The 122,557-nt window shown below is 33.8% G+C and overlaps 5 protein-coding genes across 5 annotated transcripts; 4 read left to right on the top strand and 1 right to left on the bottom strand.

The window, feature by feature from the left end:
- Nucleotides 1-4,112: 4,112 nt before the first annotated feature.
- On the top strand, nt 4,113-28,172 carry LOC142341398 (MFS-type transporter SLC18B1-like). Its single transcript, XM_075392326.1, has 3 exons — nt 4,113-4,535; nt 26,148-26,285; nt 27,757-28,172. Exons 1-3 carry the CDS (start codon nt 4,259-4,261, stop codon nt 28,170-28,172), a joined length of 831 nt encoding a protein of 276 aa, XP_075248441.1. The 5' UTR covers nt 4,113-4,258.
- An 806-nt stretch (nt 28,173-28,978) lies between these two features.
- On the top strand, nt 28,979-29,406 carry LOC142341397 (uncharacterized). The gene has a single exon (XM_075392325.1). It carries the CDS (start codon nt 29,023-29,025, stop codon nt 29,404-29,406), a length of 384 nt encoding a protein of 127 aa, XP_075248440.1. The 5' UTR covers nt 28,979-29,022.
- A 12,641-nt stretch (nt 29,407-42,047) lies between these two features.
- Nucleotides 42,048-47,100, bottom strand: LOC142340588 (DNA excision repair protein ERCC-6-like). Its single transcript, XM_075391262.1, has 3 exons — nt 44,018-47,100; nt 42,996-43,206; nt 42,048-42,657 (listed from the first exon to the last, which is right to left on the bottom strand). The coding sequence occupies exons 1-3, from the start codon at nt 47,079-47,081 to the stop codon at nt 42,093-42,095; spliced, it is 3,840 nt and encodes a 1,279-aa protein (XP_075247377.1). The 5' UTR covers nt 47,082-47,100; the 3' UTR covers nt 42,048-42,092.
- Nucleotides 47,101-62,025: 14,925 nt separating this feature from the next.
- LOC142341185 (uncharacterized) lies at nt 62,026-84,088 on the top strand. Its single transcript, XM_075392099.1, has 3 exons — nt 62,026-62,336; nt 67,030-67,265; nt 83,668-84,088. Exons 1-3 carry the CDS (start codon nt 62,105-62,107, stop codon nt 83,854-83,856), a joined length of 657 nt encoding a protein of 218 aa, XP_075248214.1. The 5' UTR covers nt 62,026-62,104; the 3' UTR covers nt 83,857-84,088.
- A 6,787-nt stretch (nt 84,089-90,875) lies between these two features.
- On the top strand, nt 90,876-113,196 carry LOC142341184 (uncharacterized). The gene is made up of 4 exons (XM_075392097.1): nt 90,876-90,963; nt 108,361-108,555; nt 109,177-109,358; nt 113,078-113,196. The coding sequence occupies exons 1-4, from the start codon at nt 90,946-90,948 to the stop codon at nt 113,178-113,180; spliced, it is 498 nt and encodes a 165-aa protein (XP_075248212.1). The 5' UTR covers nt 90,876-90,945; the 3' UTR covers nt 113,181-113,196.
- The last annotated feature ends 9,361 nt before the right edge of the window (nt 113,197-122,557 follow it).

The raw sequence follows: 122,557 nt of genomic DNA, 5'->3' as shown, positions 1-122,557 counted from the left end.
AAAAAAGTACTTGCCAAAGAAGAAGAGAAACCTAGGAAGCCAAATTTCAGCATGCAAAGCTCCTAAATAACACAAATCTCCACCAATAAAATTAGATAGAATTTTGCTCAGATTTGCAAGAACAGCGATTCAAAAACCAGTTTGACGTAATTTTTGGTCAAACCAAAGACTATTGGGGAAAACAGAATGGAAATACTAGCAATAATATAGCTGACACCCACTTTTACCTGCATTTGGGAATTTTGAGGAACCTGTAACGGCTGCTCTCCCACAATTGACAAGGAAAGCTTTACAACGCCCCGTTCGTTTCAGCGGTTCAAAATCTGTCCGGATATTCTGCTTTTGCAGTTTGCTTTAGTAACTGTATATCCGCTATGTCCTTACCGTTGCATTACAAATTCAGTTCGTAACTATTGGCTAATCTTAGTTTTTTTCAACTATCAATTTGAACTGGATTGCTACAGATCACACAATACGGGATCTCTTTATGTATACCAGTTCATTCCGATAGAAAAAACAAATCGAAGACGAAGATATATGTCTAAGACTTGTTTGTGCAAAAATATTTAAATTTGAACTTAAGTTGGCTGTTGTTGTTTGTACTCACAAGTTGAGAATACCAGAAGTTGAGGTTGTAACAGTTGAATTTCAGCTCCAGTAATTCGTTGATACAAGACACAGTAACAGAATTTACTGCTCAAGAATAATTTTTTTGAATACAAGACACAGTAACAATTTACTGCTCAGGAATATTTCTAGTTCAAGACACAGTAACACGTTATTTACTGCTCAAGACAATTTGTTTTGCAATATTTTGCTGAGTTATACTTTCAGCTGTTTTCTGCGGCTGCTACGTTGAGTTCTGTGTGTTGGTTTTTGTTATTTCTCCCTTTTTCTCTTTTTTATCACGTGACAAACTGTAACTAGAACTAGAACTATAACTATAACTATTAAAAGACTAGGACAACAGAAAACGTTTTGTTTCTTTTTTCCCGCCTACGCAAGCTTAGCGAGCTCAGCTCCAACAGAACGCAAAGAAACACAAAATTGGAAGTATCCATCAAAAACTTTACATTTTCAGAGCAAAATAAACTGGTACGGCTTCAACCGTATAGGGGGAAAACTAACCGTTTTCATAACTTTTGTCCGCCAAGGGCTGAATACGACACAAAGTAACTGGGCAACGTTAACTTTTTTTGGCCGATAGATATTGTTCTCTTCCTTCTCTAGACAACACGAAAAGATGATTTTAGTTTAATCTGTCTCAGCATAAGCTTTTTGTTTGAAATGAGTTGCTTGCAATATTCAAAACATAAAAATGAGAGCTGTGCCTCAATTCCTCGCTCTTATTCACTGACAACAAGCATTCTAAGTTTGAAGTTTATTAGCCTTTTTTTCGATGATTTGTGATAAGAATAGGAGATAAACTACAAAGTTTTTGAAGATATATATATATATATATATATATATATATATATATATATATATATATATATATATATATATATAAGAAAATGACCACTAAAAACTCCATTGCATAGCCTTTTTTTTGTTTTGCGAACCAAGATTTCCTTATATATTAAAAGAAACTGAATGACGATAGCTGAGCTATTATTGTCTTTCTTAATTTAAAATAAATTGATTGGAAATTCTGAGATCAGGAAGCAATTTTTACTAAGCCATGAAATTGAAGATATTATTGCCGCTTCAATTCTTAGGTAGGTATGAATAATTTATAATTTTAGTTTTTAATGAAGCCATTTGTATTGTATTATTGTATAGTTAAATTTGGAAAACGACGGAGAGCAAACAAAAATCCTTGACCGTAATTCTTTTCCATTTTAATACAATGTTTTGTTATTTTACTTCACTGATATCTACGGCAATTTACGCCACACTGATATCTTTTAAGCACTCAAAATTCGTTTTTGCGACAATGTATTTTTATTTATTCTAAGCATGATGATGGTGACCGAATAATTTGTCGATTAAAAATGAACATTTTGGTTTCAGCATTAAAGTTTGTTTGCTACACTCACGTTCAAGTCTGAAAAAGTTTATCTGACTGGCAAATTTTTAAAATGCGTGCTTCAAGGAAAGTAACGAGACTCGCCTGAAATCAGTTAGAAGTTCTTAATTACATACAAAACGACCACGCAGTTCTTAACGAACGAAAGAGGTCCTGTTACTTCATTAAAGACGCATGACCTATATGTAAAATTGATCTGTTCATATGTATCCCAAACATATTGGGTAAACAATCAATCATTCAGCCTAAAACTTGCTTTTGCGTAGTTTGTTTTCAAATTCCTAAGATATATTTTTGGTGCCAAATTTTCTTACGAGTAGAAATGAGTAAGTGCTCATCAGTAATTAATTTTTTACACCTGCACTTAATGTTTCAAGGGCGTGTCGTGTAACTTTTTACCATAATCTTTTTTCATTTGTACATAATTAACATATGTTTTTCGCGGAAACCATCAACAAATGCGATTATCTATGAACATATTAAAAAAAAGTTCGGCAAGGGCACCTCCCCTTGGCGCGAGCTTTAGGTAATTAGTCTGCAGACTTTTAGAGGAATTAATTTCAAGTCAGTAGATCAGAACTTTGGTGAATCGCTTTTTAATTGCTCTCAGTTAGGGTCTGACCCTTTTGACTTTCGGTGTTCGAAAATGGGATAAACAGGTAAAATACAGAGGAAATTAAATGGGGATCTTTTCTGCTAGCGCCCCCCCCCCCCCCGCTTAGTTAGGCACCCCCGTTTAAAAATGTGTAAACATATTGTTAAAGCTAAGTAATCTTATACGTGAACATATATGAGCAATATGCATTTACTAAAAGCTAGCACAGCTATGATTTGAAAGTATTACGTATTCAACCAAAATTTGTTGCATATAACGTAAGCATCAATAAAAATTTCTTCAATAGATCATTTTTGGTGTTATCGGCTACAATAGGGCTTGATTTTTTAAAACTTTTTAAGGAAATAATCTAAAAGTGCCTTCAATCTACCTAGACACCCTTGTTTCAATGAAATGCAAATATCGCTCTTACAATTCGCGAAAACTTAGATTTTGGGGGGTGCAAATTTTAACGGCTATATAAGGCTGGGGGGGGGGGCGCTAGCAGAAAAGATCCTTAAATGGCTTAGCAGCTCTCTTAGAGCCTTACATCTTACTAGTTTGTATGTGTACGACTGACCGAAACTGTCTTCGAAGACAATTTCATGGCGTGAATGGTGGTTTTTAATCTTAGAAGTTTGACCCCCTTAGTCACCTCTTCATCAGATATCTACTTTGTCTATTTGTTAAGTAAAGTTTTTGCATTCCAAGCGCACGTGCCATTTTTTATATCATGATTTATTGGATCTTTTCCGTTTGTGCCCCCTGTACGTTATGCGCCCCCAGTTGCAGAGCACGTGTCATTACCCAGTAGATCGTTATGTAAAGATATGGCAGGTGCGTCTGGTTGGTTCAAATAATATGCACCCATTAAGCTGGGGGGCACAAACGGAAAAGATCCGATTTATTTTGTAAAGGCAATTTCTCGGTATTTGGTGCTGAATAACGTACAGCGGGGGAACAAACGGAAATTATACTCCAAGTAACTCATCGAGAAGCTAAAAATCAATTCATACTGAGCACTGAGCTTTACTCTAATCAAAATAAAATTAAGCCTGAGTTTCAACGATTAAAACGGTTCTGGAGAAATATTTTTCAGAGGCTCTCGTGTACGTTAGGGTGTATAAAACCAATAAAAAGTTCTCTCATTTGATGTATTCATAATTCGCACGCTGATTCTGTTCGACTTCAAAAGCCCATTTCTTTGTCATTCCAGAAACGCCCGATTGAAAGGCAGGACGTCAAGATATAGTAATTTGACTATATATGTTAAGTAAGTTCAAGAACCAATTTCGGCCAATGACGGTATCGAAAACAAATACCGGATAACAACCAGTCTTTTTGTGCCTCGTTTGCCCTCATGTCGAATGTAAACACTGATAGTTGAAGATCAAAAGATGAGTTATGAATTCGGCTGTTAATTGAGGGATGGGTAAACATCCTTTTCTTATCAGAGTCATTCGAATCGGGTGACATCATTATCAAAACTATATGCCAAATATTTGGCATCGCTTAAATAGTTACAGAATCCGTCTGTTTGAAAAAAAACATCAAAACTTGTCAATTGATTCTACAAAAATTCATTTAGAATATAAATTCTTGTAAAATTGAACCGCGATATTTTATAAATTAATATGAAAACCACCAACGAACCTATAAAATTTTCTTACAGGAACTTTATCGCCCTGGTTTTAGGATTGACGTTTTACCTTGGCGAAGGAATAAATTACTCCCAATTAGGTCCATTTTTCCCAACTGAGGCAAAATTGAATCATGGCACGTCGACTACATTTGTGGGCGTGATCACTTCTTCATTCGACATAGCAAACTTCTTTGCAGTGTTTGTTCTCAACCAAGTTATCAATCCCAAAAATCAAAAGTTTTTCTTTTGTGTAGGCGCATTTTTGTCGGGTGCTGATCTCTTACAAATTAGCGATTGAATTGCCAAATATGGCAGGATGATTTAAGTTCATGTTAAACCATTTTTTGGAAAATATAGATATTTCTCGAAATTGTGCCGAAAGTTTATATTATTACAATAAAATTCGCGCTGAATTTGATCTGAATTTGAAAACGCGCTGAATTTTGATTAGAGATGCGCCGAAAATACTTTGTTCTTTCATACAAAAAATGCGCTGGATATGTTCCGACAACTCAATCCGTGAAAAGCGAGTTCGTAAAGATAACCCAGTTTGAGGTACTTGGGACCAAATTGCGCTCTGGTGCCTCAATCTCCGTTTGAATATACAACATTAGGGTAAATAGTGTGAATTGGGTCTGAACAGGCACACGAAAGTCTAATCAGAAGCTACTTCGAGCGCGCAGAGGTCTGGACCAGGAACAAGAATGTCTGAACATAAACGTTTTCTAATGAATGATAGCGACTTCAAAAGCACGAAAATATGGTCAAAATGGTATAATTCCAGCTCACAAAAGCTTGAATATAGACGATATTGGTTTGGTTTATTTTTTATTACTAAATTTTGACTCACCAACAGTCAACGACAAAGTTTCTTAACGATGATTAAAATTGTTAGCTCTGGTCAGAAACTACACCAATAATATCATGCCCTCTTTCCAGTATAAAAACTCTGGATCGAGGCGCTTCTTATGAAAGGCTGCCTATTTAATGAGCGGGTCTTTCCCATTATAGCTACCCTGCTTTCTGGTCAGATAACCTATAGCCCCCCAATCATGGTAATTATACCATAATGGGGGGACTATAATGGGAAAGACCCTAATGAGCTACGTGGCCAGTGACTTGAAAACTCGCAACAACGGCACTCAAAGTATAGAAAATTTTCAATGATGGCTTTTCGTTTTAATGTTAAAGTTTTTAATTTTGTACTTGAGTCAATGTTTCGCTGTCAATGTTTGAGTCAATGTTGAGGCATCAGCCTTCGTAAAATGAAAACATTATCATAATCGGGGCTGTATCCAGAATATATCCGAATTGTCCACAACCTCGAAAATGATAAAGTAAACCAATCGCTGTGTTATCGCTCTTGGTTTACCGATTAGTGCGTATAAGTCTCAGTTAAATTACTAATGTGGTTAAATAAGTTATTAATTCACCAAGTTATGTATACAGTTAGAAAACCCGTTCCAATCTAATAATATTTAAAATATAAAGCTATAATATTGAACATCTATAAAAGGCTCTTCGTTCTCAAATCAGCGGGGATAGCTGGAACTTATGAGCTATACTAAGTTTGGCTTACCAGTTTAGTTTCAGGACGGTCGGATTAGATTTTAGAAAAAAAACTAAAGTTTAGTCTGAGAGTTTGTTTGTGAGGAGAATGTGCGGAAGTAAGTAGAGTTTTACCAGTCAAAAATTTGGCTATTTTTTAACAGTTTTTCTGCCAACTGATTTTCAGGATTCTCGGTGTGTTCTGTTTTTTCAATTCAGAGATTTCTCTCTCTCCACTTCGTTTCGAGAGAGAACCATCTGCGCCACGTCAGATGGTTGACGACATCTGACGTTGCGGGATGAAAATAACACACCATTTGGTGATTCAGTATTTATTCACCAAGTTTGCTGTTTGTTTTAAGTGGCAGTTGGTTCTCCAGTAGCTGCTTCTTTTATGTTTGTGGTAGAAAGTACCATATGGTGCAAGAACCACGGAGCCAAAGTTTTCAATTGTGACTCAACTCTAACTCAACTTTTTGTGACCTTGGAAGGTTTTAAAAGTGAACTAGAAAGGTGTTTCTACGGTTACAGCTCACCCCGATTTTAAGAACGAAGAAAGATTTACTACATCAGTTGTACATGATCGGTATTAAAAAGTATTGGTGAACATTTAAAATATAAACCATCACCTTGAGTATACCAAATATTTAGTTTTCGCTCTGAGCCATTTTTCTTTTAAGTTTTTTGGACTTGTTCTTTGCTTCTTCTAGTTTTTGTTCTAGCTGACGATTTTTCTTCTCTAATACTGCTATCTGCTGCTCAGCTTTTCTTGCTTTTGCAGATAGTTCGAGATTTGTTGTGGCGTACGACCTTGCAAGCTTGACCGTGTTATCTTCGCCCTGGCATCTGAGGCGATTCGATATCAAATATTGACGGCGCCAATAATCGTTGCTTGCCGCGCCGGTCGTTTTCCTTTCCAATTTCAGCTGTTCTAATTGGAGTTGCAAATCTTCTACCTCTAGTTCTCGTTGGAAAAGTTGTTGCCGGAATGTAGAGTTTTCTGTTATGAGGGCTGCATTTGTTAACTCATATTGCCCGTTCTCTTCATCAGGGAAGGCTGTTATTGCTTCATAAGGAGCTTTTATGTACGTGCATAGATTTTTGTTGTACAGAATGTAGCTCCTATTTTTCACATCGCGATCTTTTATCCTCCACACGTTCTTTGAGCTTGGGAGGGGGAATACGTTAATTACTGGAACCTCTGAAACAGGAACTTCATGCACGGTTTTTAGACATTTGTTGGTTATTGTTGTCTTCCCTTCTACTCTAAAACTGTTAAATTCCGGTTTGAGGCTGTACTTTAAATTATTCACGAATCTGGGGTTTTCGGTATTCAGCTGATCCTCTCTAACTTTTTGTGTTTCCAAACATAATTTTATGTTTCTGTGATCTTGTTCGGTTAGGAGGTCGTCAATATTGGAGAGTCGGATTGCTCTTCCACTGTGGTCTGGCATTGTTGCCGTTGCAGACTCGTGGTGAATATTCCAATTTGTTATTGGGTCGTATCCTTCGGGTTGACAGTTGGACATCTTCTTTGCTGGGTGTTGGACTAACTCGTTTGGTGCTGAAGTTGAGGGACTAGAGAAGAGTTTAACGCTGAAAGTTAATTTTTAGCTAAATGCTTTTTGTTATTATAAACTAGCTGGTGGTCTTATTATTTGCTAAATGCAATCCCACCACGGTAAAAGAAAGAATCAGAAGGAACCAAAGACTATTACCCAAAGAATGAGCTCTAATTCTTCCGCAAAGAAAAATAGGAAGGCATGAATCAGAGCGTGCAAAATGAGGAGTATTAGGGGTAGAATCATGATGAAAGAAAGAAATGAAACCAGAGCGGTATAAGCGGACATTTTTATTTTTTTAAGCCGTAGTGGTGTTGCGGGCATAAGGAATAATCGTTAACACCAATTTTCCGTTGTTTTGTATTGTTCCGAGAGGAAAAAAAATTTATCGCTAAACCTGCTATTCTTAGGAATTTTGCTCAAGCTAAATAGTTTTGTTGCATACAGGACATGACGGACTATTTGAAATGCAAATATTACAGAAACTATAGTTAGGGTGCGATAAAAGATGAGTTGAATGATTTAAAGATAACTGGGTTTTGATCCTATAGCATAAGTCACATTGATAATAAAAAACAAGGGGAAAGGGGTACATTTTTGTTTTACACAGTGGGCAATGTGTATTTCTTTTATTTGCTATCAATTCTCGATAACAGCTAAAACATACAAAATGGTCTTGATCACCGTTTGTGGGGTGAAGTTTTTCAAAACGCTTACAAATCTTAAAACAAATTGGACATACGATTCCAGTGGGTGTATTGATCAAAAGTTGGAAAGGGGTTGTGTTTTTATTTCCCATCTTAAATGGCTTGAATGTTTTACTTACCAGGTTGGGTTTAACTCCAAGGATTGTCGGGGGTAATCGGGTAGTTACACACAGGACAGGATTTGAGGGTCTTGATACATTCTGTGCAAAAAATGTGGTCTTTGTGGGTCTTGAAATGGCTAAGGTAAGTTTCGGCTACCTCCTTCTTGGTTTGTCCACAAAGATCGCATCGGAAATAGTAACTAAAATAATGTGTATATTGGCTGGTTGCAAACGGGGCAATTGGGCTGGTCCCAATATTCAAATAACTGTTGTCGACAAGGGATGCAAGCATAATGAGGGGGCTGATTTTTGGAATTTGCGTGCATTTTCTTAAATTTCTTGCAGGATGTGTAACAAATGGGGCATTCAACAACATTTTCGTCAGTAAGAGAGGATTTGGGAAAGAACCAATTATTTACATAACTTAGAATAGCAGACATAATTTTAAAGTGTTATTTAAAAAAGGCTGTGGATAGTAATTGGAAAAGTGTCCTTCAAATCGACAAGGCACAGGAAGAATTTCCACTGCGTGTCGTTGGGGCGTACTTTAAGGTTTCCCTTTTGGCTTGTTTCCTGATCTTCGTAATAAACAATGATACATGGTTCTACATCTTGAAGGCCAGGGCAAATAAGATCGAAGGATTTCTGGAGATACGTGATTCTAACTAAACGTTCTTTATTAAAAAAATACATTTTTGCGTTCAAAAGGAGAAAAAAGGAATCGAAGTAAACAGAGGGTCAGATTTTATCAAGATTAAATGGAAGTGTGGTGGAGACAGATGTTGACAAGGTAAGAAAAAAGTACCAAAAGGGGGAAGTTGGCAGGACTGTAACGTATCCGTCTTCCCAGGAGTCTAAATATTCAAAATGGATTATCAACGTAGGTACTAGTGTGTTATTGTCTACTTTTGTGAAAGATCTCTGAAAAAATTGTATCTGTACTAACTTATTCTGATACGGTAGTATCATTTCTTATCAACAATCTTTAATTTAGGATTAAGGATTCTGAGTCTAGCGATTTTGGAACACATGGGGCGTTCTCCATAATGAAGAAGAAGTAATTCCAATATGGTGATGTTGGATAAACTGACATTTGCCAAGAATCATTGGAGTCAATTTCTTGAACGTCGATTATTATGAAGGGAGTTAGGAGGGGGTATGATTCAAAAGTGCGCTGGAAGCGTACAATCTCCACTAATTTTCCGTTCAGAAGGAACATTTTTGGGAATTAGTTACCTATTATAAGTCATCAAGGTTGTCCGGCCAAAAAGTGGGATTTAGATTAGCGAGAAATACAAAGAAATGCCAGTGATTAGAGTTTGGTGTCGGGGTTATAAATCCTGTCTCGCAAGTGTCCCAGTAGTCGAACTCGACTATTAGTTGAGGGGTCAATATATTATTTTCTGAAGAAAATGTTCTGGAAAAGCCGACTATTGACACCAATTGACCCTTATAAAGGAAGTGCATTAGTTGAGCTTAATTTTTTTACAAAAAATATTTGGTATAAAGCAATCTTGTATAAAACTGGAGAGACTATCACTATTAAGACGCAATCAAGTATACTATGATATGGTTCCGGAAAAAAATTGGTTTTAAATGTCAGTGTTATGATTAATAAAATTATAAAAACAAAATCTAAAAAGGAAGTATAAACGCACACAAATTCGATATCGTAGAATACGAAATTAATAACTATAACAGTTGTTACAATGGCTATAGTCATATACATGTAAAATTGAAATAGGCTTAAATTGTCGTATAAAATCATTCTAAGAATAAATTTTTATAAATATCCGTAAATCGGATTGATCTTGTCCGCGTAGTAGTCAAAGTCTACTCCGATGTCAATGAATGTTATGCTAAAGTCAATAAACGCTCTTAAAAGCTTAAAATAATTAGGGTTACTGGGATAAACAATTATATCTAAAAGATCTTTGAAATGAAATGAAGCTACTATAATATGAATAATACTGTGAAGCAAAGGCAGGTGAGAAAATATTATCTGTCCTGTATATCCTTCAAAATGAATGAACAATTGATTTGGATGTCGAATAAACAATGGTTTCATAATTGAAGGGAAGTCATCACCTAAACAAAGATATAAGTGTTTTTTTTTAATTAATTTATTTATTTATTTATTTATTTTTTTTTTTATTAAGTTATGGAGGGGCAATAACGTTTCCCGTTATTTGCGGAACAGGGGGGTAAAGTTTTTTGTTTTCATCTATTTTGGTTTCAATTAGAGCGTAATTTTGTTGGGTTGAACTATACTCATGATAGTTTTCTTCATCGATATTATAGTTTGAGCTTACTCTTCTTTGTCGTGATGGTGCGGATGGTGTAGGTTTTCCTTCGGAAAAGATTGAAGTGAAAACAGAAAGTACAAATAAGTTGTATGTTGCTCCTAAGAGAATTTTCCAAAACCCTATGGTTCTGTTTGACATTTTGTGAATTTCGAAGGCTCTTAGCATTGTGGTAATCACGTCAAGTATGAACTTTATGCATAGGAAAACTGCAAAATAAATACCAAGTTTTTCCAGATAATACGTTATTATACCAAATGTTCCCGTAAATTGTGTCACGAAGCAGTTCGGGGACAGTAGGGAATCGAGATAAATTTGACGATTTATTCCCATTGCTGAGGAATAGATATCTTTCTCACTGTAGTCAATTTCCCTCGAACGTAGAACTTCATGTGAAATTTTTTGAAGTACTGATTTGGAAGCGGAACTGTGCAGAATGTTGTCCCAAAAATCTTTTAATTGGTTAGGAGTATAGATACCTGCGCGTTGGGATTCATAGCCAACTGAATTTATGATATGGCCAATTGAAAGCGGTGAGAACAAGAAAGGAGTTTTGAATGGAACAGGGGCAGGCATCAAATGGTACCAAGATTTTTCATTATCTAGGTCAAGTTGGTAGGCATTTTTATAACCTCCAACGCATTTTACTTCATTGGCAAAAGGAAATGTTTGCCTAGTAATAGGATCGACGAACATTGTTCGATCATTATAATGAATAGGAATACGATCGTAGCAGCGTTCGAGAACTTTTAATGGCGAGTTTTTCTTTGGGCAGTGGTATAGCCAACCGATGCTACCGTCCGTGTCCAGAAACATAGACCGGTTGCCTGTTAGCATATAACCAGCTAGCCTATTGTTTTGAAGGGCTAACATTAAAATCGTTTGTTTTTGAGTTCTATCAAGTTCGCACTGATTCATAATAACATTATGCCAGGATTGCTTGATCCTCAAATAGTTGTGATAAATAATGTAATCCAGCTTAGCGGCTAAGTGAACCTCATAATCTAGCTCGTCTTCACCTACATGGGCCCAGGGTGTACGTGAAGGAGAGTGATGAGGGTCATCTTTTACCTTTCTAGTGTACCCGTTCCAACTCAGTTCTGTACCGGATGCTACCGTAACTTTGTGATAACTATGTTCACTTTTTAAATCATTAGGTTTGCCAGTCCTCATATTAAAGCCACCTGAATAAGAAACAAAAAGAGACTCCAAATTAGTTTTGTACAAAGGTTCTGGTTTACCGCACAATGTTTCAGATTGGTCTAAGACTCGCAACTTAATATCCATTTGGGCAGGTTTATGGGTTCCTGGACCTGTATACGGAACTTCTGATTTTTCGTCGCTAACAATAAAGTACTTAGGATTTCCGGCTTCAATGTCATGTTTTATCATTTTGGCATCTTGGGTAAATTTTTTGAAAACAAGACAATTCTCGGGAATGTCCCAAGAGTATGCAAATGGATCTAAAGATGTGGAATCACATCCTCCTTCAAAACGAATGAACAATTGATTTGGTTGTCGAATAAACAATGGTTTCATAATTGAAGGGAAGTCATCACCTAAACAAAGATATAAGTGTTTTTTTTTAATTAATTTATTTATTTATTTATTTATTTATTTTTTTTTATTAAGTTATGGAGGGGCAATAACGTTTCCCGTTATTTGCGGAACAGGGGGGTAAAGTTTTTTGTTTTCATCTATTTTGGTTTCAATTAGAGCGTAATTTTGTTGGGTTGAACTATACTCATGATAGTTTTCTTCATCGATATTATAGTTTGAGCTTACTCTTCTTTGTCGTGATGGTGCGGATGGTGTAGGTTTTCCTTCGGAAAAGATTGAAGTGAAAACAGAAAGTACAAATAAGTTGTATGTTGCTCCTAAGAGAATTTTCCAAAACCCTATGGTTCTGTTTGACATTTTGTGAATTTCGAAAGCTCTTAGCATTGTGGTAATCATGTCAAGTATGAACTTTATGCATAGGAAAACTGCAAAATAAATACCAAGTTTTTCCAGATAATACGTTATTATACCAAATGTTCCCGTAAATTGTGTCACGAAACAGTTCGGGGACAGTAGGGAATCGAGATAAATTTGACGATTTATTCCCATTGCTGAGGAATAGATATCTTTCTCACTGTAGTCAATTTCCCTCGAACTTAGAACTTCATGTGAAATTTTTTGAAGTACTGATTTGGAAGCGGAACTGTGCAGAATGTTGTCCCAAAAATCTTTTAATTGGTTAGGAGTATAGATACCTGCGCGTTGGGATTCATAGCCAACTGAATTTATGATATGGCCAATTGAAAGCGGTGAGAACAAGAAAGGAGTTTTGAATGGAACAGGGGCAGGCATCAAATGGTACCAAGATTTTTCATTATCTAGGTCAAGTTGGTAGGCATTTTTATAACCTCCAACGCATTTTACTTCATTGGCAAAAGGAAATGTTTGCCTAGTAATAGGATCGACGAACATTGTTCGATCATTATAATGAATAGGAATACGATCGTAGCAGCGTTCGAGAACTTTTAATGGCGAGTTTTTCTTTGGGCAGTGGTATAGCCAACCGATGCTACCGTCCGTGTCCAGAAACATAGACCGGTTGCCTGTTAGCATATAACCAGCTAGCCTATTGTTTTGAAGGGCTAACATTAAAATCGTTTGTTTTTGAGTTCTATCAAGTTCGCACTGATTCATAATAACATTATGCCAGGATTGCTTGATCCTCAAATAGTTGTGATAAATAATGTAATCCAGCTTAGCGGCTAAGTGAACCTCATAATCTAGCTCGTCTTCACCTACATGGGCCCAGGGTGTACGTGAAGGAGAGTGATGAGGGTCATCTTTTACCTTTCTAGTGTACCCGTTCCAACTCAGTTCTGTACCGGATGCTACCGTAACTTTGTGATAACTATGTTCACTTTTTAAATCATTAGGTTTGCCAGTCCTCATATTAAAGCCACCTGAATAAGAAACAAAAAGAGACTCCAAATTAGTTTTGTACAAAGGTTCTGGCTTACCGCACAATGTTTCAGATTGGTCTAAGACTCGCAACTTAATATCCATTTGGGCAGGTTTATGGGTTCCTGGACCTGTATACGGAACTTCTGATTTTTCGTCGCTAACAATAAAGTACTTAGGATTTCCGGCTTCAATGTCATGTTTTATCATTTTGGCATCTTGGGTAAATTTTTTGAAAACAAGACAATTCTCGGGAATATCCCAAGAGTATGCAAATGGATCTAAAGATGTGGAATCACATCCTCCTTCAAAACGAATGAACAATTGATTTGGTTGTCGAATAAACAATGGTTTCATAATTGAAGGGAAGTCATCACCTAAACAAAGATATAAGTGTTTTTTTTTAATTAATTTATTTATTTATTTATTTATTTTTTTTTATTAAGTTATGGAGGGGCAATAACGTTTCCCGTTATTTGCGGAACAGGGGGGTAAAGTTTTTTGTATTCATCTATTTTGGTTTCAATTAGAGCGTAATTTTGTTGGGTTGAACTATACTCATGATAGTTTTCTTCATCGATATTATAGTTTGAGCTTACTCTTCTTTGTCGTGATGGTGCGGATGGTGTAGGTTTTCCTTCGGAAAAGATTGAAGTGAAAACAGAAAGTACAAATAAGTTGTATGTTGCTCCTAAGAGAATTTTCCAAAACCCTATGGTTCTGTTTGACATTTTGTGAATTTCGAAAGCTCTTAGCATTGTGGTAATCACGTCAAGTATGAACTTTATGCATAGGAAAACTGCAAAATAAATACCAAGTTTTTCCAGATAATACGTTATTATACCAAATGTTCCCGTAAATTGTGTCACGAAGCAGTTCGGGGACAGTAGGGAATCGAGATAAATTTGACGATTTATTCCCATTGCTGAGGAATAGATATCTTTCTCACTGTAGTCAATTTCCCTCGAACTTAGAACTTCATGTGAAATTTTTTGAAGTACTGATTTGGAAGCGGAACTGTGCAGAATGTTGTCCCAAAAATCTTTTAATTGGTTAGGAGTATAGATACCTGCGCGTTGGGATTCATAGCCAACTGAATTTATGATATGGCCAATTGAAAGCGGTGAGAACAAGAAAGGAGTTTTGAATGGAACAGGGGCAGGCATCAAATGGTACCAAGATTTTTCATTATCTAGGTCAAGTTGGTAGGCATTTTTATAACCTCCAACGCATTTTACTTCATTGGCAAAAGGAAATGTTTGCCTAGTAATAGGATCGACGAACATTGTTCGATCATTATAATGAATAGGAATACGATCGTAGCAGCGTTCGAGAACTTTTAATGGCGAGTTTTTCTTTGGGCAGTGGTATAGCCAACCGATGCTACCGTCCGTGTCCAGAAACATAGACCGGTTGCCTGTTAGCATATAACCAGCTAGCCTATTGTTTTGAAGGGCTAACATTAAAATCGTTTGTTTTTGAGTTCTATCAAGTTCGCACTGATTCATAATAACATTATGCCAGGATTGCTTGATCCTCAAATAGTTGTGATAAATAATGTAATCCAGCTTAGCGGCTAAGTGAACCTCATAATCTAGCTCGTCTTCACCTACATGGGCCCAGGGTGTACGTGAAGGAGAGTGATGAGGGTCATCTTTTACCTTTCTAGTGTACCCGTTCCAACTCAGTTCTGTACCGGATGCTACCGTAGCTTTGTGATAACTATGTTCACTTTTTAAATCATTAGGTTTGCCAGTCCTCATATTAAAGCCACCTGAATAAGAAACAAAAAGAGACTCCAAATTAGTTTTGTACAAAGGTTCTGGCTTACCGCACAATGTTTCAGATTGGTCTAAGACTCGCAACTTAATATCCATTTGGGCAGGTTTATGGGTTCCTGGACCTGTATACGGAACTTCTGATTTTTCGTCGCTAACAATAAAGTACTTAGGATTTCCGGCTTCAATGTCATGTTTTATCGTTTTGGCATCTTGGGTAAATTTTTTGAAAACAAGACAATTCTCGGGAATGTCCCAAGAGTATGCAAATGGATCTAAAGATGTGGAATCACATCCTCCTTCGTGCAATGCACACGGCAGTTTCTGCCCTTGGGTGTTGTAGACTGACTTGTCTTGAACATTAACTTCTAACGAAATTTCCTGCATTAGAGTTTCAAAAGAGTAATGGCTTATATCGCCACTATCGTCGCATGAGGTCGATGAATCGTCCTCGAGGCCGGATCCATAGTTTTTGTATGAAATTTTCCTATTGTTTAGTTCAATTTCAATGTCAAATTTATCTTGAAAGTCGTTAACCGTAAGTTTTCCCGTTCTGTTCGCTTGTTTGCATTGTTCTGGTGAGACAATTAGATGATAGGTAATTAAGGGTGCGTCATGGACAATTGATGAATGAGAAAACATACCGCAGTGATATTTTAAAACATTCACACTAACGGAACACATAACAGCTTTTACGAATGTGCGATAAGACCGTTGATAAATAGTTACTCTAACGTTGCGCATGTCAATGTTTTCAGGGCTGATACTACATGGCGCTACCTGGTTTAAAGAGTACATTTTGTTTTCTTTCATTTGAGAGCAATCATAATGTATAACTCGCAACTTGTGCGACACACCATTGAGCTCGTCTATTTTTTGGTCAAACTGTGAGGGAAGGCAGGAAATAAAAGAAATAAATTTTAAGATAAGTATAAAATTTTTAGGAATTTTAAGCATTTTAAGTTTGCTTACTTTATTTTAGAATTTATTTATTTATTTAAATTTTTTTTTTTTTTTTTGCGTAGAGATGTTTGATTATCTCTAACTTTGGCTAATGTGAATTATAAAAGAAGTAAAAAAAATAGGTAAAAATAAAGGTTTGTGACTTGGTCCAGTAATGTTGGACTTGTCTGTCCGTTACCTGAAACATATAAAACTAAGTGAAGCCAGCCTGATATCGGCTAGTCTGTTGTTTTCTTCTGTTTGACACTCTTCGATTTTCCGCATTGTTACTTGGATTAGGCATAGTATTATTATGAGGGTTACTGGAACGCAATGGACTAAATTCTGGGTTAGTTTGGCGTATGATTTGCCCATGTGAATGTGGTGTTGAACTCCTTGTTCTTTCCCTAATCACTTCAATATTCCTATTAGTGAGATGTTCATTTACTGCGCCAGAGGAGCTTCCTTCTATGAAGCCTGAGTCAAAATTTGTTGGTGTTTTATCTAAATCAACAGGGGTTCGATCAAAGTCGGTGATAGGCCAGAATTCTGTTTGCATAGGAATTTGAAAGGAATATCTGTTGACAGGTGTGTTTAGTTTTTTTAGTTGGGAACTCCTCAAGTTTTCGTAGAAGGTTTCTAAGGAATCGTTATTGATACCATATTCAACTGTTAGATCTGGAAGTGTCTCTTCTGCCGGGTAGTATTCAACAAGATGATTTCTATGTGCAACCTTTCTAACCCTTTTGTCGTTATCAAGCTCTATTTCGTAATTCACGTTTGTAATTTTCTTTACTACCGTATATGGGCCTGACCTGAGCTCTTGGAGTTTTTTTGATTTGCCTAATTCTATGCTGTGGTTTTCCATCAGAACCTTTTGTCCAATTTCTAGTTGTTTACCCAATTTGTGTTTATTTCGATGTTCATGTGCCTTTGCGTTGTGAGCTAGGCTGTGTTTATAAGTGCTATTGTAAATTTGTTTAAATTGGTTTTCACGGCTTAGTAGTGAAGATTCTATTTTTGGCTTCAACAATTTGTCAATTTCTTTGTTGTCAGATTTTTGCAGTGTGTGTCTATGTAATGGTAGATCTTTACAGAAGTCAGAATTGCATGTGAGGTTTGAATTTCTTAATAATCCTAATTTTAGTGAGAGTGGAATTTGAGGTTTTTGACCAAAGATAATTTCATACGGTGAAATTCCTGTACTTGAGTTAGGTACTGTGTTGTGAGCAAAAGCAAACTTCGGGGCAAGTTCATCCCATTTTCCTCCGGCTTGTTCTAAAAACATCCTAAAATGTGCTCCTAAGTGTTTGTTTTGTATTTCAACTTTTCCATTCGTCCATGGTGAGAAGGCGGTTCTTGGGGCTGGAGTGATTCCTAGTTCGTGTATCCAACTAGTGAAGTTTTGATTCATAAACGCTGAACCTTTATCATAGACTAATTTTTGAGGTATCCCAAAAGACAGGATGAATTTTTCAAACGCTTTAATGGTGTCAAATGCGTCCGTAGACCTGACGGGGTAAACTTGAATAAATCTCGAAAATGAATCTACAATCACCAGACAATGGTGTTTTCCATTTGACGGTGGGTTCAAAGGTCCTTTATGATCAATGTGTACCGTGTGAAAAGGAAATGGTATTGTGTCGGTCCATTTTTCTTAAGGTGCTTCGTATATATCTTTCCGTTTTTGTTTATTTTTTTGACAGTCAAGACAGCTGGCTATGAGGTGCTTAACCCATTTGTACATTCCGGGCCAGTGAAAAAAACGTCTTATGTTTGCAAGAGTTTTATCTAAACCAATGTGTCCTGCTAACACATCGTCGTGGGCCAAATTAAATGTTTTGATGAATAGGGAGATTGGTACACAAACTTTGATTAGTTCAGTGTTAGGATCGTCTGTCTGTTCTTTGATGCAGAGTAGGTTTCCAATTATGCATAAATTTTCAAAGTTATTGAGATAGTTTGTTATAGCTTTCGATTGGCGATTTTCAATGGTTTTCAGATCTTTGTTTTGACTTAGAAAAAACTTGCGTATTTGTTGTAATACTGGGTCTTTCAATTGTTCTTCACATAGGACTTCAGTGTTTAGATCAACATTTTTTGCAAAAGAAGTTAGTTTCAAGATCAATTCTTTAGCATCCATTTTTTCGTCAAGTTTTTCAGGGAATGGTGATTGTTTTGTTAAGGAAGTTTTATTTTGTTCCTCTTCTGCATTTTGTGCTGCAAAGTTTTCAGCGAAAGTAAGAATTTCATGGTCTGGATCATCAATTACTTGGCAAAAATTTTCATTATTTGCTTCAATAATTGTATTTGAAGGAGAGTTTTTTTCGCTATTAGCCTCTCCTGAGTTTAAAAAGGAATTGTTAGAAGTTTTTTCCAATTCATTGGTCTCAATTTGAGTCGCTGTTTGTTTTTGATCGTTTAATTTTTCAAAATGATTAATTGCAGAACCTTGTGAGAAGTAGTCGACAAGATTTGTTACTCCACAAATTGTTGCTTTGCTTGGTTTATAACGTTCTTGTGTCAATTGGTCGTTTTTGAATGTATACTTTGCTAGACCTGTTTTGGTTTCTTTAAGTATTGGGTAAAAATCGTCGGCATTGCCTTTTTCGTTGTCATGGAGAACGAAGTATTTTTCCTTGTTTCCATTCTGGTCGTAGAACGAAATGTCTTTTGGTATTTTTTTGTGTTTTAGTTGATGTTTGTCAAGATCTTTCAGTTTTACGTTTCTACTTAGAATGTCGGGAAAAGCTAGATTCTTTCCTTCAGTCCAAATGATTTTTAGGTTTTGGAACTGTGAAATCACTAATTGGTATCTAAAAAAACGATGGGAGAGTTTCCCTCGTCTTCCCCATAAGTACATTAGTGGTTTGTGGTCCTTGTAAACATAAACAGGAAATGGCGAGCCAATTATGTAGTGCTCGTATGTTTGAAGTGCTGAAATTACACCACATAGTTCACGTGCGGTGGTACTCATTTTCTGTTCTTCTTTAGTGTAAATTCTGGAATTAAATGACACTATTCTCTTCCCTTCAGGAAATTCCTGTACTAGGATAGAGCCAACGCCAATTGAGGAGGCGTCTACGTGAACGTGAAAAGGATGTTTTGTGTCTGGTATAGCTAGTATGGTGTCCTCACTAATGCGGTCTTTTATACTTTGGAAAAGTTTTTCATGTTCCGCTGTCCATTCGAACTTAGTTTCGGTTTTGGTTAAGTCGTAGAATGGTTTACAGTCTACATGCAAGTTTTTTATGTACATGCTGTAGAACCCTAAGCATCCTAGAACTCTCATTACATCACGTTTGTTTTCTGGAGATTTCAAGACTTTGAGATCTGCTACCCTTTTCTTGATTGGTTGAATTCCTTCTTTGCCTACAATGTGGCCAAGGAACTGAACTTTTCTAAGAAAAAACTTAGTTTTTTCGGGTTGCGCTTTTAAACCTGCTTTTCTTAATAATAAATGGTAGTTTTCAATAATTTCAAACATTTCGTTTTCAGTTTGAGCTTGCATGATAGTGTCGTCAATGTAAGTTATGGCTTGTTTTCGTTTTATTAGTGGTGCAAAATGAATAGTCATTATTCGGCTAAAGAAGTTAGGAAGACCACAAAGGCCGTAAAAACCTCTTTCAAATGTGTACTGTTTTGAACCAATTACAAAACTTACTAACTGTTTTGTCTCCTCGGTGAGGGGGACTTGATTGTAAGCTGAACACAAATCACTAGTAGTGAAGTAGTTCCCTTTGAGCTTAGTCAATAGGCTTCCTATTGGTTCTAGGGGCCATGAATATCTGCTGAGGTCAGTAATTGAATTTAGATAGCGTGCGTCAATTACGAGTTTTATGGTATTTCCTTTAGGGAGGATTATTATCGGGTTAATGAACTCGGAACCCATTTCGTTTTCGTTTCCCATTTCACGGATAATACCTGTTTTGCACAACTGATCCAAAAGAATTTCTAGTTTTTCTTGATAATGAAGGGGTACTTTGGATGGTATTTGTTTTGACAACGTGACGTTGGTCAATAGTTTTACGTTGAATTTTTGTTTAATTTTTCCAACATCATATTTATGTTGTGAGTATACGTCTTTGTTATGAACTAGTGTTTCCAATAACTGTAACAGTTTTTGGTCAGAGATGTCTGATTGGCTAAAATCAAATTTTTTAAGGAAAGTTTGGTCTGTATCTGAAAATCGGCCAATTATTTCTGGTTTAACCTCAATGGGTCGCAAACTATCCTCTCTTTCACTGTGGGGTTTTAAATTTTTTAGATCGTCACTGAAATCAGTTTCTAATTCGTAATTGTCAGTAAAGTCTTGTTCACGCTTACGTTTTTCAGTTTTTTTCTGTTTATTAGTTTTGTGATTTGAAATAGTTTTTTCGGAGTTAGGTTTTATTATTGGAGAAACACAATTTTCACTTACATGAAAAACTTGATTCCAATCGGTCTCACTAGTCAAAAGATGGTCTATAAGAGCAAGATTGTCTACAACTGTAAAGTTTTTCTTTGGCTCAATCTGAATGTCCTCTAAGGTGTGACCTATTGGGCCTTTAGCAATGACAACCTTATTATTTTGCGGATTGTTTAACATTATAGGTAACTCCTTTTCCTTTTGGAAACATCTTACATTATAGGTATAAATACCTTTTTTCTGTAACTCTGATCCAATAATAAAGGATGTTCCTTTTCGGAAAAATTCGTTAGTGGGCTTTATGGTGATGACACGAGTGGTTTGGGGAGCTAGATGAAGTTGGATGTCCATAAAATCCGTTTTGTAGAGACTAACATAGGGGTAACTTTTAGTTTGATATCTGCTAAGTGAAATGAAAATGCCGGGATAAATTTTTAGTTCAATTTTTGGTGTTGAAATATCAATTGATTTTGTAGAGCTATCAAGAAAGTCCATTCCCAAAATGTTTGGCTTACATCCGTCTTTGGCTGAAACCCATGTTTTTATTTTCACGTTGTATTTTCCTTCTATGTCGAATGATGAATTGAAAGTAATATATCCCAAGAGCTTTAGTTTTTCTCCGTTAACGGCTACAGTGTTAGTTTTTATTTTGACAAGATCTAATTTTTGTGTTTTGCATATTTCACTGTATGTATAGTAGTTAATAATAGAACTGGTTGCACCTGTATCAAGAAGGAACTGGGTTTCTAGACCGTTATTTTTATTCTTGTCTCCGACGGGTTGGTATAAGTTAATATAAATATGTTTGTTGATGATTTTATTAGTGTTATTAGTTTCAGAGGGTGACGGAGACTGGTCTAGTTTAAATTAGCATGATTGTTTTCATCATCGCTGAAATAGGAACTAGAGCTATTGTTCATGAAGTGCACTTTAGGACTTCGCTCTCGGCTATTATCTCGTGAGTTATAGCCACTGTTAGGTCTGTTACCTTGTCTATTTGAATCATTGCTTCGTTCGTTTGAATAATTTCTGTATCTCTGCTCACTGTTTGGTCTATCTCTGCTACTATTTCTATCAGACCTGTATGAATCTCTCTGATTTTGTCTATCTCGAGAGTCGTAACTACCTGACCGATGTCGGTTTGATGAAGTGTAATTGGATGGATGAGGAGAGTTACTCCTATAATTAGGAGTGTGTTGTCTGTTGTTTCCACTTGGATAATTATCTCTTCTTCGATCGTTATTGTTCGGGTAATGACTTTGCTGTCCTGGTGATCTACCTCGGTTTTGACGATAATTATCTGTAAACTTATCTCTGGTTTGCGGAGGCTGTTTGTTTTGTTCTTTATTTTCTTTGCGTTTGTAGCAGTATGCAATTGTGTGACCAGACTTTCGACAATATTTGCAAAATCTGGTTTGATTTTGGTTCATTCGGGGGTTGTTGTTATTATATGTTGCGTTGATTTTGTGGTCTGTCATTAAACTTGTTAGTTCCCTGATCTGATTTTTTAGACCTTCAATTTCTAATTTGTTATCCATGCTGTTGGATGATGTACCAGTAAATTCACTGCTCACTGCAAAACTCAAATCTTTAGTCGATACATGATCTCTAAGTTGTTGCCAAGTGGCACCTACATTTTCGATAAGAAATTGATGTGCTTTCTGTTTTAGAGCGGGTGGTGTTAGTCCTCTAACAAAATATTCCATACTTTTTCCCTCTCTGAAGGCTTCATTGAAATCGGGATCCGGCCAACCTTTTTCTATTGTTTTGGTTAATCTGTGTATGTAACTTTTGATTAGCTCTTCTGGTTGTCTCCTTAAGTTTTCTACTTCAATCCGTTTTCTGTACTTATCCTTTTCATCTGTAAACCTGGCTATGAATTGCGTTCGGATGTCATTCCACGCTAATGCTGGATTCAATGATTCAAACCACTGCGCGGCGGGTCCTCGCAAAACCGAACCGAAAAGTGCTCTCTGCCTAGCATCATAAACTGCGGCTTGGTCAGGGTCAGCTGCTGGTCTAGTTTCGAGAGAGAATTGTATTTTTCTTATTATAAGGTTGATAAAGTCTTGTGCGTCCTCTGATGGGTCTGAACCGGTAAATTTTTCAAGTGCTATGTCGGGATATGCTACTACGTTTGCCATTTTTGATTAAAGTTAAGACCGTAAATTTTGTTTTAAAATTTTGTTTGTGTAATAATTTTTTTTTGTGGTTTATGTGTATTGGGTTATATTGTTATAGCTGAATTAGAACGCGCTATTTTCTATGAGAAATCAGGCTTTGTTACCTATATATGTTCGACTATCCCCGTCTTCGGCCTATGCGTTGGTTCAAAAGAGAACCCGCAGCCTCACCCACTCAGGCCCCAGCTAAACTTACTAACAAAAGTGGGACCTCTAGCCTATAGGACTAGAGAACTGCATTGAGTGGATCGCATCATAATGTTCGGTGTGCAATGAACAATGCGTGAGGACAATTATCGAACTTGTGACTTACTTAGAAAGCCTGAAGACCTATAAATTTGAAGTGCTAACAGTACAAGGTGAAAAAAATTGTAGCACGTTTTAATTCAGCTAACTAGTAAAAGTTTTCTATATATATAAATATATATATATATATATATATATATATATATATATATATATTTATTAATTAATCATAAATTAATTTATTAATTATAATTCAGAAGTGTTTTGGTTAATATTTGTAATATCTATTGTGTTGTATGAGGGTATTTCAATATTACTATTTGGAATCTTTAGTAAGTTTAGTATATTGAAGAATTCAGGGTTATTCCAAATGTACGTGATAAAAAAATTCGCAAAGGAAGTTGGCTCAAATTTGTAGAAAATTGCTAGGAAAGTGCTATTGTTTGTTATGAATCGTGTCACTTTGCCCGTTTTATTATTTGTTGTAACTGTGATATTCAGATGTTCAACGATTATGGTTTGCACATTGTCCATTAATTCATTTGTTAAAACCTAAGTTATCAAAAGATGAGAGGTGCTAAAATAGTAAACTTAAAATGAAAAAGCGAAAAGGTTTATAAATGTAGAAGAGAGTTAACAATATCTAAGTTTGGTTAGAATCGATTAAAACAACTAACTTCTCTATTAGAAATATCCCACCTGGGTAAAAATAGTGTTAACAGAGTAAAGAAACTTTTGCCTGATTGGGTTGGACTGATAATTTATTATTTTCGTTTCTGCTAGCAGTTGATTTCAATAAAAGCGGTGCAATTACGGTATACGCGCGTGCTATTTGTTAAAACCGAATTATCAGATAATTAAAAACAAAATATCAGGCGTGATTCTTTCCTCTGGTCGCACCAGTTATCATAATCGGGGCTGTATCCAGAATATATCCGAATTGTCCACAACCTCGAAAATGATAAAGTAAACCAATCGCTGTGTTATCGCTCTTGGTTTACCGATTAGTGCGTATAAGTCTCAGTTAAATTACTAATGTGGTTAAATAAGTTATTAATTCACCAAGTTATGTATACAGTTAGAAAACCCGTTCCAATCTAATAATATTTAAAATATAAAGCTATAATATTGAACATCTATAAAAGGCTCTTCGTTCTCAAATCAGCGGGGATAGCTGGAACTTATGAGCTATACTAAGTTTGGCTTACCAGTTTAGTTTCAGGACGGTCGGATTAGATTTTAGAAAAAAAACTAAAGTTTAGTCTGAGAGTTTGTTTGTGAGGAGAATGTGCGGAAGTAAGTAGAGTTTTACCAGTCAAAAATTTGGCTATTTTTTAACAGTTTTTCTGCCAACTGATTTTCAGGATTCTCGGTGTGTTCTGTTTTTTCAATTCAGAGATTTCTCTCTCTCCACTTCGTTTCGAGAGAGAACCATCTGCGCCACGTCAGATGGTTGACGACATCTGACGTTGCGGGATGAAAATAACACACCATTTGGTGATTCAGTATTTATTCACCAAGTTTGCTGTTTGTTTTAAGTGGCAGTTGGTTCTCCAGTAGCTGCTTCTTTTATGTTTGTGGTAGAAAGTACCATATGGTGCAAGAACCACGGAGCCAAAGTTTTCAATTGTGACTCAACTCTAACTCAACTTTTTGTGACCTTGGAAGGTTTTAAAAGTGAACTAGAAAGGTGTTTCTACGGTTACAGCTCACCCCGATTTTAAGAACGAAGAAAGATTTACTACATCAGTTGTACATGATCGGTATTAAAAAGTATTAGTGAACATTTAAAATATAAACCATCACCTTGAGTATACCAAATATTTAGTTTTCGCTCTGAGCCATTTTTCTTTTAAGTTTTTTGGACTTGTTCTTTGCTTCTTCTAGTTTTTGTTCTAGCTGACGATTTTTCTTCTCTAATACTGCTATCTGCTGCTCAGCTTTTCTTGCTTTTGCAGATAGTTCGAGATTTGTTGTGGCGTACGACCTTGCAAGCTTGACCGTGTTATCTTCGCCCTGGCATCTGAGGCGATTCGATATCAAATATTGACGGCGCCAATAATCGTTGCTTGCCGCGCCGGTCGTTTTCCTTTCCAATTTCAGCTGTTCTAATTGGAGTTGCAAATCTTCTACCTCTAGTTCTCGTTGGAAAAGTTGTTGCCGGAATGTAGAGTTTTCTGTTATGAGGGCTGCATTTGTTAACTCATATTGCCCGTTCTCTTCATCAGGGAAGGCTGTTATTGCTTCATAAGGAGCTTTTATGTACGTGCATAGATTTTTGTTGTACAGAATGTAGCTCCTATTTTTCACATCGCGATCTTTTATCCTCCACACGTTCTTTGAGCTTGGGAGGGGGAATACGTTAATTACTGGAACCTCTGAAACAGGAACCTCTGATCAGATCGTGACCAAAATGAACCCATTTTGGGTCTTTCCCATTATAGCCCCCCCCCCCAGCTTAGTGGTCAGATAACCTATAGCCCCCCCCCCATCATGGTATTTATACCATAATGAGGGGGCTATAATTTCATGGGGGGGTATAATGGGAAAGACCCGATTTTTTTAGCTCAGGAAGTATGCGCAGACATGATTCGAACGCATAAAAATCTATAAAGGGGTCGGGGGGAGGGGGTCGGGTAATCTGATCAGACGCAGTTGGAGCGCACAACAGTCTGATTGGAAGCGATTTCGAGTGCACTTATTTCTCGACAATTATTTGTTTTGAGTCTGGCTTTTAGTTGAACAAAAGTTTGCAAATGGTGTGATCAGAGTTCGCTTTAGTCTGGTACCTCAGCCAGGCAAACATTAAATTTTTTCACTTCTAACAAATTTTGGATCTTTTCCGTTTGTGCCCCCCCCCCCCAGCTTAGTGGGTGCATATTATTTGCAACCCCCAGACGCACGTGCATTATTTTTACATAATGATTTACTATGTAATGACACGTGCTCTGTCACTGGGGGGAGCATAACGTACTGGGGGGCACAAACGGAAAAGATCCCAAATTTTTTTTAGGAAACAAGAATTTCCGGATCTATTCTGTTTCGCATAAAATATAGGAGCAAAAAAGACAATTTCTTAAACTAGTTCCCGAAATCTCGTTGGTTTTCACCCAGAAATCAGCGCACCCAAATATGGAAATTACAGCTGCAGCTAATACCCTGTTTGGAGCAATGGGGTGGACGAAGGGTGGAGGGTGGCCGTTTATCATAGTTTGCGTCCTCATCAGAGCTACAATGGGCTTTGGAGGGTGTATGATGTGGTCTACTGGCTTAGCATTATTAGGTATGCATTTTTCAGATCTATTCTGTTTGAACCCCCCCCCCCGCGCTTAGTGAGCTTGTATCTTTTGTTACATAGTAACGTGCTATATAGCATTTAATTTGCAAATGTGGGGCGTATAAACACTGGGGGGGGGGGGAGCAAAACAGAATAGATCCCATTTTTCTTCAACATTTTGAATCCCGAAAGACTCAAGCCGTCATCAATTTGAAATGGAAAATGTCGTTTTTAGGCCAGTGAAACTAGATTTTGTGTCGTGTAACGCGTGGACTTACACAATAAAAACTCAAGTAAATCGGATCTTACAAAAAATCTTACGATAAAAAATCGTCATCATAGAATCTTACACGATAAAATTTCCGCCGTACCGAAAAACGTTACAGAGTAGGATCTGACAAGACTTAAATTAGAAAGTTTGTTTGTTCAAAAATTGATATAGTAGCTTACATACATCAGCTTTTTTTATCGTCTAGAGGTGTTTCAAAAATATGTCGAAAATTTATTTTCGATAACAAAAACTATCTTTTCAGGCATAATTTCTGAGATCTTAACGTAAGCGTCCAAAATTTAGCAAAAGATGATTTGCACTGGCGTTAAGTGTATGATAGAACCAAAATCTTAGAGCCACTCAACACGAAGACGTTTGCGTCAGAATTACGTGGAAAAAATTCCGAAGGGAGCTGAGATTTATCATTTACAACCTCTTTTCAAAAATATTAAATTTTTTGGTTTCCTTTGATGTCACCACCAGCATTGCTGTGTGAGATAAACCAACTAATGAAATTTTAAATGTTTGAGTCAATCTATCTCGTATTCGCGGAAAAACTTTTCTTCGGTATCTTATGTTCTTAAATTAAAAATTCATCCTCCAAATTAGATAACTTGATCATCAAACATGACCATGTCTTTTTATAGGATATTTGAAGTATAAAAGGATTTGAAGAATCGTTTAGTTCTTACAAAGTTTTATTCTAGCGTTTGTCAAGAATTTAATACGTGCTGCATATTTCACTTCGCCAGAAGTTTTTTTTTAAAAAAAAGTAACAACTTTGTGCACGAGATGACTGATAACTTTTGACTGTACTTTTTTTCAATTGTTCTCGAAAGCTGGCAACGGCGAAAACTAAGAAACCAGAACCTTATTGAGATCCCAGAAAAAAAATAGGCCAACATATAATTTCTACCAGCCCAAATAGGCAAAAAATATATTCAAAAGTTGGATCTTTTCCGTTTGTGCCCCCCCCCCCCCCCCAGCTTAGTGGGCGCATATTATTTGCACCCCCCAGACGCACGTGCAATATTTTTACATAGTAATTTACTATGTAATGGCACGTGCTCTGTAACTGGGGGAGCATAACGTACTGGGGGGGCACAAACGGAAAAGATCCCAAAAGTTTCCAAAAAATATCTATAGTAGTCCTATTTATATTTTGGACAAGAAATCTGAAGCGACACGTCAACATAATTATTTCAGTTCCACTCTTTCCCGAGTGGTCTGGCAGAATTCTCAGTGTCATCCAGTGCTTCCTGGGACTGGGCCAAATGATTGGACCCTCTTTCGGAAGTGCCCTATACGCAATCGGTGGTTATCCATCGCCATTCTTTGTCTCCGGTGGAATCCAGATATTTTTTTGTTTCTTATGCTGCATATTTCTACCTAACACAGTTATGGATAACAACGAACCCTCGGCGAATAAAGGGATGCAGATTTTAAAGACCATCCGAGAGACAGATAGTGGGTCGCATTCTGGTTCTCGAGAGACACTCGTTTCGCAGAAAGACGAGGAAAACGAGACGGAAGAAGAGCAGGGGTTTTTCTACTTCGTCACTCGACCTCTCGTCATTTGCGCCAGGAACCGTTTTCTCCATCAAAAGTACATCAACCATTAAGCGTTCGGGTTCCCAAATTAAGATTTCTTGGGTCTTTCCCATTATAGCCACCCCCCCCCCCCCCCCCCCCAGCTTAGTGTAGTGGTCAGATAACCTATAACCCCCCCCCCCAAATCAAGTAAATATGTCATAATGGGGGGCTATAATTTAATGGGGGGTATAATGGGAAAGACCCGCTTTCTTCCGATATATATGTAAGGTTTAAGTGATTTTAGACTTTCAATATATGGAAAAAATAAAACTAGAAACAGTGCCAATTTTAACCGGATTGCTCAATTGAGTTTGGGAAAAACAATAAGAACAGGTAAAAATCAGTATGATCAATTTAAGGACTTCTTTCCATTGTAGCCCCAAAACATCTCAGTCATGTAATTAAGGTCAGAAACTCCCTCCCCATACGCCCACAGTTTTTTTTTCATTAAATAATAATAATAATAATTTTAGTTCCTGCGTAATCGCAGCGGAACAGCATTAGGCCTACAATAGCCTGTACTCAGCTGCCCTTTTTCTTATTATTCCCACATTTCAGACTATTCTTGCTATGAGCAGCATTGCTCTTTTTTGGTGACGATGGCCACTTTTTGCGTCTGAAACTTTCACGTGGTACCATCATTGCAGCCAACATTGGTCAGGCTATGGTCAACTTGAAGCTATGGTTAAGTAAGAGCTCATCCTTACACAGACAGCTTCACGGAGGCAGGGGATTGAACTCTCAATCATTGGCGTGTGAATCACACACCTTACCTCTCGGCTATCACGCCTCTATGTCTAAGTCTCAATTAAGGTTTGCGAGAAAACGCGTTCTTGTCTTGTCAACTGCAGCTTGCCACTAATTATTCAATCAAGCGGTATGGGATTCATCGAAGTGGCTGTTGGTCCTTATTTAGACCAGTACTTTCAAATAGACGGGAAAACATCCGGATACTACTTCCTGGTATTCTCAGCTCTCTATGCCCTGGGAGCGCCAGTCATTGGATCCCTGGTTGACAGAGGTCACGGTGGTAAAATGTTTGCTTCTTCGTCATTTTTAGCGGGTTTGGGCTTTGTAATGATGTTCGTTCCGATGTTGTTCACGCAAGTTGAGTCACCCTACTGGTTGATGATTTGGTTGGGTGTTGAAGGCCTGGCGGGTGCTGGGTGTTTTGTGACAGCCCAACTAGTATTTGAGAGCATTGCCTATGCAGTCGGGTTTGATGAGGCTAACAAGATCAAAGGGATCATTCAGATTTTCTAGAGCTGACATTTCTCATTTTTCTCTACTATCTCGACTAGATCTCTCTGATTTTAATTTTCATGGAAAATTGGTAACCATAAAATGGTCGATAATTTTTTTGGCATTTTATGTTAAGATACCATAAAAGCCAATTTTTTGTTTTTCTTTTATTACGTTTATTGGTTCCAAAACTGGGCTATTGAACTAAATTAGAAAGTAACCAAAAAACTCAATTATGTCAATTATGAGTTATTTTGACTCGAAACACTGTTTATACTGCCTGAAAACACCGTAAAGTTGACAAAATTGTATTCTGCGGCATAAGTTGGCATTTGAAAGTGTTGAAGGAAAGATTGTTATACATCCAATACAGAATTTGTAATAGCGCATAGTTACCTTAACAACGATCAAGCTTAAAGATGATAGGTTTTCTAATCGAAGTCTAGCGTTTTTGTTCTTGTTGAGGTTCTTGCTCCAACATCGCATATAGAACAAAAGCAATTTAATTTAAAGCGCCACCAATTTTGTTCTAATTTATATTAGAACGTTTAGTATGTGCTTTTATTGAAAAAAAAATCGTATTTTTTCATTAAAAAATTTGGAGAAACAGGAAGCTACAAAGCTATTGCGTCGATGAGGGAGTGTTTTAGAGGACTACAATAGGCTTGGTCAGAAAAATGAGGAAAGTGAATAAAGAATGAATGATCATCAACCATTATCTTTTCTTCCTGGATTTTCTTGTGGTACTCAAACTCAATTTTTCAAAGTTTTCTCATTTTCAAAAAAAGTTTTAAAGTTCTCGAAGAAGTACCTGACAACGCTAACACTGAAAAAATACAGGCTCTTTGAAGCCTTTTAAGCTTTCATCAATTCAAGACTATTTTTTTTTTACTTTTCGTCACCATTACTTAAAAGAACACGTCTTCGCCTTGATTTTAAAATATGAGCTGCCGCAGGTGCGCCTAATGCTATGTATGAATGAATGTTTAACTTTTGACTGACTCTAGCATAGAAAATGTTTCAGCAAATGACTTATAAGTGTTTAAAAGTAATTTTTCAAAATTTTATTTCGAGAGCGTACTTATCAATTAAAATCTCCTCGAAGGTGTTATTTAATTGAAAACAAGTGAATTTTTAACCATTTGGTTATGTTTTGGTAATTTGTTTGTGAACCTAGCAAAAATAATCTTAAAATCAGTTCGATCAGTTTAAAGAAAAAATAAATATACGTTTCAACTTGTTTTTTAACGGTTTTCAAAAAAAAATTCTGAGTAATTTGTGGTTTCGTTACACCGCACATTTATGCATCAGCTGCTTGCTAAAGCTGATGTTAGACAAAGAATGAAGATTTTTCATGTTGCTCATTTTATTGTGTTTGCTGGTATGTTTTGTTTTTGTCATTTTGAAAGCGCATTTGCATGGTTTTTTTTTCCAATACATATTGATGCAATAATGTGAAATTTTTCATCGTAGTAAATTGTGAAACGTTTGTAAAAAGTTTTGAGCATTTTTTGCCACTCTTTACTTTATTTAAAAGAAAAACAAACCTTTTTTACTGTGATCAGGTGGTTTTTGTTATACTCATTTTTCAGTTGATTATTTTGTGAAATTGAATTGTTTAGTGTGTTTTCTAATAATTATCAGACCTCCCTTCTGCCTGGGAGCATTGAGCCATCTTTATTGTTCCGACCCCACTTGTGGTGGGAGGAAATATATAATCAAATGGTTTTTTTTGTTCAGTCAATTTTGGCCGATCGATATATTCATCGCAGAGAAATGTGAGTGGTATCATTAAAAAGCTGGTCCAGCGTAGAATTCAAAATTAAAAAGATTTTTTTGATTTTCAATTTTTTCGAGGAGTTATTGAGGATTGAAATTTTGTGTGAACACGGGATGTTTGTTCACTTTTAGTGTGATTTTTCTTCAAATTAAGATATTTTCTATAAAATAGTATTTCAAAATTAAATTTCTTGCCAAAAATGAAACAGTTTTGTGTTCCTAATAGACTAAAGGGGATAAAAAAGACTAGTTCTGGTCTCATAGGGAGCTTCAATATCAAAAAAATTCGAAATCTACTTTTTTTAAAAAACTTTTTTTTTAAATTTTTTAAGTCACCTAGAGAAAAGTCACTTTTCATATCGAGATTGCGTTAATGACAAACTTATTTTACAGTCAAATGAAGCCCAATGAACAAAAAAACGTTTTCAAGGAATTGCTCATGGTTTTTTTAAGTTCGACTCTGAGCTTTCGTAATTTTAAATGAAACTTTGAATTTCTTTTTGAGGTTTTACTAACTTTTTGGAGTCTTATGGCATGAGCTCTTTAAATAACAGTGCAAAATATTCGGTAATGAGACTTGTGTGATTATATTTAGTGCTTTGATTGGACAGCTAACGGCTGTTAAGACTTTAAAAATAATTTTTCGAAAATTTTTTTGAACATTAACCAATCATAAACTTATTATCGTGAACTTTAAGTCAGTCTCTGCGATGACAGCACCCTCTTCCGTACTACTGTACACAAATTTGGTTTAGCTGGCGGTCTTATTATCTAACTTTCAAAAATATGACTTCAATGACACAAGATTTCAAAAAGATTTAAAATTTTTTTTGGATATTTCCGTATTATTGGTTACTTTTGCAATCTTATCAGCTAATCCTATTGACAGCTCCTATTGGCTTCAAGAAGACTTTCAGTGGATCACAGATAAATTTTTCTGAGAAAAACCTATGTTTTCAAATGGCATCGACCTGTTCTTCTCGCACTTTTCTACTGATTTTTTTGTTTTTTGCCTGATTTTGTTGTTGTTTTCATAGCCATAAGACTTGTTGTGATGTCTTATTGATCACCTATGCATGCGAAATTTCCCCATACGCCTATTGAAACATAGTTGAGCGTATTTATTGACTTCCGTTGAAATTTATTTAATTTAAACGCTGTTAAGAACTTAAAAAATAATATTTCGAAATTTTTATTTGAACATTAACCAATCTTAAAATTTTCGTGAACTGTTGGTCAGTCTCAGTATTGAGAGAACCCATTTTCTTTTTACTGAAACGAAAATAAATTTCGTTGGTGATTTTATCTTCTAAATATTGGTTATATGACTTCAATAACACAAGAAATCAAAATTTAAAAAAAAATGTATATTTTTGTATTATTGATTACTTTTGAACTCTTATCACGTTATGCAAATAATATACAAATTATCCAAATAATATTACAATCCCATTGGCTTGGAAAAGACAACCAGTGGATCACAGATAACGTTTTCAGCGAAAGCTAACGGTTTAAGCGGCTTCGAAGTTTTCTTCTCGCAGTTTTCTACTGAAATTTGGTTTTTGCATGTTTTTGTAGTTGTTCTCATAATCTTAAGACTTATTGTGATCTCTTATTGATTATCTATGCATGACAAACATGCTTTTCCTGCCATCATGTTATTTCTGAGCGTAGTTATTGACCTCCCTTAAAAGCTTTTGAATTTAATGGCCGTTAAGACTTTCGAAAACTTTTTTGAGCCTTTTTTGAGCCGATCCTGAACTTTTTTTCGTTGACTGTTAGTCAGTCTTAGTAATAAGAGGATCCCTTTTCTTCTAGTGCAGCCAAAAAAAATCTGTTTAGCGGTTTTATCTTCTACCTATTACTTTTAAAATTTCAATGCCACTAGTTTTCAGTTTTTTAATTAAATTTTCGGGTTTTTTTGGATCCTATTGAAATCGTATCACATTATCTTAATACCGATAGTTCCCCTTGGTTTAGTGAAGACGTTCAAGGGATCACATATAAAGTTTTCAGGGAAGAACTTATGATTTAAATTGCTTCGACACTTTCTTCTGGCACTTTTCTAATCAATTTTTGGTAGTTGCCTGTCTTTTGTTGTTGTTTCACCTTCAATAACTTGTTGTAAGGTCATATTGACCAAATACGAATGGCCATTAAACTTGTTGTCCCATGGAGGCATAAATTAGCTTATTTAATGGATTCCGTTGAAAGCTAATGAAATTAATGGTGTTGATACTACGAGTTTTCTCAAAAGTTTCTTGTTCATGTATTTGTTCATAATTGATTTTTTAAAACTATATTGATAAAAAAGAGGAATTCCATTGCTGTTAAAAAATAATTGATAATAGAAAAGTTTTTAGTGAAAAGTTCATTTTTTAACGCCTTCGACACTTTTCTCGCTCAACCTGTTTCTTGAAATTGCTGTTTTTGCCTGTTTTTGTTCTTTAGGTAGCCATGAATTACTGACAAGTCTCCTAGGCTGATAATTGAGGATTGAAAAAAAAATGTTAAGCGAATCAGTTAGTCAGTTTATAGCCTTTAGTCTTAGAGTTTCTGATATACAATTTCAAATATTTTCCAAAATTTTCAGTTTTTGTTGTTCTTTTAGTCAAATTGTAACTTGTTTTCATCAATGAGAGGTCACATCCAATTTCTTGTACTCCAAAAAAACATATCTACTGATAATATTTGTCACTTAAGCTTTATTTTTTGGACAATATGCGTTTTTATAAACGTTCTTTTATTGGTCATTTTTTGCGTTTTTTCTCTTCTTTCAGAACAATAGCGTAGTAACAGATCCCAATGGTTTACAATTGTGTCTGCTGTATAGTAAGGCAAATTTGATTTGAGTAGTTAGGGTTTTATCTGACTGCATTTTGACGTTGTTACTAAGTCCTTTTAAATTTAGATATTCAGTTTTTGCCGTGAAGTTTATGTTTTGCTATTTTTTAGTTGTTCTTTTTGTCTCGTAGTCCCTTTAAGCTCAGATCTCATTGGCGCTGTGATAAGGCATGGCATTATATAATTCAATTAGTAGATAGGGTTTGTAACGATTGTTTTAAACTCAAACATCTATTTTTGTTATTTCTTCATTTGGTTGACAATTAAGTCAAAAATGTAGATGAGCTCGGGTCGGAACATCATGTGCGAACGCACATTCACGGGCCGCCTTGCTAGTTTTTCTTGTCAATTTCTTGTCTAATGATTCGTATCTTATTCATTCTGACAACGGAAATGATCAAAGAGTTAGTTTTTCTTGTTTCAAATTTGGTTTGTTTCATTATTTTTAAGTTTCGAAAAATCTATCATTCATTTTTTTTGTTTGGCTTTGACGTTCTTTTTGAATTTGATTTCGCAGATGCTATACACAAAAGTTTTGTGATTATGAAGATTTCAAGAATGTTTTTCAGCAGCAGGTTTTATGTTAAAACGCAGATGGTTAGAAAGGAAAGCACAAAAGAACCTTATTTAGAAATTATAATTGTCCTAATATGTACATTAATTCAGAAGTGCCACATTTTTTCAAGGTGAGAAAAATTGTATCAAGTGTCTGCTGCCTTTATACCCTTATACACAAAAAAAAATATGAAACACCAAACACTTTTTGCAATTATAGGCACCCCCGATTCTTCTCAAATTTTACCTTTTATAGTCTAGAAATTGAATCCGTGATTCTTTCAGTTGTTGGAACGATCATCTAGACACCCATTATTCAAAAATTAGGAATGCAAGCAGATTCTAACGCTAGAAACAAAATTTGAACAGAAAACTATTCCGGGGCTCATTTTTTCATTATGTTCCCCCATTAAAAATGTGTGTTTTTTTACTAAATATACATAATGAATGGTCTAACAACTTACAAATGACTATACACATTCCTTAGATGTTGAATATAACTTTAATGTCTTAAAAGCTTGATTTTTGAACTTTCAAGTTCTTGTTTTTTAGGAATCAAAATTTAAAAAAATATATATGGTTTCATTAACCTTTAAACTAGACAAGATTTGAATCCCTCGCGCTTTTGTGCACTGAATGAAAATTTTCTGATTCTAATTTTCTCAGCGTTCTTGTTTCCCGCTCTGTTTTTCGGTCATCTGTTGTTCTATTGGTAATGGAGTTTAAAAAATTCTCTGTTATCTTTTTTTCGCCAAAATTGACTTTTCTCTGCGCTAAGTCGCCGAGTCTCTTTCCAGGGAATGAGGTTTTGTAGGCGATAAATTTGTGGGGGGGGGGGGGGGGGGAGAGAATTTTGAGTTTTCATGCAATAATAAACTGATCTATCAAAACAGATGGATTTTTTCATTTTCAGTGATATGCTTTAAAATGCCGCTGAGCAGATTGGAAATATCCCCTCTAAGTTTGTTAACTTTTAGATTTTTTACACATTATTTTTATACCTGCTTGCTGCTTGCGGTATGAAATCTAACCTTATATATATTGGCCAGAAAACTACAAAAAACGTGCTTTTGACAACGACACTAAATATAAGTTGAGTATTTAAAAAATCGATTATTTTGGCGCGTAATATTTGGCAATGGCATTAGGTATGATAGCTATTGATAGAGTAGAATTAGGCAATTAAGACGCACGAACGTCCTTTACTTCTCAGAATGAGGTCATTGAACTAAAACAGACGCCATTAGGAGGCGGACAGGGAGTCCAGACCACAGGTCCACAAATCTAGGCCACCAATCTAGGCTATACCAAACAGTTGTCGTGAACGCCGACAGATTATACCAACCTAAGGCCAAAAACTAGACCCGATCACAAGCCCAAATGCTGGAACAAAGAGCAGAACCAAGTACAGACGCTCGGCCTGACCAAACAGACCTAGACCATGGGTGCGAAAGAACAAAGTCAAGGCCAGATTCTGGACCAGACCCTCAAAACTCAAGGTCAGATAGAGCAGACAAAATTTCGACCAAACAGAGCATGTCCAAACACTGGTACAGAGAAAAACAGACCCACCGACAGACCCTACTTCAGGCTGAACAGAACCGGACCCTGTGTCAGGTACAACAGATCTGAGTCCTAATTTTCGGGCAGAGCCCTCAAACATCCAAACGCACTTCATAATTTATGTGTTTTAATTGTTTGGTTAGTGCTAGCTTAATCGTCTGCTCTATGCTTCTGGTTGCTAAATAGCACGAATTCTTGTTGACAAACATCGTCAATTTAGCGGCCCAGTATACGTTCTTGCGAAGGAACCGTTCTTGTTTTGGGGGCTAAACTTTTCTTCCATCATTCAGATCATTCCCTAAAGACTGTTTGTCCAGGCTAGACCGTAGAAACCAATCAAATGGTATGAGCCGGACCGAACAGACCACACTGTAGTCATAGGCCAGACCAAGAAGATCAAAGTCAGGTATGGGCAAGAGGGAAAGACGAAGTTACGATCAAACTGAACAGACCAAAATATGATAAGGGGCAAGCAGGCAATGAATTCGGGCCGCAATAGACGCCCGTTTCTGCGACCCAAGGACGTTTGGCCCATGACTAGCATTTGTCGCGCACCTCATCTTGGGTTACATGAGTGCATGTATGAATTAATTTTAATTCAGAAATACGCACTGGGTCTAATGGAATAAATGGGACTCCTAATTGAAGATAGATGAGTTTGGGACAATTTTCTGACGTTTTTTACGGACCTCATAAAAATGCCCGACACCTCCGAAATGAGAAATGTCATCTTTTAAGTTACAAATATGTCAAAAGACGAGCCATGCACAAGGTTTTTGTAGTAGACAGTAGCATATTTTTAATCGCAAAACTTCAAATTTCTCTTCACCCAAGAAAACTAAATGATCCCTTTCAAAGTAATGACAACCGGCTGTTCATGTGCGGGTTATTCAATTGGCCGAATATGCGGTCCAATCCTAACTGGCGGTCTGTTCATGAACACTTTCGGCTACTACTACAGCTGTCTTCTACAAAGCGCCCTTCTTCTAATCGCCAGTATCTTTGGTTTCGTTGTCTGTTTGAAACACGGACTAATGGGCAAGATTTATTACCAACGAGATGATGATAAGAGTAATGTTAAGACTACATTTACGACATTTTATCAGAGTTTGTCATTGGCGTCGACACTGACGGCAATGAACCGAAGCGGGTCAGTGTCTGCAATGTCAAATAGAGACAGTGTGGACTCCGGCAGTATATACGTGTTGCAATCTGCTCGACAAACTCAGCTCATTTCAATCAGCTATTCTTATTCTCAAAAACAGTTGAAGCAAAGTCTGAACAATTGAAGTATTATTGTTATTGCACATTGCACGATAGTGTAATTGTCTTTCGATTATTATACTTCATGGTGCTGACAATAGATCGAAAGACAACATAATTTCAACCAATAAGAATAGAGATTAATTTTCGACCTATTGTCCAAATTTTTCTGCTTTCGATCTGTTGTCCGGTCACCATATTTCATAAGATAGCTGTTAAATAAAATGCTTTTTAGTTCGATAGACAAGACAGATACCAATATAGACTTAAGCTTAGGATTTTTTTTTCAAAAATTTAATTTTCAAAAACTACAGTTATTTAAAAAAAGACAATAATTAGTGAAAAGGCCAAGCTGTCAGCAGGGGTTATAAATTGGATGTAGTGTGTGGCGGTGTGTGTGTGTGTATGTGCGTGTGTGTTTGTGTATGTTTGTGTGTAATAAAAAAAATGATCCGCTTATTTTTCCAAAGAATAAACATAACCAACTGATATCGGGTGAACTGGTGAGTGACTAGCGTGGGTCAGTACCTATCCTATCTGTGGTTCAAGGAGGCTAGCTTAAAGAGGCATCATTATTGAGAGAGAGAGGAACTATGATTACAAAAAGGAATAGAATGGGGGGTGGTGTTTTTAACTGAAGAGTTGCAGCAGTATGGTTGGAGTCAGGTGGATGGGTACTGGGGACGGGGGAGGAGGACCAGAACGGTTTGGAGTGAGGAGCTCTGAACCAACAAAACCAGCCCCTCACGCCATGATTTTTTTTTCCTTTCAGCAGTTTCGATTATTTCTACACTTGGATATTAGTAAAGCTCTAAGAGAAGTGCTCAGCAAATTATTAACCTCCGAGTTTTACAGCTTTATTCCGTTTTTGAGGATTAAAAAAATCAAACAAACGGTCTAATGAAAAAACTATTATATACCCAAACTATTTAATGTTGCTAATAAAAAGCATTAAAAGAGCTGAGCTTCAGACCACAGTTAAACTTGAAGTTGAACTCGAAAAGAACTTGAAATTTGCAATTGAGCTCCCTCAAATTCTCTTGTCATTGTGAACGTTTCGTTCATATACTCATACTTGTTTTCATACCTAGTCAAACTTTCCTACAACCTGTAAGCTACAGCAAGCTCCAATTTGAGCAAATTACTAGGAAACTTCATAGAAAATTTTTAGATGCCTCAAGGCAAGATTATTAAAAAAAAACTTATGGGGAAACTGTTACTTGATTTTCCTTGCCAATTTTGAATTCCAGTTCACAATTTAAGCCTATACCAGAGGAATTGATGCAACCATCAAAATAAGGGCTATTCGAACTAAGGACTTTCTATTCAAAGTGATACAAAACGAGGTAAGTCTGTGTCTGCGTCATTTTTGTAAATTGAACTAACAAACTACAGCAATCTGATATAATCAAAACTTAAAAGTTGGTTCTTAATAAAGAAACAGAAAATAGTTCTGGGAATCATTCGGCGATCGGAATTCAGCCTCGAGCACAAGCACTTGGTTCTGAGATCCAACTGCCTTAGGCTTCCCAGAACTATATTCTAACATCTACCTAAACTTTGTCAACCAAAAATTTGTCAGAATACTATTATCAACTTCCTTCGAGAGGTCGATTCAGAATTCTTTTTAATTTCTTTTAGTAGCAATTGCCTTATTAACTGACATTTTGCAAAGAGCGTATTTTTGAAACCTTTCTGCGTTTGTATATATATTTTTTATCAGTAATTTCAAGAAAACTGAAACAAGAAGCATTGCTTTTATTTACAGAAAACAGCGCAAAAGCTATTTATTCTTTCGAGATCAAATTGAGACGCAAAAAAAGTTTTGAATTATTGTAATATCAATTAACATCAGGAAAACCGCAAACTAGCTTCGGAAGAAGAACACTTGAGAGCACGAGCTTGGTAATTAAAATTGTGCTATTCCACAGACGGTAACTGAAGTATTTTTCAGCCTTTAGTAACAATATTTCAAATCTATCTTAACTTCTACTTTTCTGTAAAGCCCAGTGGTCTAGGCATCTAATACATAACATATGTTTACATGCAAAATATAGCACCTTTTTTATCAACATTATTTCTATATTAACTTCGGATATTCAACAAGATTTATTACCAATGAAATTTCAAAAAAAGGCTTTGTCCCAGTAATTTTTTAAAGCGATACGCAAGATTGTTTTAACTAATTTAATCAATATAGTATGCAAAATTTCCCACCATTTTAATCAAAATAATTCAACTAAGGTAGAAATGTGGTTTGCACACAGGCGTTTAATTATCGCGAACGATACCCTGGCCTTTGTTTTGCAATATTTGTAAATTTTGCAATAAGCGCAATGGTAAAAAAACTGAGAAAATTCTTGTCACTTCACTCTGCACTTTCGCTATGTAGTTTCTATTCCACTTATTCTTTTTACACGTTTTCTTAAAATTTGAATTTGCAATTTTCAGTGCAATGGTTGATTTGATTAAGATCGCCTGTGGTAAACTCGCGTCCCCGTTGACGAGCCTTAAATTTTCAGCCGGTCATGTGCAAACAATTCTCACATTAGTTGCTTCAAAATAGCGATTTTCTTTAATAACAGAAACTATTTGTTGATATGAATGAACTACACTAAAGTGTTAGGTCTAGGATATGTCAAAAACCAAGCAAACAAAATAAGGATCAAGATTCGAGGGAAATTTTCATTTTAAAGTTCTTGCGTTTTTTAGGCACAAAAAATCATTTTATCTTGAACTTACTAGTATCTTCTGCAACATACAAACTGAAAAACATCCATCTTGTGTACTTGCATTTCTCATTCTTTTGAAGGATAAACATAAACCGACTAATGTCGGAAGAATTGCTCTCGAACGACAGGCGGGTGGAAAAACATGTCACCACACCGAGATTCGAACCATGGACCTCCCTCTCCCTCACCAGAAGCACTGCCCACTCGGCTATCAGTCCCTGTTATTTGCTATGCTGCAACCGTTTTAATTTTAGCAACAAGCTTTACTTCGGAGTGACAGCAATAGATATCACTCAAAAATGAAGAACCAAAGCGTTAAAAACTGACTTGAGAAGTCAAAGAAAGTTCTAGAAGAAACGCGCAAAAACGGTCCAGCGAAAAATTTGCATAAAAAAGGCCAACTGATTTACAATAATTGCTATGAGCTTCGTTCAAGGGCAATTAATAAAAACATAGCTGGCAGATTGCCAGAAAATAGCCGCAATAGATTCGTAGATTGGCAGTCTAAAAAAAACAGTAAAAAAGACAGACCAAAAAAATTCGTCTTTTCATTGAAGGCTGATCTGTTATATTTTGATTAAAAATCTGAATAAGTTATTGCTGCCTCTATTAGCTGATCTCAAATAACCTTCATTTAGAGTGATACACACCCATTTGACCTTATCTCTTTGAATTAAAGTAAATAAAAGTCAATTTCAAAGTGAGGAAGTCATTTTTGAGAGTGAGGTAAGTCAAGTGTGACCAAAAATTTAATCACGCGATTGAACAAAAAAAACTCGCTCCACTAAGAGCGAAAAATGACGTCACGCATGCAATTCAGTTGAAATTGCATGAACGAATGAACAAAAAGTGGCTGTGACGTCATATGGTCGTAACAAAAATCATGACGACGAAATAAAAAAACATAGCAGGACAAGTCCTGACGTACAATTCAAAGAATTTTCATTGACTAAACAGAAAACTAGACCTAGAACGGACTATGAATCGATTGGAAAAACCATTTAGAAAAAAATCCGATCCAAAAAATCGAAAAAACAGTAAAAATCAAAGTGAAATTGCCGCATGTGAACAAAAAACCACTAGCGAGAAAGCGAATTTTTGTTCAAACCCCGTTTTCTCACTCTACTTTAAATTTAGAGCGAAAAAATTTCACGCCGCAAAACCACTCGCTTTTTCGCTCCACTTCCTGTTTCGGCGTGACCAAAATCACTACTCCAATTTGACTTCAAAAATCATGAAAATGTGTGAACAGATCTTAAAAAAAAAAAAAGACAGCGCCCCAATACAATTCAAATTCTTTGAATTGTAAAAAAACCAAGAGAAGGCCAATAATAGCCCCAGCTATCGCTGTGCGGCTATTAAAAAAACAATCACTATTGCTAACAAAAATAGAAGATCAAAGGAAAGTTTTCAATTCTGTCCTCGTGTATTCAATTTGAATACCCATTATCGCAAAAGTACACATTGCTTAATTTGTAATCTAACAGGAACTTTCTTCTAAGTTTAAGCCAGATCATAGCACTGGCAGGTAGAAGCCGTAAAATTAATGGTGCAATTTTCTGTATTTCTAAGTCATTTGGTGAGCACATTAAAGAGGTCACGCGGGCGTTTAAAACCTGAACTTTTCAGCTCGTAATATTTTCCAGATCGCATCGCTTTACCTTAAAGCAAACGAACACTCGTAACTAAAAGGGTAATTGGTTACATGTAGTCCACTGCCATGCAATAAGATTTGTCTTTTTTTAATGTTGGTAGTGGCGTGACGCAAAATTATTTGTTGAGTACAATATGGCATTTCAAATGTTTGCTAGAGAAAATTGATTCATATTCACAAACTCCTAAGAATCATCAGTTCAGTAATTTAGGTGGTTAAGTGACGGAAATGTTCGCGAGAAAATGAAAGGCCTGGAGTGGTTTAGTAGAAAACAGCGTAGCAAATTAAATTCTAATCTAACAATACATTAGGAAAGATCAATTTTGAGTCAGTCTGCGAGCGAAATCCGGTTTCAAACTCCACACGACTGCACCTGAGAACGACTGGGCCTTATTACAAACTTCAGACAGCATTGCCTTGAACAGTGCATTGTTACCCTCTCCGAGTTGCTTTTTAAACTGACCAATCAACTCGTCACTCGTTGCTTCTCCCGGATTCTCAGAATGATACTTGATGAAGGTCACCAGGTCTTCTAGAAACTTCTCGTCCATGACTGCAGAGTGCACGGTAGGATCATCAGTTGTTGCGTCATCGTTCGAGAACGGGTTCGAAGAAACTTTAGCAGATGCCGCTTGGAGCTTTTTCTGTTTTAGTTTCTTCAACATTTCTGCACTTGAAAGAGGTTTAAAATTACTCTCCGAAGATTGGGAGGAACTTGTTCCCGCAGAAGAGGACCCGATTGACAGATTTGATTTTGTTCCAAACTTCTTAGAGCCTTTGTTCATGAATCCACTTCTTCCCGTCCAGTTAGGGATGCCGTCCATAGCGGATTGGCAATGTTCTTGGGAGAATTTCAGCTTCGCAACCGCTTCTTGGGCAACCCTACAACAAACACAAATTTATGCAAATCCTTTGATAAAATCTTCATCTATGTTTCTAGCCTAGAAAAACGAATTTGAAGCGCATCTATCCGATCTAAAAGCAATATTTTCCTATTTACTTCCAGCATGGCTATGAAATAATTTTAAGATGTGTCTGTTTTAAGCGTTTATTCTCATTTCACGTTAATGAACTGATTTCTGCGGTGGATATCAGCATGCGATATTGCAAAGAGGAGTTTATTGAAAGCCACAATACATTTTGGGACGCTCTTTCCATAAAAAAAAAGAAAAAAAAGTTCATTGCAATTTCACAATTCAAATTCTGTTTGTTTCACAAACTTTTCGGCCTCCTTCTCCACAAGCCAGTAATCTGGACCTTGGCTCTTGTCCTCAATGACGTCATGCTGTATGGCTCCCTGTAGTCCCCCTCCCTTGAAAAGTTTCCCCAAAATGTAATCACTGTCATCTTCGTCTCCATCCTTGGTTCTATCATCTTCGCAGTCCCCCGTTTCCTTGTGCTTCCTCTTCATCGTTCGCACTTTGTCCAGGCCTGAAACGAAGAACAGCGAAAAATAATCTAGACAGGCGGTGGACTTTTCATGTTTGATATGGGGCTATGCAGGACCAACTACTGAGATAATGGACCAGGATAGGCAACAAGTCTTACGTGCATGCATACTGGAGTAACCATTACAACAACCTCGTATAATAATGGCTGCTTTTTCGTGTTCTTCAAGGCCAACTTGAAGAATTTTGAGGGTGAGGTCGGTCATGAACGGAGAAAAAAGAAAACCATAACCGACTAACGTCTGGCGAATTGCTCTCAAACGACCGTCGAGCCGTTGGCTTCGTCAGTACCTAACCACGATTTAGTGAAGCTAGCTTTAGCTTAATTGAAGGGGCGTGACGTGAGCGCAGCGGGGGGTGATCTTTGTCTGCACGGGGCCTTTACGGTCTGAACGACGTTCAGGGGTGGGGATTGTGGGGGGGGGGGATATAAAACCCATAAAACCATTTTTGAAGACAAAAAGTCAAACGGGTAAGACGAAAAATCGGTCAAGCGAAAAAAAGACCAACAGGACTAATATAATTGCTAGAAAACTCGTAGTGAAAAGGCAAAGTGAAAGTAACCACGTAAAAGCTGGGAAGTAAGAAACATCGGTCGTACAAAATTTCCCAAAATTTTTTATCAGGTTAAAGCAAAAAATAGTGCCACTGAACTTCGCTTTTTTGAACGTTCCTCTTACGTTTCTACGCCAAAAGAGAACCAAATAGATAAAACCCACAGGAATGCTGTGGGTTTTATCTATTATTTTATAAGCTAAGTGCTTCATAAAAAATGCATAAGAATGAGTACTAACCATTGATTTTGGCGCCGTCAATCTTTCCTCCACCACTCACAGCGCACCTTAATGTATCCGACTTCTTCAGTTTCCGTATCATACTCTTTCCAACTTCACTTTCCGTTGAAACTCCCCATTTACTCAGCATCTGCTTGATGGCCGATTTAAGTGCACGCTTCTCACGTTTATTCAGTTTCTTTTTGGACGAAGGCGTAGAATCAACTCGTTTTATTTTCTCACTCGAGTTACTTTTCGTCAAACTTGGAGCTGAATGACACTTTTTCAGATTCACAGACCGAGACGGGTTCTCTGGGACATTCCTGTACTCATTTCCATTATTCACAGAGCTTTCTGTTTTGATATGTTCTTTGCTCTTGCTAAGCCTGAGTGGCATGGGTTTGGTGTACTTAGCTTGCCTGTTTTTATCAGATGGCCCTTGTGACTCTTTCTCTGTCAAAGCTACCCCCACATCAGCTCCAATTCCAGCAAAAATTGAACTAGTCTCTGTTCCTTTCTGATTTGATTCATCGTCTCCGAGCGTAAATAAGTCATACAAATCATGCGACTTGAAAAATCGACGTTGCTTTGGATCTTTCAAAATTCGATTAGTCAAAAACAATTTGAAAATTTGGCGATGATAGATCTTTTCTTCGATAGTTCCAGTACATACTAAACGGTATATCAACACATCCCGGTTCTGCCCGATTCGCCAAGCCCGTTCTCTGGCTTGCATGTCAGTTCCAGGATTCCAATCCGGATCGTAAATCAAAACCCGGTTAGCGCCCACTAAATTAACACCCAGACCTCCCGTTTTAGTCGTTAACAGAAACACAAAAATTGACGGATCTGAATTAAACTGTTGAATCATGGGCTGCCTACTCGCGACAGAAGTTTTGCCCTCCATTTTAAGAAACCTGTAATCGAAATGGATCAAGAACTGCTCAAACACTTTCAGCATTTGAACAGATTGGGTAAATATTAGTACTCGATGACTCTGGCGTTTCCAGAGCCGAAGCAACGATTCGACAACAACCATTTTACCAGACTCCCGCCAGTGACCATCTTCGCCTATTTCTGATTGAGAAATTTCCTTCCCTATAGCTTCAAATATACTCGGATGGTTACAAATTTTACGCAAATTTGTCAAACTCGAAAAAAGAAGTTCTCTACGCTGTCCAATATTCCTGAGATCTAATTTGTCAATGTAATTTTTGTACAGAATTCGTTGATCATCAGCCAATTTGCAGAACAAAATTTGTTCACTCTTTTTCGGAAGGGTCAAGGAGCTTTTCACGTCATCTTTGACTCGTCGCAAAAGATACGGACTAATTGTATCCCGCAGTACACAGGCACATTTATAAGCAGTTTGAACCTGAACATGATTGGCGTTTGTATAGCCTCCCTGAGTAATCGGAACCGCAAAATGTTCTTGGAAAGCTGGCAAAGTTCCCAACTTACCTGGATAAACAAAATCAAAAATGCTCCACAATTCTTTCAAATTGTTCTGAATAGGCGATCCACTCAAAATTATCCGATGATTAGTTCTGAAGTTTTTGCAAGTCAGAGTAATCTTTGCATCTGGGTTTCGGATTTGATGGCCTTCGTCTAGAATTACATAATGCCAATTTTTATTCACGATAATTTGCTCCAGATTCCGAACAATTGAGTATGAGCAAACTAGAATGCCGTTGGAATTGGCTATTTTTGAGACAACTTTGCTTTGACTCGAGTTGTCACTGTCCGACGTCAAAGCTGCCACACGAAATGGAGGCCACCATCTGTTCAACTCAGCCACCCACTGTTTGACTAAAGTCGCGGGACAAACTATAATAGTCGGTCCCAAGCCCTTATAGCTCCACACTGAGTAATCGGTAATCGAAGAGTACTTTAATCCCGCCAAGAAAGATATAATTTGCACCGTTTTTCCAAGTCCCATTTCATCGCCTAAAATTCCGCCAGTTCCGTTAGTGTGTAAATTTACGAGCCATCTCAGCCCAGTTTTCTGGTACTTGAAAAGCTGATCGTATATGAACTTCGGAACTCTCAATCCGTTAACTTCTTCAAAGTTCTCTCGATTGCTGGCATCAAATTTTGCGTCCGCTACTCTACTAGCATAATCAGAGTCATTCCAATCACCCACTCTCCTTACAGTTCCTGATTCATCGTCAGTGCTCAAGTATCCCAATTCCTCGTCAGTTTCGTACTCCGAATCCTCTTCAAACTCACTACCAGAACCCTCTATTGCTGATTTCGTTTTCCTTTTTACATCTGCGTTTTTCCGCTCAACAGCTTCTGTAAATTCTTCATGTTTTAACTTGCCGACAATTTGCTGAAGTTTTTGCTGCGAAACGCGGTCATTGTAGCCTTTCTTCTCATTGTCTTTTAAATTTGCATTGCTTGCTGCTTCAAACGGCGTAATTTCACCAATCCTTATTAACCTCTCACGTTCGGTTTCTTCAGTTTTCAGTTTGTTTTGAGTGCTTGTATCTGAAAAAGAGTCGATATCTTTCCGCAGTTTTTCTGCTTCTTTATTTAACTCTTCCAAACTTAACTCCAATTTGGCTTGTTTTGTTATAAGATCATTTCTTTTCTTCTGAACTTCAAATAAAGCGGACTGGTTCGCTTTTTTCATTAGGTTAATGACATCATCGATCTGCTTTTTCTGAGTTACAATTCTTTTTTCAATCTTTTCTAATTCAGCTTTCGAGTTAATGAAATCTTGAACTTTTATTTGTTTTTCGAATTGCTCAATTGCTTGGTTTTCGAAATCTTTCTGACTGTACGCATCAACGCCGAGACCCGAAAGTTCATCATTATCAGCCCCTGAAGATTGAATCAAACTTGTATTAACCGAAAAGCTGACTTTGTGAGACTCATTTTTAAGCTTCTGATTACGTAGAGATCCAGGCAGTTCAGGAGCCACGGCTTTCGCTATTTCTGTTAAAAGGCTTTCTTTATTATGGTTATTGAGAGAAGAGGAACTTGAACTGTGCGGCAGACTTAAATCTTGCGCATTAGAGTTGCGCATGTGGTTCGCAGACAGCAGAAAGTGCGGCGTCACTTGACCAGAAGACGCAGACATCGTGCCAACATTTACATTTAGACCTGAAAAGAAATCCGGTCCAGGTCTTATCACAGTTCACAAAAAAGTTAACGGAAATATTAACAGTAAACAATTTGTCTTCAAAAAGCTGTCGGACGAGGATCAATTAAAATTGCTTCAGACGCGGATGCATTCTAAGGGTCTTTCCCATTATAGCACCCCCCCCCCCCCCCGGCTTAGTGGTCAGATAACCTATAGCCCCCCAGTAGTAGTAAAGGGGGGTCCCCAACCAACCACTCAACACTAACGTGTGTTCGTGCTCGATTGGGGACCCCTTTATCCACTACTACAGTAGTGGATATATCAGAAATGTGAATGTGATATCCGTGCTCCATTGGATGCCTCCCTCTATCCACTACTCTCCTAACAGTTCCTGATTCATCATCAGTGCTCAAGTATCCCAATTCGTCGTCAGTTTCGTACTCCGAATCCTCTTCAAATTCACTACCAGAACCCTCTATTGGTAATTTTGTTTTCCTTTTAACATATGCGTTTCTTTCGCTCAGCAGCTTCTTTAAATTCTTCATGATTTAACTTGCCGACAACTTGCTGAAGTTTTTGCTGCGAAACGCGGTCAGGGTCGCCTTTCTTCTCATTGTCCACCACTACATATACATATTGTGATAAACTTGTTGTGATAAACTTATTAAATAGTGTGATTTCAGTTGTTGATGATCTGCGAGGCAGCAGTTGTGGCCTCTGAAATCTTGTTATAATCTGTTATGGTATTTATTCTTGGAGCCAGCAGTTTACATCATTCATTGCAGAAGTGGTCCCAAGTTACAAACCGACAATTATTTGAAAATATTATTGCTGTCCCGGGCCTCAACCTACATCCAGGAAGCAAAGCGAAACTCAAAGTAGTACAGAATCGTCTAGTCGAAATCCCGGTTGGTGAAACAATTATTTTATGGCACGACGTTATTAACAACTCGATCACAAAGCACCCGTCAGATTCGAGACAACCGCTAAACGCCGACGAACTTATTACTGTGTTACAAAAAATCCGAGTATTCATCAATGGTATAGTCTACTGTCAAAAAAAAGGAGCAGCAAACGTCTTTGAAAAACTTTGTTCAACGGGAATTCCAACTCTCCACATTATCAAGGACCTGCTGTCAAAGAAAAAGCAGAAAGATACCAAAATTACCTCTCAATATTCAGAGCTTCATCAATATTGGAGAATTGAAATCAAAACTTTGACGACCGTTAGGAAATATCACGGCGATCTGAAGCAAATCAAGCAGAAGAAGCAGCGTCCATCAAAAATAAAAAGAGAAAAAGGATTAAAGTGACTTTGTTAGTAGTTTCCTTCCGTAGTAAGGTTAACGGTACCAATAAGTAAAATCAGTTTTTCCTGCTAACTGGTGTCCTTGATTAAGTTCTTGGGCTAAGGCTAGCAAGAAAAGCATTAACTCTTCCTCGCATTACCGCGTGCTGAAGTGCCTAGAAGTTTCACAACCTATACCAAAAATATAAACTTGAAGTGCAAAGCCTTGAAATGACACCCAGATCAGTAAATTGCGATTCATGCAACATCAAATTAAAGAAAGAAAAATTTGTTTGTACTTGTTGCAATAAAACGTTACGCATGACTCCAGGATGCACGGGCTTTACCGTAGAAGAAATTAAAGTCTTGATCAAATTAAATGCAAATATACTTCACGTCTGCAATAGTTGTACAGAAAAAAAGGGGGTCAGGCGACCTAAGTCAGGCTTTCTCAACAAAAACGGATGGAAAACTAGATGATCTCAGTTTGAAAGTGGAAACATTGAATAAACAATTTCAAAAATCAAACGAATTATTTAACTCAATCAAAGCAGAACTCTCAGAGTTAAAAATAACGCCGCAATCTTATGCCGCTTCTCTAGGGACAATTGCGAAGGGGAAAGTGTTCTACCAAGACATAAATGACAATGGAATGGGTATTCGAGTAAGAGGAATCCCAGAAAATGAATCAAAGTCACCAGACGAAAGACTTCATGCCGATATGAATGCTATTGAAGAGATTTTGTGTTACCTAAAAGTAGCTGACAAGCGACTCTGCAAGGTCACGCGCATTGGAAAATATAACCCAGAAAAGGGTCCGAGAACCATCCTTTTAAATCTAGAAACCCTATTAGCAAAGAGTTAGTGCTGAAATCAGCTTTCAGGCTTAAAAATTTCAATCGACGAGTCTTCATAAGCCCTGAGATCACTCCAGAGCAGTTAAAAATTGAAAATGAGTGTCTGAGAAAAAGACGACTGCTGGTTGACAACCACATGTTCCCAAACACAGATGTTAGAGTCCGAAACTTGGTCGTCGAGACCAAACAAGGTGACAAATGGGTGGAATACAAAAAAATCTGATTGAAAACGACGTTGCTGGCGCATCGTCAGCCGACGAAAGCTGACTACGAAAAATAACAATCTTATCATATAACGTCCGTAGTATCCTGAAACCTGAGCGTCGAATGAAATTAGCGAACTGCCTGACAACTTTAGACTTTGATATTATCTGTCTCACGGAAACCTGGCTGACAGCTGAAATTTCAGATAGTGCGCTTTTTATACCAAACTACGTAATCAACAGAAAGGACAGACAGTCAACTGAAAGCAAATCAAAACACGGCGGTGTTTTAGTAGCTGCCGAAAAAGGCATCCCATTTGAAACAGTTAACCTAAAAATAACTCATGACGACTTTTTGGCACTGAAAATAACAATTAGTGAGACCTCAATTCTACTGGTCTGCATATATAATCCCCCGCACGGAAGTCGCTATCAATGGACTACTGAAAACTTTTTAAAGCTACTGACTGAATTCTGCAACTTAACAAGCCAGGAAATGATTCAATGCACTCCGATTGTAGGCGACATCAACCTCTCGGGAACAGATTGGGAAGCAATGGACTCCAACGACAACTATGAATCAGAGATCCAGGATAAACTGATCGAATCAAACTTCTCGAACATATCCAATCAAACGCTAGATGTTGTCCTCACAAATAATACACATCCAGTGATAGAATGCTATCAACATCAAAACCTTCACAGGAGCTTTGAGGTAAACAAGAAGCAGTGTTCAGATCACCTACCAATTCTGACTTCTGTTGTGTTTCTCGGTACAATTGTCAAAAACTCAAACACGTGCCGTAAATTTGCCATCAAAAGAGCTGACTGGAAAAAACTGAATCAAGCCCTTGAGGAAAAACGCCTTCAAACCCTTCTGTTTTAGTAATGTTGACGCATTATTGAACCAATGGTACACATGGATTAGACACCAATTCAACAATCACATTCCTAAAGTAACATCGAGCAGCACTGCCTCCTTGGGCCAGTATGGAAACTTCTCACATGATTAAGCAGTTGAACATCAAAAAGAAGGCTTGGAAAAACTTGAATCTTAGTAGACTCCTCAAACTAAAGAAGCTGGAGAAGCAAATTTTGAAACAACTGGACATCGATCTAAACATTTTCGAAGACAAAATTTTCTCAAGCATGCGTTTTAGCAGTATACAAAAATACCTGAAATGTATCCGAAAGCCCTCTGTTTTGCCAGCAACAATCAAGTTCGGTAACGAAAAAGCTAGTGGTGACAGCGAAAAAGCCACCCTTTTCAATTTGTTCTTCAAAAGTGTATATTACAGTAAAGAACCTTCTCGAATGATTTACACTAAAAGTATACTTAACTTTATAAAAACTTCGCGCCTGGAAATTGAAGAGCTCTCGCAAAACTTAGACCTGAACAAATCAACAGGCCCTGATAACCTAGGAAATATCATCCTCAGAAATTGCGCTAAGACTTTGAGTAAATCTCTTCTATTACTGTTCCAAACAATCCTGAATAAAGGAATTTTTCCGGAATTCTGGAAACTAAGTCAAATCACGCCAGTATATAAAGAGGGAAGTAAAGCCGATGTCAACTGCTATAGACCCATAAGTCTTTTATGCTGCGTCTCAAAGCTGTTGGAAAGAATAGTTTTCAACCGAATATACTCACATTGCAAAGACAATCTCTTTGAAAACCAATTCGGATTTAGACAGAGGAGGTCTGCAATAACTCAACTACTACTTTTTCTAAACTCTTTGTATGCCAAACTTGACGATGTGAAAACGAAAGAGCTGTCAGTCCTCTACTTAGACTTTGCAAAGGCCTTCGACAAAGTCTCCCACAGCAAACTAAATGAAAAACTGCATTTTTTCGAAATTGGAGGAAATCTTTTGAAACTGAATGAAAGCTACCTTAACAGAAGGAGACACTGCGTCGAGATAAATAATGCATTGTCCGAAAAATTAGAAATCATTAGCGGTGTTCCACAAGGGTCAATCTTAGGTCCTCTGCTCTTCCTCATCTTCATAAATGACTTTCCATCAGAAACTCCTCTCACTGAAAATTTCGGTTTCGCAGATGACTTCAAACTGATTAGCGTAACCAGGAAGAATTAAAAAAGAGCGTGGAAGGAATCGAAAACTGGTGCGATCGAAATCACATGACACTAAACGCATTAAAATGTAAACTTCTCTCTCTCAAAAGCGAACAAAAAGCCTCACTAAAAAATCAGGAGTTAGGAGAGGTTCATAGTCAACGGGACCCTGGTTTGATTGTCTCCAAAAATCTTAATTGGAATAGCAACTGTAATCACCGGCTTTCGAAAGCAACAAAAGGATTCTACCAAATAAAACGAAGCATGACTGACAGCGCCTCATTAAAAAATTAATAGAATGCCTACACTGGCTATGTCGTGCCAACACTATCATACTGTTCTCAAGCTTGGCTCCCAAATAGACAGCAGATGGAGAAAATTGAAAAACTACAAAAAAGAGCCACTTCATGGATACTAAGTGGAAGGAACTGCACCTACAAAGAAAAGTTAATAGCACTTAAACTGTTGCCCCTAATCCTGTATGTCGAATTGCACGATTTACTACTTTTACTATCGTTACTTGACAATAAATTCGACATCAAAGTAAGCTTCGAATATCAAGACTTTGAAAAGACTAGACAAAGCGCAAGAGGTGAATTAAAAAAAGCAAAAAAAAATCGTCTCAGGAAGACTGATGAAAACTTCCTTCACAGAGCCAAACTACTTTACAGCATCTTTTCCAAAGTTCCTTCTAATTCAACAAAACTACTGAGCAAAAAACTGTGATCGACATCTACTGGAACTTCTTTCAAACAATATACGACTTTGACAACAAATGCACGTGGAGAATCTTATGCAAATGTGGGATGTGCAACCCACAATTGAAAATCGAATAGAAATAGGACACGAAAACAAGGGAAGACCCTAGAGCCTGAACTACTACTACTACTACTACATTCTTATACATTTTAAAAAAATCATTTCGTCTTACTTAGATCAATAAAATACCAGCTCAACTCTACACTTTTGTTATATGATTTTTTTCAATGTAATCTATGTAACCCTGTGATCCAAGTAATCCTGTAATCAACCCCCTACCTAATTTCTGCTTGCAACCCATGTAATCCTGTAATCCACAAATTTTTGCCCCTTTTACTAAATTTTAGATATTATGAGCTCTTTTTCTGTTTATTGAGATCTATTTAAAACAGTGTTGCATAAAGGACACAAAATCCTTTGAGAACAACAGTTTTTACATAATCTACCAGTTTCATAAAAGCAATCTTTATTCTTCTCAAGTTTACATAAACAACAATTTCTAGTTGTTTTATTATTACTACTTTCAGTTTTTTTAACTCAATCATAATTTCTCTTTTTAAATCATCTATGATTTCTTTTTTAACCTCATCTTTTAAGTTTATTACAGAATTAGAAATAGAATTACAATTAGAATTAGAATACGAATTACAAATAGGATTAGAATTAGAATTAGAATTAGAATTAGAATAAGAAATAGAATTAGAATTAGAAATGGTATAACTATTACCCTTTGAATTAGAAATATAATTAGAATTAGTATTAGAACTAGAATTAGAATTAGAATTGGGTTTAATATTATCCTTTGAATTAGAATTAGAATTGGAAATAGAAATAGATTTTGAATTGGAGTTAGAAAAAGAAATAGATCTAGAATTAGAATTTGAATGAGAAATTGATTGGTGTTAAAGTTATCCTTAGAATAAGAAATAGATCTAGAATTATAAGTAGATCTAAATTAGAAATAAATTTAGAATTAGTAGTACAATCTTTTTCAAAACAAATACCATTGATTGATTTATAGCCACATGCACATTTATGCATTTTATCTTTATGAAATTCTGATACTTAAAAACTAGATTTGCAGGAGTGCCAAATCTATATTTACATATATTCTCTGAACATTTAATAGCGCTCATTTATAATGGGCTAAAAATTCAATTAATTTTGAAACACTCATCTAAATATTCATAACCCAACGTATATAAAGTACTATAGTTACATCTTTTTTTTTCAAAAATCTGTTCAATTTTTTGAGCTAATTTATTTCTGATATATTTAACAAGAAATCCAGTAAATTTTTAAATTCTTGTCATATAGGTCAAACAAAACATCATTAATTTTTAATTTGAGTCTTTTGTGATTTTATTCACATATCTTTCTTATAACACATCTGATTTGGCTTGGTCTTCGTTTAAGTGTTTATTTTGGCTGTAAACACTAACAATATCATGGTGAGCATTGAGTCCCATGGTCATGACCATTAACGTTATCGTTAACATTATCATAACCCCAACCACAACTACACCCATTAACCAATTTATTTGTTCTATTTAACATAGTACTTGCACATGCTGACAATAGATCTGCAGTTCTCAGGGTAGTATCTGGATTCATATAATTATACATGGTAATAGCTGAAACATTAATTTCAAAAAGAGCTGATAAGAATCTTAACAATCGTGCTTTAACTTTTTCTTTTGTTAAAACATCATTCCATATTTTAATACTTCTTGATTTAAGAGTTTTATTAAAACAGAACTCTTAGTTATTAAGGTTAATAAAATTTCTCTCTGAGGGATTTATTATTAGTGATTTAATATATGTAATGACTTTATTCATCTCGTCATTTGATAGTTCGTCCTGTATACTAAGAGCTTTCATATCTAAGAAACCAACTCTTGAATCATATATCATAGTTATTTTTTTTATCTATAATAACAAAAGTATCCTTTTTCTTATTAAATTTAACTATACCATAGCAACGATCAGAAGCCAATCCAGCGGTGCTATTATAATGGTTGCTATTTAACCCGGTAATTATGCCACGAAAGTCACGTTTGCATTTATATATGTCGTTGAAATTTTTAAATAGATCAGGTCTATTTTAGGTTGTTATGTAAATAATATCACAACTCACTCTTGCTGTGTTAACTATTTGAGCTGGTTTACGGCACATTACCATAATTTGAATATTTTGACGTCTTCCATCTGAGAATAAACAAGCTATATCCTTATAAAAATTATCCCCATATCATCAAGAACAATTGCACTATTTTTGAAATTAACAAATTTTCTATTGTGATCAAATTCAAATCACACATATTGAAATTGGTATAAACTCTATTAGCTTCTTGATTGATCCGATACGTTTCATCTTTGCATACTATAAGTTTTTGCTTTTGCTCCCTAACTTGTTCTGAAACTTGCTCTTGAACTTGTTCTTGAACTTCATCAATAGAAGGTGCTTGCCAGATTTCATATATTTATTCTTAAACTTTACCTATGGGTTTATCTTTATGCCTACTGGGGTCATTATAATTCACCTCTACTTGCTCAATTTTTACTTTAGTTTTATCTTCTTCTTTATATGTATAAGGATTTAATCCTTCAGTTGAAATTTGATCCCTAAATAGTGTTAAATATTGTCTAACAAAAAAATCTTCCCTGTCCCAGTTGCACCATAAACTATAGTATGTAATGTTGACTTTTCATATTCAAATCTTAGTAGACCTTTCTCTAAAAATTCACCAAAACAATATTCTAGTTTTGTGTATTTTTTTGATATTCAATCACATACTATAAGACATAATATATTCAAGAAAATAGAAATCATAACTGCACTACCCGTCTCCATTCTTATATATTGATATTATTATATTGTTATATAATAAAATGATGATTTTAACTTTTGAGAAACTGAATAATAGATATAACATTGAGAATAAACTATGAGTAATATTGAAATAGAGAAAATAGGCGGATATATAATTTAATAACAATAGAAAAAAAATATGAGAGATCAGACACCCAATAACATCAATGACAGCAACTTCACCCTTTGTGTTAATCTACATCCAACTGATGGCACTCATTGGGTTTTAGTTATAAGGAGGGAAGGTGTTGAGACTTATTACTTTGATAGTTTTGTGTTGATACTCTACCACTGTTCCTAGAAGAATATGTTGATCTAGGGTCTGATGAGAAAAACAAGAATATGATGAATATTATTGTGGTTACCATTGTCTTTAAATGATCTGTCTTATTGATGGAGGATTTACAATAAGGAGTGCTCTCAATATTTTAATCAATCAAGTTAAAAATCCTAAAATAAAAAATGAATGTGTTTGTATAAGTTGTAGTAGTTTACATAATAATGTAAAGATAATAAAGATAATGATAATGATAATGATAATGATATTGATAATGTCAACGATAATGATAATGATAAAGACAATGTCAATGAAAATGTCAATAATATTGATAATGTCAATGTCAATGACAATGTCAATGACAATGACAATAATAAAGACAATGTTAATTGTAAAGATAAAGATAAAGATAAAGATAAAGTTAGATTTATATATCTATTTGGTGAAAAACATCAAAGGGGTAAACTTAACAGCAAGGAAAATCCTAATAACAAAATTTCTATTAATGACAATGGAAGTCTACAATCATGTACTATACTATTGTTAAACTGCAGAACTTTAGATGTATAATATCTGGTCCTATTGAATGTGGTAAGACATTCTTATTAAGGCAATTAATTATAAGTAATATATATTGTGATAAACTAATTATCATTGGTCCTACTGGTGATCAATATGAAGTTTTAGAGAGTTTTAATCGACGAAGTCGCAACTCTGTTGATAGTAAAGCAAGTATTGAGTTTATTAAAGATATAAAATGTTTACTTTCTCCTGATCGACTACCAAAAGACTTAAAAAAACTTATGATGTTTCATGATTTTAAAACAAAAAGGCCATTTATTAAAGAATATTTTGTAGAGGTGGACATTATAATTGTAATGTGATATATCTGATTCAAATTCTATTCTCATTAGATAGACAAAGTGTTAGAGAGAATTGTAATCTATTTATTCTATTTGAACAATGAGGTAAAGCCCTCACATCTATATATCAAGATTTCTTTAATGACGCTGAACTTGATTATAAACATTTTACTAAATTATTTAGTGAAGTATGGAGAGAGCCATATAACTATTTGTTATCGATATATCTAAATAAAACTAATTGTAAATTAAGAATCAATTGGGATTGCAGAGTTTTGTAATTCAGTCTTATCTATATATCAGTATGGATATCTATATCTATATCTTTATCTATCTATATCTATGTCTATATCTGTATCTATTCCATATCTATATCTATATCTATATCTATGTCTACCATCATATCTATATCTATATCTATATCTATATCTATATCTATATCTATATCTATATCTATATCTATATCTATATCTATATCTATATCTATATCTATATCTATATCTATATCTATATCTATATCTATATCTATATCTATATCTATATCTATATCTATATCTATATCTATATCTATATCTATATCTATATCTATATCTATATCTATATCTATATCTATATCTATATCTATATCTATATCTATATCTATATCTATATCTATATCTATATCTATATCTATATCCATATCTATATCTATATCTATATCTAATTCTATATCTATAACTATATCTATATCTATATCTATAACTATATCTATATCTATATCTCTATCAATATCTACATCTATATCTATATCTATATCTATATCAATATCTATATCTATATCTATATCTATATCTATATTCTATATCTGTATCTATATATATATATCTATATCTATATCTATATCTATATCTATATCTATATCTATATCTATATCTATATCTATATCTATATCTATATCTATATCTATATCTATATCTATATCTATATCTATATCTATATCTATATCTATATCTATATCTATATCTATATCTATATCTATATCTATATCTATATCTATATCTATATCTATATCTATATCTATATTTATATCTATATCTATATCTATATCTATATCTATATCTATATCTATATCTATATCTATATCTATATCTATATCTATATCTATATCTATATCTATATCCATATCTATATCTATATCTATATCTATATCTATATCTATATCTATATCTATATTTATATCTATATCTATATCTATATCTATATCTATATCTATATTTATATCTATATCTATATCTATATCTATATCTATATCTATATCTATTTCTATATCTATATCTATATCTATATGTATATCTATATTTATATCTATATCTATATATATATATCTATTTCTATATCTATATCTATATCTATATCTATATCTATATCTATATCTATATCTATATCTATATATATATCTATATCTATATCTATATCTATATCTATATCTATATCTATATCTATATCTATATTTATATCTATATCTATATCTATATCTATATCTATATCTATATCTATATCTATATCTATTTCTATATCTATATCTATATCTATATCTATATCTATATCTATATCCATATATATTTATATATGTATATATATATATATATATATATATATATATATATATATATATATATATATATATATTTATCTATATCTATATTTATATCTATAACTAAATCTATATCTCTATCTATATCTATATCTATATCTATATCTATATCTGAATCTATATCTATATCTATATCTATATCTATATCTATATCTATATCTATATCTATATCTATATCTATATCTATATCTATATCTATATCTATATCTATATCTATATCTATATCTATATCTTTATCTATATCTATATATATATATATATATATATATATATATATATATATCTGTTTCTATATCTAAATCTATACCTATTTTTTTATCTATATCTATATCTATATCTATATCTTTATCTATATCTATATCTATATATAAATCTATATCTATATCTATATATATTTATAGATAATGATTATACTCTATCTATAATAGATACTCTATCTATAATAAGAATAATATATTGTACTCTATCTAAATTAAGAATGAAATATTATTCTCCATCTATAATAAGAATAAAATATTTTATTCTATCTATAATTACAATAAAAAATTATGCACTATCTATAATAAGAATGGAACATTATACTCTATCTATAATAAGAAAAAATTTTATGCTCTATCTATAATAAGAATAAATATTCTGCTCTATCTATAATAAAAATAAAATATTGTCTTTATCTGTAATAAGAATAAAATATTATACTCTATCTATAAAAGGAATAAATTTTTATGCTCTATTTTTAATAAGAATAAAATATTATGCTCTATCTTTTATGCTCTATCTATAAAGGCTTAATTTTGCCTGTATCTTCGAGACGTTGCTATTATTTTCACAGCCGAACCACGGAATATTGGTTTTTAAGAAGTGGATTTTATCGGTGTTCTTTAAAAGGCTTTTTTCAATTCGTCTGTCTATGCATTTGTACAGTTTTTCTTTATGGTTATCAATACCTCCTCCTGTGCCTCTTAAAATGTCAGCTAAAAAATAAATGTATTTGTTGAATTGAATAATGTTTTGTCTACGGCTGTTTGGAACTCGACCGGCTTTTCATTTTGAACAAGAAACGGTTGTGTCCGTGCTGTATGTTAAATTTTGAAGGTGTGTTTGGGTTGTCAGTTGGTTTCATCATAATCACCGTATGTTCTTCGACCGAGTCTTCGTACGTCGAATGATGTTTTGGGTTTAGTGAGATCATATTGATACCTTGAGATGACAGTTCAATACTCTGATCTTTTATTTTGTTGACTGATCTTTGAGATTGTTGGCGATTTCGATCTGCATACTTTTGCATACTGAGATTTGGCTTGTTGCACTGGCGGCACATCTGTCCAATCCTTGACTTTTGTTTAGCGCTAACTCTAGTTTAGCCCTAACTCAGTTAGCTGCTTTTTTCAATTGAAATGATGTAAGTTAAGTTCATTAAAAGAAATTCATTTGGAGAACAGCAGCCAATCTATGTCAGCTACTTGGTCAAATTGAGAAGTCAAAAACAAATGCTTTAGAATCAAAATTTCAAAAACAGCTTACACAGAAACATTAAAAGTGGATAGAGTTTCTATTCAAAATACGTAGACGATGAGCACATGAAAATTTGGTGCAACATAAATAAATTGGATTGCTGGAATACGAAGTTTATCAGACCTTTGTTCAAAAGCATCTTCTACTTTGACTCTCAAAGAACCAAATTTGTTGAAAAAGATAAGATTTTTCAGGATCTCTATATCAACTGAGTTATGTTGTTCTGAATCTATCCTCACTATGCCATCCATTAAGACGACTGTTAACCAGACACGCTAAATTTTTGAAGACATCTGAGCACGAAGCAAAATTCAAGCAATTAAAAGCAGAGTCACCAGTGCAATTGAGTATAATCGTTTTGATCCAATGCCTGCTATGCAAATCAAATGTGATGCAATAAGAGTCGCACTCGGAATGGAATTAGAAGACGAAACAGCAAGAATGTTGAAAATTCTTTTTTTTAAAGAAACGTTTTTTTTTTAAATTCTCTGAAGAGAGATATAGCAAAAATGAACTAACTACAATTACTCGCTGTTGTTGCGTCTTTTGTGTTTTTCAATTAAAATTTTTTCGCAAATTTTTTAGTACAATCAATGACTATAGAGCTTTATTATCTCTTCGAAAACTCATTGTTCCAACAAAATTGAATTAGAAACCTTTTATGAACGAAAATAGGTTTAGTAAGTTATTCATCTCGAAAACCGTATCAAAAAGTAAAAGAAGTTCCTTTCTTTGATGAAGTTTTCTTTATAGAAACAGTAACTAAAATTTCAAGGCAATTCAGCCAGTAGCCACAACTAAAAACATTTCCCGAGCAAAAATCAAGCTGGAGCACTCATAAAATTAAAAATTGGTCTACACAAATTATGCCTAGTGTTTAAGCAAACACCTTTAAAAAAGGACTTGATTAAAGGAGCGGGTTTCACGTGAATGACAATTTTCCGGCACACTGAATCAATATTTTCTGAAGCGATATTTAATGTTCGTTAATGAAGATAAAAAACAGTAAGTCTCTTTCTGTTTTTTATCTTCATTGAGCTAAAAACTCTTTAAACGCTAAAAGTTTGGGGTTTGCGGCGGAATCATTCTCAAGACTTTATCGCCTAACACTGAAAATAGAAGCTACTAGAAGCAACTAAAAGTTTGAAAAAATTGGACACAAATTTGAAGAGCCCTCATAAAACGTACACCTGGGGCGCTGACTTAATAGGTTCAGCTAATAATTATGAACTAATTTGATATTTGTCTAATGGCTGAAAATCTTAAAAAGAACTTTTTACCCGCTCAGGTTCAGATGTCATAGTTTCATTTTTACTACACTCAGTGGTTTTTTTTAAATGATCAAAATGGAAACTCTCTGAGGGCATTTTGTCTTCCTAGCGATCTGTTGTTGTTACTGGTAGTTGTCAATGGTTGGATGAAAACAGTGTTAGCCAACGAAGCATGGAATTTACTGCAAAAAATTTGTTTTTCTAAACTTGTTTAAAGATTCAGGTTTCAATTTTTTTAATACCTGTTCGAAGGTGTCCCAACCGCACAATTCTAACTGCCACATTTCCTGATCCAATTAATTTCTACTAATTAGTCGAAAACTTAAATTTATGTATTCGAAGATTGGTTCAAAAATTGCAATTGCTTTGCCTGCAACTGAAGCGCAATCTACAGCCACGCTTCCGGCCAGATGAAAGCCATCTACCGGGCAATTTTTGAGAATACTATGAGATGAGACTACAGAAGAAAAAGCGATAAGGTTATGGGATGATCAAGAAACGATAACATCTCTACTGAAGTATTAAAGGCAGCTTTTCACAAACAAGATCTCTTTTAGTTGCCATGAAATTAATGCCTTATATTTTTTGATGTGGCGAAAACTTCATTTTTTTGGGTAAATATTTTTCAGGCTCTCCTTTTTCTTGTTTAGCTCTTTCAATTGTTTAAATTCACTTTTTAATACAAAAATCTAACAGTGTCCCGCTTCGCTAACTAATGTGAACAGTTTTTGTCGTAAGAAATGGTCCGTCGCCAATTGTTTGCTTTTAACACAGTTATTAAATTTGTTCAATTTAGCTGACAGGTAAGTGTCTTATATAATTTGTCCTAAATTGGCCTAAAACTTTTTAAAGAACCCACATCTGTGCTGATTTTAATCGGGCTCGTTAACATAGGCGCTTTTTAACTTAAAAATTTTCAATTATCGTTGAAAAAACAGGTTTCATGAATGGTATAATTTTCATTGTACTTCGAAGTCAATTAAAATCTAATTAAATGAATGCGTCTGATTCCTTCTATCAGAAAATAGTACAGAAGACAGTGAGTTCCGATAAAGGAGTTTCAAGTCCTCAAAAATTCATCTTAGTTCGATGAAGAAAAATCCGAAACAGTTGTATGCAAAAAAAAATAAATGAATGGTGGCGTGCATTTTTGTCACAACCCCGTGACCCCTTCAAGCAAAAAATTTACACGAGAATTTATCTTAAGTCGTGCCTTTTCACTTCGTTAAAGTTCACAATAGTTCGCTGTTTGACAAACAAGATGATGTTTAAATATGATATTTGCTAAATCGTTTGTTTATTTATTCTGTCATTGTGTTAAAAATCCTTCTAAACTGAAACGCGTTTTGTCCTTTGGTTATGATTTCTTAAAGTTGTTTCGATTGCTATAAATCAGTTTAGCTAACCATGACGGACCAACATTGGCTGACGGGTTTCTTATTGGTTTTCCTTGCGAATGTTCTAGAAGGAAGTGAGTTTTTAAAGCTTGGTGGTTGCCCGATGGTAAGCCCTGTTCACATACACCCACGGGATTTTGTGGGGAGGTGGTACGAAGCGAAAAGAGACCACGAGTCGGGGTCATACGAGGATACGACTGATTGCATCTTCTTCGATATATCATTTGGAGACCACGGTTATGGTAAATACAAATTTAGTTTTATTTAATTAAAAATCGGATCTTTTCCGTTTGTAACCCCCCCCCCCCAGTACGTTATGCGCCCCCAGTTACAGAGCACTTGCAATTACATAGTAAATCAATATGTAAAATTATGGCACGTGTGTCTGGGGGTGCAAGAAATATGCGCCCACTAAGATGGGGGGGGGGGGGGCACAAACTAAAAATCATTAAAACCCAATTAAACACTACCCCAGCTAAACTCATAATTCAAAATCTTGCGTCCTTCTTCGTAGCTTCTCCAAAATTTCGTGCATTAATGTTAAAACTTTCGTTTTGCGATGTTTCCAGACTGTACTTGGGTTCTGTTTGAGACCTCAGTTTGTGTATTAATTGCTTTATTTGCTACAATTGTTCAGCTCAAAAAAACTTTCAAATAAAATTCTACTCAAAGTCCGCTAATCTTATCAGGACAACTCGTTGATTCGCAATTACAAATTTGGCAACAAATTTACAATTACAAATTTACAAAATTAATAACATTTATTAGTTAACGGGAAAATGGAATGACTCATCTTTAATGGCAAAAACAATTGCGTAAAAATCTATTACTTCCTAACAGATCGAGAATTATTCGGAAAATCGTGCGCAAAATGCCACAAATAGCGCTCAATTTTGTTTAAAAACAAACAAAAAAAATTAACGCGCGCACTAGGCATAGTCAAGTTAAATTTACTTTTAACACAGTTGAGGTAAACCCAAGTTAAGGCAAATTGAAGGCAAGAGGTGCCCTAATTCTGCCTTGACTGTTGTTAAGATAAAAATTACTTCAACAGTTCTCTGTAACAATTTTCTACACAATACTGTGAAAATTTTGAAACCACGTATACTGCTCTTTTCAAAAATCTATCATCACAAATATAGTGACAAAATTCAGTCAGAATTATCCCCAATTGCCAAAATTTAAGCATTGGGGATAATTGTGACGATTATAATAATAATCACTTTTGACCAATTTCGAACTAGTTTTTCTTACTGTCAATGTTGTTCACACAAGCTTATAAGCCTAATCTTAAAGCTTGGGCGCGGATAAAGCTTACAAAATTGCGTATATTTACCCGACCTAATTGTACGGTTGGCAACGTATGGACCTATCTATTGAAAATTCCAAGGTTTTAACTCTTTAATGTCATTTCAGCGAGTTCTTGCTGAACAAAGCATAATTTCTGGATGCCATAATTTATTTTCTTCACAATGGAATGATCCCGAAAAACTGCTGCTGAAATTAGAATTTATCAATGCATGAAAATCAGCGCCTTTGTGAGCCCAGTTTTGCATTGAATGTCATTTTCATCACAAGTTTTTCTGATTGAAAGCAATTTTGCTAATAACGAGTCTTTTGCTCAGAAGAGCTTTAAAGTTACAAAATTTTGAACACATGTTTGTTAGCCTCATGGTGCATACCCAATTAGTCTGATTATTGCTCCAGCTTATTGTATGAATTTTCTTTCGCATAGGAAGGCTGACAAAGACGCTCGCTAATGGATCCAACACCTCTCATCTACACTGACTTAATTGTCTACCAAACGAGAAGGAAGTAGGAAATCTCTGAAAATATTATAGTTTCCAAAAATAATTGGCGCGTGAGGGAAAAAATGTTATCAATTAAAAACTAAATGAATTAAGTATTAAAGCCACTATTGAGACTAGAAGACAAGAAAAACGACAAAACAAAAAAAAACAACGTCAAAAACATTAAATATTGCAAAACTCAACTATTTATATCAAAAACACTCAGTAACAAAGCAAAAGCAGCATCCAATAAAATCTGGAAAAATTAAATTTATTCGTACTTCTCAAGAAAGGGGATGAGATCTGTATTTAATGAGATTAGACAACAAGAGACTAGGCAACAAAAAAGAGCACAGTTTAATTATCACTTGGATTTTTTGAATATAAACAAATTTGAATGTAATGAAAATCATATAACTTCAACGAAAAAGACTGGAGCAACAATGCATTTCTTTCTTTAGGCTTTTGAGATCTGTCAATAGGGAGACTAAGTTAAAAGATTAAAAACAACAGCAAATATATGTGAAGAAGGAAAAATTCATAAACAAAGTACAAAACTTTTTTAAGCCATCAAAAACAAAAAAAACTTTTAAATGAAAACATGTGATTTTGTATGTTTACTCTAGGGCCTTGTAAGATCATCAGTAAAAATTTTATTAAAGGATTAACGCAAAAACACAAAAAAAGTTTGTTGATACTTTCCAATACTGAGAATAAGTTACTGGTTGAAGACGAACAAAAAGGCAAAGTTAAAAAAGATTTAAAATATTGAATATCGATGAGATCAAAAAATTTGAAAACCAATAGCCATCGATTGATGGCAGCAAACAGTCCCAATAATACCTCAATGGAAAAAAATGAGACATATCATTTTTGATAATTTGTCCGTTGACTAGATAGAGAATCACAAAAGCAAGCAAAACTCAAAAATTCAAGTAAAGTTTTTTTTAAAAAAAAAACAGAACAGCGTAGAAATGAATAAAATGGCTAGCTAATCAATGAAGACATAAAACACAATAAATTAATTCTTTTTTCAATGCCCATGGAAATTGTACAAATTGTGATACTCTGTGAAACATAACATCAAATGAAAACAACTGCAAATATGTGCAAATTTGAAAAATCATGATTTTAAAAAATAAGCTTAGATTAAAAAAGAAGCAGGCTTCAAATGCCATTAAGTGCCATTTGAAAGTAGAAGATAGGGTCATTTATATATTTTTAAGAAACAAAGCATTTTTTGTTAATGGTTGTAAGTCTGAGGAATATGAAAATGACATCCAAGTAAGGCAGAACTCAGTAACTCAATTAAGGTTAACAAAAACACTTTGTCGAAACCGTATAAACCCACAGTTTATTTACTCTAAAAAATGTTTACGTTTTTTTATTGATGAAACATCAATAGATAGAGCTTGACTTCGTTGTGATTTACATTAGAGAAAAAAACCAAAGAAATTTAGAAAAAATTCAAAAACCTCCTAAATTCAATCTCATTTTTTATTGTAAAAAATAAATAATTAGACCTACACTAACCTTACTATCGGTGCGCAACAATTATAACAGCGCACAAAATTTTCAACAACCTGTGCCAAAAAACATAATTTGACAAAAATTTGACGATATCAAAACAAAGGTCCCGTTTTTGATACTTAATGATCTGAAATAGCAAAAAACCGGTTATCTTTCAATTCTAAAAAACATTTGACTATCTTAGGAGGTAGGTGTACAATTAGCCTTAATCTGAACTTACAAAGATTTTGTCAGTTGCTTCGTGGTCTGTATTTCAGACAAATTTAGAGAAAGTTGGCTAGAGAGGCATGTTTGGGTGTTTCATGAAAAAGTTGATTTTTCAAATGTTTCGGTAAAATATAGGCCGAAAAACACGGGCCAAACAAGTCACTAACCCTTTTCTATATTCAATCATGAAAACAATATTACTGTCGATAACAATTTATATTTTTTCAGTAAAAAAAACAGAATTTTGAGAAAATTTCGGAAATCGTTAACAAAATCACTAAATTACGTTTTCAGCAATTTGGAATTTTGTTTGTGTATCGAACATTTCTCATTTGCGTTTAAGTGCAGTTTTATTAAAGCTGGTTATTTCCCGTTAAGATTTATGGTAGATTAGAAGCGAAATGAAATGCAACGTTTTAGAAAGCCTCTCAAAAAAACTGCTCAACCATTAATCAAACCTTGACCAAATAATTTAGGTTGATCTAAAGTAAATCACTAGTCATTTTTTGTTTAATTCCGTTCTTTAAAACTATCCAATTACTCTGATTACACTTTGCGCTAATTTATTCAATTTACAAGAATTCCGGGTGTTATTTTATTCACAGGCTCCAAACTTCTACTGTGAGACTGAAGGAAAACTGAAAAAGGCGAGGAGTTTTGAAAAAAGTATTATTTTCACCACAAAATTCACAAAAATCTGAGCTGAATGCTGAGAATCTCTCTCTCATTCTCTCTCTCTGCCTGTGTCTTTGTCTCTCTTATAAGATTTAGTAACAACTGTTCTATTCGGCTGCCACTTTGCCACACTTGTTTACCCATTAACAAATGCACACTGGGGTTGTTAAAAAATGATTAATGCATGTGGGGGCAGTTAGTTGTGATGAGAGATGAAAATTTATGAAATTTCATTGCCCGAGATCGCCATCCAGAGTTTTCCAGTACTGAAACAGCGTATATGCAGGACTGCTTTTAGACATTTTTGCGCTTATCCATTCTCTGATCATGAACAGGTATAGATCGGCAAGTCTAGTTTTCAGAGCTTGGGCAGTCTAATTTTACTCTGAATTTTTATCATCCTAATAAAAATACATTTAGTTTCTTACCACTCTGGCCGAGGATATGCTTTGTGGTTTTAACAAATTTTTTAATTGACAAAATACTTTTTTGATGTGCTGTTTATTGTTGTGCTAATAAGGCCCACCAGACAAAGTGAAACTGGTTGGTTAAATTTTCATAGCAATTATTGCATAGAAATTAGTTAGGTCAAGATCTCAAATGGATGAAATTTCAGGAGCCATCTAGATATGGCACCTGAGCGCTTCAAAGGTATGTTTTCCACTATCGCCAACAAAAAAACGATCCACGAAAGATATTACCTTAAAAGTTGTATACCCTGGTCCGTTTTTAGGATGGCACCTAATAATGAACACTTCAATCTACAATGGCCTCTTTTACGAGAATACTACGATTAAGGCCAAACAGCCTTTCTACCTAGACACCACTTCTGACGCGTCCTTCGTTATGGAACTGCCCAAGAGTGAACAAGACCAGACATTCATCAAGGACAAAGTATACCACAGACCTGTGCCCAACTTCTTCGTCCTCAGCATTGACGACCAAGTGGCCCTATTTTACTACTGTCAGGTATATGCGATAACACACTAAATAAAGTTCAGGTAAATTTACCTGAAAAAATACCTTAACTTACCTGAAACGTTCAGGTAGTTTTGCCTTACCTTAACTTACCTCAACTCTACCTGAAAATTACCTGAAAAATTAAGGGGGCACCACCTGAACTTTTACCTGAACATACCTTAAATTTACCTGAAAAACACACCTGAACAGTTAAGGTAAAATTACCTAAACTTAACTGAAAAACGCGCAAAAATTACCTTAAAATTTAAGGTAAAAATACCTGAATAAATACCTGAAATTTACCTTAAAAATACCTTAAATTTAACCTGAACTTTTGAGGTAAATTATATTAGTTAAGGTAAATTTACCTTAAAAATTAAGGTAAAAAATTAAGGTGTTTTTAAGGTAAGTTAAGGTATGTTCAGGTAAAAGTTCAGGTGGTGCCCCCTTATTTTTCAGGTAAATTTCAGGTAAAAACTAACGGATTTAGTGTAATCCAGTTTTACAGAGATTTATTTTATGCAGGAATAATAATTTTTGATTTAATATATAAGGAAGAGTGATTGGATTCAAGTTGATACACTTTAAAACCACTTTTAAACTTTCTCTAAACCATTTTTCTGAAACCAGTTTTTTCGGTACCAATCGGAATCGATTTGTGAGCAGCCAATACATAAACAGAGGCCCGTGAAAATAAAAATACCAATATTTGCAAAATTGGTGCGTTACTGCCTTTTTGAATTTTTTTGAGCACTCACTGAAAGTATTTTTGGTGTTTGATGTAGTGTAGGTCGACAAATATTAGCTCAAATTGCTTCATATAAGGATCACTGTAAAGCTCTTGTAATAAACTTCAACATTTCGTTTGATAATTTTACTAAAAATAAACAATTAGGTACTGCAGAAAGTTATTTAGAAAGTTAAGGTAAGTTAAGGTAACTTTACCTTAACACAGTTCAGGTAATTTTTTACCTTAACTCAAGTTAAGGTAAAGTTAAGGTAAATTTTACCTTAATTTTACCATAAAAGAGGTTTACCTTAACTGCGTTAAGGTAAATTTGCCTGAACTTTTTTCAGTGTGAACCTTACACCCCCCCCCCCCCGACACTTCGAGCAACCAGTGTTGACCAAAATAAAAGCAATTGCTTAAAATGGCATACCGGGTCGAGGTTCTTTGGGTAAATTTTTGAAAGAAATGCGGTGATTGCGTTGAATGGCGTGGAAAAAATTCACCGCATTTCACCGTAATTTCACCTTAAAATTCACCGCATTTCTTACAAAATTCCACCGCATCAACTTTTGTGGCAAATTAATGTAAGAAATGCGGTGACTGAAGTGAAAAAAAAATCTAGCATTTGACCGCATTCCTCACAACAATTCGCCACAAAATTCACCGCATTTGTTATTTAACGTTTATTGAATCTAATTTAAATTCAGAAGAAATATCAACGAAGTAAGTGACAGATGGAGCAGTGGAATAAGAAGTTCTAGACATGCAATAGGCGAGAAGTTCGACCCCGTGTTTGAACCGAATTTTCTTTTTTGGAAGAATTATGGTGCATGCCGTGAAAATAAATAACTCACCGCGATTCATCGCTTACACCTCAAAAAGATATAAGGAATACGCGGTGAAAATTATTTATTTTCACCGCATTTCAAAGCATTTTTTACGACAATTCACCGCCAAACCTCGACCCGGGATGCATTTTCAGGGAGAGATGATGATTGTACCATCACCTTTTAGTCCACCCCCCCCCCATTATTCTCTGGCGGCGTCTCAACTTTTTAAAATACAATTAATAGCCTTTGGTTCTGATCTCTCATGCTAAATTTTACAAAAAAAACTAACAAAAATGATTTCAACAAAAGACCTGTTTTACTAAAAACAATTCTGGACGTGAACAACTGGACAAATTGCTGGAGCTTTTTCACAATTGCAGACTGTTGTATTTCTTCGTTTAAACTCTTCATATTAATATTCTCCATCAAGTGGCGAACAAAGGGGTGAATTAGAAGGTGGAGAATATTTTTGTACTATTAAAAACAGCAGTTTTGTATAAAAATTACATACCATTTTTGATTCAAAGCTTTTCAGAGCAGATCTAAGCCCGGTTCGAGATTTTTGAGTAAATTTTTGTAAGAAATGCGGTGAGAGTGGTGAATGCGGCAAAAATGTAATTTCCGCATTTCACCTCATTTCATCCAAAAATTTTCCACGAAATTAGTAGTGGATAAAACAAGGAAACCGACCACCAGTAAAATTTGACCCTTTCTCCTAACGCTAATCGCGCATGTCGAATCGGGCCAAATTTTACTGCTTGTTGGTTTCCTTGTTTTATTCACTACTACATATTCAATTTAAGTCTAACATTAAATTATGAAATAGCTTAACTCTAGAAAATAATAATAAGCTCGCTTAAAAATTCACCACTTTTTTCGTTTTTAAACTTTTTTTATGTTAAATCTTTCAGAATATTCCTGGAATCTATCTTTGGTATGTGTATATCTATATCTATGTAAATAAATACATAATCTACACTTAAAAATTTTAAATCTAAATCCGCTGATGTGTTGAGCATCCTTACACATAATACAAGTTATATATAGACTAGGATCATTATAATGTATATTCATATGATTAATATAATATCTATTCTTAAAGTAACCCTTACAGATATAACATTCAAATAAACTATCTAAACATTTATCACAACATTTTCTCCATGATTTATCTTTACAACCACCGCATTTTACCGATGTAGACATTTTTAATTTGTATGTTTTCAAAAATGAATTTTTTGTCTATAAAAATAAAGATGTCTAAAAGAGAAAACGTAAACTTTTGTTATATTTGTGACTCGGCCTTTGAAACAAGGAAACAATTTATCAAACATAAATTAAGTGATGAACACTTAAACAGGGCGAGAAAGGAGTATGAGGATGAAGTGGAAGATCCGCAAAGCGGCTTCACCGATGAAACTAGGGAAAGGGTGTATAATTCAGATGAAGATGACTACGTTCTCAGACCTAAAGATAATACTTAGAATATTATTAAAATTAAAACTGAAACTAAAACTAAAGGTGATGATACTATCTACACCAGAATTAAGTATGAGTGTAAAGAATGTCATGAAGAATTTAGGAATAAAATAGCGCTAACTACTCATTTATATAGTCAGAGTCGCAAGAATCTAGAAAACACAGAATACTTTGATATAAACTCTAGCCAGAACATGAGAGAATTTTATATTACTGATAAAGCCGGAAATTACATTGAAGACATAGACGAAGCCATCAATAACTCTTTAGACGAAATTAAAAACTGTTACCAGTTCAGAAAAGTTAAGAATTTTAAATATAAGATCACAGCCAAATGTGAGTACAAGAAGAGAACCAAAGAAGAAGTAAAAACTACTAAGATAGTTTTTAACACTGACTATATTAATAATAATGCAATATATGATTACGGTGACTTCAAACAATGGCTAGATTTCGAAAAGGAAGTATATGAGGGTTATGGTTATGATTTCGAGTTTCTTGGAATAAGAAGTATCCAGTTAAGCATGGAACAAACTAAAGCATCTATTGGTACCCATATAGATTTACCAGCTGATCTCAAAAACTCCAAATCAATATTAAATATACGTAGTTTTAAATACAATTGCTTACAGCTAACTACAACTGCTTGGCTACATCCCGCCCCACACCATGCAACACGTGAAAGTAAATATGTAAATAATCTAATTGAACCAAGACAACAACATGAAGGTGACTTCGGCTATATGTTAAGAATACAGAAATTATACAATATTAATATTTGGTTATACACACTTTGTGATGGGGGTAAAGTAGAATTGTTTAAACCAGTGGATGATTTTGATAAAGATGGAAAAGATGTCAGAATATTGGTTTGGGGAGACGGTACTACAGAACACTGTGCTCTAATTAAAAACATAGAAACCTTGTTAGAACGATCAATTATAATAACATTAAATATTATTATTGTGATAGCTGTACATTTGGTTTGATTCACAATTTAAATACGACAAACAAGAATGTAACAACTCTTTCAAACCCGAGGTTGTGTGTCCTAAGAAGAAGAAAATTACTTTTATAAATGAATACAAACGTCAGAATATAAAAAATTTTGCAACTGCTGATATAGAATGTTTCAATGTTGAAGTCGCAACTAATTACTGTAAGTATGTAATAGCTGAACACATACCAATAAGTGTGGGTTACATCTGGCAGGGTAATTTCAAATATTACTTCGGTCTTGATTGTATCAAAAGATTTGCTAGTGATCTATTAGAAATAGAAACTGAGAATAACTTCAAGTGCAACAAACAAATGATATTTAAAGAAGAAGATAAATTATATCATGAAACTAATAACACTTGTCATATCTGCAGTTAAATATGTATTAATAAAGTAAGAGATCATTGTCATGAAACTGGTAAATATGGAGGACCAGCATGTAGAATATGTAATCTGAGGTACAAACAACAAAACATCATTCCTGTAATATTCCACAATACTTCAACCTATTATACAGCGAACTCTTTAAACAGAATAATGATAAAAGAAAAGTAGATAACATACCACTAGCTGCTGGTAAGTCTAAGATGTTTAGCATTGGTTGTCTCAAATTGTTAGATAGTTATAACTTCTCAGCTATGCTTCTAGATCAAATGGCAAAGATATACGGGTGTAAAACTAAAACATTATATCCATATGATTACTTTGGTTTATATGACTACCAAGAAGTTATAGGTAATCTAAAAATAGAAGACTTCAAATCCGCACTACATAATAAATTAACAACACAAGAAGAAGTAGATAACTTTAATAATGAAAACAGTCATAAAACTGGTAGAGATCTAACTATAGAGTGTTTACAGAACGATGTCGAAAAATTAGACTATTGCATGAATGAATATGTTAAATTAAGCATGAAAGAATTTAAGCTCAACCCACTACATTACGTTAGTCTACCAGGTTATAGTTTTGATTGTTGGTTAATGTCAAGCGGTCTTACATTAGATACATTACAAGATAAACAAATGTTAGATGATTTTGTTGGGGCAAGGAGAGGTGGTATATGTGGTTGTGGAATAATGGGTGATAGATATACAAATAACAGTGATGGTTAGTCCATATGGTACATAGACGCAAACAACCTATACGGCTATACAATGATGCTAAAGCTACCTTATAAGGATTTCGACTTTTTTTACTACTACTACTACTACTCTTGATCCCCGAAGCGGATTCCTCGATATAATATTGATTACTCCAGATGATAGTGATCATGGTTACTATATAGTTTGTGATATTGATTATACTAATAGTTGTAAAGATAGTACAGAGCAACTAGCACTAATGCCCAATAAGAGAAAGATAAATGATAATGAATTGGAATATCGTGAAAGAGAGAAAGGTAAAACAAAAACAAAGAAATTTATCTTAGACCAAAACAACAAAACAGAAAACATGATTCATTATAGGCTGCTAAAGTTCTATGTTAAGATGGGAGTAAAGGTATCAAAAAGATATAGAGTAATTAAATTTAAACAAGATTATATATGTAGAGATTATATACAAAATAATACAAATGAAAGAGCAACAGCTAAAACTGAAGCAGAGAAGGATTTAATGAAATTAATGAACAACTCCCTATATGGAAGAATGTGCATGAATCCCCTACACTTCCTTCCGAGTAAGGTCTTACACGATGAAGAAAAGATAATGAACAGTATAAGTAAACCAACATTTAAGAATATAACTAGATATTAAGATAATAGCTAAATCGAATATATAAAGAAAAAAACAGATTATGATTCTCCAGTATATGTAGGTGTTACTATCTCAGAAGTAAATAAATTACACATGTATGATGTATTCTATAATATTCTTCAACCATATCTCAAAGATCTACAACTCCACTATATGGTTACTGATAGTTTTGTATTAAGTTATACTGAAGGTAAAGTTAGTGACGAGCACATGGATCTGTCTAATCTGGAGCCACCAATCAAAACTAATAATAAAGTTCCAGGCCAATTCAAACATGAATTAGGTAGTAATGTTATAAAAGAGTTTACAGCCCTGTCACGAAAGACATATAGTTTCAAAAACTATCCTAAGAATACTAAAGAGAAGGGAATAAAGAATTGTAGCAATCCTAAACATGAAGAATATTATAATGCACTAATGTATAACACAGGGAGAAGTGTAGATGACGAATACAACATGTAGATGTAGAATACAAAAAGTTGTTGATAACATGACAACAACAAAAACTAGTAAAAGAAGTCTAAACACATTTGACGATAAAAGACTTTATGTAAATAATATTGAAAGCTATCCCCATGATGAGAATCTATATCTATTCAAAAGAGATCTAGTAAATAGGATTATTACTACTTCAACAGAGTTAGATAATAAAGATATTAATGATAATAAATATAATAAAGACTTGTTAATAAATAATATTTTAGAACTAACCACTAATGATGATAGAAAGTTAATTGAAGCCGCTATTAGATTATATAATGATCTGTGAAACAGCTTCGCTGATCTATAAATCTTAATAAAAATATAAACTGTTTAATATTATTCTATAACTTCCTAATAATAAAACGATCAATTACAAGTATTGCATCCCTCGGTTCAGTAGTTAGTATATTATAGATCATCATCTCTCCTAGATGCATTCCCAAATCACTATTTCCTTTAGTTAAATTGTTTTTGCTATATTCTATAAATTTTATTATTTTACTGGTTTCCCCTTCATCTATATAATTAGAATAACTTGAAATTATTAATTCATCATGCCAGGGATCCATAGCATGGTTTATAAACTCTTCCATAGTCCGATGTTGTTTTTCACAAGCTAAACATTTTTTTTAACTCGGAGTTGTTTTCATCAAGAAAATTATCCATTTTTTCCTGTTATTATAATTTTTCAATATACAAAAAATGACTAGGCTAGATAAACTCATAGAATTAAATCAACTACAAAAACTAAACAGAAGAAATAGATTAGAAGATAAATTGAAACAACAAGAATATTATGGTGAAATAGAAGAGTTATTTGATCCTTTAACTAAAACAATCAGTGAAACTGCTTTACAGATAAATGCAAGCAATGAACAAACATTAAAAGCAATAGATTGGCAAAGTCAAGAGTAAGCCAAACAAACTAAGATGATAGAGCAAACTAGAAACAAGACATTAATGATACCTAATGAGGAAACTCGAGATAGACCAGGAATTATAGTAGATAAAGACACAGCCCACATTATTCATTAAATGACAAGTCAATCTAACCCTCAATTACCGTTATTGTTTGGGGCTTTAGATATCGGTGAATTTAAAATGAATGGAGTTAGAGTATTTTATCAAGAAAGAACGTTGATAGTTAGAGATAATATATATGAATTTTTCCGATGTGTTTATTAACTTTCTCACTAATCCAGGTGTAACATATGATGATAATATAGAGGAAGATGAAAACGAAATTAAAAGGTTTTTAAAGGATATTAGATATGATATAGGAAAAGGGGAAAAGAAAAGTGCTAGATGTAGAACAATAAAACGTATATTGAGGGAAAAAGACTATGCATTTGGCAGGGGTTTAAATAGCAATCTAATAGAAAGATTAGAATTATTAATACTAGAAACAAAAGCTGGTCATGATGGATTATATGATGAAATGCTAAATATATCTAAGCAACTATTATCTATGAACATTATTAATCAAGAGCAGCTAGATAATTTTGTTTTTAACTAGGGTAAAAAATTAATGATGGAAAAACAACAACAACTATTAGCTAAAGAAGTATTCAGTCCTCAAATAACAAAAATTAGAAGAGAAAGAATAATACCATTGTATAAAGATGAAACATGGTCAGCTGATTTAATTGATAAGTCATCTCTAAGTGAATACAATAATAATTATAAGTTTAGATCAACTGTTATAGATATATTACCAAAATATGCATGGGCTATTCCATTAAAGAATAAATCTGGTTTCTCTATAATTAATGGTTTTAAAATAGTAATAGGTGAACATCCTCCAAGTTGGCTCTGAACATAGAAAACCAGAAAAGTTGTGGGTAAATAGAGGTAGTGAGTTTTACAACAAAACATTTTAATCTTTACTTAAAGAATATGAAACAAAATTAAATTCTACATATCGTGATTTAAAGGCTGATTTTGTAGAGAGATTTAATAGAACATTATTACACATAATTAATAAACCAATGTTCATCAATGGTGATGATAACTGTGTAAATATACTAAATGATGCAGTCAAAACATATAACAATAACACTCATTCAACAATTAATATGACACCAGTTGATGCTTCTAATAATCCCGATAAGGTTAAATACTCATTCACTTATAGGAATAATAAACCTAAACTTAAAGTCGGTGATTATCTTAGAGATGCAAATAAACGTAATATATTCTCTAAGGGATACTCTTCTAATCGGAATGGAGAGTTGTTTAAGTTAATGAGATTTTAAAAACACAACCAACATTTTATAAGATAGAAAATATGAATGGAGAGATAATAGAAGGTAAGTTTTATGAACAGGAATTATAAAAATCCGAGTTTGACTTTGAATCTATTAATAAGGTTTTGGAATCATTAGGTATATTTCTGTAATTTCTGTAAACAAATACAAAGATGACAAGAAATAGATTCAATCAAGCTAAACATCAATCAACATCAACATCAACATCAACAGACAACTTAACACTAAGTAAGGCTCGTGGGTTATTCCTAGAAGATAATGATAATATTGATATGAAGGATACCTATAAAATTACAAATGTTCGTCCTCCAATAGATGAAAAAGATGTTAATAAAGAGTATTGTAACAATAACTTATTATCATCTAATATTAAAATAGTTATTTTAAGTAAAAACATAACTGAACTAAGAAAAGATATGGTTAAAGAAGTTACAATTGGTCAACTAAATGCAAACATTATTGTTTTACCATCATCTACAACCAATGGAGATATTGTATGGATTGATGGTGATACAATTGAACTAGTTTCTCTTAACTCATCTAATATATCCACATTAACCAATAAGATGACTGAAATCGAAACCAATACTGTTCATATTTGCAACAAAGTTTCAGCTGATACCATTTCTAAATATAATGAAATAATAGTAGAGTTTGATAACAATAAGTTTAATCATAATGTTTAATAAAAGTTTAATTATAGAATGTCTTTCTTTCATAATAACTAAAGTCTACATTATTCTTTTTACTTAAACCCTTTTGCACAATAATTCTATTGTCATTACTAGGATCAATACTGGGCACACACCATGATATATCTCTAATACCTATATTGCTATCATTACCAACTGCATCAGCACCAGCATTAACTCTGAATAGAGAACTATCATTTTTATTAATTTTTAATATTAGTTTAAATCCTAAATCATATATAATCTTTTCTAAATCATTTATAAAACCAAATAGATCACGCATCTTAACCATCATATACATATGACCTCCTTCTGCAGCAATATGGTCACCTTTAAGTTGACTATCTCTATTACCTTGATTTCTAACAAAACCACTCTCATATTCATCAACAGTACTATTTAATAACTTATACATCAATAGATTAGGATGGCAATGATCTATACATTCAATAGTCCTACCACCACGGTTTCAAGTTTAACTGAACTAAATAATGCCATCATACCATAATTAACTAATCTGATATTAGCGTCATTAGCAAACACACCACCAGTATCATCTGATACAACAAACTCTATCTCTAGATATGAATCATGTAAAATTAAATGATTCTCTTCTCTATTGAGTATGATATTAATGTTAGTATTGATTGTATTCATTGTTGCCAGATTATTTGGTTCATATTTTACAATCTTATTTTTGTGTATATCACTATTATAACCAAAAGTTGTATCCAAATTATAACTAAATATGTATAACTAACTATAGATATAACTATAAATATAGCATTACTTGAATAATAAAAATGACAGACAATTTAATCTTATATGAACTACAAACGATACAAGATGCTTGAACTAAAACTAAAGAAGAGCATACACTTAACTTTAGCATGTTAAAATTAACAGAAAGGTTTAACTTCAGTGAACCTATACTTAGTACAACAAAATTAGGTTTAATTAGATTATCAGTTTATAACTCGGTGTTTAATGTGAATGCGAATAATAAAATATTTATTTTCAGTTCTTTAGATCGACAAATTTTTTCTGATGCAAATTTATATATTATAACATCCGCTGCACATTAATTATCTGAAATAGCAGAAGTAATAAAAGAAGAAATTGAAATAATGTTATTATAGAATCAGATAAAAATACAATGAAGGTTAAAATGGAAACAAAACAAGGAGCGCTTAGCTTTTATTTAGAAAACTCAATAGGATCATTACTAGGATTTGGGAAAGTATTATATAGAACTGGTACAAATACATCTCAGAAAATTGTTGATATTATGGGTTTTAAAACAATTAAAATTCATTGTAATATTATATCTGGAGCTAAAGATAATGGTAAAGATACAGATATATTATATACATTTAATCTAACTGAACTACTCGGTTATATGATCATAAATATTCCAACAAATGTATTATATCAAAATGTAACTAAAGACAGAATAGAATATATTGAATTTCATATTAAAGATGAGCATGGAAGACCTATAGACTTTAATGGTGATGTATTAAGTTTTACTTTGCATTTGTGTTAACAACTTCGTTGATCTAGTGTAACTAGCAGACCGAAGGTCTGTTTGTGCTAACAACTTCGTTGATTTAGTGTAACAGCTACGCAAGGCCTTGTTTTATTATAATCATAACATATTTGAAATAGTATTTTTTCCTTAAAAATTGTTTAGTATTAAATGTGATGAATGTAAAAATAAGTCCTGGGCTCAAAGTTGTAATTGGTGTCAGGGTAAATCATATCAATGTTTTGTTTGTAATAGAGTTATAACATATAGAGATAAACATGATCATTTACTAGAACATTTTAATAATCCCGTTCAATATATAACATGTAGAAAGTGTAAAGTATATAAACATATCTCTCAGTATAGATTTAAACAATTCTATTGTAGGTTATGTACATTTCACAGATTATTATAGTTATAAATTATAATTCAATATTAGTAAATAAAAATAATTAAATAAATAAATAATTATAAATATAACTATACCATATTCACAGATTAGTATGGTTATAAATTATAATTAAACATAAATAAATAGTTATAATTAAATAACTACAAAACTCCTCAATCCCAATTAATTCTTAGTTTACCATTATTAATTTTATTTTTAGTTATATCAAGTACAATGTAATTATAAGGCTCTTTCCATACCTTATAACATATATTAGCAAAATCATTATAACTAAGTTCAACATTATTAAAGAGATCTTGATATATAGATATGAGGACTTTACCTCTTTGTTCAAATAAAATAAATAGATCACAATTCTCTCTAACACTCTGTCTATCTATTGTGAATAGATTTTGATTAAGACATATCATGTTACAATTATTAAGTCTACCTCTACAAAAGTATTCATTAATAACTGGTTCTTTGGCTCTAACATCATCGAATATCATTAGTCGCTTTAAGTCTTTTGCAAGTTTATTGGGAGAGGGTAAATCTTTTATATCTTTAACAAACTCAATATCTGCTTTTGGAGTTATTCTCTCTAAACCTATATATTGATCACCAGTAAGCCCAATGATGTATAGCTTATCAAAATATATACTAGATAGAATTAGTTTTTTAATAAGAATGTCTTACCGCATTCACTAGGACCAGATTTAATACATCTAAAGTTCTCTGGGAGTGTAGCTTCAGTAATTATATTATCATCTTTTAGCCATGATTGTAGATCTTCATTTATGTTTATAGAGATTGTGTTAGTAGGACATTCTTTATTGTTTGGTTTACACTTTTGATGTTTTTCATCAAATTGATATATAACATTATCTTTATTATTATCATTATCATTATCTGCGGAGTTGGTTGGCATGCCACGGACTCCGTCCGTTCCCTAATTAGCAATTCTACTTCGTAGATCATTATCATTATTAGCAAAGCTACTTCGTAGATCATTAACATTATCAATATCAATGACATTATCTTTATCATTATTAGCAAAGCTACTTCGTAGATCATTATCAATGACATTATCATTATTAGCAAAGCTACTTCGTGGATCATTATCATTAACATTATCATTATCATTATCATCAACATTATCTTTATCATTAACATAACAACCCAAATAAAAACACTCATTATATACTTCAGGACATTTAACTTGATTAACTAGAATATTTAAAGCACTTTTAATTCTAAATCCTCTATCAATAAGATAGATCATATATAAACAATAAGCCCCACAATATTATTCATCATATTGTTGTTTTCTCTCATTAGAGCCTAGATCAACATATTTCTCTAGGAATAATGGTGGGATTTCTACATCAAAACTATCAAAGTAATATGTTGGACCAAATTTTCTTCTTATAACTAAAACGTGTACCGCAATATGTGCCATCAGTTGGATGTAAATTTACAATAATGTTGAAGTTATTTTCACTTGTGTTATCTAGTTTATCATCTCTCATTACAATTTCAATTGGTAGTAGACTTATATCTTTACCTATATCTTTTATTCTGATATCTCTCATAGCATTATTATCAATATTAAATTTATTATTGAATTCCTCAAAAGTTAGGATAAGCATTTTTTATATATAAATTTTATATATAAAAATGGACAAAGGAGGTATACTTATTATTTTTATTATCATAATTGGATTTTGTTTTATGTTTTATAATTCGATACCGAGTAAATATACAAAACTAGAGGAAAGCTTTGGTGGATTTATGAATAGGAGTCTAGTTAGATTTGAACATGAAAAGTCACCATTACATACTATTGTTTATGGTGAAACTGGAACAGGTAAAACATTTTTTATTAGACAATATTTAAAATTATATCAAGATCTGAACGAAGACCAAAACCAAAACCAACAGCAAGCTAAAAATATAATCAATGCATGTAAAGATGATAGAGATTGGATAGATCGTGAGACTGGCGAGTTTTATATTGGATTTATATTGGATTTGATATAAAAATGACCACACCAGAAATAAGACTAAATTCAAAGATAGTGTAATAGTACTTGATGATATGGGTGATAAGTTAAATAAAGATATAACTTATTATTTCACAGAAGGAAGACATTATAATATTCAAATGATTGTAAAGTGTCATAAAGCAGCTCAAATAATTAATACAGCAAGAATGAGTTGTGATACTATTTATTTAACAACTTATAATGGAGCTGATCTATTTAAAAATTTTAATGAAATATATAAATGTGAACATAACTTCAATAAAAAAAATTAGTGAGATAAATAGTAACTATTATAATTGTACAGATGGAATATCAGATGAACTTCGTTATGGTATAATAAGAATAATAAGAATTGAACTATGATATATGACTCAAGAGTTGGTTTCATTGATTTAAAAGCTCTTAGTTTAAAAGATGAATTAGAAAGAGAAGATATAAATAAACTTATAGCATATATGAAACCACTCATGATTATTGCAACAGATAGAAATGTTATTAATTATGATAACTATGTATTCTATTTTAATAAACTTCTTAAATTAAATAATATTAAAATACAGAATGAAGTTCTAACACAAGAAATGGTTACAGGAAAAGGTATAAAAAATTTATCAACTATTGGTGGAATTTCAAGCTCAGGTTTATTTGTAAGTAGTTATATTTATCTCGATATGATATCAAGAAATGCCGGAAATATAGCAATGGGAGCAAGCACAATGTTGAATAGAATAAGTACATTGGTTAACATTGGATATGGAGAAGAGTTGGATAATGATTCACGAAGTGGTTATGCCAGTGGGTGAAACATGGGTAAAGCCCAATAGTGAAACATGGATAAAACCGAATCCACAAAATACAGTACAGGAAGAATATTTAAACGAAGAGGATGGGATTTTAAATAGAAGGGGAAGAAAGTATTTAAGCAATCTATATGAAAATAATAAAGAATTTAGAAAAGAAATTATAAATTTTGTTAGAGATAAAAAAGAAATAGACCTTGAAGTGATTTTACCTAGAAGATATGAAACTAATATGCTCAAAATGTCGGGAAAGAAATATTTAACAGAGGATGTTGTGTCTAAAGATAATACTAAAGATGTAATTGAAATCTTGGCTAAATATTATTTATAATCAGTGAAACTGCTTGGCAGATTTTACCCCATCATAAATGTTTATAAAATGTTTAGAGTGTAATCATAATTGTGGAGCTCCCTTTAATCTAGCTTTTCATTATTCAATATGCCATGAAGATAAAATTGGTGAATGTGTGTGTGGTGGTAAAACATTAAGCGGTATTTGCATAAAATCTAATTGTTCCTTTAAAGCTGAATTTTGATGTAGTCCTTGTATTGACTCTAGCTCTAATCCTAGCTCTAGCCGTAATCCTAGCTCTAGCTCTAGCTCTAGCCCTAATCCTAGCATTGATCTTGGCCCTAATCCTAAAGTTATAACTAGATGTAATAGATGTAATTATGTAAAACCACTAAGTGATTTTGATAAAATCAAGTATACATGTAGAAATTGTACTTCTACTAAAGTTAGTTGTCTATATTGCCCTTCTATTGTGAGATAAGATGAAATGAATGCTCATGTAAAAAGACAACTTTCAGATGTGGATATACCTAAAGGATTTACTAGAAATCTGCGAACGGATGAAGTCTGTAGCAAGACAAGCAGTTACACTGATCTGCCCCCAATCCTATTATTACACAAAATGCAGAAAGTTGTTCATGTAAATATTATAATTTTGTCTCATTTCTTATTAATAATGGGATAAATATAGAAAAATAAAAGAAAATATAAATTTATTGAAGAGTATAGGTAACTTAAAATAAAAAATAAAAATTCATTAAAAAATTTAGATAGATTTAAAATTTAATTAAAAAAGAGGCAAATCACTATTTAAGCGCGATAAATAGTGATTTTGTACTGGGGCTTCACTCCAAAATGGGCGATTTTGCTCTTAAAGAGTGATTCGCTATTAAAAGAGGGATTTCGCTCTTATTTTGAAATTTGCTTTATTTTTTTAATAAATTCTTAAATTTTGCTATTACTTTGGGTTTTGGCTTAGTTATGACTTGACCAAGTAGTAAATAAAAACAAGTATCTTATTATTATATAAATATTAGCAAAATTTATAAGAGTTAAGCTGGTTTTTTATTCAAGTTATCTAAGAAGTGGTTACACAAATTTTCGCAAGTTGGTTTTACGTGCTTTTTACACGGTCTCACTAGTTATATACTGGTATCTGGGGACGTCCACTGGAGTCAGTGGGGATAGAACCCAAACTATCCGTCTGATAACAGATAATTACCGGCTTAACTCGACACTAGTGGTTTGCACTAAGTGAGACAAGAAATGATAGATTTTGAGTGAATATAAAGGTAATATGTAGTAGTGGATAAAACAAGGAAACCAACAAGCAGTAAATTTTGGCCCGATTCGACATGCGCGATTAGCGTTAGGAGAAAGGGTCAAATTTTACTGGTGGTTGGTTTCCTTGTTTTATCCACTACTGAAATTCACTGCATTTATTACAAAAATTCACCGCATTTGTTTTCTAACGTTTTTTGAATCTGATTTAAATTCACAAGAAATATCGTAGAATACGTGACAGTTCGCGCAGTGGCATAAGAAGTTGAAGACATTTAGGAGGAGAGAGTTTCAAACCCGTGTACGTAAGTTTCTTTTTTTAAATACCGAGAATGCGGTGAAAATAAATAACTCACCGCGATTAACCGTATTCACCGCAAAAAGATGTAAGAAATACGCGGTGAAAATTATTTTTTCACTGCATTGCTTACGAAATTTCACCGCAAAACCTCGACCCTGGAGATGCAATTCTGGTTGATCATATTATAGCTTAAACTGGTCAATATATATTATCGAGGATCGGATAATTGAATTTGTTGGCATATAGTTTTTCAACTTGTCAAGTTCTTCAAAAATTATAGGTTTTGAATTGCGAGAAATTGTTCACACTAGTTGGGCATCGACAGTTAACCAATTAAATGTAGTCATGCTCTTGCTACTCATACAGGCTGGTCAGCATACAGATAACAACCGAACAAGATAACCGTCTCGGTTGATGAATGAAATCTCCGGAGCTAAAATAGGAAAATTTCACATTTCTCAAAAGAATAATTTTGAGCTCCGCAAATATATTTTAACTTATGAATGGTAGAATTGATTTGTAGCTCTGTTATTAGGAAAAGATGGGCTACTTCAAGGACGAGCGGGCCTGGATCATGTCACGTGACCCCACTCCAGACTATTATCGCGTATTTGACATGGAAGAGGTGCTCAAGCAAAATGGAATAACTCTGTTCATGGAGGACGTGAACATTGAGAAGTGTTCTTTGTTGAATGACAAACCATGGGAAGAAACATTACAGTAACTGAACAGAGACTTTTCAGAGAAAAACTTTGCTGAACAGTGATTAGTTGATAAATCAGAACAGAATCCCACCATTAATAGCATATAATTTGTGGCTCTCAAAATAAGATTTACAAATATTGACATACAACAAGTTTACATCCTGATAAACTTCTTGCAGAAAAGAAAACGAGGTCAGTTTTTGATGGCTAAAGTTGCACAATCGGCCCAACGGACATATTAAAAGTAACCCAAAGAAACAGCTCCGCGGCCTTATTTTTACAGCTGAACAAAGTAGAAAGTGGTTTTATGATGAAAATGAGAACAAATTTGTCTCAATCTTATTTTGGTGTTTAAACATTAACTGGCCTCTAATTGGAAATCAAAATTTTAGTTCCGAGCTTTTGAGTTCTACACAAAATTATTTTTATTTTTTAAACGTACGTAGGGCACATTAAAATGCCCTATTAGATTGCACTTCAATAACAGCTCCTTTTCCGGAAAGATTTTGATCATTGAAACAATATAAAGCTCATTAGCAAAAAAAAAATAAATTATTTCCGAAGATCAGAGTTTAGAAAACAGTTTAAAATTTTGTTCTAAATAACATTATAAACGTTTATAGTTTAACATTCTGGTCAGAGTTTAGAAAAATATTATATCACAGCCATGGATTTTTTCGGCTTGTATTACTAACGTAGGAGTAAGTTACCATCAAGCAACAGACGTCTCCACATAGCGGAGAGAAAACAAACAGACACCCTATCAAAGTTCTATCGTGAACTAAAAAAATTCAAATTTTTCTCCGTGTTTGATCTGATACAAATGTGAACCAAATTGTAATATACTCATCTACTTTTCTCGAAATGGTGTTATATAAAACCTTATAAGATTCTTACAAGATATTAGAAATTATCAGGCAAATTTACTGCCTTGAACGATTTTTCATATTGTAATACCTGATAAATAACAGATACTTATAAGACCAAAAACATTTTATAAGACCAAATTACATTTTTTTTAAGTTGTCAGGCAGCTTCTTTGCATGAAAGATGAGATTTTTGACCGCAAACACATTCTTAAAATCCAGACAGGAAAAAAAAATACAAACATGTATAGAGTCAGTAAACTGCGTGGATGTTGGTTTTATCCAGGATATCAAGAGCGCGTCGCAACTGTTTTGAAAAATTGATGCCATTTTATGTTTTTAATCAAACCCTTGAATGTTTTAATTAATGGGTCTGTGCTACACTTTGGTATAGATCCCTTTAAAAAAGAACAACAATTTCTGTAACAGATTATGAGCGGAACTATGCAAACTCTATCTTGTGCAATCAATAATTTCAAAAATTGCACAAACAAATTTTGGGACCAAAAAATATAACAAATTTTGTCCACCAATGATTTTATTATATAAGATCAGTTGAGAATTTCTGTGTAAGATCGGATAACCTTGATTTTTGATGGCCTAATAGTTCTCTAAATAATTTTATTGCATGAGATCTGATAAAAAATTGTGTAGTCTAGAATTCATGAAAGGACAAGGTCACAAATTTGAGAGGTCCTTCACAATAGTGTTAGAGTAGCCTTGTTTGATAAATTGTATTGGCCTGAATTAGAAAAGACATTTTAAAAACTTTATCTCAAAATAAAGTTTATGCATATGGTAGGATAATTAACACGTGAATGAACAATAAAAAACTATTTAATGTGACATTAATAAAAAAATATTGAGGTGACGCGATAAGGAAATAATTGTCTGTAAAGCAAGTTTTTTTGTCATTTTCAGTCTACTATTAGGAATCTCTCTTGCAGAATTGATGAATATTCAAAATCTGTATTCTTTTTCTAGAAAGGAGAATTTGAATTGACAGTGTCAATAGGAAAAAAAAGATATGGAGCGATTTAAGAAGAGAAAAAAAATCTCCAATAGTTCACTAAACTTTTAGCCTTGTGTGATTTTTGTGAGTTCCATCAGAAACTTATATTTGAATATTAAAGAGATTCACAATAATAGCGTTATGAGTGGAATAAACTTTTTGTTTAGATCCTAATGTTGCGGTGAATATATGTTATATGCAATTCAGCAAATTAAAAGCTTAATGTTACTACACAAATTGGATCTATTCTGTTTCGGCCCCCAGTGTTTTTTATGACCACCAGTTACAAATTATATGTTGTCATATAGCACGCTACTATGAAAGAATATAGCATGTGCGCCTGGGGGTCATAAAAAAATTATGCTAACTAAGCTGGGGGGGGGATGAAACAGAATAGATCCCACAAATTAAGTGGCGGTTTATTTCAAACGGATTCAAAGTTAGCAATAATATTTTCTCAGATTGAATGTGAATTGCGCTGAATTGAACTTTTATTAACCATTTCAGCAGTTGAAATGAAAAAATCATGGCAATTCTTACCATAACTTGCCTCATTCACCGAAAACCTTGCTTAACTTAACAATTTTTAACAATTTTTCAATCAAATTTATCGTTAACCTGATGTGAAAATGTTAAATATTGAGAGTGATAATCAAACTTGGTAACCCATAAATTTAGAATTTTTGCGTTGCGTTTTTGTTATTTCTATGAATTGTCAACAAAAAAAATACAGCTCTTTCAAGTGATCCAATTGAATTTCTAGTTTATTCAGATTTTTAATTAATCCCCCATGGTAATAAGTTTTTAGACTAAAGAAATAACATTCAACAAATTTACAGAAGTCTGATATCTAGAACAAATATAATAAAAGCCAGAACTAATATAACACAAAAACTGTATAGTTTCAACTGAAAATATTTTGACGTGAGTGCACTATTGTGGAACGTTGAGGCCCTGTTTTTACGCTGTTTTAATCAACCCTATAACTAAAGAATGGACGATACCCGATAGTTTACATACGCCACTATTAAAGTGTCCTGGTCAACTTTTGGAAGTAAATAAGTATTTGCGATAATCAGAGGTGAAAATGAAAATCTCTCACAGCGAAGCGCCTGAATATTTTTTTACGGCTGTGTATGCGGTGAGAGCGGTTAATTTTCTAAGTTATATAGAAAATAACATTTATTGAGTATTTTGACGAAAGTCACAATGTCGATTGTTAATATTAATGGGGTGTGTTTTAAACGTTGATTCTAAGAATTGTAGTGATCGGCTATTTTTTGCTGTTCACTCTAATTTTTTTCTCATTTGAATCACATAAAAATTCTTCAAAACTTCAAAACCTCATACATTAAAAGCGGAGGTCAGACAGCTGGTCAAATCTAATCTAAAGTGACGTAACCTACCAAAACCAGTTTGAGCGTTCATAAAAGTTATCACTTTCATACTGATTTAGTGACCTTCTTAGAGAACAAATAAAAGAAAGGTTGTGGAAAAACTGTCTGATAAAAATTGGCGTTTTTTTCCTCATACGCTCATTGACACAAAATTCCCACGAGACGCAATTTTTGTTCCGACCCCACTTGTGGGGGAGGAACTATATACTTAAATGGGTTTTTTTTGTTCAGTCAATTTTCAGTCAGCCGATCGGTATATTCATCGTAGAGAAATGTTAGTGGTATCATTAAAAAGCTCGTCCAGCGTAAAATTCGAAATAAAAAAGATTTTTTGAATTTCATAATTTTCGAGGAGTCATCGAGGTTTAAAGTTTTGTGTGATCACGGGATATTTGCATGATTTTGTTCACTTTTAGTGTAATTTTAGTGTAAATTTAGATCTTTTCTATTAAAAAATATTAATTCAAAATTAAATTTCAGGCTACAATATGCAACCATTCCTTGTTACTAATAAACGAAAGACGATAAAAAAAGGCTTGTTGGGGTCTGATAACGAAGTTTACTATCAAAAAAAAATTCGAATTCAATTCCAGTGCTGTTTTTTTAGAAAACTTTTCCTATCTTTTTTGTTTTTTAGTCACTCTGAGACTAGTCATTTTTCATATCGACGTTCAGTTGAAGACAAAATTCATTTACAGTTAAAGGATGCCCAATGATAAAAAAATCGTCTTCAAGGAATCGCTCATGTTTTTTTTTGCTTAGACTCTGAGTTTTCGTAATTTTAATTAAAATTTTGCCTTTCATTTTTAGGTTTTACAAAAAATTTGGAGTCCTATGGCAAAAACTAAAGGACTAAAAGTGCGAAAGGTTTCGCAATGAGCATTAAGTGAACCTATCTAGGGCTTTATATGGACAACTAATGGCTGTTAAGACTTTGAAAATAACTTTTTGGAACATTTTTTCAACATTAATCAATCATAAACGTATCTTTCTGATTTGTAAGTCAGTCTCATTAGTTACAGTACCCCCTTCCTCATTCAACCAAAATTATTATGGTTAGCTGTATTATTTTCTAATTATTAGTCATTGACTCCAATGCCACAAGATTTCACAAAAAAAATTTTCCAAATTTGTGTTCGTATAATTGGTTTTTTATGATTTCTTTTCACATTTTTATAAATATTGATAGCTCCAACTGGCTCAGAAAAGAATTTCATTGAATCATATATTAAGATGTCAGAGAAAAACGGCACTTTCCTCTCGCACTTTTCTTCTGATTTTTTGGTTCTTGCCAAAATGTATTCTTGTTTTCATAGTCATAAAACTTATTGGGATGTCTTATTGATTAGTTATGCTTGACAAAGATCTTTGTCCTTCCATCGGGGCGCAACTGAGCGTATTTATTGACAATCATTGAAAGCTATTTAATATTAAATCCTGGTTCCTTTTGAAATCCTATCATATTACATTAATATTGATAGGACCCGTTAGCTTAGAGAAGACGGTCAGTGGATCAGAGATAATGTTTTCAGCGAAAAGCCTATGGTTTAAATGGCACCGAAACTTTCTTCCCGCACTTTTCCCTTGAATTTTTGAATTTTGACTGTATTTGTTGTTGTTTTCATAGTCAGTGATTTGTTGTAATGTCTTATTGATGACTTTTGAATGATAAAAATTGTTGTCATCTCATCGAGGCATAGTCTAGCGTATTCAATGGCTTCCGTTTAAATCTGTTGAATTTAATAGCGTTGATAGTTCGGGTTTTCTAAAAAATTTCCTGGTTTTAAGATATTTATTCGTATTTGTTGACGTTTTGAAGGCATATTGTTAAAAAAAGAATCTCATTGCTGTTGAAGAATTAATTAAAAATTGAAAATTTTTTACTTAAACTCAGTTTTTGAATGGCTTTTCACTGGACACCTTTCTCACTCGTTTTTTTTAGTTTGCTGTTTTTGCCTGTTTCTTTATGCTTTATGTAGCCGTAAATTGCTGACCTATCTCATCAGCTTGTATTTAAAAATTGAATGAATGGTGTTACTCGACGCAGTCAGTTTATAGCGAATGGTAATAGAGTTCTTGATATTATAATTTTTCAAAAAATTTTCTTTTTTAGTTTTTGGTGTTCTTTTTGTCAACTTGTTAATTATTCTCTTCATCGAGAGGTCCCATTCAATTCCTTGTATTTTAAAAATTAACATGTTTATTGTTATTGTGACGTATCTGTTGTTATGTTTGTTGGACAATATGCGTTTTTATGAAAATTTACGTGAGTGGTGTATTTGTTTCTTTTTCTCTTCCTTTAGCACAATCGCTTAATAACAGATCCCAATGATTTTCAAATGTGGCCTAAATGAACTTATCTTTGTGAGTATATTTTTAGCTGAATTAGTATATATAAAAACTGAAATAGAAGTACATATTATTTAGATAATATCTAATGATTTTTATGGCTTCATTAATTTGTGTATTTGCGAATTGTTTGTAATTTTTTGAGTTTTTGGCTTAGTCTAACCAAAGACAGGTTCCATTGCTTTCATAATGACTTTTCTTCTAAATTTACCCAGATTTATTTCGTTATAAGCTAATGATTTACGACTTTTGAAATTATTTGGTTTAAAAAATGTTGATCGAATTTTGGATTTTGCCTCATTATTTCTTCTCTTCGTCGACTTGTTACCTAGTCGCATTATGGAAAATTTTTATCTGCTGTATTGTTAGGAATTAGTAACTTTGTGTAGTTAAGGTTTTATCTGATTGCATTTTGACGTTGTTACTAGGTGCTTTTAAGTTTAGATATTGAGTTTTTGCCCTGAAATTTTTGTTTTTGATTATTTTATTGTTTGTTTTTTTCTCGTAGTCTCTTCAATGGCAGAACTCGTGAGTGTTGTAATGGGGCATGGCATTATGTATTTCAATAAGTAGTTAGGTTTTTTGTTACAATTTTTTTATTTCAAACATCTGTTTTTGTTATCTCTTCATTTGGTTGACAATTAATTCAAAAATGTCGATGAGCTCGTGTCGGAACATCATGTGCAAACGCACATTAACGAGCCTCCTTGTTACATCGAAAAATTGTGTGATAAATCATTACACAAAAAATGAGGTATTGCACATGAAAGAGTTTTAGAGTTTTCATCCCTTTCGCCTAATTCTTAAGTTATGATACCAGATAATTTTAAGCGGGTCGTCTATTAACATCTACGGCACACATGTGAATTTTCAACTGAGGAGAATTTTTCTTTCAACGCAATTCTTACAATATCTCATCAAATTAATTGGAAATTTTGCAATATTTAGCAACTTTTACATTTACCCGGGTATTAAAATATCAATAAAAAGAGGGTCATAATCTACTGCAAGTTAAATTCCACAAATAGAGTCAATGATTTGTTCATAATCTAATGAGAGTTATTTTTCAAAAACAGATTCTGTGATTTGAACGGCCTTCCTTTAATTGTTAAGGAATGTCCACCCTAAATGATAAAATTGCATGCGCTTACTCTTCACCTATCTGATCTGTCAGTTTGTCCAGACTTCATTATGACAACCAAAGAAGATCTCTAGCGTAGCTTCACTATCAAAATCCATATTTGTCCACAATTTATATTTCTTCTAAATGCTTCAATAAATACATATTTCATCCCCCTTTACATTTTCACCACCTGGTGAAAACAATAGCAGCGGCTGTTTTTAGCTAAGAATGGAAAAAAGTGAAACAGTTATTGATTATTATAGTGAGATTTAAGGGGATAGTGAACCATATTACATTATTCCGATTCATTCTTTTAATATTCAGTTTATGAGGACATTATCTACTTTTTATCTACTGTCGTCATGAACGGAATAAACAAGGTTTGTATGCCATAATAATTCATTTATTTAAATCTCCATAAGTTCTCTTTGAACATTTTTAAACGCCTCAGTTGAGAAGTGTTCACTCCGTATCTCGCCCTGCCCCTCCCTGGTGATAAAAATATGGCTGTCTACAAATAGATAATTTTGCACTCCATTTATATGCTCGGGGATTTTATGCAATCAAAAATTGGGTGTTTTGTTCTCGGAGTTTTTTTTGCCAAAAACCACTCATTCTTAACTGATTATACAAGCTTTTTTATTATCAGCGCAAAGCAAAAAAAACACTATATATTGTTCGCAGGGGCTTATGAACGCAGCTACTCTGTCCACAAGTTTTAAAAAACCACTTCTGCACATGTATATCGGGCTGCCAGAGTCAAGGTGTGAGCTGATGTAAGTAGAGAAATCTGTGTGTCGAACTTTTCGAGAAATTGAATGAGCGCAACATAAATATTTGTAGCACTTGTTACGGCATTTTTGCAAAACATCAGCTCATTTTTTCACAATCAAAACTTCGGAAGGTTTGGAAATCAGTAATTTCATCGAATGTTATACCCGAAATCGACACAATTTTTCCAAAAAGTTCAGTTACTTTTCAGGACATTCTTGCATTATAAAAAACACGAAAAATGGCACCTTCATAGCATTTCCTACATAAAACATTTCACCCGCTTTCAACGCATTCATTACAAAATTTTATCTCAATCGTTTGACTCATCCACTTTCGTCATTAGTTGTTGGTTTTCTAAAGCTGTATGTCTTTTGTTTTTCTTCCTCAGCTGATGTTTATATATAATCATTTTATTGATAGATTTAATCAATACGAAATGCTTTATGAAGACGTAGTGCTGGGAGGGCCCCAGAACAGCCAATATTCACCCAGTGTTGGGGAGGGGCATTTCATAATTTACCTTTTTAAATCTCAAAAGATCAAAAATTAGCACTTTCATCTCCTGTTTGGAAACCATGATCATGTAAGAAATGCATTAGACGTGGACAACCGCTGAAAAAAAATAAAATTTTTATCGGATAAATAGCGTTATAATCCGCTTAATTTGTTTATGGGCTGAGAACATATATAAAAGCAATATTTTCCATTGAGAGAACCATTGGATAAATATGTGTAGGATTTTTTAGAAAACTCAACGCTTAGATCGGATAACTACGTAAATCATATATCTTGATAGAAAAAGGACTCTTCCTTATGGTTGCAAAATTCAGCAGTTTCTGTTTCGGATGTTGCATGGAAACGATGAAATTCAACTGTTGCCATTTTTACTTGTAGACATTGTCCTTCCAATCTGACAATTACTTAATGGTTAAATTCTGGTCAAATAAAAATACCTTTCTGTGCTTTCCGATGAATTGGTTTACCACGATTAATAAAATTAAGTAATTTCAATTAATTAAAATTTATCAATAATTTTTACTGCTTCAGCGAAAATTAAAAAACTTGTCAACAGCAAAAAAACTTCTGGGATCATGATAAGCTCATTTATTTTATGAAAAGGCGAAGCTTTGTCCTCTCTTATATATATTTGCGTTCATCATCTATCATGCGATGTTCATGCTAAACTTTGAGCTTTCCGCTGTTTGGCGGAGAACAGAACAGGAAAATTTTTAGAAAAATTGAAAAAAATTTGAACAACTCTTCTCATCTTTATTCCAAACAAGGAGGCTCTTTAATGTGCGTTTGCACATGATGTTACGACCCGAGCTCATCTACGTTTTTGACCTAATTGTCAACCAAATTAAGAGATAATCAAAAATAGATGTTTGAGTTTAAAAAAATCGTCACACACCCCAAACTACTAATTGAATTACATGATGCCATGCTTCATTACAGCGCTCTCGAGATCCTTCATTTAAGAGACTACGAGAAAATAAACAAAATCCCCAAAAACAAAAACGAAAATTTCACTGCAAAAACTCAATATGTAAATTTAAAAGCACCTAGTAACAACGTCAAAATGCAATCAGATAAAACCTTAGCTACTTTACTTTCTCCTGACTAAACACAAATTTACTTTCTCTAAATTAAACAGCAGATTTGGTTTTTCCATAATGGGACCAGGTAGAAGGTCGACAAAAAGAAATAACGAGGCAAAATTCAATCAACAATTTTAAAAACGTTTCATAACTTCAAACGTCTCAGAAACCCTTAGCCTTTATTAAAATAAATCATGATTTATTTCCTAAAACTTCCGTACCAAAAAGAAATGACCGGTATTTGTTTACAGATCATGTCTACCGAAACGAGCTAAAGTTGAAGAAAAAAAAACAAACAAAGAAATTGCGAAAACACAAATTATCGAAGCCATTTAAAACATGAGCTGTTATCTATATATTGTTCCTCTTATTTCAATTGCTATTTAATTATTTGAGCAAAATTTAAAAGGAACGATTGAATAAGATCACTCGGTCTTGATTTGAAAATAATTGGGATCTGTTATTACACGAATATGCTTAAAAAAACAGAAAAAGAAACACAATTATTGACCACACAGAAAAAATTCATAAAAAAGCATATCGTCCACCAAACAAAACACCAGTTACGACATTATATCAACAAAAACGTTAGCTTTTCAATTACGTGGAAATGAGTGGGAAGTCTCAGTGATGAGAATAAGTTACAAATTGACGATAAGAACAAAAAAAGCTGAAAATTTTAAAATATTTTTGAAAACAAATAATATCATAAACTTTAAGACTTTTCGCTATAAACTGAATGCATTTAAAACCATCATTCAATCAATTCTCAATTAGTTATTTATGGAACCACTCAGAATAAAAAAAACTTTCAAAAATAGCAAAGTAAAAAAAATTGAGAGCGAAAAGTGTTGAAGCAATTAAAAAGTAATTTTTCAGTAAAAACATTTTTTTTTATTCTTTCTCAGGAACAATGGTTTGCTTCTGTGTTTGAAAAATATGACTTCAAAAAATCTGGAAAAATGAACAAGGGTATCAAAACCATGAATTTTTCAAAAAAAAAAGTAATTTCATGACATTAAATTCAATAGCAATCAACGGAAGTCAGTAAATACTCTGAGTTATGACACTATGGGAAGACTGAGATGTTCGTAATTCATATATGAACGATAAGGCATCACAATAAATCTAATGGCTATGAAAACAACAACAATTATTGTCAAAAACTAAAATTTCAATAGAAATTAGCGAGAGAAAATTGTGTCGAAGCCATTTAGTTCAAAACTTTTTCTCAGAGTATTTTCCCTATGATCCATTGAACGTCTTCTTTAAGCAAAAGGAAACAATCAGTATTAAGATAATTTCATATGATTTCAAAAAGAACCAAAATATTGAAAAAAAGGAAGCAAGGAGCTCCTGTTATTATTGAAGCGAGTTGCAGTTCGAAAAAAAGTTTAAGATTGATAAATGTTCAAAAAAGTTCGAAAATTGTTTTTGAATTTCTTAACAGCCATTAGCTGTCAGCTCAAAGCACTAGATAGGTTCCCTTAATGGTCATTAGGAAGCTTTTTGTATTTTCATTCAACGAGTCTATGCTATAGGACCAAAAAAATTCAGTAAAATCTCGAAAGGAAAACAAAAATTTCATTAAAAATTACAAAAAGTTAGAGTAGAAGCCAAAAGAAAACCAGGCCGCTTCCTGGAAAGAAAAAATTTTAGATCATTAGGCTTCGTTTGACTGTAAGTGAGGTTCGTCATTAACGGAACCTTGATATAAAAAGTTGAAAGTGCCTAAAAACTAGCCTAAAAGTGACTTTAAAAAACAAAAAAAATGTGAAAAATTAAAAAAACATCTCTAAAAGAGAATACGAGTTTGTTTTCTGACAGTAAACTTACACATTAGACCAAAACTAGCATTTTTGTCGCCTTTCGTCTATTAGGAAAGCAAAAATTGTTTCAATTGGTAGCGTGAAATGTAAATTTTGATTTAGTTTATTTTGGAAAAAAATACAAAAATAAAGCTAAAAGTGAACAAAATTAGGGCAAATGTCCTTTGTTCACACAACAGTTTAAATCTCGGTAACTCCTCGAAAAAAAAGAAATTGGAGAAAAATCTTTTTAATTTCGAATTCTACGCGGGACGGGCTTTTTATTGATATCACTCACATTTCTCATCAGTGAATATATCGATCGGCCAAAATTGTATGAACAAGAAAAAACACATTTGAGTGTATAATTCTTCCCCCCCACAAGTGAAGTCGGAACAATAAGGTAAATGTGAAACACATATTGATTTTTTTGGTAAGTTTTCTAGCGTCACTGACTTTGAAAAACAAAAATAAAAATGTTCCTGCAAAATAAACTCCAATTGAGCTGATGCTCATGTTTTGAAAAGTTTTCAGGAAAAAAATTAATCATAACTAATTAATGAGTGGGGAGGAACTATAGACTCAACTGGTTTTTTGTTCAAACACTTTTGACCGCTCGATATTTTCATCGTCGAGAATTGGAGTGGTATCATTACAAAGCCCGTCCAGCGTAGAATATGGAATTAATTTTTTTCTTTTTTCGCTTTTTATAGGAAAATATGGAGGTTTTGAAGTTTTGTGAATATGAGCGTAATGCAGCTGTTTTTATTCACATTTTTAACAAAGTTTTGTCAATTTTGTCAAGTTTTTGTCAATTTGGCTAAAATGTGTTAAAATATTTAACTGCACTATTTTGATTTATTTTATTTGGCTAAAATTGTGGCTAAGAATTTTGAAATTAGGACTTTTTTCACGAAATTGCCCGATATAAGCTTCAATAGTCCGCTTTGACTAAATTTGGCAAAAGTTCACACACAAAAGAACTAACACAACTTCAAACGTCTCAGAAACCTTTAGCTTTTAGCAAAATAAATCTTGATTTATTTACTAAAAAGTCCGTACCAAAAAGACATGACCGGTATTTGTTCACAGGTCATGTCTACCGAAATGAGCTAAAGTTGAACAAATTATCGAAGCCATTTAAAACATGAGCATTATCTGTATATTTTTCCTCTTTTTTCAATTGCTATTTAATTATTTAAGCCAAATTTAAAATGAACGATTGAATAAGATCACTCGGTCTTGATTTGAAAATCATTGGGATCTGTTATTACACGAATATGCTTAAAAAAACAGAAAAAGAAACACAATTATTGACCACTCACAACAAATTCATAAAAAAGCATATCGTCCACCAAACAAAACACCAGTTACGACATTATATCAACAAAAACGTTAGCTTTTCAATTACGTGGAAATGAGTGGGAAGTCTCAGTGATGAGAATAAGTTACAAATTGACGATAAGAACAAAAAAAGCTGAAAATTTTAAAATATTTTTGAAAACAAATAATATCATAAACTTTAAGACTTTTCGCTATAAACTGAATGCATTTAAAACCATCATTCAATCAATTCTCAATTAGTAGTTTATGGAACCTCTCAGGATAAAAAACATTCAAAAATAGCAAAGTAAAAAAAATTGATATCGAAAACTGTTGAAGCAATTAAAAGTAATTTTTTCAGTAAAATCATTATTTTTTATTCTTTTTCAGGAACAACGGTATGCTTTTGCGTTTGAAAAATATGACTTCAAAAAATCAGAAAAAATGAACAAGTGTATCAGAACCATGAATTTTTCAAAACAAAAAACGGAAGTCAGTAAATACGCTGAGTTATGACTCTATGGGAAGACTAAGATGTTCGTAATTCATATATGACCGATAAGGCATCACAATAGATCTAATGGCTATAAAAACAACAACAATTATTGTCAAAAACCAAAATTTCAATAGAAATTAGCGAGAGAAAATTGTGTCGAAGCCATTTAGTTCAAAACTTTTTCTCAGAGTATTTTCCCTATGATCCATTGAACGTCTTCTTTAAGCAAATGGAAACAATCAGTATTAAGATAATTTCATATGATTTCAAAAAGAACCAAAATATTGAAAAAAAGGAAGCAAGGAGCTCCTGTTATTATTGAAGCGAGTTGCAGTTCGAAAAAAAGTTTAAGATTGATAAATGTTCAAAAAAGTTCGAAAATTGTTTTTGAATTTCTTAACAGCCATTAGCTGTCAGCTCAAAGCACTAGATAGGTTCCCTTAATGGTCATTAGGAAGCTTTTTGTATTTTTATTCAACGAGTCTATGCTATAGGACCAAAAAAAATTCAGTAAAATCTCGAAAGGAAAACAAAAATTTCATTAAAAATTAAGAAAAGTTAGAGTAGAAGCCAAAAGAAAACCAGGCCGCATCCTGGGAAGAAAAATTTTTTGATCATTAGGCTTCATTTGACTGTAAGTGAGGTTCGTCATTAACGGAACTTTGATATAAAAAGTTGAAAGTGCCTAAGAACTAGCCTAAAAGTGACTTTAAAAAAAAATGTGAAAAATTAAAAAAACATCTCTAAAAGAGAATACGAGTTTAATTTCTGACAGTAAACTTACACATTAGACCAAAACTAGCATTTTTGTCGCCTTTCGTCTATTAGGAAAGCAAAAATTGTTTCAATTGGTAGCGTGAAATGTAATTTTGATTTAGTATATTATGGAAAAGAAATACAAAAATAAAGCTATAAGTGAACAAAATTAGGGCAAATATCCTTTGTTCACACAACAGTTTAAATCTCGGTAAGGTTTAAATCTAGGAAAATATGGAGGTTTTGAAGTTTTGTGAATATGAGCGTAATGCAGCTGTTTTTATTCACATTTTTAACCAAGTTTTGTCAATTTTGTCCAAGTTTTTGTTGATTTTGCTAAAATATGTTAAAATATTTAACATATATAACTGCACTATTTTGATTTATTTTATTTGGCTAAAATTGTGGCTAAAAATTTCGAAATTAGGCCTTTTTCCACGAAATTGCGCGATATAAGCTTCAATAGTCCGCTTTGATTAAATTTGCCAAAAGTGCACACACAAAAGAACTAACACAATCATTTTAAACAACAAAGAGAGCTCTTTCTACTCCCACTTCCAATGAGAGTATTCTGGAATTATTATTTTGCCGTTTTTTGCTAATTTTATTCTATAATTATCAAAAACGCAGCAATTATTTTTGATCTTTTAACTAACCAGTTATCTAGATCCGAAACATTCAAAAAAAATTGAGTGCTTTTAATGGACGAACATGAATTGCAGGGCTGGTGCAATTTTGGACGGCTACAGTCCAAAAATAAATCGGATTTTGATAGGTTGGTATATATATATATATATATATATATATATATATATATATATATAGTTTTTCTACTCGGAACATATCAGTCGCTTTGACTTTTAAAACTGTGGATTTTTAAATAAACAATGGTTTTTTAAACTATGCAATTATTTTTGTCCTAACTTGGTCAACTTGTAGCTTGGTGTCAGCAAAGAAAGAGTGCTTCTTCTTCCTCTTTTTTTTCTGATGATTTAATATTTTTTTGCGCGTTATTGTTTTCTGGCTTTGATACTACTAATATTCACAATTCTTTTTCTTTTATTGCAATGGCCCAACTTTCAACTTTTCTTCTCGTTTTGTCACAACATCACATTAATGAAAGTCCACATATTGATTTATTGGCGTTCAAAGTGAGTCACAGTTGAACACATAAAAATCTTAAAAGGCACGGATTTTGGTTTTAACGGCTTTGACAACCCTTTTCTCAAAGAATTTAATTGAGTTTTTACATTTGTTTTTAAATGTAGTTTTTTATTTTATCTTTCTATTGGTATGAAATTTTCAGGATTGACAGGTCTCATTGGCGTTTTATGGCAAATAAGTGAGCCTATTTTTTTATTTGAGTAGATAGCTGACGGCTTTTATGACTTTGAAAACATTTATTTTTTAAAACAAAAAACGTTTTTTTTTACTTCTGTTCTTTTATGTCTGTTTGTTACGTAGTCTCTTTTTTACAGGTCACTTATGACTTTTTTCTCGTCAAAGGAAGGTGCAATTGAATAGGATCAAATGTTTTTAAAGATTGCGTTTTGAATTAACTGGTTTGACCAAGTCTTTTGGCAAATTTCGGCAAATTTTGGCTAATTTTTCGAAAAGAAATATTTTGAAAGTCATGAAAGCCAAAATTAATTTTTGATTTGTGTCTAATTTTGATGTTTTTTTAAACGTAGAACATATTCCTAACAATTACAGGTCTAAAGTGCTTCCTTTGGACGAATAAACGAACCTATTTAATTAATTCATTTTTTATGTAATGGCTTTCATGACCATCTAAACAATTATTTTCAAAAAATACAAAAGTGTTGCATAAATTTGCCCTTTTTTTTCTTCTTTTTCGCTACTTATTAGCTATTCTCATTAAAAAAGAGCTCAAGTACCATATTATTGGCTGTCGATGAAGGCTCAATTGAACAAATTTTGAAGGGCAAAAAATGCCTCTACGGCTTCGACAGCGTTTCTCACATGTTTTGAATCAAATTTTTTTTGATGTCTTGATTTCTTCTTTTTATAGCCGCATAACAAATTGAATAAAGACAGTTTTTACTGCCTTCCCATCAAAGCGTTTGTGATCAGAAACATTTTAGATCTTTTCAATTGCTATCATTACGTTGAAATTAAATGTTTTTTTAAAAATTTTTACCATTTTTTTAAAATTTTGCTGGTTTTTTGTTCTTTGTCGCATTGTTGTCGATCCTTAATATGGAGTTGTTCCATATAATCTTTAGTGAGGTACAAGTTGTTTTATTTAGTTTCAGTTTTATCTGACGCTATTTTGACCTTGCTAATAAGTTTTGTTTTTATTTTAATTGGACATAGGGGTTTGGATATAATTAATGTTTGTTGTTACTGTTCGTTGGTTTATTTATGCATCTTGCTTTGTTGTTCAAAAAATGGTTAATCTCATCAATCCAAAGCTGCATTTTTGTTTTACTCCACTGAGTTTTCTGCGTAGAAGAGGCAATCTTTTTGTTTGGTAGAGTTTATGCCAAAAATATCAATGAACGGTGTTGGAACTTTAGGTGCGAACTAAATTTGAAGAAAAACTAACAGAAAACACAAAGAAATTGCGTAAAAACAAATTATTGAAGCCATTAAAATCATTATATTCTATCTGTATGTTGTTTCATTTAATTCAATTGCTATTTACCTATTTCAGCCGAAAGTATACTGAACGATTAACTAAGTTCACTCGGTCCTGATTTGTAAGTCATTGAGATCTCTTATCATGCGAACTTTTTAAAAAAACAGCAAAAGATACCATAATTTTGACCAATCACAAAAAATTCATAAAGAACCATAAAGAACAAAAAATTCAACCAAACAAAACACCAGTTAAGACATAATATCAATAAACACCTTAACTTTTCAATTACATGGAATTAAATGGAAACTCTCGGTGATGAGAATAATTTACAAATTGGCGAAAAGAACAACAAAAGATGAAAATATCAAAAAATTTTCTGAAAACAAATAATAATATAAACTTTAAGACTATTCGCTATAAACTGATTGCATTGAAAACCATCAAATATTCAATTCTCAATTAGTAGGTTATGGGACATCTGAGCTTTTTACCACTACAAAAAGAATAAAAAGCATTCAAAAACAGCAAATTAAAATAATTGAGGGAAAATTGTCGAAGCCAATAATTAGTGATTTTTTCAGTACAAACGTTCATTTTATTATTTTTTAAATAAAAAGTTATGCTTATGTGCTTAAAAAATATGAATTCAGGTGATCAAGGAAAATGAACAAGTGAATCATAACCACGAATTTTTTGAAAAAACCACGTATTATCTTGCCATTGAATTCAATTGCTTTCATTGGTAGTAAATACGCTCAGTTGAGTTATGATTCGATGGGAGGACTATGATGTTCGTCATTCATATGTCATCAATACGGCATCACAATAAGTCTTACGGCTATGAAAACAACAACAAATACAGTCAAAAACCAAAAAATCAATAGAAGATTGCGAGAAGAAAGTGTCGACGCCATTCAATTCATAAGCTTTTCTCTAAGTATTTTCCCTATGATCTATTGAACGCCCTTTCTATACAAATGGAAACAATCAGTATTAAGATAAGGTCTTAAGATTTTAAAGGTAACATAAAGAATGAAAAGGGGAAGGAAGGAGGTCCTGTTTTTATTGAAGCGAATTTCAGTTCCAGAAAACAAAGTTAAGATCGGTGAATGTTCAAAAAATTCAAAAAATTATTTTCAATTTCTTAACAGCCATTAGCTGTCAGCTCAAGGCACTAGATAGATTCCCCTAATGGTCAATAGGAAGCCTATTGCTATTTAAGTCAACTAGTTTATGCTATTTGACTACAAAAACTAAGTTAAATACCAAAACGAAAATCAAAACTTCTTTGAAAACTACGAAAAGTTAGAGTAAAAGCCAGAATAAAACAAGAGCGATTCCTGAAAAAAAATTTTTTTGTTCATTTGGCTTAATTTTATTGTAAGTGAGGATCGTCATTCTGATAGTAAACTTACACATGAGACCAATACTTGCATTTTTATTGCGTTTTGTCTATCAGGAATGCAAGCTTCAATTAGTAGCGTGAAATGTAATTTTGAATTAATTTTTTTTATAGAAAAAGTTACGGAAATTTACATAAAAGTGAACAAAATTATGGCAAATGTCCTCTGTTCACACAAAACTTTAAATCTCGATAAATCCTCGAAAAAAAAGAAATTAAAAAAAATTACTTTGAATTCTACGCGGGACAAGATTTTTATTGATACCAGTTACATTTCTCCACAATGAAAAAATCGATCGGCCGAAATTGTTTGAACAAAAAAAAACCCTTTTGAGTATATAGTTCCCCCTCCAAATGTAAACGTGAAACAGTCATATGTTGATTTTTTTTAAGTTTTATATTGTCACCGGCTTTAAAAAGGAAAACAAAAAAAATTGCTGGGAAAGAACCTCAACTGAACTGATGCTCAAGTTTTGAAACGTTTTCAAGAAATGATTCGGAACGTCAATTTTTGATTATAGTTTGACGTTAACAACACATCAACTGCACCAATTTTTCTTCAAAAAGGAGGAGGCACCCATAAAATTTCATATTTTTGTTCCGACCCTCTTGAGGGGGAGGAACTATATAATCAAATTGCTTTTTTGTTCAGACTATTTTGACTCGATATTCTCATCGTAGAGTGTTATGAGTGGTATCATTACCAAGCCCGTCAACCGTAGAATATGGGATTAATTTTTCTTCTTTTTTTGCTTTTTATAGGAAAAAAAGGGGTTTGAAGTTTTGCAAATATGAGCGTAATGCAGCTGTTTTTAATCACATTTTTAACCAATTTTTGTCAATTTTGTCCACGTTTTTGTTAATTTTGCGGAAATATGTTAAATTATTTAATTGCACTATTTTGATTTATTTTATTCGGCTCAAATTGTGGCCAGAAATTTTGAAATTAAGCCTTTTTCCACGAAATTGCCCGAAATAAGCTTCAATAGTCCGCTTTGATTAAATTTGCCAAAAGTGCACACACAAAAGAACTGACACAATCATTTTAAACAACAAAGGGAGCTACTCCTATTCCCACTTCCAATGAGAGTATTCTGGAATTAATATTTTGCCGTTTCTTGGTAACTTTACTCTATGATTATCAAAATTACAGAAATTATTTTTGATCTTTTATCAAACCAATTATCCAGATCTTAATAATTCAAAAAAATTGAGTGCCTTCACTGGACGAAATGCAGGGCTGTTTTTGGTGCAATCTTGGACGGTTACAATCCAAAAAAAATTCGGATTGTAATAATTGGGTCTATACACAGTTTTTCTACTCGAAAGATATCGGTCGTTTTGACTTTTAAAATTGTTGATTTTTAAATAAACAATGTTTTTTTTTAAATATGCAGTTATTTTTCTCCTAACTTGGTCAAACTGTAGCTTAGTGTCAGCAGAGAAAGAGTGCTTCGTCTTCCTTTTTTTTTCTTGTGATTTATTTTTTTTTTGCATTTTATTGTTTTATGGCTTTGATACTACTATTAATCACACTTCTTTTTAATTTTATGCATTTCACGTTATTTTCTCGTTTTGTCACCTTATCACATTATTGGAAGTCCACATTTTACCTTATTGGCCATCGAAATAAGTCACAGTTGAACACATAAAAATCTTTAAAGGCACAAATTTTGGTTTTAACGGCCTATTTTTGACACCTATTTCACAAAGAATTTAGTTGAGTTTTTTACATTTGTTTTTAATTTTAGTTTTAATTTTGTCTTTTTATTCGTATGAAACTTTGAGGACTGACAGGTCTCACTAGCTTTTTATGGTGGAACAAGTGAGCCTATATTTTGGTTTGAGTAGATAGCTCATGACTTTCATGATTTTGAAAACAATTGTTTAAAAAAAAACAATTTTTTAACTTTCGTTCTTTTTTGTCTGTTTGTTACTTAGTCTCATTTATTACCGATCAAATATGACATTGTTCTCGTCAAGGGATGGTGCAAGTGCACAAAATTAAATGTTTTCTTATAAAATGGCGTTTTGATTTTTGGGCTTCGACACAGGTTTGTCGCAAATAAACGCAACAAATTTTGCAATTTTTCCGAAAACAATTATTTTGAAAGCCGTTATTATTTTTTGATTTTTGTCTAATTTTGACGCTTTTTTGTACCCGCAAGACATATTCCTAATAATTACAAATCTCAAGCGCTTCTTTTGATTGAATAAACGAACTTTTTTATAGAATTCGTTTTGTATCTAATGGCCTTCATGACTTTCAAAATATTTGATTTCTAAAAATACAAAAGTATTACTTATTTTGCCCTTTTTCTCTACTTTTTAACTATTCTCATTAAAAACCGCGTACCATACTATTGGCTTTCGATGAAGGCTCAATTGAACATATTTTAAGGGGGAAAAACCTTTACGGCTTCGACAGCGCTTTCTCGCAGGTTTTAAATTATATTTTGTTTGATGTCTCCACTTCTTCTTTATGTAACTGCAAAAAAAATTTGACTAACGACAATTTTTTGCCCCGTAGAATCGTTTGTGTTCAGAAGCAGGTTGGCTGTTTTCAATTGTTATCTATTGGATCTGATTACGTTGAAACTAAATAGTTTTTTAAAAACTTATACCATATTATTTATTTTGTTGTTTTTTCAGTTCTTTGTCTCATTGTTATCGAGCCTTATTATGGAGAAGTTCCATATAATTTTTAGTGATGTACAAGTTTTATTTAGTTTCAGTTTTATCTGACGTTATATACACCTTGCTAATAACTTTGTTTTTTTTTTTAAAAAAAAAGACATAGGATTTGGAATGTAGTTAATGTTTGTTTTTATTGTTGTTTGATTTTGTTATTTGTATGGAACTGCTTTTCTAATAATGCTTGAGCTCATCAATCTAAAGTGGCATTTTTTTCTCTACTGATTTTTCTGCGTAGAAGGCGATCTTTTTGTTTGTAAACATTTTTTCTAAAACTTCAATAACTGGGGGTTTTCTATCTGTTCCCTATTTGATAGACCTTTATGTTCAATATGATGATGAACAGGGTTGGAACTATACGTGTGAACGCACCTTATCACGTCTCCTTGCTAGTGCTTTTCTGCAACCAACAGGCTGCTAGAGCAATTAGAAACACATAAAAATATGTAAATAAACCACGAACTGTTCGTTCACGGTTATATTCTTTTCAATAACTCTTAAATTTTCAAATACTATAGCAAACAAGGAGGATCGTTAATATGTTTTTGCACAACATGTTCCAACTCTCTTTCGACAAATTTTTTACTTATTTGGCCACCAAATGAGGAAAAAAGAGGAAATTTTCAAAAAACCACATACTGTTCGCAAAAAATAGATGTATCCATTTATAAAACAATTTAAGCTCTTAGCACTATACGAAAGAAACAAGGAATTTTCAGAGGGCATATGATACCTGAACCTAAGGAGTGTAAGAGACAAGACAAGCAACAAAATCAAATAAAAACAAAAAGCATTGCTGACTACCAAAATTCTGTCTTTAACAATTTTTCTTGAAAAACTGAATGAAAAGTTCAAAAAGCATCAGATAAAAAATAAATTAGAACAAATGATCTGACATTGACCAGAAAAGATATGAGACCGAAGTCATGACAGCAACTAGCCATCAACTGAATTCTTTCAAGGGCATAAGGACTTTATTCATAACTTCATACATGGTCACCATTGAGCTCTGTCGTTATCCAAAATGTTATACGACTACAAAAGGAACAATAAGATGCACTAATCAATTTCAGTTTTGCGATAAAACGTTGTCGAAGCCTTTAAGATACAAATCTGTTGAACAGAGATCAAAAACATTTATAAAGAGCCAAAGAAAGATCAAAAATATTAGAGACAATCACTTGTGCCTTATTTGAACGCCATTATTGTGATATACCGCTTGTCACAATTGTGCTAATAATTTAATTGTGCAACAAGATAGTAAAAGAGAGACTCAACTATTGAAAGTTGTCAAAACATAGAAAAGTGAATAAAAAAACTCGTAGTTTCAGCGTAAAAAATCCATTAATTTAATTATAAAACAGCAATTGTGACTACACTTTAGTTCACTTGAAAAAGATTGACCTCTCTCTCTTTATTGAGTCTACGCTAAAAAAGGCAGAACTGAGATTAAACTTCACATACCACTTTTTTTAGAACAAAATGAGTACGACATAACAACCTTAGACATTCAAATATAAATGGTAAATAGTTTAACATTTTACTTAGGAAACCAATTCAAGTTGTCAATAGTTATATTAGGTCAAAAGACTACGCATTAAGCAGATTGGATACAGGCAGAACTAAAACTTTCGCGCAAAAATTTATGCAAAGTGTATTGAAGTCAAAAAACATATGCTTTTAGCTAAAAATTTTCAGTATTTTCACTCTCCACCATTTGCACGTAACTGGGAAAAATCAATGATTGTTTTTTTAAATTAAATCATTTTATTATGGAACTAACATTAAAAAAAACAGAAAACGCAAGAGTATTTCAAAAAAATTTTACTGCGCCACATTAAAATCTGAAAATTTTTGAGCTATAGAAATTTAAATTTGCATCTGATCTGGTCTTATATCTAACTCATTTTCCATTAAATCAAAAATCATTCAAAAAAGGTTACTGAAACAAAAAAAGTTACTGAAATTTGCTAATTTGTCCAAAAATATCAATAATAAAAGATGAATTTTGGACACTCATCGAGTTATATTACCAAAAAAACCATTGTATGTCAGTTCGAAGTATTAGATATTATCAATTTTAGCTACCTAGATACCAAATTAGACATTTGAATAATTAGACGTAGTAATGAGAACGTCAAAAAAGGACGTCAAAAACTGCTAAATCTCAAGAAATTATTGAAAGTTTAGGTAAACGTTTTTTCTGAGTCATAAAAATCATGAGCTTTACTCAATATTGCTTCATTGGATCTTAATGGACCAAAAAAGAATCTTTTATTAATTGAAGTTTAAAATCAAAGAAGATTTTCCTTTTAGTAATTGGGATGATAACAATCGCAAAATAATTCTTCGAATTGGGTCGACACAAAATACAACCCGATTCCTTTACCCTTGCAAAAGTCATCGATGAGAACCAAATTTACCTTGCTATTGCTGAGCAGCTGTTAACAAACGCAATAGTTCTCAAAAAAATTGTGAAAGTTTTATGGCAAACGAATATTTAAATAATTCAGAGTCAAAGTTTTTTGTAGACATCATTTTAAATTAGCGAAAGACGAGGAGCAATTTGTCAATTTCTGATTAAAGCAAAATTGCATCAGTAGTTGTTTGTTCTGCTCCACCGCTCTAACAGGACAGAGTAAGCCGAATAGGCATATTAAAATCATTTTTTATGGAAAAAAAAGGCAAAATTGCTGAATTTTCAATAATCTAGCTTAAAATTTCTGCCAAAACAAATGGTTCCAACAATTCACCGAAGCTCGTTTATCTTTAAAACTAAAACCAATGCAACTATTGTTAACAGTTTTTATCAAATTTTAGCAAAAATGAATCAAAATTTACGCAAAATTACGAAAATTGAACAAAACAACGGAAGTTAGGCTAACGTCCAGAAATCGTTAAACCTCTGAAACTCCACGGAAAAGTTAATTTCAACAAGAACCTTTTTAATTTCAAACTCTATCCTGGAAACACTCTCTAATGATATCACTCACAAACAAGTAAAATTAATATATGGATCGGTGAAAATTTAGTGAACAAAAAAACCAGTTGAATATGTAGGTCCTACTACCCCACTAAAAGGGGCTAGAACAAAAACCTGATAGATTTTCGTCGTATAGTATAAATCGGCATCAGAATTTTTTTAATGGGAAATTTTTATTGCAATGATCAGCCTGGTTATTAGAATTTTGGTCACCCGCAGAAAAGAAACAACGAACAAATTGAAAGGGAGCATTTAGATTTTTAAAAGACTTTAATTACTTCGGAGACGGCCCATTGAGGTTTTGTTTTGACAATACATCCGATTGACTTCACTCCGATTTATTAGTTCTGGATGGGTATGTCTATTGTCTGTTTTTGTTTCTGTTTGTTGTGTTGCATCAGAATTATCAACTTGCATCAAAAATATCTGATGTTGATCAACAATTTGCTTAGAGAAGATTTCATAGTTATTAAGGAAACATGGGGAGAATTGTATTTTGGTTGAATAAATCAACACGAAATTTTGAAAAAGGTTAGCTACAGTTTTTCAAATTTTTAATTTTCACTTTGGGAAAGAGTCACAATTAATATATGAACTATCAAATTATCAGATACAATACTTATTACAATTTTATAACTGCTTTTTTAATTGATTATAGGTTGTAAAAATTGCTTTAAAATCTTCATAGTTTTATAGAGTGAAGTGACACAATATTGGTTTTTTTTTGTTTCAGTTTCTTTCGTTAGCTTTGAAAGCCTCGAATTGATTTAATCCGATAGATATTGAATATATCAAGCATCGGGGTAATCGTTTATCAAAAGTTTTGTTGTTTTTGTTTGCTTATATCTTCTTTTCGATTACGTTGAGCACATTTGTTTTTGACTTCTTTTGCTCTGAGAGCGTATTTTTGATACATGTTATCATTGAGAAAATATATCTTGGTCCATTAGCCGTTTGGTGTTGTGATAATTTCGAAAACTGTCCAAAATATCGGTTTTGAGAGGAAAATTGATAAAATGTGGAAATTAAGGAGACTTTCACTGCCATCATTTTGCTTCTATTCCAACCAATCTGTCAAGAAATTGCACGAAAGCTGGAAAAGTTGGGTTACTTTTAACAGCTGTTATTTTGTTTCTTATCTACCACTCCATGATTCGACCACAAAAGTTGCTCCTCGAAGTATGGAATTGATCAGCACACTGGTAAAGAACTTTGATCGCGTAAAATTCCATATATCGCAAATAAGGGCTTCGTTTTATTTCGTTTCGCGGCCCTTAAAAACAAATCGTACCAGTCTAACACGAGCCCTCTTTGTTAATAAAAAACCACCCTTTTCAGGTCGATACGTTGAACCAGCTGACTTCCCAAATTATTTCCACGCTGTCCAATTCTGGCATAGATGGATTTGATGAGCCAGACAGCGGCTATGAGACTCTGCAGACTCTGGGAGCCAAAATGTCGAGAGTGTCGCAGGACTTGACCACTGAAGTCTATGGCTCAACTAAGTCCAACACAATCAAGAAAAAAGCTGTAGTTAGTAACCGAAACTCTTATTTAATGCAATCATACCTTAAAAATTAAGAAGAAACACGCATTCGGTTTTCAAGGTAATATGTACAAAACAAATTGTAGGCTAAACAGAACAAATAAAGATTCGAGCTGTATTTTTAATATAAAGACCGGAATCGATGATGTTCACCAAAAATAACGGGGAAAATATTTCTAATGGTCAACCATTGTGCTGACATTTATTACAAGTATACATCAAAAATTTATAGTAAAACAGTAAAAAATTAGGGAAGCATTCATCTCTTATAAGTTGTGATGTGAACTAATTTTTTCGCATGTTTAGACAAATAGGCTGTGATGAGGTGAAGTTAAAACTATAGTTATGAACCAAACAAATCTCGATTGTGGAACAGTTAGCAGACGAAAACTGAGGTATGGGTCAATCCGTGCTGATCGAAGAGTTGTAATTCACGTGCATGTATATACTCACGCGCATCTTAATTTGCGAGCAAATACTTAGGCCAGACAGAACCATCGACCAGACTAGAATGTTGGCTAACTCCGGTAAATTTTCTTTCCACGATCCAGGTTATCGTCTGGACCGTGCCCCCCTTTGCATATCTCACTCTGGGTTATACTGTTTAGGACTCAAATAGGCAGATCCAGCAGGCGTGCAAGATGTTTGTGAGTTACGGCGTCATCCACTCCCCCTCCCTCCCTTCCATCTCATCTTCATCCTTGTGTTCTTTGGGTCATAACGAAAGCAGACTGGTTACCCGTCACCACAGTGCAATGTCTCGCCAGATTGAAACAGAAATCGAACTCATGTTTGTATACGCGACAGGAAAAAAATCTTTTTTGAAGTGTTGCTTTGAAATAGAAGATGAAATGTTTCCCACACCAGTATCCACGTACGACCCCATAGTCGCAAAATTTTTTATAGCACACAGCAACGCATAAAATATTACGTACACGTGGGGGACCAAAAAAGCTGTAACAATACAAATTTCTACCACGACACTTGCACAATCAGAAAAACAGTTCATTCCTTCTTGAAGAACCAGCCAACATTGTGAAATAAGCCAAACTTGACTTCGAGTTTTAAGAAGACAGTCAAATAAATGCACTGATTCTAGAGTGACTGATTCTGCAATTCCAATTGGCAGTTTAGAAAACTATAAACTACAACATGGCTCTGATGAAGTCACTGAGGAAATCTAGCTTTACTCGAGATCTGCATAGCCGTTAAAGCTTCTATCCAAAATTTCGAGATCACTTTAACTTCTCATAGAACGCAAGATTAACAATTTTGAAACTTTCTACGAAATCCCGCAAACCGCTACGAAATGCCAATGAATGACAGTTTTTCTAAATCACCACCCTAGAGAGAGCCATAAATGCTATTTGTACTTCCTGATAAAACTAGCTAGAGAGAATTGTTTTAATATTTTTCTAGCATTTCTTTAGTTCTTTCCTATTTCAACCTTCATATAAAAAACGCATCTTGATTTTCAATTGTATTGCCAAAAATGAATTAGATCAAATTTCTATCCAAACCGCAAAATGAGGTGGAGTGCGCATTAAACTCTAGCGCCCCTAATTGAAATGCAGCATACGGTTCATTAAACCCATCGTTATCCACAAATTGTATCTTAATACATGTAAAATTGACTCAAAGTTAGGAATATGGTTATGAAAGAATTGTTTGGAACTCAGATTCCGCAGTTTAAGACTACTTCAATTTCTACATCCCTTAGAATCCGCTAATAAGCAAGTAATTAATGTTTGTTTAAGTAGCTACCAATCCGATTTGGAATAAAAATTTAAGACATCAAAGTGAGCATACAGTGCCAAAATAATCAAACTAAGTAGTGCAGAATTATAAAAACTGTATTAGGAATTAAAGTTTTGTTAGTTATATATATATATATATATATATATATATATATATATATACTCGGTTTTCTAGTATAGGTTTATAAAAGTGAATATTCACATTCAAACACATTAATCAAAAGACTCTATACTATGAGTTATAGTTTTATATAAAATAATATATATAAAAAATTCTTTATAGCATTTACTTAAAACTGGTATATTATTTTCAGAACCTTGCAGAGGCAACTGAAAATTAAATACTTTTAAAGCTGGCAAAAAAATCTGTATGTGTTATAAAATTCTGAGCGTTCATTTGGTGAAAAATTGCTTTATAAATCTCTGAAAAACCCATCTACATAAAAAGTGCTCTGTAAATACTAATTTCTGAAAAATCCTTCTGTATGAAAAGTGGTAATTATTTATTTCATATTTTTCCCTCAGCTGCTTATACTCAAATTCCCACTAAATTTTTTATTGAAGTGTTTAAAGGCCTTACGTATTAATTTAGCAAAAAGGAAGGGTCGAAAGGACCGCTTTTAAAATGTCTAATTTAAAATCTTCGTAATTTAACAAAATTGTGAAATTTCCCACAGCTTATGTAAAACCAATTATTCCACTATCCAGAACTGGATTATCGGACTGGGTGGCATTTACAACTGGATTTGAAGTTGGATTATTGCCGCAAAATCAACGCCAAGTAGATAAAGTTTTATTTAACAAAAACATGCTCACGCGGATGATTGAGGATTCTGGTGATAAATTTTGTCATCAATTTCCACCAAGTGAGCAGTTTTGTGGACTTTGTGTCAATCTAGTTGAAATTTGTTTTGGCAGTGGCGCAAGTCTGTAAAGCAACCCATGCGGACGATTTGAGGGCGTTCTTCTTCGTCTTCAATTTTTTTCCAATGTTGCTCAATTGTTTAGCAGAGAGAACCACTTTTTGTAGCCAGTCCACAGGTTAGTTGATGAGAAGCAAAATAGTAGTTATAAAAGTGTTAGAAGGATTTTTTATTTTCATCATTTCCCCGCCAAATATTTAAAAGTCAGTTCTTTATAAATATCTGGAAAACCTAATGTCAGAGACCGGTTTTTATTGTCGAAGATACAATAACATCAGGAAAAATTTGGCTTCCCGGCATTTGCAGGTTTAACCCGAAACGTGACTAAAATCTAATTGTTATAGAAAGGAAGATATCTATTTGAAGGAACAACTAATTTAAGATAAACTAGTTTATTTTTTTAGCAATTTTTTTTGAAAACCTTTTGAAATTTTCGTTGATTTGCAAAAAAGTAGAATCCTATTTCCGCTATACAAAAAAGGTCTGGTATAACCATATTCAATACAATTGAAAGGAATTGAAATACAATAATGATTAATGATCTAAAACATTGCGCAACTCTTGAACTGTCCCCAATTTTTGCAAGATTAGCCACCAATAATTAACAAAATCTCTAATTGTCATAAAAAGTTGCAGATATCTCTTCGTAGGAACCATTAATTTGAAATATTTTTTAAAATGTCATTGAGTTGCAAAAATTAAAACCTTAAAGCCAGTGTGGCAAAATTATCTGGTGTAGCTATAGTTTATTTGGAATTAACACACAAAAATGGTAGAATACGATACGTTGCAATACCCTTAGCCTATTCTCAATATCTTGGCAAATTCTTTATATCAGATTACACAAAACACGACGGCTTTTTTCTCTAGTTTTTATCTTTTATGTATCTTCACTCTTTTCCCCTCAACTTTCGTGGAGAAAACTTTTGCAAAACTTTTTTTCTTTCCTATATGATGATAGAAAAACACAAAAATTGACAGAAATTTTCAAACTTATACATTTATTTTCTTGCCTGCTTTTTTGCGCATATTTGTTGCAAGTTTAATGACTTAAGACATTATGTACTCAACAAGTCAATCATAAGACATTTAAAGGTTCTTGAAGTGCGAATACTTTTTTAATGTTTAATAATAAAAAAGTAGCATCGTGGTTAGAAATAGATGAAAAATAATGTAAATACAACGTAAAGTAGGCCCTGATTAGGCTAACTAGTCCTAAAAAGTGAAAGTATCCATGATCACACTCAGCAGACCTAAAAATGGCTATATTAAGGCCAAGCAGACTCTAAAATGGGCCGGTCCAAAATGGGGATCTATTCTGCCCCCCCCCCCCCAGCTTAGTGAGCATAAATTTTTTTACAACCCCCCCCCCGGCGCACGTGCTAGTTTCTCACACAGTAACGTGCTATATAATAACATATAATTTGTAACGGGGGGTCATAAAAACATTGGAGGGCCGAAACAGAATAGATCCCAAAATGGCCCTTGACATGATCAAAAATTTGTTAGCGCACCTCAACCTTGGCTCCCTGTTAAGCACCAGAGTCAAATATCAATCTCAATGCAACACCAAATAGGTTGTATCATCAGGGTAAAAAAATTGTGGAACCGGGGTCGAGGTTTGGCGGTGAATTTTCGTAAGAAACGCGGTGAAATGCGGTGAAAAAGATTTCACCGCGCATTTCCTACATTTTTGTGCGGTGAATCGCGGTGAATTGTTTTGTACCGCTTTCACGGTTGCGGTAAATTATTTTTTTTCACCGCATCTAACGGTGAAAAAAAATAATTCATCGCATCAAGCTTTAAAAAAATATATTGTCATATTTTAGGAGAGAAATCTTGGTGCGAGAGAGACAATATAGAGAGGCAGAGTGCAGATATACCCTCTTCATGGCGGAAAAAAGACGCATGATCAAAGAAGGAAAATTGTGACCGAACTTTATAGCAATGCAATTAGATTGGTATCCTTAATTGTGCAGTTACGATACTGTATTCTGAACTAATCTAAAATAGAATATTTTTTTCCACAGTTTTTCTTTGGGGCAAAAATTTTTTTTGCGCTTGATTAAAATATATGAAACGTCATTTTGATTAGCCTTTATTTTGTTCTATTCACAATATGAGCTTGCAGCCAGTTTAACCCAAAAAAACACACACACAAAAAAAAAGAAAAATACTGAAGGAAAATTTTCTCAGCTGAAAATTCTCTTCAAAATTTCTTGCATAAAAAGATCAATCGCAAATATCTGAGAATGTAACCAGTCACCTTTTCTTGAATTGCACTGACAGTCATAAAAGTTCGTGCATTTGTTTCCCATTTAAATCTATCCGAATAGGAATTTTAATTTACATTATCGACTACACAAAAATCTCCATCTAAAACTTTAATATGAGCAGCTATTGATTGTAGAGTTCACAGACCATAACATTATGATTATATATATAAATATATATATATATATATATATATATATATAAATATATATATATATATATATGTATATGTATATATATATATATATATATATATATATATATATATATATATGTATATATATATATATATATATATATATATATATATATATAAAAATTACATATTTTAGCGGTGAATTGTGGTGACTTTTTGTCTTATTCTAGCAGTGTACTTACATAATTTCACCGCATTTCACCGTCAAAATTGTTTTCCCTTTTAATTTAAGAACATTATGAGGACTCACGAAAAAATCAAGGCTCTTTAAATGCCTCCTTTCTGTTGTAATGGAGAAGTAGTAACCATAGAACTTCCATATTATGGAAAAATTGTTGTCACAAAACTTCCATTTATGGAAAAATTTTACTCATAGAACTTTCACTTATGGCAAAGTTATAATTTTACCAATCGTTTAAAACTTTTTTGATTTATGAAGTCGATTGTCCATAATATGAAAGTTCTATGATTAAAACTTTAAGTCAACCCGGGTATGAATATATGTCGATGTCATTTCGCATGGAGCCGACAACTGATCATTTGAAATTGTAAGTTGTCAGGGTGTCCCGTTTTTTCACCCCTATTTATTTAACCCCCTATCAATTAACCCCAATTTTTTCACCCCTCTATCATTTAACCCCTCTATCATTTAACCCCTCTATCATTTCACCCCGATTTTAATCTTTTGTCAAATAAGGACTAACTAATTAGCAATATAGTGATTTGACCATGCCTCGCGGGCCATGGCCATGCCTTAGCGGCCCGTGGGACTTGATATGAAACTATCACAACCGAACATAGAATTAAGTTATCTACTTAATTATGACAAAATATGCCTTTAATGTTGACTCCTAATTGGCGGTATGAAATGATAGAGGGTTGAAATGATATAGGGGTTAAATGATAGAGGGGTTAAAAAATACGGGGTTAAGATATGCGGGTTTAAATGAATCAGGGTGAAAAGAAGTAGAACCGTTGTCAGAACCAGCTGATTATCATCTCCGAAAGATGTCTTCAGACATGAGCATGTATTCGCAATGGAATCGTTTTGCAACTTGATTTTCCTGCTCAGTTTTCAATTTCAATTGGGTTTAAAAACATACAACTCATAATTCAAAAATCAGCGCCAAGATTTGAAGAAGCTGTAGCTCTAACGGAAAAGTCTGCTTCCAAAGTCATTGTTCTTTTTTGGATAAAAAAATAATTCTACTCTGTCCCACCCTTACCCTCAGCGTTTGTTACGCCCCCCATTACGAATGATGTGCTGCTATATAGCACGTGACTATGTAAAAAAGCACTTGTGCTTGAGGGGGGAGGAGGAGGTTGGGGGGGGGGTGGGGGTGGTACAAAAGTTATATGCTTACTAAGCTTCGAAACAGATAGATAAAGAAAACAATACGCAGTTGTAAATTTTTCTCATGGCTATAAATATCAGTTTAATCATGAATAAACAAACCCTTTAAAGAAATTTGATCAACGATTTCTGTCGTCTTCTGAATTGCTAACTAGGCCAACAGTGAGGGGGATCTGTCGCCCAGAAGATCGATCAAATAAAATAAATAGAAGGTTTAGAATTGGTGAAGCAAGCTTTACTTTGTTACTCTGCAATTTCCCCTCCTCCACTCTTGTATGTTGTTGCAAATTAGATTGCCTTGAAATAAGTTTATTCACAATGGGGCTCGTAATATCAATTCTAGTTATATGGATAACAAAGTAAGAGAATTACTTGCACATCAATGGAAAAGACAAATTCAAGACAATTTATAATAGTAATTACAATAATAATACAAATTTCCGTGGTTCATTTCCCAAATGATCTAAATCAAAACAGCTCACAGTATCCCAACTGGTCTTGCAATTACAAACTTCCACAGTTCAGTCTCCTCTCTGCTTTTCACACAAAGCTTCTAAAGTTTTAGTCCCACTAAACCAACTACTATCTCTCGCTTGTGCCAAAATCTCTTCTGTGTTCCACTTCTACTGTGTCTCAGCAAATTGTTTGGACGCTCTCTCTCTCTCTCTCTCTCTCTCTCTCTCTCTCTCTCTCTGTCTGTGTGTGTGTGTTACTTCAATTTATACTCTACCAAAACGCTCTTATCTTAATCAAACAAACCATAATCTCTTAAGTAAGCATTGCAACTTATACTTGCAATCTGTCACATTCCGTAGGAAGGCTTTGTTTGCTATGCAAATAACCAATATCAAATTACGCTCTGTCATTCAACTCCTACCAACCATTGTTCAACTTTCTCCTTATGTTAAGTAAACGACCTTTGGACTCATATGTAAACAAACCCACTCCGCTTTATCGCATATTTGTGCTTGACATGTCAATCAGTGTTTGCTTAGTAAACATTGAACGTTGCTCTGAAAAGTTCTTATACCTCTATTTCCGCTATGAAATTAATTAGCTGGAATCAATCCCTGTCAAAAATCGCGTGTTGAATAAATAACTAAACTCAACCCTAAACCAAAGACCAATTGTAATTTCCAATTTTGAAACTATTTCATGCAATTCCCCAGTTAAAAACCGCCGAAAAGTCTAATATTCGTAAAAGCCCAAAATTTGACCTCTAGGAGTCAATCAGGGGTCATTCGTTAAGGATGAAGGGTCACTTTGGTAAAAAATAACCATTGGCGTGGAAAGTCCTACCATAGTTACACCTACCCACCAATTTTTATCATCTAACTCCTAATAGAGCACGAGCAATGACCGCGCACACTTTTCTTCGGCCTCCCGGATGACCCCAAATTTCGGAACTTAATAACTTGCGAAGTAGTGGTCAAAACGTCTTCGGGTAAAGTTTTCTAGTAACTATAGAGTGCCACCAACTTGCATGCCAAGTTTCATGACCAACGGATCAGCCATTGCGAATCGTTTGCAATTTGAAATTTTTTAACGATTCGTGGGTGCCGAAACCCGAAAAATCTGAGTTCGTCAAAATTGACCGGGGTGTATATTTTTTGTCACTAACTGTCTCAGGTTGTCATATTATTACCATTTCAAAGTCATTCGGCCGCTCAAAAAGGCCAATTTCCGGTTTTCGGCACTCGGGTCGTCCCGAAGCACTGACTTCTGGTCGGAATTAGGGAATGAAAATATCATCAATCGAAAGCCCTTGAAAAGTTACGCTAACCCTCCAAAAAACATAGGGTTACTACCAATACTCCACGAGCAATTCAAATTTTACGTTCCGCAGAACGGGCGCGCGCTAGTTCCGTGCAGGTTGGTGTGGGGTCAAATCCGACCTCAAAATCGGATTTCCCGTACCCAAATTAGTCTATCCCCCAAATTTCAGGTCAATCCGACTGCAACTTTTAGAGAAATTACTATTTCAATTTCAGTGTTAACTATTTTTGGTGAAAACTGCCTATTCTTATTTCAAAATGCTAATAAATTTCTCCCACAAATTCCTAAACCCTTCCAATGATCATCTGCTACGTTAACCTAGAATTAATACCCATTGCAACCCTTAGTTACCTTGTATCATACTCGAACAGTCATTTTTTTCGTTCAAAATATCGAAAACCTTCAAATCACACCACTTCCGGTGCTAATAACTCGGAGTTAGGTGGTCGGATTGGCCTGAAAAGTATACCAGCCTGAAGAGACTATTGGGTGTACATGCCAATAAAATTTGGTAAACGTCCGGTTATAATAACCTCCATGGGGGGGCGGGAAACATCCGCTCGGTGGTATTTCGAAAAACTGATAAATTGCCTTTTTATTTACTCTAAATCAACAAAACTCTACTTAAATAACCCAGATCAAAAAAAGTGTAAACTGCCGCGCATCCCTATTATATATGGACAATCATCAGGGGAACATCCCCACTAATTTTCAAATTCCAATGATGAGCATAACCTAAAGAGTTGAGTGTACCAAGTTTAAAGTTGCCAATAATTTTGCAAATTCTAAATCGCACTTCAATTTGGTTCAAATTGAATTTTCAATTTTGATCAAAGTATCTAGTTCACTTCAAATCTTCGCTCTCTGGTTTTCTTCTAAACTTAAATCACTCATTTGGACTTTGGCCTGATGCACAAATACAACTTTGCTAAGTAAACGAAATATATCGACAGCTCAATATGTTTTGTTCATCAATTTGTTTGTTTAAGATATCTCACTCAAGTCACCTCTCTGGCTCCTGCCAAACAATAACACTTTAAGAAAGTACGCTTAACTCAAGCGCCTAATTAACTTGTCTAATTTGACCTAAATTATATATCTTACTCTCCATCTCCCATGTAGTTTTACAAAAATTAAGGACTACTACACTCCTCCCTCCTAGATTATTATTCTCCCGAATAATTGCAAGCCGTTATCCTGGGACCCGGTTGACCTACTCCTACGTAGTTTAACACCTGCCGACCTAGTGAAGTGAACCACTTAGCTTTAGCTCCGGGTTAATGTTAACTAACTGCACCAAAACTTGAACAGCGGTTGATTAAATCAGATTTGAAAACATTTTCGCATTTTCACAATAACATATCCTACCTAATTCATCAACATTGATTTTTGATCAAACTCTATAACCTCTGACATACATATACCCAGGGAACCCTAAAATCACTAAAGTAAAAAACAAATCTAAATATAGATCAACCGGAACTATACATTTCCCTAAACCAACAACTTTGAAAAAGAATTTCCCAACGGCTATAGAGCTTGATCAAATTGTCCTGATAAGATAGATTAATACAATGTGGACAAAAATTGAGTAAAAATGCTTGAATAACTTAGCTGCCAACGTCTCTCTCATCATACGCTCGTGCACTTTTTCACGAAAACCTTCTTCCTCTGATGCTTGAATGGATGCCCACCTCTTCTTCCACTGTAGCTACCATTTCTCCTGTAATCCAGCCATGACCGCTGTCCTGTTGCTTCCAAACGGCTCCACTTCTCTTTCCGGCTCAACGATCGATTCTCCAGCAACAGCTTTGCAATCTCCGGAAATCGCGATACAATCCTTCTCTCCACTTTTTGCTCAACTTCCATCGAAAACCGTCTAGAGTCATCCCTCCTAGGCTGTTGCTCATCATGAACCCATCTTTGCAACACTGTAGCCATTGACTTCTGATCGGATTTCCCTGTTCTGTAAAATCCAGCACTTTCCACTTGATGCTCATCCGTTGGCTCGACAGAAACACTACTATTAAGCTGACTTTCACTCAACTGCGATTGCACCCATTTGTCTAGCTCTTTTCCCAACTGTGCAAAATTACTTCGGTCACCTGCTGCCTTATCGTTTTGGCCCTTCTGTGTTTCAGACATCAACTGCTGATCAATTCCTCCTGACCTTGTGCTATTCTCCAAAGTATCCACAGTACACTCAGTTGTACACATTTGTGTCCCTTCAACCTCGTTTGTTGCATTGCAGAACTTCAGGTCCATACCTTTCTTTAACTCCATCAAGTCCAAGGCTCCCAACATATCGTTTCTGCTAGCTGTGACACCACCAACAAAATTGCTCGCTATTGCAGTTACGTTGACGCATGCTACTGAGTTCAAACTCGCGGCAAAACCTGTCTCGCTTCTCGCGTCGTTGACATCAAAATCCTCTACATCAAAAAATCTGAATCCGAAATATATTCAAACAAATTGTCATCATCGATTGTTCATCGCTTAGCTCCCCAGACTCTGGTGACAGTACACATTCCTTTTCCATAGCATGATGCTCATCTGGTCCATAAGACTCAACTCTCCGCTCAATGACTTTTTCTTCTGTCGGAATATTTCTGAATCCACTGTTTTCATATTCGCTTACCGCTGTTCTAGAAATGTCCTGATTTGTTTGATCACAAACTTCCTCCGTAAACTCTACCTCAGGTCCAGTTTGCACTTCATCGCCGTCACCTGGAATTCTTATTCTACTACCACTCTCAGCAATACTCATATCTTCCACTTCTCCAGACAGATCTTTACCGAAAGCTCCTCTTCTTGACAAACCACAGCTGGACCTAATGCCAAACCCTTCAAAACTTCTGTCCGGTTGCCGAAATTGATCAATTAAAGGAATGCCAACGCTACTTCTTGTATCAATCACCTGCCTTTGAGAACAATGCTGTCGCGTTCTTTGATCTGCGGTATCCTTGGGTTCACTGAATTCCGTCCTATTTTCCCCTTTCCCTCTAATAAACAAACTGTAGCTTCGCTCATAAAAAAGTGAATCGAATGTCAAACTGATACAGCGTCTCGGTCAGTGTCCATGCTTGCTTCTCTAGAGTCGACCGCCAATAACCTCTTGGTAAATCCCTTACTACATTCAAGGCCCACCCACACAACTTTGTAGGCAACCACTTCATCACCTCTTCTTCCGTCCATCCCAGCTTCATGCCAGTGCTCAAATAATGTTAACGCCAATCTTCCCAAACTTCGTAACCTGGTGATGGAAAACGCTTCACCAACATAATCAAACTATCGGTAACCCAAGTCGCAAATGTAAGTCAACTTTTGGTGTGCTCTCAGCAGCTTCTCCAACGAAAAATATCGCACGCTCTCCAAATAATCAGAAAATAATCCACAACAAAAAGTAACAAAGAAACGAAGCCCACCCAGGAGCTCCAATGTCGTCTTCTGAATTTCTAACTAGGCCAACAGTGAGGGGGATCTGTCGCCCAGAAGATCGATCAAATAAAATAAACCGAACGTTTTGAATTGGTGAAGCAAGCGTTACTTTGTTACTCTGCAATTTCCCATCTTCCACTTTTGTATGCTGTTGCAAATTAGATTGCCTTGAAATAAGTTAATTCACAATGGGGCTCGTAATATCAATTCTAGTTATATGGATAACAAAGGTAAGAGAATTACTTGCACATCAGTGGAAAAGACAAACTCAAGACAATTTATAATAGTAATTACAATAATAATACAAATTTCCGTGGTTCAATTCCCAAATGAACTAAATCAAAACAGCTCACAGTATCCCAACTGGTCTTGCAATTACAAACTTCCACAGTTCAGTTTCCTCTCTGCTTTTCACACTAAGCTTCTAAAGTTTGATCCCACTAAACCATCTACTATCTCTCGCTTGTGCCAAAATCTCTTCTGTGTTCCACTTCTACTGTGTCTCAGCAAATCGTTTGGACGCTCTCTCTCTCCTCTGTCTGTCTGTCTGTGTGTGTGTGTGTTACTTCAATTTTTACTCTACCAAAACGCTCTCATCTTAAGCAAACAAACCTTAATCTCTTAAGTAAGCATTTCAACTTATACTTGCAATCTGTCACATTCCGTAGGAAGTCTTTGTGTGCTATGCAAATAACCAATATCAAATTTCGCTCTGTCATTCAACTCCTACCAACTATTGTTCAACTTTCTCCTTATCTTAAGTAAACGACCTTTGGACTCATATGTAAACAAACCGACTCCGCTCTATCGCACATTTGTGCTTGACATGTCAATCAGTGTTTGCTTAGTAAACATTGAACGTTGCTCTGAAAAGTTCTCATACCTCTATTTCCGCTATGAAATTAATTAGCTGCAATCAATCCCTGTCAAAAATCGCGTGTTGAATAAAAAACTAAACTCAACCCTAAACCAAAGACCAATTGTAATTTCCAATTTTGAAACTATTTCATGCAATTCCCCAGTTAAAAACCATCGAAAAGTCTAATATTCGTAAAAGCCCAAAATTTGACCTCTAGGAGTCAATCAGGTGTCATTCGTCAAGGATGAAGGGTCACTTTGGTAAAAAAAAATAACCATTGGCGTGGAAAGTCCTACCATGGTTACACCTACCCACCAATTTTTATCATCTAACTCCTAATAGAACACGAGCAATGACCGCGCACACTTTTCATCGACCTCCCGGATGACCCTAAATTTCGGAACTTAATAACTTGCGAAGTAGTGATCAAAAAGTTTTCGGGTAAAATTTTCTAGTAACTATAGGGTGCCACCAACTTGCGTGCCAAGTTTCATGACCAACGGATCAGCCATTGCGAGTCGTTTGCAACTTGAAATTTTTTAACGATTCGTGGGTGCCGAAACCCGAAAAATCCGAGTTCGTCAAAATTGACCGGGGTGGTTATTTTTTGTCACTAACTGTCTCAGGTTGTCATATTATTACCATTTCAAAGTCATTCGGCCGCTCAAAAGGCCAATTTCCGGTTTTCGGCCCTCGGGTGGTCCCGACGCACCGACTTCCGGTCGGAATTTGGGAATGAAAGTATCACCAATCGAAGGCTCTAGAAAAGTTACGCTAACCCTCCAAAAATCATAGGTTTACTACGTATACTCCACGAGCAATTCAAATTTTACGTTCCGCAGCACGGGCGTGCGCTTGTTCCTTGCAGGTTGGTGTGGGGTCAAATCCGACCTCAAAATTAGATTCCACGTTCCCAAATTAGTCTATCTCCCAAAGTTCAGGTCAATCCGACTTCAACTTTTAGAGAAATTACTATTTCAATTTCAGTGTTAACTATTTTTAGTGAAAACTGCCTATTCTTATTTCAAAATGCTAATAAATTTCTCCCACAACTTCCTAAACCCTTCCATTGATCATCTGCTACATTACTCTAGACTTAATACCCATTGCAACCCTTAGTTACCTTGTATCATACTCGAACAGTCATTTTTTTCGCTCAAAATATCGAAAACCTTCAAATCTCACCACTTCCGGTGCTAATAACTCGGAGTTAGGTGGTCGGATTGGCCTGAAAAGTATACCAGCCTGAAGAGACTATTGGGTGTACATGCCAATAAAATTTGGTAAACGTCCGGTTAATATAACATCCATGGGGGGGGGTGCGGGAATCATCCGCTTGGTGGTATTTCGAAAAACTGATAAATTGCCTTTTTATTTACTCTAAATCAACAAAACTCTACTTAAATAACCCA

The sequence above is a fragment of the Convolutriloba macropyga genome, chromosome 6 (genome assembly GCF_964194025.1).
Source record: "Convolutriloba macropyga chromosome 6, txConMacr16.3, whole genome shotgun sequence".
NCBI classification, from domain to species: Eukaryota; Metazoa; Xenacoelomorpha; order Acoela; family Convolutidae; genus Convolutriloba; species Convolutriloba macropyga.
This window is presented reverse-complemented; position numbering and strand designations above follow the sequence as displayed.

Coding starts and splice junctions, on each gene's coding strand:
- LOC142341398 (XM_075392326.1), top strand. CDS start 4,259: ATGAAAACCACCAACGAACCTATAAAATTTTCTTACAGGAACTTTATC. Junction 4,536..26,147: donor TGTAGGCGCATTTTTGTCGG/GTGCTGATCTCT, acceptor TGGAAATTACAG/CTGCAGCTAATACCCTGTTT. Junction 26,286..27,756: donor TACTGGCTTAGCATTATTAG/GTATGCATTTTT, acceptor TAATTATTTCAG/TTCCACTCTTTCCCGAGTGG.
- LOC142341397 (XM_075392325.1), top strand. CDS start 29,023: ATGGGATTCATCGAAGTGGCTGTTGGTCCTTATTTAGACCAGTACTTT.
- LOC142340588 (XM_075391262.1), bottom strand. CDS start 47,081: ATGTCTGCGTCTTCTGGTCAAGTGACGCCGCACTTTCTGCTGTCTGCG. Junction 43,207..44,017: donor TGACGGCGCCAAAATCAATG/GTTAGTACTCAT, acceptor TCTTCGTTTCAG/GCCTGGACAAAGTGCGAACG. Junction 42,658..42,995: donor GTGGAGAAGGAGGCCGAAAA/GTTTGTGAAACA, acceptor TGTTTGTTGTAG/GGTTGCCCAAGAAGCGGTTG.
- LOC142341185 (XM_075392099.1), top strand. CDS start 62,105: ATGACGGACCAACATTGGCTGACGGGTTTCTTATTGGTTTTCCTTGCG. Junction 62,337..67,029: donor ATTTGGAGACCACGGTTATG/GTAAATACAAAT, acceptor GTCCGTTTTTAG/GATGGCACCTAATAATGAAC. Junction 67,266..83,667: donor CCCTATTTTACTACTGTCAG/GTATATGCGATA, acceptor CTCTGTTATTAG/GAAAAGATGGGCTACTTCAA.
- LOC142341184 (XM_075392097.1), top strand. Junction 108,556..109,176: donor CAATCAAGAAAAAAGCTGTA/GTTAGTAACCGA, acceptor TATACTGTTTAG/GACTCAAATAGGCAGATCCA. Junction 109,359..113,077: donor GAAACAGAAATCGAACTCAT/GTTTGTATACGC, acceptor GTCATATTTTAG/GAGAGAAATCTTGGTGCGAG.